Genomic DNA, 121,896 nt, shown 5'->3' with positions numbered 1-121,896 from the left:
AGAAACTCAATGATGCTCTACTCACCTGTTCCCTTTTTATAAAGTGAAACAGTTGAAACGATAGATTTTAGTCAACTTAAAAACAACCTTCTCCAAAAGCTATCAAGGAATATACCAAATACTTGTTTTAGAACTTTATTACATATTTGTATATAAATAGTTTGAATGATCCATAATTGACAGAAGCTTGTGTTTACACTGACCTGTTACTCATATATTAATGTCTTTGTAACTTCAGTAAACCACTACCTCACTAATTTCTTTCATTCATCACGGTTCAGTAAACTAAGTGATACAGGAACCAGTTTAATCATTATAATAACGTAGGATTGCAACTCTTTGAAACTGTAGGTGGCTCTTATAGAGCCGTTGTGTTTGGGTGTGCTGGTCTCAGGTCAGTCTAAGCCCTCTCTCCACGGATGCGGCGGGCCAGCTGGATGTCCTTGGGCATGATGGTGACCCTCTTTGCTTGGTTCATCTTACTGGGGGGCAGCTACATGGATGTCAGTGCAGTCCACAATCATTGTGCAGTTGATGGCAGAATGAATTTATTATTGACTCAGAATGAAACACAACTTCATGTCATACAATACATTGACTTTATTTGTAATTGTGTAAAAACATATGAGCATTGATTAGCAAGCAGGACCTGCAGGAACAGAGAATGGTGATGGATGGAGCTGGGAAGAGAGAAGAATAAAGAAAACAGTCAACTTTATTATTGGATATTAAAAATTCAATTTCAAAACAAGTTGCCGCTCCTACAGTTTTCTAGTATGTAAAGATGATTTCACATGACCTATGCAAAATATCACACTCAATACATGTGTGTCTCTGGGGGGTGCATTGTGCCTTTGATGTATATAAATAGTATACCATAACCAAATACTATTACGTACAGTGGAAATCAGGTTGCCAGAGCAGGTCAGTCCAGTGTGCATGTTCCTCAGGGTCTCAGCAGTTACAGGTGAGGTAAAGAAAATAAAAGAGAAAAAGGTCAGTAACAACACTTTAAAGTAACAACACTTTGAATAATTATCTCTTTTAATAATTTTCTCTCAGTAATCACTCAACTGCTGTCTTTCCAACAAACAGATTGACTCACCCTCACTATCATCACAATGAAACACGTCCAGAAGAATGTCATGCAAAGCTGCCTGCCTGCCTTCCTTCGACTCTCCCTGAACTGCCTGATATTTTAATGTTAAATGTTAACCATTTGTGCAGATAGCATTAAGTAGAAAAGATCGCCGATGCTAATGTGCCGTTAGCCTACCTCCCGCCCCCTTAGCACCTGGTGGAGGGGGCGATAGGCTACTCTTCAAATGTTTCACAAAATACTTACCATCATGACTACTCTTACGGTTTAACATTTTGGTTTACTTCATGTTAAGGCTAATACAAATGACAAGGCTAAGTAATGTGATGCTGCTAACTAACGTGCTCGCTACTAGCTAGGTAGCTAACTTGACTATGTTCCATGTAAAACATGTATATTACCTGATATGTTTGGTCCAACGACTCCTGGTCCTTTCATCAGACGGGAAGCGATAGAACGAGCAAGTGGTATGATCACTTTTGTGATTACAACCTGGTACAAAGCACAAAGGCATCTTGTAAAAGTGAATTTATTGGAGCCATCTCTTGTATTTATTGGAGGGAATAAATTAGTTATGAGATCTTCTTCTTTGCTTTAATTGCGAGTCGCAACCAGTCTTGGAGCATTATCGCCTATGACATCACTTACGCGACCCAGAATGGGATTTGGGATTTGTAGTCTTTCTAGTTGCGTATTTTTCATAGTCTTATATCTCAACAGTTTTACGACAAACTGTGACTTTTTTTACATGGAAATGATTGTTTAAGATTGAAAAACATCATATGTGTAGTTCGTGGCACAATTCAAACGGGATCAAAAGATACGTTTTCTCTCTCCATTGAATTAAATGTATAATTTTTCGCTTCCGGGGTCCCATGGACCGGAAGTAGATGGGCGTGACTTCGCCTCTCTATACCACTACGAAAATGGAAGCTAGTTAGCCTAGCTTGCGAACTAACCACTAATTCCAACTTGATAAGCCTCCCAGTGCTGTGTTCATCCTTCATTTTGTAGCCAAGTAGGCGAGTTAGCGATTTTTCATTGGCCCAGTTGTGGTGACTAATAACGGGTGATGTCTGTAACCCCTGCTTATTACTTTACAGTCTGTTACTATCTGTAAATAAGCTGCCTGTCCATAGGCGGAGTTTGACATTTGCGCTTGGGGGGGGCAAACCTTTTTTACTGACGTCAGTACACAGTCCCAACTATTGCGTGGGGTGCTACGGATACAGTAGCAATAAAGCCAGCGCTCACTGCACTGAGTATGACTTTTCCACATACGAACGCAACTCGTCCCGTTATGCACGCCTCATGCCCGCCGTACACACACACTCATATGGAAGGGGCGGTCTCTCCCCCAACAACAGTGCATTACATAACTGTAAAACGTATCATAACTGTGCACATCTTATACTTATTTGATAACTACTATATCCCTTGGTTACTTGAACACGCTACAATATTATTAACCAGTGTCCTACCTTAGTGCAGAAGTAGACACATTTTTTTACGTTCCGCATATATATCCATTATCCCCTCAGGTGACAGCTGTGCAGTTATGTCGTCCTCAATGTGAAGAACAGCAAGTGAGGAAAATCTTGTTCCTCCCATCATTGACCGCAGCCAGTTCCGAATTCTCCTCATTGCAGAAAAACTTCTCTCTGAGGTGGCAGATCCGATAGGCAGAATCAGTGCCAACTGGAGCATCTTGTATACATTTGGATGAATCAATAAAACACAAAAAACGCTCCTTGATTTCAAGCTGCTCTGCATATCTTAAACACACTGATAATTGTTCCATTTTGCAAGACCTGGGTTGCATTCCAATAGTCCATTTAGCTTAGGAACCTTCCTAACGGAGTGAAATGACCCGGAAGTACGTCACTGGCAGCCATGATAAGTGCCGTTCCAATTCTCCAAATGAAAGGAAAGGAGGTTTCAAACTTCCTTTATAACCTCCTTTAGCTTAGGAACCACTGGACCTCCCTAACCGAAAAGAGAGGAGAAAATGCTGCCCCACAATGCATTGCAGCCGCAGCATTTGCCGTCACTCAACAGTCGGCCGTTCACGGAAACAACCGATTATGACCACGAAATGATATCATGAAAGTTACGGTGCTTATTAAGCATTTTAAAACGTATGTGGTAAGTTGCCAAAGTGCTTTGTTCTGAACGTCCATCAGTATTATAATCAAAAAGAGAAATATGAACGTTAGTTTTTACTGAAATGATCAAATAAAGTCAACATCTCACAGTCTTTACTGAGCTGTGTGGGGTTTGTTCAACTTTTAAAAGATGTTTGAATGGTGATATACACAGTGATAGATGTTAAGGACTAACGTTTATAATAAATACATTTGTATTGATTTTAAGATATTTTCATAGTTCATACAATCATACGTATTGGGATCATTTGTATTAATGTGGACCGGAGGGAGAGGGTGACAAGCATAAGTTTCACTTTCCTTTTTTATTTCAATTCCAACTTTGGTCATGAAGAATATGTTTCTCTGTTGTCCACGTTCATAAAGCATAAAGCAACAGCATCAGAGCACGGTGCAGAGTCTCTAGATGAGTTTACAGTCCCTCGTTCTTATTGAACATCCATGTTGTAGTCCGCTGTATAGAAAACTGTAGTTTCCATAGTTTCCCCACAGCAGCAGACGCACATTCATGACGTCCGCTGGCGCATCATAAACACATCGGATAGTGAAAGTGCATTCGGATTCTCTAAAGTACCGCGGTCTCTTCTCAAACAAAAAGTCTCCTATCCACTATCCCTTAACCCCATGACGTTTCACTCAGAGGTCAAGGAATAGGAGATAGGGTTAGAATTTAGGAGCTGATTTTTGGATTATCGGAACGCAACCCTGGCCTCATCTGCAATTATAGAAAAAAATCCAGTATCCTGCACTTTCTCTACAATTTCTGCACAAACTAAGTTAGCGCATATGTCAATGACTTCGTTCTGGAAATCTGGGCTAGTCGCATTGAAATAGTTGGACTGCATGTTTTTAAAGGCCCTGACACACCAAGCAGTCACCAGAGGACTCGCCGACGCTGACGTCGGCTGTTGCCTGGCCGTGTTCTCCTGCGTCTTGGCCATGTGTCGCACGGGAACACACCGCAAAGACTTCAGTGCGTGAGTGGCAATAACTCTCCTTACCAGCAGGCGGCGGTATTGTGTATTCGTCATTCAAAAGAGGCAACAACCGGAAGACAGAGAAGAAGAACAGACTGCGTGATATAAACAACAACAAATAGCGTGTGCAAACTGCAGCCTGGTTATGATCCACTGCTGTCTGCCCGTCTTTGGTGCTCCACAACTACCCGAAGGGGCAAGTCTCCTGTACCGGGTGTACTGGGTTCGCAGAGAATCCCACTTCTTCCTCAGCTCTTTCTCTGAAGCACACAAATAAACGATGTAAGCATTGTGGCTAGTTAGCATGTCCAATTCATATCTATATGCAGTGCCAAACTGCACAGCTAGCAACAAGATAACAACAAAACACGAGGTTGAAATAATAAATTACATTTCACGTTAACGTCACTGTACGCTGGCAAACAATAAAAAGCCAACAGTATCTGCTAAAGAGCTCAATTGATGAAAAAGATAATCTTACCCGAGAAACCAAGTTGCGTTTCAATCTCTCGCCAGAGACCGGTTTTCACTACTCGGTTCGAGTACCTTTTGTCCGTGATATCGTACAGAGCTGGCCTCTCCTGGATCAAGGTGATCAGCAGGTCTTCGTTTGCGTCATTCCAGATCGCCATGATGAGATTAAAATGAATATCAGTCTGTGTGTGCCTTCTTAAATCGTTTGTTTACGTCCCTCACTTCCGTTTCGCTTCTCATGCACTGATTCGCTAGCTGAACAGCCAATCAGAGTGATTGTTTGGTCCGACTGCCAGACCGATTCAACATGTTGAATCGGCCATGCATCGGGTCTGGCAGTCCAAATAAGGCGTGTCACGGTCGACGGTTCGGGACACACCAAATTGAGTTTGGGTGACAGGACACGCTTCGTCTCCCGACTTACGAGAAAAGCCGATATCGGCCTGGTGTGTCAGGGCCTTAAAAGCAGAATCATACTTGGAGAAGAAGCCACAAACCTCAAGAAAATTCCCACGCGACTCTGACTCGCTTCCCTCCCGATGCCCACGAAAAGGCAATCCGAGTTTGGACAACAGCCTCACAATATCAACAATTTTGCACAAATAAGATCTGTTCTTCTCAACAGAATCTTCGTGGCTTCGGGAAAGTTTAGCTGCAATAGATCCAGAAGACGCAGTCACTTTATAGTTATCCCATTTAACCATGCAGTTCAGATGGGCCTGGGAGTGTGCATGTTTCTCCAGTTTGCTGCTTAGTTTTTTTTCAGTCACTCAGGCCCTTCCTAAAGGAATCCTCCACACCGCTGTCAATCTAGAAGTTGCGGCATGAAAAACAGAAGACGGCATCCATTCGTACTGAATATTCCAGCCAGGGATAGTTCTTGTAATTGTACGTGGAAAATTATCGTTTTGTTTTCCCAATCATTTTTGAGGGGAATTCGGATAAAGTAGGCTGCTTGGGACAGCTGTGTTTTTCCCCAAGATCATCATGACCCATTGACGGCCCCGGCACCGGTGGTCTCCCTGCTGTGGCGTTAATGACGTTAGCTGGTCCTGCTAATCCAGAGCTCTCCGCTGTGGGGCTAACGTTATCTGGTTTAGCTAATCCAGAGCTGCTTGTTTGTGTGTCTGCCTCTTCACATTCTGACGGCTGCTGGTTGGTAAGGTTAGGCTCAGTCGGTGGCTCTTCTGTTGTTGAAGCTTTTACAAGACGAAATTGGACGTTTTAAAAATCGCTGAATATCCATTACTGCTCATTCTTGTAATACAATAGCTGAATCACTTGTATACAAAAAAAGCGAGGGAACTTGTGTCCTTAACCTCACACATCACACACACACAAACGTCACAACAAGTGACTGCTCAAAAATGAAATTATTTCAAACAAAACATGATATTATTCAGATTTGTATTGTAACAATCATTTTATTACATCTATTAAAATATTGATATACGAAATATTTGTATTGGAACAGTTTTAGACTTAGTAATGCAGTAACATATTTCAGCCACCAGGGGGAGCAATGCCCCCCCTGCCCCCCCGCAAAATCCGCCTATGTGCCTGACCCCTTACAACCTTTAACAATTGGGGGGAATCACTGTGTGCCTACATCCACTACGAAAATGGAAGCTACTTAACCTACTGTAGCTTGCTAACGTTACCACTGATTCTCACTAGCATAGTGCTGTGTTTACTCTTCTGCTGAAATCACAGATGAGCAGATATTGTCAGCATACCCAGCTGATTGACTGATCTGGCTGTTTACATTTATAAATAAAACAAATGTTTTGCCCACCCTTACAATAACTGCCCCAGTAAACTGCCCAGTAGGCTACCGCCACTATTGTTAATCGGGAAACACAATGTTTTCATAAATGTTTACCTTTATATATACAGGCCATGATTTTGACTAGATATTTAAGACAGCACGTTTTTTGTATCCTTGTTTTTGTTACCCTGTCTAAGCATATGGCTCCTTGGCCTAGCTGCCACATGCTTATTTCTATGTGCTGCTGCTGCATTGGCTATGTAAACACAGTCATCTTGGCAAATACACATTTGTGTATAAATATACACATAAATATGTAAAAATACTCTGATATAAATACCATTACCGCATGTGACACATTCATATGGCCTGTAAACGCAAATGCTCAGCAGGACCTTCCTCAGGATATGTTCAGGGCTTCCTTGACTCAGCCCAGCCTTTTATGATCAAACTCTTTCTTGCATTACACTCTTGTCAACTCAGCTTTCTCTAATAATGCAAGACAGAAAAGCTGCAGCTTAAAGCTCTCTTTTTCCACCTTCCCAAAATCCGTGGGCTCAAACAGTGGGTCATTATGAAGAGTGATCAGTGAATGGGCCCATTGATTTGGGGGCTGGGGGAAGGTCATGTATGAACTTGTGGGAGAGAGGGAGAGGAGTGAGGGTGGTCATGTATGTATGGCAGCAGACTTGGAAGTGCAGCGTCCCTCTGGAACCCCTCCCGAAACATCCACCCATTTCCTCCGCTGGTACTGAAGGTGCTCAGCAGGCCCGACGCCTCTCCACTCTTTAGTGTGTGTTCTGTTCATGGTCCAAAACAACAACAGTTAAAGCTTCATACAAAAGTACCTAAAGGAAGGAAATGTGGTTCTTATTCCAATTTTCCTCCACCAATAATCAAACTTCAATCCATATGCTGCCAGCTCTTAAAAGTGAAGGGCTTTTAAAAAACCTTCGGGAGTTGTGGAATGGTTAACTATGGGAAAAGTTGTTTTCGAAGTATGTGATCCCACTGTGGAAACAAACGAGAGCTAATTGGTCCAAGGTAGTGAAGGTTAAAGAGGCTAGTGATTAAAGCAGGTGCACACACCTTCGTACACGTGAGAGGATATATTTCACTTCAAGCTCTCGTGTTACCTTGCACTTTGACCTTTGGGTCTTTGCACCCATTGGCTCCATTCTTTATATTCAATATCCACAGTTCTGAATGCCTCACATTCATGTGTCTCAACCTGGTCTCAACACCTGGAGCTTCTCCTTCAAGCAGTCGAGCAAATGCAGCATCCAGAACTTAAAAGTTAATGATCCAATGGTAAATTCCATAACAATTTTTTTTACATTTGCCATCATAACGAAGTTAAAAGTAAGAATGTTTAGAAGTCTATGAGAAAATGAACCTACTTCTCAATTAATGGGCATGGCTAGCTTGTGATTGTGACAAGCCACCACCATTGCGACCCATGAATCAGGATAGAGGCTAATCCCTCCACAGCTCCACTCTGTTATCCAAATATAATGACTTCTGGCAACAACAAAAAAAGACGGTGAAAGAAACAATGCCAATTTTGAGGCCTTAAAACAGTAGTCCGCAAATCAATTGATGATGTTACAAACGTGCTTGTTATAATACAGTTTGGTGGCTCACTTCTTCTTTGATGTATTTGATTAGACAGATCATTAGCTTGCTGATGTATCAAAGACCATTTGTATTATTTTATCTCATTGAGTTTAATGACACCTTGCAATGGGTTCATGTGCTTTTGACTGAGGTCAATGTTATAAGGTAAAACACATGTCAAATGTTCATGAACAAAGTTTAAAATAAATATATTGTAGTTGAAATGTCTTTGACTGCTGTATTTATTTCTACTGAGCAGGAGAGGCAGCTTCCTCATCTACCTTAAAGAGCCACTAATGGGGCATTTCCACTGACACAGACAGTCTGTGGTTTGTACTTGTTTAACTTTTGTCTAGTTTCTGAACAGATATGAGGAGCTGTGAGCTCTGAGTGCTAAGAGCTAACGGCTGATGTTGTTTTTCTGTGGTTCGCATTGAAGATGACGTCACAGCTCTGCCTACACTGCGTTACTATAGTTACTGCCCAGCTACTAAACTGTAATGGAAACGCAGCATAAAGTGAGCCAGTCCTAACAAGGCCTAACTATACCTTACTAAGCCGAGCTAGGCCCTGCAATGGAAATGCACCATTAGTCACCATATAATCCTTTTAAACCCATATTACTCAAACCCTCACGTGTACTCTCGTTCCTATAGTTTATAAATGCAGATGCCAATGCAATCAGACGGTATGGTTTCCCATCTCCAGTCGGACTGTAATTAACTTTAATGACCACGTTTGTGAATCCTTTGCTATCAGCTGCAGAGCAGGAAGTTTGGCCAGGTGTTGCTGTCAGTATGCAGCAGAATAAATGGAGGTAGAGAGAAAACCATGTGTTTGTGGGCGATTTGATTCTCAGTAATTGTATTTGTCTTTGTCTGCTGCCTTCTCCTCTTCCTGACCAGAAAAGCCCCACAGGCGTAAACAAGAGTCAAAACACAGACAAGAAAAGAAGAAAAAAAGACGGCTGCGTATGACTGCATGGATCCAGATCATACATCAAGGCAGTTCCTCTACACTGTAGGTGTGTGTGTCTGTGGGCGAGTCAGGACTGTGCTTGTAATTAAGATGCAATAACAGGACATTACATCTATAAAACATCTGCTTCACCAGGGTCTTGAAAAGTTGATTAGGAGAGGTGATGAAATGAAATCAAAGGCAGACATTATGTGTGTAACCTCACTAGTTTTTTTATTAGCTTTTCTTTTTAATGACTGGTTTTAAATGCCATTTTCTTAATGTCTTTCATTTTTTGTAAAGCATTTTGAATTGCCTTGTGTTGAAAAGTGCTATATAAATAAACTTGCCTTGCCTTGCCTAGTTAGCACCAATCATTCTGTTAATATTACAACCAGTTTTGGCAGCAAGGCTTTTTATTTCATGTCATTAAATCATCAGTAATAGCTGGGTTTCATGCTCTCTTTCATTTTATGATATACATGAGATTGCAGCAGGTCAGCTTGACAGCAGTCCTTGTCACTTTAACAGAGTATGGCCTTGACTGTTTGACCTTCACTGAAGTTTTATTTCTTTCTTCAAAGTTGTATTTATATGAGCAGCAGTCATTTTTCTGTTACTGTTTCTTGTCATGTTTAGCCACCAACCAAAGTCCTTGATAGAAAGTGCTGCATTAAAAAGACAACACTTTTAATTTATAGTCATTGTTATTAAACTACAGAAGCAGAATCCAATTATTATTATATAAATGTGTGACTTTAAATGCTAGCCCTATCAGACCGATTACATTTTGGATCTAAAAACTCAAGGCATACTGCACTTATTTGATTTTGTTTAAGGCACCATCATAAGGCTTTGCACTTTTATTATTGTTGTTGCTAGGACACTACCAAATAGGTGCTAATGTAAGCTCAACACATACCATGAACTCTATGATGCCTAACTGTTGATTAAAGAAAAAAACGTACTCAAAATCACATATACCACACAAATGTCCCTCCAAGCCTGCAATTTTTTCTTTAGATCATGGTAACTACGGTCGTTTAATGTTGTGTCTCGTCAAAATATGTTTATGTATTTTGTCTGTCATTTCCTGTTTTATTTTGTACTTACCTCTTGTCTTTCAGTTCAGGCCCTGTTTCTTCCTCCCCTTGTGTGTTTTTCCCGCCATCATCAGTGTCTGCCCCGCCCCTGATTGCTTCCACCTGTTCCCACTCACCTCATGTTTAAATAGTCCTATCTCTCCCCTGTCCTGTGTCAGTTCGTCTTGTTTGTTTCCTCGAATTGTCCTCAGCTCTGAAAGGATCGCTTTTCACTCATGTTAGTCCTCTTTTTGTTACGCTAGTGTTTTCCTCCTTGTGAGCGCTTTATGTTATTTCCACCGCCTACTCTGTTAAGAGGAATTACCTGAACTGTGAAAATAAATACACTTTTTTATTACATTCAAGACTTTGTCTCTGGGTCGTGCATTTGGGTTCACCAGTTTGTGTCGAGGTCCTGACATTTAAGTCATATAGCTCTCAGTAACAAGCAACTTTAACCCATGAAGGCCATCAATTAATCCGATTGGACAAACAAGTGAATGTGAACAATTACTGTCAAAATGTAACATTCGTCCAGTGCTGGGGTTTAAAACCAAATACCTGCAATACGTCTTACATTCCAAATAGTGTATGTTATGCCAATTTGCATATGTTAAAATCCTTCTCCCATTTTTTCCCTCTAAACTGTGGGGTTTTTCTCCGGAAGTTTTTCCTTGTACGATGTGAGGGTCTAAGGATAGAGGGTGTCGTTTTTTTTCTCATACTGATATTCTGAACAATCTGTGCTGTTGTATTCGCTGTAAAGTGTCTCTACTGTAGGCTATTTTTATTATATGTACAGGACTTTGGCTCGACCAAAAATCGTTTATAAATGTGCTATAATAAAACTTGATTTGATAAAATAGTAAAATAACTATGTGAGCATGGAAAATATGTGACTCTTTTGGTTGTCTTTTTCTCTTTGCGTTGTCAAATGACCCTGTCTGTCAGCTTTTGCATTTGTTCCCTTGGAGGACAATAAAGTAAAGTGTGGGCCGGGGTAGACATTATCACACAAGACTTGTTACTGGCACATCTTCTGAATTTTTAGTTTTTTTTGTATTTTGCAAAAATACCTGGACCATGAAAGCCTTTAATATACACTTGGTTCTCAAAAAACCTGTTGTACGGTAGACCTTTTCTGTAGCACAGGAAGTCAGGCTATTAGATTTTCTTCACTTGACAAATGATCTGTTGGCAGTGCAGTGTTAGCCAAGTGTTTGGATAATAAACATTTGGGAATTTCTTTCACCAGGTGAGCAGCTTCCGAAACAACATCAAGCTGTTACAGAACGATGATTATTTCCAATGGGTGGGCTGGTGGTGCCTCCCAAACTCTCCCTACATTCCTCATGCCCTTCCTCTGCCAACTGGCTTCCTGCCGGAACCCTCGAAAATAGCTTCCTGGTACAGAAACAGATGTTTGTCATCCAGATACGCTTTTTTTATTCAAGCATAGAATGAAAACCTGATAATGTGATCGGGGGAGTTTGGTTTGGTTCCACTATATCAGGAGGCACTTTGGCTGAAGATATTGATCAAGATCAAACATTGACAGTCATAGTGCATCTGCTACTCATCAAGTCTTTCAACATTCCCACGGCTGCTTTTGAGCCAGTCATAAAAACATTTTCATGATTTTGTTTTTAGTGTTGTTGCTTTATTTTGAAGTTGTTAACTGATCCATTTCGACTTCCTGCCTGTTTGTTTGTCCAGGCCTTATTAGTTACACCTGTTCCCCATCAGCCCTCCTATCAACATACCTCCTCTAAACCTGCACTTTAACCCCTGATTAGTTTAAGCCCGTCTTCAAGTCAAGATTTTTCTGTTTAGTATTATGAGATGTAGGAAAAAAGTGGGCCTTGGGAGAAAAAGGAGAGAGGAGGCAGTGATGACCTGGCTTAGCAGAGGGCATAGTCACTAAAAGTAATAGGGTAACATCTAACTGGACTTTGTGATATGTGTGTGGAAGCAGAAGAAACAGTCCAGCATGTACCTCTGAACCGCAGAAGATATACATTAGAGGCTTTGGGTGACCGTAGCAAGAACTAAAGACAGACGGGACTGTGTGGAAAGTGCACCAGACAACAGATGTATTATAGGCCATCTCTCAAGAATGGGATTGTGACATTTCTCTATCCTCCTTTCTTTCTTTCAAAAATGTTGGATCATTACAGTGCTCAATTGCCTCTATAACAATCACAATAGATCGATTGCCTAAAAACACTTCCAGATCTTGGATGGCACCAAAATGCCCTATATTTATTTTATAAAAGTCTATTATTTAATCTGGAAGTAACACCTTGACACAGGATATCAAGCATTCTAGAACTCAAGTGACATCCAGTTAGTCCTCTGCTACTTTCATATTTTCATTGGGGATGCAAATGCACGTATTTTACAAAGTAAGGGGGAATGTCCCCTCTGTCTACGCCTATGCATGTCATTTCTGTGGGGGATGTTTTTGCTGTGGTGTATGAATGGAAAATGATTGCATCACTTGCTTTTAATCAATCAAACAGATGAAACAGATGGGCTAGTTGTTGAGTTCACGGAGTCGGGTCTGTGCATCTGGCAGCAGCAGCAGCATTCAGATGTTGACTCTGAACTGTGAGGACGGAGTAGTCGGTCACTGAGTCTTTTGCTTGACGGAGCCAGCACAAAATCCATGTGTCCCCATGTGAACCTCAAACGCCTGTTGATACTGTATTCTGGAGGCCTGTTTCTAGCTGCAGATAGGTGCCAAATGGACTGGAGACGGTATTGTGTTTCCTGAAGTGCAGTTTCAACAATCTAAAACACCAGACGAAAAACCAAGGCTTTCAAGTTGGAGAAGAAACAGAAATATAAATCTCTCCACTAATAGTAGTGTGATTGGACAAAATTGACATAAAGCCTCATTTGGGAGAGAGAAGAGACACCGTTTGGGTAACTAAATCCACATTTGAGTCCTGAAAACCATGAAAGTCTAAATACTGTTACACTGACCAACGAGTTCAACTAGCCTTCATTCTCCAGGCTGTTCTAATACACCGTAAGTAATGCCCTGTAATTTGTGTATTTCCCACAAAATCATTTCCAGGTAATTTTGAACTAGGAAGTATCAGGGGCCAGAAAGTCCATAAAGGAATCAGTTAGTGGTGGATGGTTGGGTCCAAAAACAACTGGCTCTCACTCTGGAGACCACTTTTTGTGTACCGTATGTAGCCAGAATTGATCAATTTGTCAAATAACTCCCATATGTAAGTGCCATTTCTATCTAAATCTTAATCCAAACTTGAAATCTTTACCACTTCTGTAGTCATTTTATCTCAATATTTCCTAAAGTAGTATTGTTGCCTAAAAGAGTGATTTCCTGTAAAGACACTTTTATTTTAAAAAGGCGCCACAGTATGCATGTAAGAAGGGGAAATGCAAATGTGTTGCTGGTAAGATATGATATGAACCTTATGAACTGTGAGATCCGTTACTCTCTCTGGGCTCTTATCTACTCTGTGCTGGAGAAATACTCAACATGACATTATCAGTTGGATAACATATACTCACTTTGCACAAGCTCAACCGTAACATAATTTTTCAGATGTGCTTACTTGGGGTTCAATCTCCTTTATCTTAGTGCTGCAAATTAACAGGGAGTCCTTTGCAATGAAGACAACTATATAATTAGGAAAATATTAAACTAATATGTCTCTGTAGACGGTTGCGATTATGCAAGGACAATCATTTGCAAATCAGCTGGTTTTCTAGAAAGACTGTAGTAAATGTAGAGCAGTAACCTCATTAACATCAGGTTTGTGGACTGATGGTTGAACTGACTGTCAAACTCGCTGTGGCCCAATACTCTACTCCTGTAACAGTGTAAAGGCTGGAAGTTGACCTTGGCTTCAAATATCCTCCCTCCTGTCACAACCATCAGAAAAGATCTACATTCAATCATGACTCATCAGAAAACCGGGGCACAATCTAAATATTGTGATACAATATGATACGTGTTTATTTAAGGCCTAACAAATGCAGCCTACTCTCATTTCTGGGAATGTTGCTATCTCAGTGAGAAACAGCAAAGTTACTGTAGTTGAAGGATTATATTATGATTGCTATGGCTACCTCTTGGTGCTACTATTTTGGATCTAGCTGCTATAGTGTATCTATAGTTTAGATCTGGTTCAAAAAAATTGTTGTCAGTATAGATTCATAATCAAGAAATAATGTGAAAGAACGGAAGTAAATATAATGGTATGTAAGGTTATTTAAACTCAGTTTAGTAAGCAGTTTTTAATAACTATGCTAAACAACTCCCCTAAAATGAGTACTAATTAAAAAAAGGGAAGTAAAGTCATGATGAATGGAGGTTTTACATTCTTGACCAATAGCCCAATCAACATAACTCGTGAAGCTTATAAATAACTATGGTACAGAACGGTGCTTTCCATTAGTACATTTATCTTTTTCTTTGCCCATGCACCTGTTGCATGTTCTACTGCTGATGCAGGGACTTTGCACAGACCTTGGGAGAATTATTGGAAATAATAAAACAGGCTCATTGATAAGGAGCTTCGGGTACTTCTTGTATAAAGTGTTGCACAGCAGCCCCGCGGTCAGACCTGCACATCCACTTGTTGAGTTCAGACAGTTTACCGTCGCTCTATTTAAAGAGGCAACACCATGGCTCGCGGGCTGGTCAGGCGGGAGTCTGTGGAAACGGAGATGCATAAGTCCGAGGACAGCACAAAAACCTTCGTTTACACCAAGAAGAAGGGCTACGATGTGACCCGGAACCCCCTATTGAACAAGGTCGGTGGAGACACTTGTGAGAGTTTTCAGCGTGTTTCTGTGACAAGGTTGACATTATGTTTGAAATGCGAGCTGCTGCGTTCAAGTGCTGTAGGAAATATCACAACTCTGAACAGCTCAGACGACCTTAAGTGTCAATATGACAGCGGAAAGATGCTATGTTCTGTAATATCACAATTCAGTTAGTTTAAGTGACTTTTTATGGGGTGGAGATATTGAAGGAGTGATGGGTTATACGCCTACAACAACGTTTTGTTAATAAGGAACTTCAATGCTAGGCTAATGTTAAAGTTTGACACCTAGCTTACAGACGTGCATTTTTGGCCGTTGTTTTGGTGACATTCTTCCTTTTGTAATTTCAAGAGCAGCAACCATGAATCATATGTTAAGAATGGCATGTGTTCAATATTGTTGTTGTATACATGTACAAGTCTTCCGTGGACAGATGGTCGAAGCCCTCTAGAAGCAAGTGAACGCCACATTAGCCTGGAGGTTTAGTTATCAGCTTTAGCCGTGGTTATATTTAGATTTAAAGTGTTGTCACACAGAGAGGCTAATATTCCACTGTCACCTATTTCTTTACAAAGACTGTAGCCGTTTGTTAGTAGGTTCATGCATTATTTACATAATTAATGGCGATTCCGGCCTCTGTTTCCCCAGTAAGGACTAAAGTAGTCCGTGTATACGATGGAACGTACGGTGGAAGCTGATACCTTGTTAAATAATTAATTACTGCCCCAATACATGTAATATTAAAGCATGTTTTCACATTCTCTTCTTATAAAATGAGGAACACAGCTGGAAGTTACCTCCTCATGCAACAATTAATGCTGAGCAGTTTCCTTGTAAATCATGGGAAAGAGGAAGAGGTTCTTGTTTTAGGTTAACGCCGGTCATCGTCATCTATTGACATTTTAAACACAATTCATTAAACTGTCTCTTGCTGTTGAATAAGCCTGATGTGTTTTTCCCATGCTTTAAACACATCCATCACAAAAGAAGAGTCTCTGGCAGCCCTTGGGCCTTTCCAGTGTTTTCTCTTGGTTTGTGTGGTGGGACCTGGGTGGGACCTGGGTGGGACCGGTGGGACGGGGCCCCAGGGGTCAAGCTGTGGTGACAGCCTGGCCTCTGTCCATGGTGCTGACTGACCATCCAAACAACTGGCTTAATTCACAGCCACTCTTATATCAAGTGTTTCCTACAAACAATGCGTGGTCTAAATTAGCTCTTTGTCAAAGTCAAGCTAATTTTAGAGCTCTTGCACGGTCTATTTCTTCCCTCTGAGCTGTATTCTCTCAGCATTCTCACTGGTGAAATATGTTCCCCTTATGAAAGCAATGGGAAAACATTAACAGCTGTAGGCCTGTCTATTATGGTTAGGGCCGCAGCTATAGATTCATATCGTTGTCGATTCATCTGCATCAACATTCTTTCAATAATTGATGACATTTAGTCAATTAAACGTCAAAAATATTGGTCAGAAGTGGTCGAAAAATTGCCATAAAAACGTTTCAGAGCCAATTTTGACAAACATTTGACAAGCTACAATCAGAGTACTGGAATTATTTTACTTTCTGCTTGAGAAAATAATGAAGTATTTTCTTTTTTTTCTTCTATTGATTGATTAATTGGCTTACTCTTAAGTTTATTTGACTATACAAATTGGCACGCATTCACTAGTTTTTGGTTTACAAGCTGTTTCACCCTGATAAAGCTTGCAGTCAGTTTAGCACAGCTGGCTTGTGTAAGCAGTGATCTGATAAGTGGGACAGTGGAGTTCACACAGGCCAGTGTCAGAGCTGGTGGCTGCACAGAGAGCAGTCTGTGAGGCCAGTTAATGACTCCACTGCTGAGTGTTTGTTTTCACATGTGTAAGCGTGCATGGGGTGGCAGGTAGTGCACAGTTGCATTATGAGTATTAAGAACAAATGACAGCAGGAGGTGTGTTCAACTAGAGACACACATGTCACTTTATGTGAGAGATTGCACAAAAGAAAGAATCAGGTTGGTTGAATCCATCATAGGAACATGCTATGTGTAGAAATGTTGCATTATACAATTCAGTTTTGGAATACATTTAACAAACCAGGCTGTCAGTGATACATTAGGCTCTTTATGTGGTGTCACACTTGGAAGGAAGGCCGTTTGATTCCATATCAGCAAAAAACATAAGGGTCTTTGTTCGTAGCATAAATAGAGCGACGCCCTTTTTTGAGACAAACAAGGTTTATGCAGATAAGGATTTCACAATTTATTACACAATCACAAATGCTGAACCTGCACAACCTAGTGATGGATTAACTTTAGAAAGATTATAATATCCTCTAATACTGTCAGTATTACATAACATGGTTGTATTACCCATGACATTTACATGCAAAGTAGACTCTTCAACTTGTATCTACTTTGTGAAGGTTTAACTGATCTTTATCTGCTTTCCAAAGCTCTTTTAGTGTATTTATACTAACCTTATTTACATAAGTGCAGACATATTTCATCTCAAGACAAAATGATCCGTCTATTTTCTAAATGTTCATATTGTGTTTATTTTCAAGTTTCATATTTGTATTTTGTGCCTCTACTGTGACTTGTTCACATGTTTTAATGTTAAACTGAAAAGAGAGAACCTCTTTCCACCCTCCGTCTGAAACCAGAGCCCAGCATGCTCTGATTGGTTAGCTAGGAATCTGTTGTAATTGGTCAACCGCGTAGAGATGTCCTGCCCCTTAGCCTATCACATACAATGTTTTGGAAGGCTGTGCCAATAGAAGCGTACGTCAATATGTTGCGGAAGTAAACAAAGAAGTTCAATGTAGGTGTTTCACTGTACATGGAGAAACAAAGTGGAGACTCATAGAAGCAGGTACTAGTTTTTAAAATGACTGATATACTCCTGAAGAGTAAACCATGTGACTTGAAAATGCTATATTTACGTCAGGAAACTCACAACAAAAGGGGGAAAGCCAAGTCCATTCCCTAAACTGTTTTTGTGATTATATGTTTTGTGAATGTCAAAGAAAATAGGCAGACATTTTCATATAATAATGGCACTGTTTAACTTGTTGTGGCTTCAGGTCATCTTGGAAAGCCCCTTAGACTTTCTGTTACACACTTTGTTTTGGTTCCCAGAGCATTACTTTTCTGCATCTGCTGATCTAATTTAAAATAGTTTATTTTGATAAATGTCTTCAAACTGATGTGATGGCTGTTTGTAATAAAGGTCAATCTGGGACCTATAGGTTCAGTGCTTAGACCTAAACTGTTTGTTTACGTCTCTATTTGTATGCCTTCACTGTCTGTCCATAGCCTTTATGTGCCTTGTATTTATTCTTATGTGTGCTTTTTATCTATTCGTGTAATATTATATTTTATTATAATGTTATGTTCATTGTGAAGCACTTTGGCAAACCCTCTGTTTTTAAACTGTGCTATATAAATAAAGTGGATTGGATTGGAATTTACACCTAGGGACCTTGAATGAGCCCAGTGTACAAGAGGGCTTTTAAAGAGGGCCTGATAGGTTGACCTGAATATATGTGAAAGCATGACCAGTCTAGCACTTGGATGTTACACTATATTTTGTCCATTGTAACAAAGGTCTCTTGAGAAGTTGACCTCAGAAATGTAAGTCTTAAGCCTTTAATAGAAGTTATAGATACTTTTAAATGGCACAGAAAGATCACATGACAGTTTTAAGACTTACACTCCCTCATGTATTTTGTCCCGTCTTGTTTCTTACTCTTCTTTTCCTGTCTCCATTGAGTAATGTTAAGAATACATATTATTAGAGCCTCACTTCTTTGTTCCACTCTTTACAAGAATGCTTTTCTTCTCTCTTTTAAAGTTGGCCATTCTCAGTAAGCTTACAATTTGTTTTGTAAAATTGTTTTGGGGGAAAAAAGTGTCATTAAGAAGAAAACTGTATCTTAGGACTTTTGAGAGATTTTACCAAACTTTAGAGAGATCTGTGGCAGAACAGTTTTTTTTATTTAGATCAATTCAATTTGTTTTTGTCATATTAGGGTCAATGTACTTCTGTGTAAGTTAAATAATTAACATTCAACATGGGAGGGATTCACATAATAACATTTTCGGGTTGGCTTTCAAATAAGTGATCTAGCTAATTCATAAATTAGCTAGATAGTGTAACTCCCTCCCCCTCAGTTCAAGCTGCTATACATCTACTTTGCTGGACGCGGGATGGGCAATAGCTTCAGAGACAAACCTTCAGGAAACAGCAGGAACAAATAAAGAATGCTGATTTTGGTTGCTAACCCTTCAGGTTATCTAACTTTCTGTTGCTGTGTTTAAAGGGGGCTACACTTTAGGGTTTTTGCTGAATGTTGGTCGGTTGTGTGTGTGTTGGGGTTGCAATAGCTTGCTAATATTTGTCAGATTTGAGGTCCGATTAACAGTTTATTTATCAAATGTGCTGCCCCATATTGCCTTTTTCCAGGGGTCTTATTTCACAAAAGAATAATAATATTATTTTGTTTTTATTTTATATCGACAAGCTTGGATACCATCCAATAAGCTTGATAGCCTTGGCTACTTTTTTTACATGATTATAAACCGACTTATTCTTAGGTAGAGATACCAAAACACAAATATTGTATAGTTCTGCTTTAAAGGAGGCATTCAGCCAATCTCAGTTGTTGGTTGATCGGATCAATCTAAAGCCTCTCATCCCTTCTGCTAAAGTGACCCAAAACACAGGCTCCCTCAAACGCACACAGGTTTGAGTCAGAGCAGAAAAAAAGGTTTCTTATGCAGCCAGGCGAACCCACCGCTGTCAGCCCTGTGCATGAACTGAGGCGAGGAAATTGGAGGAGAAGGTAGGAAATGACTGCTAAAGAGTGTTTGTGGCCTGGCACAGGCAGGCTTCTGTGGCTCAGCCAGTGGCACATTGTTTCCCTCCTTCTGATTTCAGCGAGCCCTGGGGAAGAGGTATGTTTACCTCCCTCAGCTGGCCCACTTCACCTCTAACACGAGCCAGTCACAGCACAACATGCTAATTGATGCTGAGGGACGCAGCGCTGAAAGCAGCCTGTCCTCACATCAGCAGGCTTCGATTTCCTTTTAATCTCTCCCTTCTCACACTTATACCTGAGTGTTCACCTCTCTCTCTCTGGCTAACACTCCCTCCTCCCTCTGCAGAGGTGGAACCGGATATTATAGGTGTGTGCAATAAAGATATGAAGTGGGGTGCGAGGTGTAGAAAGGGTTCTCTGTGGGGAGGAAGAGAGCGCTGGCCACGCTCCACAGACGTCCTCTGTCTCTCCGCTTGATCACACATTAATGAGGCATCTGTGTGAATCCCGGCCCTCAGTGCGTCTCTCTGACGCTGGTTCCGCCTGCCGCGGCCTTGAAAAACAACAACAACAATATACTCCTTTTAAAAATGCTCTCACATGTAGCACCCAATCAGGGATGCTGTTTCACCTCAAACACTAAACTGAGCTGTCGGTGTGTCGACGGCCAACAGATGCCCATTCACTGACTCTGTACTGTAGTAACAAGTGCAGTCAGTCATAATGGCTGGAGAGAATAAGAAATGCAGCTCCTGTGGGATTATTCACCACTTTTTACAGTTTCAAAGCAACTATCTGATATGTGTGGAAGCCCATTTCTGCCAGTAAAAAAATAAAAGTCAGTCATGACACTGAGACACTTTCTCAAAATAGTGAGTTAGTATCTCAATATAACAACTCAATATCTCAAAAGAATGACTTAGTATCTCAAATAATGACAAAATATGTTGAAAAATACTGTATTTTTTTTTAAGACGAACATGTATTCCATAGAGAAGGCATATTCTAGGTCCACAAAATCATCAAACCTGTATATATAATAAATACAACAATGAATAGACTCATAACGTTAAACTCAAAAACGTAAGGCTCCTGAGTTAGAGATGGCGCTGTCATTCAAGCTTTTAGCACTAAAGCCCGCAAACTCTGTAAATCCCCTCAACTAAACAGTAATGTTTTGTTTATTGAGGTTTGTAAAATGGCTAACATTATGGGCCCTATGAGCCTACGATTGCTGAACAAATGGAGAGCCCATGCCCCGACAGCACTGCAATTGGATGCCCCATTTGTAACCGCAGGCTCAACTTATGACATTGCAAGATGGCCCATCAGATGGAAGACTTAAAGTTTAAATCTCTGTTCTTGGCGAGTGCTGAACAACTGTGTATCTGATCGGGCATTGGGGATGTGCTGGTATGCCAAATGGCGACGGTCCTGATAACTTGATGTAGCAACTGGAAACAATTACGCTCTCATGTTAGATTTACTCTGGTTTTGCTCCCAGATTTTCTTGCATTTTTTCTTTTAACTAAGACTGACATCAGTACATTTAGCAACAAACAAACAAATAGCGACAATTGTGCCTTGCTTTTAAAATGTTAACATAGAAGTATTTATGTATAGGTGTGGCTCTTTGATCCTTTTTTTTCCTAATGTGTCTTGCTTTGTTGTTTGCCGCACAGCAACTGATTTGCTGAGTTTTCCACTTGAAACATAATGCACTCCAGCCGGTATGTGTTTCTAGCAAAGCCTAATAAGGGCTTTTATAAGAGGGCATGCACTCTTAACAGAATTATGTCACAATTGGTAAAAGGTGCCAGTGAGAAAACAGCTGGATGACCTGGCGCTGACTTTAGTCGATCCAGTCTGGAGCTCTGATTCCCACTGAGTCACCGTGTCAGCATGACTCAACGATAGAGTTTGTTTTCCGCACAGTCAACCCTTATAAAAGCTTAGAGCTGACAGTTTGTGTTGGTGAGGAATCACAGCAATGCGTTGTTTGTGCTGCTAGCCAAAGTTCCCATGGACCTCAGTGATCTTTCTGCATTTATCAATTTCTCAGCTTTCTGGCCTCAATCGTACAATCAACGTAGGGGAAATCCTCTGATGGATATCTGTTATGATAAAGCATTGCTTTTAAAGTTAATAGTGCCCCTAATTATTCGAAGCCTGACAAATGTCAAGTTCATTGCTAAAAGACCCCACCAAGTCTCTAAAATAGATGTGAAGCTAGAGCCAGTGTGTTATAGCTTATAAAGACTGAAACAACAAAACCTGGAATATTATTGCCCATCCCTCCCTCTTAGACAGCCACTTAACATGTATGGGATGGATGTCTATTAACGATTGTACAGTATGACACTCAAAATATGTGTTCTGACTGACTTTGGTGATCTCTTGACTTTTCCTCATGCACCAGCATAAAGTTGACATTATTAATTTGAGAGAAATCCTGTTGCAGACACACAAATCATTTGTTATAATTTTGTTAGAATTGCTTACTCCCAATGCCCTTCTAGTTATCAAATGTTAAAGGGGACCTATCATGCAAAATGCACTTTTGTACGTCTTTTATACATGAATATGTGTCCCCGGTGTGTCAGGGAACTCACCAAGTGTCAGAAAACACACCCTCTCTCTTTTCCTCCATACCCAAATCTCTAAAAACGGGGCTGGAACAGATCTGATACAGACTGATACAGATTTGAAATATCTCTGACGTCAGAAACGAGGAGCTCCGCCTATATGGGCAACTCTCCACCTATCAGGGGAATGAGAGGTTGCGGGCATGGTAACAGCATGGTAACATGACGCTCGTGCCTCGCCCCCCTCCTTTGCAGGGGGGCGTGGTCAGCTGCAGCTCATTTGCCACAGAATCAGCCCTTGTGAAGACAGGGCTGGAATAGAGCAAATAGAGCGAAATGAGGCATGGCTAAAATGCATGATCTGTTTGGTATTTTGAAAAGAAAACTTCACAGACATGTTTTATATAGGTATGGCCCTACAATATATTATTCAAATATAGCATGATAGGTCCACTTTAAGCTAAAATGGTGGACATAGTAAAAACTACAGCCTCACAGAGCCTCTAGCAAGGAAATCGCGCTCGAAAACATTGACTATACATTGCTACTACGTTTTAGATTTTCATCATGTGAATTTGAGTGACTTTACAAAAGACCATTGAACAGTGTTATAAAACATCACTGCACTGTCTCTAGGTGGGGCAGAAATTATGTGAAGATATCCTTGCATGTTCATATTACAAGTTGTTTAGAGGTGGATGGCGACCATGTTCGTTTAACTGAGCCATACAAATTGAACAAGCCTTTCTCTGTCCGGACTTTATGCAGAGCAGCTGCACTTGTCAATCCCCCTCAATAAGTGGACTGCCGTGCTCCGTGTGTGTGTGTGTGTGTGTGTGTGTGTGTGTGGGGGGGGGGGGGGGGTTGTCCCAGGTGTTCCAGGTTGACCGCAAGCATTGCTGGGGACCAGACATTCCTCTGATGGACTGGAGTGGATCGGCCAGACAGAACGAAAGTGCACCCTTGTTCCCCTCCAGTAACCAACCCCAACTTGAGCGCCACACACACACACACACACACACACACACACACACACACACACACACACACACACACACACACACACACACACACACACACACACACACACACACACACACACACACACACACACACCACACACACACACTCAGGAACACAAGTGTTCACAAACCATTTAAGAAAGGTTTTAACCTGAAGCCCCATAAGTGCTTTCATCAGTCTTTAGAGCTTGCTCACATAAGTGTAATATGATCACACTCAATTTAACTGTCTCTTCACACACAATTGTGATGCTGTGTTTATTCACCACCAGGTCCTTCTAAATAGCCCCCCCCCCCATCTTTCTCAGCTCACTTTGTGTTTTTTGTAAGATGGTTCTCATTCATGTGAGGACAAGGGAGAAGCCATTAGCTTGTCCCAGACAGAGAGGGAGACAGTCGGAGCCTCATCACCTCCCTATGAAGCTCATCTTCTCAAGCACCCCAGCTCTTTACTTCAATGCTGCTTTGTGTGTTATGTCAGAGCGGTGGAGGTCTTGCCATGTCTTCACAAAGATACAGCAGCAAGAATTGTAACGTAGTGTTTTGTTTCAGCATTCTGAAACCTAGTGGTTATGTTAACATGATGTGCAAATGGTTTTCTTAAGTACACTGAGTTCATTGAAACTAATGTTGTGTTGATTGACATGTTTTGTGGGGGTGCAGAGACCTTTTTTTATTGAGCATCAACCACACATTTACAAGCATATCGATGAAAGATAATAGTCTGAGTTTCAGGCCATGCTTACACCTGTGAGATGCAGCTGGGACGCAAGCCTGCATGAAGCCACTGCAGCAAAATGCATAGATTAGAATAGTGAATCTGTTGCCTAAAATGTTCTGGACATGAGAGCAATCCACCTGGGTACTTTTCCTCCTATGGCCACACCCTTTTTCGGGAGAAAATAGTTTGCCAATAAATACATATTCGGAGGTCTTTGCCAATCAGTAGGGAAAATGAACAATAACTTGCATTTTTTTATATACAAGGACCCTAATACGATAACACTTACATTTGGGTTTTCTTGGCTTGTCAGTGTTATATTTCAATGCAGTATCTAAATGTACTACTTTGACCTTTTACATTACAAGTGTTTACTTTGACGATTGATGTCAACCTCATTAGCATCATATTTTTAGCTGTGATGGAGTGTTTCCCACGAATGTACACTCATTGACTGACCGGGTCCCATTGTTTGATTTCTTCCTATCTGTCTGCAAAACACGACACAGCAGTTTTTAGGATAACACTTTTTTCCACTTGGCACAGATTCTTTGTTTGTAACATAAATGGGGTGGGCCGTCATAATGCCAGGCAGTTAGAGATGGCTCTGCTCTCATCTATGACAATAGATGTCAATAACATGAGCAGTCAGGTGTGGTTGCACTGTAGTCACATAACTTATTAAGTCCTTACCGTGAGAAGAGTATTATAGTTATTTTGAGACATCCTCTACAATTGGATAAATCCAGGATTTATTGGAGATATCCTATGCTAATGGGTTCAGTTCAGTCTGTGGACACTTCACTGTGCAAGTGAAGACAACTTGTTCTAGATACTTGTAACATTCACAAGGATTTTAATTTGAGTTATGTTATTGATAAACAAACTATTCCTTGGTTGTTCCTCCAGAAAAAGAGCACAAATGTGATTTTCAGGAGAGACATACACATTTTTAAAGCTAGACACTGCTGATGAGGCTGATACTCTCACCTGAACATGGCCAGAAGTGAATTGGTTTGGAAGGCTTGGACACTTTCCCGGCAGCACTCAGGCTCCTGAGGGACCTGCACTGTGGAGCATGAAAAGGCTGCCTCAGGGGGATTGGCTGTGTTTGAAGAAGCCTACATGTCCGCTGCCTCCACCCACTGGGGCTGCCCTCCCTAAGTCAACAGAGGCTCGGTTTTCAAGGCTGTTTGACCAACAAGCGTGTCTGTACATTCACAAGTTGACACCTCTTGATTTAAGGAGCCATGCACTTTCATATTTGCTCAGGATGAGGAATTTAAGACGCTCGTTTTGGACGGTCTCAGAGCTCAGTGTTGCTAGGTGGGGATCATGACTCATGAAAGTGAGGAGTAATTCATTCGCTGTCTGCTTCTAATGGCAGACAAGAAAAGAGATGTGTGGCTCCTGAAAGATGTACATTAAAGGGATAGTGGAAATCCGCGAATTTTAGGTTTAACTTATGTATTTTTATTAAAAATAAGCATAATAAACAATTTTTTTTAATTTCATGCGCCTAGTTTCATTTTATTTTCAATTTTACTGCGCCCTCTCAATGAAACGAAATACTTCGGGAATCTTCGGGTGATGACGAGAGCAAAGGAAGACGGGCACAAACAATGGCGGACATTCAATAGCATTTGCATGTGAATAGCCAACCTTTATTATGGTGAATAGATGTGTTTTGTATGGCTGTAGTGCGACAGCAAATGCAGAGAATGGCGTATCGACGCATGCGTTTCCAAGAAACCCAGCCATTCGTCGTCAGTGGGTGAAATTTGTTCAGATAACACGGGCAAACTTCACGGAGCCGAAGCTGACGAGTAATTCGGCAGTCGTGTGCTCCCGTCATTTTACTGACGATTGTTTCGAGATTCCTCGGTCTCTAGCTCAAATTGAAAGTGGAATACATAAGAAGTGAGTATTTTATTATGTTTTCTTGTTGATTTAATTTATCATTAGCCTGTACCATTTTGTACAACGCCATTTATCCGGTACACAGTGTCGAATGTGTACACTACAGTCATCATATAGACATGATAGACTAACAGTACTGTGAGTACAGCCTACACTTGACAGGCAGCCTGGCTATCCTAGGATGTTGTTTACTTTCTCTTTTCTGGCTGATAGCTCCAGGAATTCGAGGTCTTACAGTGATGACATTACATGTGTGGAATCTGTGGAGTCTCAGCTTTAAATCGTATATCTTGTTTGTGCAGTTAAGATACGGGCATTTCTACCGTGTGTTGTGTGTAAAAAAGCGTTAGCATTGTTTCGCTCAATGCTAATTCAAAGGCTTGGTATTACTCTTGTGTTTTTTCTAGCTAACAATTGTTCTTATTGTCAGTTAGCGGAGTTTCTTACCTTTTAAAAGGGTATGAAACATTAATAGTTTCATAAATGTTAAGAAGCCCTGAGACATGTGAGAGAAAAAAAAACTGTGGGAGGGGTCCACTGGGGGGACCTTCGGCCTTAACTGGTTAACAATGATTAATATTTGTAAAGGCTACAGGTGATCTTAAGATGCGTGAGCTATGCTTAGGGACCTACCAGTCAAGATTATTTGTGCGTAGGGGTGCATCATCTGGCGCCTGGTCCTGGTCATCCTCGCCATTGCCCATGCCGTGAACCATCACCTCGGGCTCGGGCTCGAACAAATAAGGACGTATTGGTCCATCGTCTGGCTCAATATTGTCACCATCGTCGCTTACTGAACCGGATTCAGATTCAGTTCCTAAAACGACATTTTCGTAGGAAAGCCGAGAGGATGTTTCTGACTCGCTATCATCACTGGATACCGCGTACAATCCTTCTTCTTTGTCTGGTATATTTGCCCTTCCACGTTCATTCTGTTCATGGTTTGTTATCGTATCGTCTTCCTGAGTTTTCGTCACTTCCGGTTTGGCTGAGTCGAACATTTCGTTTCTAAAAAACTTCGGGGAAGCTGCAATAAAGTGCTTCTAACATGCGTAAGGCAATTATTATATTTATCAGGTGTGATTGTTTTGGTACGTAATTATGCTTGTATATAAGTTAAAACGAAACTATTTGAGGTTCCATTTCCACTATCCCTTTAAAGGGATAGTGGAAATGGAACCTCAAATAGTTTCCAGAAAAGAGAAAGTAAACATCCGGTTCCAAAAATATTACAATAATTACGTCTTACCTTTTTTGATTTGTGATCAAAAGTTGTGTTCAACGGAATAAAAACGCATCTCAAGGTTAATCCAATGTCATTGTGTCACGTAGAATTTTTTACTGATAATCAATCATCATATTTATGGCAATATACTCGGTATAAAGTATTGACACATCTAGTCACTAGGGATGCTCCGATCGCCAATTTCGGGGCCGATCACCGATCGCCGGAATCAGTATCGGCCGATACCGATCGCCGATCCGATCGAGTGGGCGGGGCCTAAATGGAAGATTTAAACATCACTTTAAATCTTCCATTTAAAATGATGTTTAAAACTCAGTTAATGGGGCTCATTCACTGGAGCTTCCACAAACAACAATCAACTTAATTATTACATTCAAATGATGTACATTATTCAAGTTTACATTCACTTTGGATAATAACACGGGAGAAATTAGCGGAAGCCTCTCTTTTCCTCTCTCCCTCTTTCTCTCCCCCCTCTCTCCCTCTCCTGACAGCCTGTCAGTATCTCATGCAGCTCACTGATCCAGTAATGAGTGACCCGACAATGAAGAATAAATATATTTATAATAACTAGTTTAGCTTGTTCCAGAGGTAGCCTAGATAAAATAGCTAAGTGTGTTAGGTCTAACTCTTACGGTACGTCCACACAGCAGCTTTTCAAAAATCTTGAAAATCTTGGAGCTGGGCGTGTCTGAAAGCTTGGGGATTTTTTGCGGGCAACGCGACCAACAACCAATCACATGAATCTCCCGCCCCCGACATACAAAGCAAAAAAACCCGGGGATTTAATGCGAGCAATATATATATATCAGCGACGTGCAGTCAGGGGAGGCAGGGGAGGCAGAGCCTCACCTGTCATACTCCAATGTAGGCATAACGGAAAAACAACTAAAGAAAAACGAAATAGTAATAATAATAAAATGTCTCCACTGATCTGTGTTGTAAATGTGATTTCTGTATGATTCCAATCGCTTTTTATAGTCAAAATCAGCAAATTGGCCGAGCTCCGCTACAACTACATGGGAGCGATGAGGAGTGAGGCATGGAGGAGCTCTGCCTCACGTAAGCCCACAGTAACTGGCTGGAGCGCAGGCACTAATGTAGCGCGGGCACTTATTTTGTGAGCGCGCTCAAGCCAGTTACTGTGTGGTGAGGTGAGGCACAGATGAGCTCTGCCTCACCTCAGAATGCGTCACCCCACAGAAACTGGCTGGAAAGCGGTCCCTAAGCGCATGCCTGCACCATCTCACTGTATGTCACCAATGTAATGTTTGTAGATCCCTTTATTACATGTATCCTCGCCATCCATAGTCTCTAAATAACTTTGTATTGTATTATCTTTTCAATTTACACACGGCATCTATTGCACGTCTGTCCGTCCTGGGAGAGGGATCCCTCCTCTGTTGCTCTCCCTGAGGTTTCTCCCATTTTCCCCTTTAAACTGTGGGTTTTCTTCGGAAGTTTTTCCTTGTACGATGTGAGGGTCTAAGGACAGAGGGTGTCGTATTGTCATACTGATATTTTGTACAAACTGTAAAGTCCACTGAGACAAATGTAACATTTGTGATATTGGGCTATATAAATAAACATTGATTGATTGATTGATTGAGAACTTATTTCACGTATATATGATATTTAGGCCCGCTGGTCTCATCATACAACGGCAATGAAAAAAGCTCCAGGGGAGGCAGCCATAACCTCTGCCGCACTGAAGGGGGCGCAAGTGAGCCCACAGGTTCTTGTTGCTACTGTTATTCTACGCAGAGACGGTAGACGCAAACAACAAACTAGACTTTTGAAACTACAGGAAGATAAGGAGGACTTTTATAAAAAAGTAATAGAGATTGTTGTCCAGAAGGATAGCATGGACTTCATCTTCAAGTCAAGGTAAGACCACAATTGTAATGAACATGGGATCTTACTAAGAAAGTACAATCCAATATTTAGATTTTGGGTATCCTTTTGTTGAACGGTCTGTTTAAAATGAATCGAAGCATCAGACTAAAAAAGCTTTTGAAAATAACCGAACATTTCGATTAAGGTCAAAATATAATATTTGTAAATCTGACTCTGAAAGAGTCAGTGCCTCACCAGCCATGAACCTCACCGCACGTCACTGATTATATATATATATATATATATATATATATATATATATATATATATATATATATATATATATATATATATATATATATATATATAAACTCCCCAAACAGGCGAAAACTTACCAGTTTCACCCACTGTATCTGCCACCTCCCTCCATGCCTGGTTCCTCCGGTTTGTATCCCGTTAATAGTTCTGGTCGTAAAGAACCGGGTGATTTGCTACCGTAATTTCTCGTTTGGAATATGAGGAAATGAACTGCGGTCTGGTTCTCCCTGTGTGTGTGTTTCGCTGCGCTTACCTGTCCGGCGGGCGGAGCTGCAGGATTTCTGCTTCACACACGTTGCATACCGCTATTTTACTGTCTTTTTCGGACACCTTAAAATAATGCCAGACCGGTGAAGCCATTTTGGCGAGCTTGTTTTGCCGCACACAGAGAAAAGTGTCATGTATTTTACGTCATGCGATCGGCTCTCGCGATCTGCATGTTTAGAGAGCACCGATCGATCGGTAGAGAGTGAGTATCGGCCGATATCGATTGGTGACCGATCTATCGGAGCATCCCTACTATTCACCATAATAAAGGTCGGCTATTCACATGCAAATGCTATTGAATGTCCGCCATTGTTTGTGCCCGTCTTCCTATGCTCTCGTCATCACCCGAAGATTCCCGACGATTCCCGAAGTATTTCGTTTCATTGAGAGGGCGCAGTAAAATTGAAAATAAAATGAAACTAGGCGCATGAAATTAAAAAAAATTGTTTATTATGCTTATTTTTAATAAAAATACATAAGTTAAACCCAAAATTCGCGGATTTCCACTATCCCTTTAAATTGACGTAAAGCCAGGAGAATTGAAACACAACACTTTATTTCTACAAATTAATAAATAACGTTATCTTAAAAATAAATAATACAAATAATATTTAAAACATCTATTAATCTAAATCAAAAAATGTATTAATATATTTTTACAAATATGTTATAATAAATATAACAAATATAAATGAATAAACAGGTTTTTATGTTTTTTTGTTGTTGACATTTTCTATCTACTTATATACTTTTATACTCCAATATTTGTATTTTCATACTTTCAATGTTTTCACAAATATGTATTTATTTGCCTACTTATTCTTTAAAGGTCACCTATCATGCTATTTGTAGGCAATAGCATAGGTCTCAGATATATTAACAATTAAAAAAAAACATGTCTATGAAGTGTTTTGGTCAAAATACCAAACAGGTCACCCTTTCTAGCCATGCCTCATATATTTCTCTTCCTGGGCTGCATCTCAGGTCGATTAAATGGAATCCTTGCGTCCCTCACTTGCGTCGTTTCCCTGCGTTTAGTCCCTCCCACCAGGGAAGCATGGAGAAACGCAAGGAAACCACGAGAAGCAGGGAAATTAGTTTTAAGAGCAATGGGTGTCACTACCTGATCTGTCCCCCTGCCCGATCTGTACTGCGCATGTGCGAGATGGTCCGCCATATTGGACAACTCCGGACTGCAACCCAAGTAGGACACTTGGCACAGTGGCTTTTGGCAAAGCTCAAAAATAAAACTCGAGAGAGATGAGTTATTGTTATTACAACGTGACTTCACTATTATTTAACAACTCTTTTTATTGGGTCTTTTATTTGGGGTTGAGTACATTGTCAGAATAAGTGAGAAATTAATTTAACTTCTGTTAGACAGCTATCATACTGAATAAATATGTACTGTGAATGTATGCAAAAATGTATGGCATATAGCTGTCTAACAGAAGTTAAATACATTTCTCACTTATTCTGACAATTTACTTAACCCCAAATAAAATAATCCAATACGTGTCCTACTTGGGTTGCCGTCCGGAGTTCTCCAATATGGCGGACCATCTCGCACATGCGCACTGCAGATCGGGCAGAGCTGCAGATCGGGTAGTGACAGTGACAATGGGACGTCCTTTCCTCCGGAGCGTCACGTGAAGCGACGTCCGTTTTGTGATGACACCGCACAGCTGATGTCTGACAGCAGCTCTGTCTCTGTTGTTTTCACACACACCCCCACCTCTGTTAGTACACATCTACTGACATTGTAGAGCCGATGAATGGGAGTCGGAGGCGAGGTGTTCAGTATGGAACTCCACACTTTATTATCATGAAACATCAGACAGGTAATACGTTAGCTGTTACTGCATGTCAAGCTAGCATGAATGAACCACCAACCCGGTGCCCTCACTAACGGGTCCAGGTTGCAACACACACCAAACACACAGTCAATGATGTCCTCACACGTGACCCCACACAAGCCCCCCCAGAATTCACACATAAACAAAGTCTGTGCGGCGGGGAGGAACGACACGCCGACCCCCACGACTCCTGAGAACGGGAGTCGGAAAAGCGACTTCCGTCTGTGCGGCCCCCGGAAGAGTAGGGACCGGAACAACAGGTCCGAAAGCCGTGACCGGGGTCACAGCCGGGAGGCATCCCTGTCGCGGAGGTCGAGCCAGCACCACCGGCTGGCCCAAGTCCAGGTGAGCAGCCTTCACCCGGTCCACCGAGACGTGCTCAGCTTTGCCACCCAGGTCGACCACCAGGTGCTTGTCCCCGTGCTCCAAAACCCGAAAGGGGCCATCGTAAGGGGGTTGTAGGGGGCCTCTGTGCGCGTCGTGCCGGATGAACACGTGCCCCGCCGAGCGGAGCTCCGCGGGAACCCGGCACACTTGGGTACCGTGCTGAGTAGTAGGGACCGGAGCAAAAGACCCAGCAACATCCTGTAGGAAAGCCCGCTGGGCTGTCGCCGACCAGGGAGCCGATGTATTAGGGAGGAAATCCCCAGGAACCCTCAGCGGCTGACCGTACACCATCTCAGCCGTAGAGCACTGCAGGTCCTCTTTAGGCGCCGTCCTCAGGCCCAACATCACCCAAGGCAGCTTGTCGACTCAATTACCGTCCGTAAGGCCGGCCTTGAGGGCTGCCTTCATGGAGCGATGGAACCGCTCACAAAGGCCGTTAGCCTGAGGGTTATAAGCGGTAGTCCTGTGCAGCTTAACCCCCAGACCACTCGCCACGGCGTTCCAGAGCTCGGACGTGAACTGTGAGCCCCTGTCTGAGGAAATGTCTGACGGGGTGCCAAAACGACACACCCACGTCGCAATGAAAGCCCGGGCAATGTCTGCGGCTGATGTTGACACGAGAGGAACCGCCTCCGGCCAACGGGTCGTCCTGTCCACCATGGTGAGGAGGTAGGAAAAGCCCTGAGAGGAGGGCAATGGACCAACCAGGTCGATATTGACTTGGTCAAACCTCCTCTCAGGCACCAGGAAACGCTATTCAATAAATGAATAAAATAATTTTTGACCACTTTGTTGTTCAGCTATATCACATATTTGTAACTAAATGATACATTAATTGAAACAAAACACAGTATAAACCGAGTGAGTCCCGTGAGTTTCATGTGTTTTCTTCACTCCGCTGGGAAACTGCTCTCATGTCAAGAAGCATCATATCAGTGCATGCGCTGCATCATCCAATCAGTGAGCGATACACAGTAAGGGGGCGTGGCGAGTATCTGAGGATTTCATCGGAGGATGGTCTGGTGGTTCCTCGGTTATCGCTCCTCCATTATCGCTACTCGAAGATGGTGCAGACAAATCAATTTCCGGTGATAACAGGACCGACGAGCAAGGAAATTAAAATAATCGACCTGAGATTGTTATAAAAGTGCTGATTCTGGGTATAAAGCTTCTTTTCTTTTTTTTTTACTGAAAAAAATACAAATATGAGGGGGCGGAGCTTATGCCGGCTCATGCGGGACCTGGCAGATCCTGTTTTAAATGCTGCGGTGATGAAACGCAAGGATTAGATCAAGGATTATTTCTGAAACAGTATGGAGCTCAAAGGCTTTCTCTCTTGCGGGTTTACCACAAGGTGAGTTCCTTTTTATATCCTGCTTTTTACACATGCTCTCTCCAGTACAGCTTAGCTCTGAGTGTTAGCCATGCTTGCTAATGTAAACAAAGACTATTACGTCCAAAACACGTCGGGAATTGTTTCTGATACAGACGTTTCTGATAGTGCCATGGGTCCACCATCCGATATGACGTAATTTACGTCATATCGGATGGCAAATCTGGATCAGCTCCGTTGTACCCCCATTTTAGAGATTTGCACACGGAGGAAAAGAGAGGGTTTTATTTTCTGACGCTACGTGAGTTCCCTGACATACCGGGGACACATTTATGTATACAAGACATCAAAAGGTGCATTTTGCATGATAAGTCCCCTTTAATGAAAGATTAACTCTCTTTATGGAACTCCCATGTTTTCACAAGGGGTCTATTCTTCCTGTTTTTACCAATAAAACGTCTGTAGTCAAATTGCCTTGTTAAGTACAACAAATATAAAATACAGCTTATTATTGTCCAAATAAATCCCAAATTCCATGCTCAAAAGTCTAAAGCACAATAAATTACAAGAATACAAGAGAAAATAACATTGACAATGGCAAGGAAGCAAGCTTTAGCCGATTCATTGCAGTTCTGGCCATATATCAAGTTTTCATGCTGCACCAAAATAGACCTTTAGTTTAGTTGGAATGCTGTTTACAGCTTTCCAACTAACTGTTCTTCTACGCACGAATTTGTATTATTATTATTATTCCGCCGGTATTTTGGCCCTCTTCTCCTCCCGCATTGAACATCGCAGAAACTCCGTTCAAACATCAAAACGTTCAGCTCGGTCGGGAATCGATGGCTATTACTTTTCTCATTCATAACTTTCATAATTCCAGAGATACATCCCATAATACATCACATTTTTAACATTGAAGTCAATGGGAGAAATCTTCAGACTTCAACAAATCTTCATGCGATTCAACTGCTAACTGTTCATTCATACTTTCACTCAGAAACCTCATTCCAACTTTAAAATGTTACAAATCTTTCTGACATTATTGGTGTAAAACAACTTTTAAATCTGATTCTTACTTTTAGAGATATTAACATTTGTTCAGACCTTGTTTTAGAGGTTTTATTCACATTTTAACATTAAGAGTGTGTGATGTCACAGCTAGAGTGGAAGACATCTTGAAATTTGCCTTCATATATTTTTTTAAAACTGCCATAATTCCCAAACCCTACATTCCTGAGACATAATTTATCATGACAAACGTAGGAAAACATCTCGTAGCTTGAAAAATGACAAATAATTAAGCAAAAAATAATTAAACTAAATGCCTCTTGAGGACATGAAGTGATAACAACTTTCAACATTCCTCCATTGAAGCCCATTGTAATTTCAGGCAGATATTTCCTCACGGTAGCAGCCGCACACCTTTAGTTAAACTGCCAAAAAGGCCACATTATTAACCCGAAAGTACACAAAAATTACACTTCAGATACTCAACTTCCTTGACATGCTTCACGTTTTGAAATTTCACAGATATCTGTTACGGTTCTTCCACAAAACGTTCACATGTAAGAGGTTTATCTCTCATTCAGTACAATGGAAACCTGTGATCTCTACAGAGCTCGTTAGCTCAACTATAAACACCTGTGTAATGGAACACGATGATGTCATCACTCCAACTGACATGCAGCAGACTTCAACAGTCCAGCCGTGAAAACATCTTCGGGACAGTTTTGAGATTTCTCCAAATGCCGTTGCCATGGCAACACAATGCTCGCCTTGAAACACGGTTTTCTCATAACTTCAGTGAAAATACTCCAAACAGCCCAGAACTTCACAGGTTTGATAACGATGCAGCCATCAATGTATCTAAGCGTAGTATGGGGTGTCATGAAATGCCGTTGCCATGGCGACAGACCACTCTCCATGAAACACGATGAGGCTGTAAGTCCAATGGACACGGTCCAATCGTCCCCCAATCTTCACTTGTATATCACCGGTCCATGCCTCAACAGCTCTACGCCAAATCTGAGATCTCACCATATGCCGTTTCCATGGAAACGCATCCCTTGCCATAAAACATGATGTCGCTATAAGTCCAATGGACACGGTCCAATCGTCCCCCAATCTTCACTTGTATATCACCGGTCCATGCCTCAACAGCTCTACGCCAACTCTGAGATCTCACCATATGCCGTTTCCATGGAAACGCATCCCTCGCCATAAAACATGATGTCGCTCTAACTCCTATGAAAATGTTCAAAAAGAGCTCAAGTGTGCTAACAGTCCAGCCTTGAAGACATCTACGGGACAGTTTTGAGATTTCTTCAAATGCCGTTACCATGGCAACAACATGCTCGCCTTGAAACACGGTTTTCTCATAACTTCAGTGAAAATACTCCAAACAGCCCAATACTTCACAGGTTTGGTAACGATGCAGCCATCAACGCATCTAAGCGTATTATGGGGTGTCATCAAATGCCGTTGCCATGGCGACAGATCATTCGCCATCAACTTAGTTCAGAAGTTTGCGGTTCAAATATTTTTGCTGCTTTTCCAAGCCTTTTTACTTTATTTTCTTCTCTCATCACACATTCAAGCCCCCTGTGTTCATGTATCATTTCAATCTAAATTATTCACTTTCTTCTTTCACATTACATTTCAGCATAGCAGTTTAGCGTCAGCTTTTCAGCATAAAGCAATCCCACTAGCAATTTCTTCAGGAATTGCATTCTCTAGTTATTTTCTGTTGCTCCATGAGCTCTCAATAACCACATAGTAGGTAGTAGTACTGCTGTAACATAAACCCATTTGTCTTTCCTGTTACTTGTTGTTTTTTACATACTAGCTTAAGTGCAACTCATCATACAGTTAGGAATCCTACATTAGCCAAAAAGCTAACCTTCTTTACACAGTCGACATTGTAAGCATTTCTATTGAGTGCTGTGGCACACTGCATTGTTTCATTAAGACCTATAATCAAGAAAACTCTGATTATTCAAGCTCTTTTTCCAAAATTAACATGAAAATCATCTTGAAAAGCTGGCACAAAAAGCATTGATTGCTCCTTGTTTTGTTGTCACCACACTTTTTCTCAGTGCTCCTATTTAACAGCATTATTAGCGCAGTTCAGAAATGTTGGTAGAGAAAACACTAGCTATCTTTCTGATTAATGCGTTTGGCCTCATGAACAAAGTTTGAGTGTTGTGCTGCTAATGACTGAAATTGTCGGGTGCACATGCAGGCCTTACACGGCACATTTGTTTGGAGGAATTCATTGGGAAAAGCTTAGTCAGGCAGCGAGATCCTGAGAAGAGACTCATCGGAGCTGATGTGTGCTCTTTCCCTTTCCTCCTGAGAGGAAGGGAAGGATTGAAAAGGCTTTATTTTGAAGCCATTTCTCTTCAAACCTGCTACGGCTGCCAATTTAGCAGGAAACAGATGGGGGGCATCTGGCCTTTAGCTGAGAAAATCTACGGGAGTTGGACAAAATGGGCCAACATGGTACTCAGTAGCTTGAATACAAACATATTCGGCAGAGTGCTTACATGGCCAAAAATGGACACTGATCATTAATTTTGCATCATATCCAGTATCAACAGTCACAATAATCTAAATGTTTCTACTACAAGCATGGCAATGACTCCTAGTGAACTTTTGTTGAATTAACCCATATATTTTCTACAGTAGAATAGATTAGCCATTGTGAAATATCATGTGTTAACCTGGTCTTGATCTGAATTGGAGATAAATATTTGTTGAACTCATTGGCCTATTTTCAGCGGCATTATACATAAAGCGTGGTTTCCGTTCTGTTCTACAAATGATTAACAGTCTCTTTGTGTGTTTCATGTGACATCTATGCCGTATACATTCTTAACCTTTTCCCTGTGCCTTTAAAAAAAAGATGGACCGATTGCAAACGTAAAGATTAGACGTGGACTATAAATTCTAACATTTCCTGTATCAAATTGCTTCAGATCCAACTAACATGCACTATTGGTAAATTTACTGTGGATGAAAAGGATGTTTTTGAACAGTCCCATGTTACAGACCTTTCAAACATGTGGCATACCGTATCATGCATTTATTTTTGTAAAATGTCAAATTAAATGTCATTTTATAGTTCATTATTTTCTCTGTCTTCACTTGGGTTGTCTCTGGTGATGATCAGGCTCAGTGCTGTTGTAAGTAAGTACAACTTTATTTATATAGCACCCTTCTCAACACGAATGTACAAAGTGCTTTACATTACAGTACACAATTCAAAGTACAACTATAAAATGTAGAATAAAAGGCATAAAACAACAGCAGGTAATACATAGGATAAAATATAGGAAAGAACACCAATGAAAGACAGCTACTAACTCACCTCCTCCGGCGACCCAAAGGCCTGTCGGAAAAGGTGGGTCTTTAACTGCCCCTTAAAAATCTCTATTGAGGCAGAGGCTCTTAGTTTCTGGTGGAGTTTGTTCCAAAGCCTTGGGGCCACCGTCTCAAAGGCACGGTCACCCTTGGTCTTTAGCGTGGTTCGGGGCACCCTTAGGAGGCCTTGCTCAGAGGGCCTCAGGGCCCGGGTTGTGCTATGAGGGTGGATAAGGTCATTAATGTAGGCTGGGGCTTGGCCATGGACAGCTCGATATGTGAAGACCAATACTTTGAATTGGGTTCTGAGATGGAAATCAGGTTGTCTCCTGTGTTGCACTCAATGACCCATTTGTCTGGTTCTTCGTACAGGTGCTCTGGTGTTTCTCACTGTGGCAGGTTTATTGGGCTCAGTGTGCAGTCCTGTCGTTCACTAACACTGATGTCTTCTCGAGGGGGCAAGATAAAAGGAGATAATGAGCTGTCTTTGGAAGCCTCAAAGCAACTGAAGTATACGGGCCATCACAGTATGTCATTGTGGAAGAAATGGGAAAACTAGAACTGGATTTATACAGAAGGAATACTGCAGTAGGAGTAGGATATACTTATTCCTTATCACAAAACATGTAATCCCAGTAAATCAAATTGATGTAAACAAGTCAAGTTTCATTAAATAGGGCTTGTAGGGATTTGAAACTTGGACCTCTTAAACCTGAAGCAAGAATCATCACCTAATTCACACTAACAAGTTCCCACTTAAAATTAAGTTGTGTGCTTTTTCACATAGAGGAAATGCTTCCAATTTTAGCACCCTGGCTCTTCTTCTTCTTCTTCTTCTTCTTCTTCTTCTTCTTCTTCTTCTTCTTCTTCTTCTTCTTCTTCTTCTTCTTCTTCTTCTTCTTCTTCTTCTCTCTCTTCTCTTCTTCTTTCTTCTTCTTCTTCTTCTTCCTTCTTCTTCCTTCTTCTGTCTTCCTTCTTCTTCCTTCTCTTCTTCTTCTTCTTCTTCTTCTTCTTCTTCTTCTTCTTCTTCTTCTTCTTCTTCTTCTTCTTCTTCTTCTTCTTCTTCTTCTTCTTCGATAATGCATGTACACAATGTCGTAAGCCTTTTCGGTTTCAGTAGTCCTACCAATCATGTTTGAGTAGGCTTTCGTGATTCAAGGGGAGAGCAAAAGAGGCGGAATGAAATGCAATCCTTGATTATCTTGACATTGATTGAAGTTTAACATATGCTTAGAATTTGCTTGTATAACTGGCTACGTGTGAAATAATCCGGTTGTAGTTATGGCCTCTAGAGTACAAATTAGTGGTGCACGATAATTATCGGTCCGATATTTGCAATTATGACGTCATCCCGATAAACCCGATAACAGTATTAATAACCCCGATAATATACAATATATTTTTTGGGTAAAAAAAAAGAAAAAAATACTGCGGTGTGGGTGGATTGGGATGAGGGGCGCTTGTTTTTCACTCGGCTCCTCCCGTTTTGCCAGTACTGTGGTATTAGCGGTTTAGGAAGAGGGGAGTTTTTCACAAATCCAGCGCTCCCTAACTCATGCCTGACTGTGACGTAAATGGTGTGCGGCCGTGAAGCCAGGACAGTAAACAAACATGTCGTCGGTGGTATGGCACTATTTCAAAGTTTCAGAGTTAGATAGTTCGCTTGCTATATTTGTATTAACAAATGCAATGCAGAAGTTCCACGAGGAGGGAAAAAGGCAACGAGCTATAATACTTCCAACCTGATTAGTCACCTGAAACATCGCCATCGCTACGATGGTGTGTTAAAAGCGTACGAAGACGCCTGCGCTGCTAAACTAGCGGCGAATCCAAAGCCAGCTGCAAAGGCACCGGGGCTTTTACCTATCGACGAGGCTTTTGAAAAAGGCAAGAAGTTTGCCAGAGACGACCCCAGGGTTAGTTTTGTTCATAGTAGTAATGCTCATGTCATTTGCTCACTACTAGTCTTTTTTTTACCACCAGGTGTGCAAAAACTACAGGTACATTTAATATATATATATATATATTGTATTATTATCGGGTATCGGTCTTGAGAAGCAGGAAGTTATCGGTATCGGTTTCAAAAAACCAATATCGTGCATCCCTAGTACAAATCCATTCTTGTGTCTCAACTCTCAAGTTGGTAAAAAGCTTGTAAACAATAGGCATGCGCACATGTAAAGAAGTCTTGGCCTGGATATCCGCTGGCTACACTGGAACACCGGGACTATTGTGCCTTGGTCAAGATTGTCTTTCTTGTTCTAGTTGTCAACTGAAATTGGTTAAAAAGTCTTGTCATGTGCTTATCGGGCAGCAAATTGAAACCAGGGGATAATAAGCCTTTTTCATGGAAGGCCTTTTGACAAGTCATTGTAGCAATAGCACATTAATGCTGAAAGGATTACGATTGAATTCCATTAAGCTTCTCTAGTTTCAAGTTGTATTGTGCATACTGGCTCGCAATGATTATCAAGACAGTTGGTTAGAGCTATTTTTATTGTTTTAGTGCTTTTACTAATAAGACCATGCCACACTATGGAAAAGAGAAGGATATGGGTATGACTCATACATACCGCTCGACCAATGAGTCCAACATTAGTAAGGAATTTGCACCCTTGCCATTCAAGAAATGCTGCTCTGGTTAGAAACATACCTCCCCAAAGGAAAGTGGTAAGCCCCATTATTATGAGTTTTTATTATGGAAAGATGTTGCTGCATTTTTTTTTAACCCAAGCTGAACGAGATGGGAATCACAACAGAGCAGGCCAGCTAACCAATCAGAGCGGACTGGGCTCTGGTTTCAGACAGAGGGTGAACAGAGGTGCTGCAGCACAGGCAGTATGAGAAATATAAAGATCTTTTTGAACATTAAAGCATGGAAACAGGTCACAGTAGAGACACAAAATACAAATACAAACCTGAAAATGAGCATCTTAGGGTTCCTTTTTAAAGCAGCAGTTATTACAATTCGTCTTGGGGAAGACATGATTTGCTACTTGGAATTTCATGGCAATCTATCCAATGTTCTTTGATATAATTCAGTCAGAGCCACAAATGTCTGTAAGAAAATTAGGGGATTACCAAAGTCATTATGATTCTTCATCTGAGAACCGTGAATGTCAGTACCATAGCTAATGCCAATCCTTAAGATGTTAAAGATATTTCACTGGATATGTGAAAACTTGTACAGGCTGCTGGCGCTTGAGAAATAGTCTTGGCGAAGGCATTAGGATACATCTAAACAATGAATGTTGGTACAAACTGTTGGGGCCATCCAAACCAATATTTCAGTCTGGACCATTGAAAGAGACTGAGAACCTAAAGCTCATTGTGAGCATTGTTAAAAATCTAAATGTTGCCATTAAGTATACCTTTCATTGAGTCACTCATTGTTTTGTCCCTTTTATGATCCTGTTCTCTTTGCTTGAATACAAGCTACATTACAGTAATGTAAAATCAAATATTTGATCTCAGAGAGTTGCCAAAAATACCTCAAGTTACATTAGTGTAATGATTTCCATATGCAAAAACATCACACACACACAGGCTACATATCTGAGCTTTCTTGTATGACCATACAAATAAGCTTTTGAATGTAGGATAAAGATGTTAAATGAATGGCGGAAACCAAAATGTCATCTCTCTCCCCATGTTGTGGTCTTTATTACACCACAAAGTCGTTACAGGAGATTCATTGTAGCCATTTGTAATGGAATTTCCACTGAAGAGGGAACTCATTTGGATCGACCTGACAGGGGCTCTGGAGTGTCTCAAGGTTCCCCTCAGGATAGCAAATGGACAAACTTTATTTTTCTTAGTCTCGCCAAATACATACACGTGCAGTCATGCATACAGGCGTACACATACAAATTAATGTTCACCAGGCCGTGCCGGGTTTTCCATTCTTCAATGCTACACCTGTAGGCAGGGGCCATAAATAACCCCCTTGTTCACCCTCTGTGTACAATTAGGATCATTTAAGAAAAGCCTCACTCTTACTTTCCAATGACAGAAAAAACTTAAAGGCCCCTCAAGTTGGCTTTTATGAAATGGTTCAAACCTCTTCATGGAGCTTGCTACAATAAAGATTGATTGGTTAGGTGCTTCATTGAGGTTTTTTAAGTGAAATGCTGTTACACCTGCCATGTGTTGAACAGAAAAAGCAGTCATATGCGTCAGAGGTCAGAGGCCAGAGGCCAGCAAATGATTCTCTGGCATGTGGAGCTCTGAAAATAAGGAGTGTGTCAGGAAGAAAAGGGACATTTGAGGGTCTTTATTTTTCTTTGATGGTGTATGTCAGCACTTCATCTCCATGGGAAATGAGCAAAGATATCTCTGACCTGCTTCCGACTTTTTTAACTCCTTCGAGTATTGTTCAGATTTACTTCGACTGGAATATATCCAACCAAATGTATTACCCAATTGAGTTGTCACAAACTTTGTACATTCTCTGGAATCAACAAGCATTTCCGTAACCATTTGTTTTGGACTTCCATTGAATATGTGCCGGTTTTGCCCTGGGCCACTGAATAATTGCATGTGATTCCTTGGCTTTACTTCCAGAGGATCATTGAGTTATTTCCAAAGAAAAGATGATTATATTTTTCATGCTTGCCTCAGTCTTGAGCATAAACAGATATATGAGCCAAGGACATTCATTATAGGTAAGTGGGTCAGAAGTGCTTCTGCATGAGGAGTGGGTACACACGGCTTTAAAGCTGTTGGACAACACTTTGATGTGTCAAGTACATTGGCAGTGGAATTGGTTAGTGAGGTCAGGTCGCAGCTGAAGAGGTTACTGTTCCGCTGAAATAACCTCAGGAAATTACTTAACCTCTACTCACTGCAGGGGCACTGCAACCTGAAGTAGAAGGCCAACAGTTTGAACATGTTGGATTATACTATCATCACTCATATGTAATGTAACCTATTCTCTGAGAGCTTCTTTTCCACATTTGTGGTAGTTGGTTACATTACATTCTTCCTTCAATTTGGAATGGTGTAATGAAAGACTTATTTTCAGACATGTTTCCTAATTGCCTGGAAATTGTCACTTCAGTTTGATTTGGGTAGATCTCACATACATCATCATGTGGTTATGAATACTCACTTTGAATTTGTTGAGGACAGTTTTCTGAATTAATCCACATTTAGGGTCAGCAATGACAACGGAATTCCCAAATTGCCAGTTTTCCCAAGTCTGAATAACATGTACTAAAGACTACAGTGGTCAGCCGTCTTCGGCAATTAGTAAGCCTTTAATCTCTTAATATGTAAGATATCCATATTTGGGAGACATATACCACATGGCAGGGAGGCCAGAAAGGATTGAAAGATGGACTTTTTTGACAGTGAATGGAATACAAATAATAGTTAAAAAATAATGAAAATGAAAAACTAATATTTTAGAATGACATGGTTGTATACATCTTTTATGCAAAAGCCCTCAAATAGAGGTACTGTATTTGTGAATGCACTTAAAATTCAAAGCATGGTAGGAACGAGTATGTGGTTTGGTATTTGGACAGGGAAAGGTCAGATTTCTGTGCGGCCATATATGAGTCCCTCTGAAGCCACATCAGAATGACTGCTTCAGGATAGATGGCCTTCTTATGTTGCTACTGTTTCCACTTGATTGCCGATGCCTGTAGAATTGATATCATGTAGGATGACTGCTATGGCTATTTGGAACAATGCGTGCAGTGATGCCATTAGACTTGCTTCCTCAAAATTAGGAAATACATTCCTATGAAGCGTAGGCCAAATATGTAGCCCTAAAAAGGACATGGTTTAAGTTGACCTTGAAACTCGCAAAATGTGCCTTTTTGAAACCAGAGAACATCTGTGGGCCGGCTCCATATTGGTTTACATATTGAATAATTGACACCAACACTGATCCCGAGACCTCCTATTGTAACTAAGATATCTCCTGATCCAGTGCAAAATCATTGACTGCAAGCACACACACGCTTACCTCCCTAGCCGTCTTTCTGGGTGGTTCCAATAAAATAGAGTATAGCTGGCGGGGGGGAGTGAAGAAGACAAAAATGTGTATTTAAGGAGACGGGTCAACAGCTTTAGAATAAGGGTCAGTTTTTTTGTTGGACAAGAACCAGCGCAGTGCTCACTTCCATTCAGATTCATGGCAGTTGTATGTGTTGCTGATCAAATGCAGAGTGAGCATGACAACACAAATACATGCACATACTGGCATGAATGAGTGCTTTCACTTTGCCCTTCCCCCCCTTTACTCTGTCTTCCCTTTATCACTCCTCAGTGATCCCTTAATGCCTTGAAATGGCTTAGATGTTCCTCCAGTCTTAGAATGTGCATATCTAACATGGAAATCAGAGTTAAGCTGAATCTAAAACATACCAGTTGGCAACATGTAAGCAGGTACTCGCTGTCAATCAATCAAACAATTTTTTTGGACAAATTACACTAGTCTCAGGAGGCTTTACAGTGTGTACAGCATACAACACTTTCTCATTAGACCCTCGCAAGGAAAAACTCCTAAAGAAACCCCACAAATCCCAGGATAAATGTATGGAACAAGGCCATGCATCAATATATGTTTTGTGGGGAGACGCATCTGTTTTGGGGTAAACATTTCCAAACATTCCTCTGGAAAAAAGCTTCTGCAAAACCAAGTTTTCTTTAGAAGTTTGGCTGGGACATTATGGTTTTCTTCTCCTTTGATTTCCTCATTTCGCCAAAGCGTTATGCTAATGATAAAGAAAGCTCTACCTCCGCGAGCTGACGGATTAGTTCCTTAGGTATGTGACCTTTTGAAAGCCTGGCTGTTTCTTGAGATGGTTATTGGTACACTGCAGTTCCAGAATTAATCAACCATGGCATTGGTGTCTTCTTTCCATTATTATGGTCTTGTCTTACTGACATGTTCAAGATTTTTCTTGAAGTGTTGTTTTAGTTGGAGATATCTGAACATCTTTAGTAGCCTTTCATTTATGTTCATAAGTTACTGACACAAACCAGCAACTTTAAGAGAGAAGTACCCTCTTCTTGTTCAGAACCATTAATCAGGCTTTTATTGTTGTCAACTTAGTCTCCCACCTACTGCTCCTCACCCCGACCCCTGTGGTGTCGTTCTGTTTAGCTGTCAGTCTTTGCCATTTCCCCCTTTGCTCCTATTTAAACGTAACCTACTATATTTCAGTTGTTCTCTGTCAAACAGACAACGCCATTGCCATTTTGTTTCAGTGTAATCATTCATTGTGCTCATGTATTCCAATTTCTTGTTGGGTTTCTTGCTTAGTTTAATTTTAATAGACATCTTCGTCCGGCCAATATCACTTTTTAGATATATTTAAAATATATATTTCGATAATGAGCTTTAATCACTCGCATGTACTGTACGTTGGTTGCATGTGTATGGATGTAGCTTGCTAGCTTTGTAGAAAGATGACAACCTCATGCTATGATCTCTTTGCTTATCAATTTCTCCAACTGATGGAAACAACTGTCAGTTGGATCCACAGCAGACCTATATTAAGGTCACTGCCACAGCTCTATAACCAGACATCAAAATGAACAAACCACACAGCTTGACTCGGGTGTCAGTGTTTCAGATTAAATGTGGCGCAGTGGCTTAGTGCGCTGACCTTTGAATCAGAGGATAGCATGTTCGAGTCCCACTGCAGTCGGCATGTCGTTTTGTCCCTGAGACCCTTCACCCCAAATTTCTCCTGTGGGGATTGCCCACAGTATTGAGTATGTAAGTCGCTTTGGATAAAAGCGTCTAACAAGTGACATGTAATGTAATGTCAAATGTTCTTTGGAAACCTGAGGCTGTTGGAGCTGATTTGCAGTGTGCTATACTCTTGCTGTGTCTCAATTCAGATACTTCTGTGTTTACAACTGCTGTTTTGAGTGCATAAGTGCGTCCCAATGCAAAGTACAAGGAGCTACGAATACCCTGTGGATGCACTTTAAGTAAATAAGTTGTCAGAAAGTGTGGAAACCTAGAAACGTTGAACCACTCAACAACTTAAGGCTACTTTGCCTGGCTGTTCCGGTGAGCACTACAAATACAACTGTTATTATTATAAAATAAAGGTACCATTGTTAAAAAAGGCAACGTTAATTATATTAGGTGAGTTGAGCAGTCTGCAATGTTTCGCTAGTGCTTACTATAAAAGGTTGCTTGCTTAGCAACTTCCTGTCGTCACTTCCTGTGAGGGCACAGCAGTCAGTGCAATTTGAGACAAAGTACCTGGTTGAATTTCAGATACTGTGCAAGTGTTCAGTGTACAGCATGGCAGTGTAGGGGTGTATCCAAATTGAAACTCAGTAACACTTCTATTTATAACCATTAAAAACAAGCCGGCAAACCATGATGTGTTGTGTCTGTCTTTTTGTCTGTTTATCGATCCCAACCAAATTATTCTGGGGGGTCGGACTTGAAAAGATTGAGAACCTCTGGCCTAAACTGCGTATCTCTGGATAGAGTGTTCAGAATGCTATCATTGCTTCTTCTGTGGGAAGATTCTCTGCCAGTGACCTCATTCTGTGGTGGATATTTACTTGGAATGTCCTGGCATGCTCTTTTAATCTGTGAATCCTAGTTTTTGACTGGGACAACCAAAACGAGTGTAACAGGCTGGTCTAGTATAGCTTTAATGGTTCCTCTGCTTACAGTTCAGCTCCAACCACGTCACTGCATCTCTCTCTCTCTACGTGGCAGCACCAGAGAAAGGCTGAGTGTGGTTGTGGTGGTGAGTGGTCTGGTGCTTTTGCTGTTATATAACAACCCTGGTCGGCTGAACACAGCCTAAAAAAGCTGTGAACACTCGCCAAGTCTTAGTGGTCCGTTTCATCCAGTCAGCCCACCATCCAGAGACAGTTGGCCTGATCAGTTTGTCTTTGACCCTCAGAGAAAAGCCCCGCCTCTTTCATTCTTTCCTTCTTGCTTTCCCGCTCTTTTCTATGTTTTTGTCACCCTGCTGTTTCTCTTATCTTTGGATTCTAATCCCAACTATGATAACCATGGGATACATCTCTCATTCCACCGGGCTATCCCCTCCCTTACCCCCACTAGCTGTTTTTACAGCGTCTAGACACACACGCCAATATTGATAAAACAAGAGGAGGCCACAGTGTGCTCCTGGACAATGAGGACGTCGTGGAGAGTGGGTCTTATCCTGCGGCAGGATTAAATAGACTCTCTGATTGTTTGTGAAGCAGGGTTTAGGAAGGCTTTATGTGTGTGTGTTCATGAAGCATCAGTGTGTACCTACAGTACCTGGGGTACAGTGAATGTCTACATGCAGAAGCATTTCTTTTAAGACTTAAATCTGCATTAACATCACATTTTTGCACTGCATGTACACGTGTTGCATTTATGTGTGTGTTTATAAACACACAGAGGGAGGGGGGAGGGAGGCTCATGACTCAGTGTTTCCTCCAGCTGTTAGCCAGAGGTTTCCCAAGTACGGGTCACAGTCGGCCAGACCAGTGAACTCCTCTTCCAGCTTCCTTTGACAGAAATCTAATTTAGTTTCTGCTGACTCTCAAGATTGATCCTGCATGAGGTTTGGATTCCAAATGAGCTTACCTTGCAAGTTGTGTAGCACATATGATTAAGAATAAAGATATTTACATGGGTAAGTCTGAACCTTCAAGGCAGAAAGCCTCTTTACTTTCAGGCCTAATCTTTAGCCCTTTACCAACCGGACAAAATAATCCACTGTCAGCACCTAACATCTGGATTTTATCTTCAATGGAAAAGTAATAATTGCCTTTCATTCAGAGTACAGTCACAGGTTTACTTTATATCAGCTGCAGCTCAGACCGGCAGTAATAGAAACATGTCAAACGGGTGATGATGCCCCTTTCTGTCTATAATGCTTTTTTCGAGGCAGAATCCATTGACATAAACAGGGATTTACCTCTCTGATCATCAGTGTACAACACCAATCATACATGAGACAAACAAGTATCACAAATCCGACTTTTTTTTCAATCACCAACAAACAAATGAGAGAGTCTGAATAGCTAACTGATATAACAAAGTGTGGCCACAGTTTCGAACAATTCACTCACTTCCATGCTTGCTTAACTTGCTTTCTGACATGTACATTTGTGAAATGACACATCAGAAGCAGTAAAAACTGAAAGGCAAACACACCAGCTACAGTAGCACTGGGAAAGGAGACTGTTGTCTTTTTTGGTGGTATAAGTAAAAAAACACCATAAATGCACATTTTTTGTTACTTACTTGGATAACATTCCTTTCTGCTGATTGCATCACTTTATGAACTGAGATGCTACTGTATGCTGCACACGCAACTTAAAAAAACTGACTCCAGAGTCCTGTAGCAGTGGGGGGAGAACACGTGGCGGTAATAGTGGGTTAGAGTAGATGTATCTGATGATGGCGGTGTTTATGGGAAACATCTCTCAGTCCTCTGCTCCCTGTTTGGTCAGCTGCAGCGAGGTCGGGGTAGGTCTGAGGAGCTCTGACATCACCGCTGAAGTGAATCCAGATACTCTGGTCTATGGTGTAATAACAGTGTGGGCCAACTGAACCACTGTAGATTACTTTCTCACAGTGCTGTTGAAGGTTACGCCAATGTTCCCCCCCCATAGTTTCAGTTCAAAATCAACTTTAACTTGGCAAGCGCATAAGGGTTTCTACATTTGAATTCCAGCACAATGTTTTCCACTCTGTACTGTCCAAGTGGAACATTTAGTGCCATCACACTTTGACTTACTATATTGATAGCAGGCTTGCAGCAGGTAAACCAGCAGCAGTGATCGTCACTTCCTGTGAGGGCAGTCTAACTCTACATGCTTTAGACATGTTTAGACACTGCACAAGTGTTCACAGTGTACTTCATAGAAGTATACTAAGAATTAGTATCTGGATTGAGACACGACATCTGTCCTTCTCTCTCTTGTTGAATCTCCTTTCACTTTACGGGTGTTGACCTTCTGAACATTAGGAGTTAGGTTCAATACAATTTCTATTTACAGACACTAAAAGCGAGCGACTGAGAAACTGTGCGACTTCTGTCCGTCTATTGATCTCCTTTGTCCCACCAAACACCAACCTGAATATTCTGAGGAGTTGGGACTTGAAAAGTTCACTGGCCTAAACCACCTCTCTTTGGATAGAGTTCTTATAGATCTATCATATCTTCTTCTGTTCTGGGAAGATTCCCTTATAATCTCACTCAAAGGCAGAGAAGACGTTGAATGACTTAATATTCAATTGTTTTCATGAGAACAGATATACTTTGAGCAGAAGTCAACTTTGTTGCTTAAGCTTGTGGGAGAAGTGTGTGGGTTTGGCAGTACAGACCTGAAGTAACGAGCACAAATGTTAACTTGAGTTATAAATAATTGTATTTGACTTTATTTAACTTAACCTCAACTTTACTAAGGACCCAGAATTTCCAGCTTGGCAGCTCTTATTTCCTGTGTTTAATATGAGGATTAAATACCCCCTGTTCACACCTTTTAAACTCATTATTGCTTTTAGGTGCGACTGGTGTGGTTCACCTGCTTTTACTGTAACGCTCTTGCCTACTTTCCTTTTCTTTGTTCTGTTTTCACCTCATGAAACAGAGAACATTTTGTTTTTAAATGACCTATAAATATTGTTGACTTTACCTGAATCATTAAGTCTTTCAGAAACACATCATAAAACAAAGCGGTTGTGGCACAATGCAACATGAATGCAGGGCAGATAAACGAGGGGAAGCAGGGTTGAGATGGCTATCGGTATACATCACTTTCAGCAAGTGGTTTTTACTGATAAACAAGTCATACAAGAAGGCCGTCTCTTGTCGTCTCTGCCTCTCGTGAACAGAAAGCCCTCCCTCTCCCACACAGCGCTGAATAGAGAAGGGCTCTGTGGCCACACACATCTCTGCCAGGTCGTATCTCAGTGCCAAACATTTGAGCCCTCTCCCTGTCGAAGGCCTGTGGGCTTTTGTCTCCGTGTCTGATCGGCGACTGCGGTTGAGAGAGGCTCAATGGGGAGAAAGGCCTCCCTATCGTGTTAGGCTCAGGTCTCTCTCAATGGAGGTTGTTTCTCCTGGAGCAGAGGCCATTTCCATTGAAGCCACAGCTCAGACAACACACAGGAAAAAAAGGAGCGCCTTTTTATTTGGAAGTGGGTTTTGTGTGTTAAGGGGGGAGGACTGAGAGCTTGCTTTATCTGGGAATTCTACAAGCTGAATTAATCATGGCTTTTGTGTGAAATTACATCATTTTAAAGTTTACACAGAATGTAGGAAGGCTTTTATGGGTTTTAGTTTTTCGTGTAATTTTTTCTTTGTCAGCACATTGACACAATCGTCCATCTTATCAAATAAAATGACATGCTCTACATCCGCGTAGTCCTAAGGCTCACCCATTGCAGTACAACATTAGCTGTAAGTCTTCTGTAATTTCTTTGCATGGCAAAGCTGGCCAGAATTGTGGCACGTTTTAGAATGCTATCTAACATTGTAATTTTCACTTTTACCCACTAATAAAAACATTTCTCCTTTTGGACACCGTTGATTTTTCAATGTTTTTTCCACAAGCATAACAAGTGTTTAGAGCAGGGGTGTCCAAACTACGGGCCGGGGGCCAAATGCGGCCCGTGGACCACTTTGAATCGGCCCTCAGCAAATTCAAAAAGTATAATGGAATATGGCCCACAAATGAAACTTGTGCTTTTCTTATATTGTATTTCTTAAATATAAATGTAAATATACATTACACAGTAGTATTCATGAGTTAATAAGAACACTTTTCAAATAAATTCAGTCAATTAAAGTTGGAAACATTTTCTAACATATCTTAGTTGATAAGAAAAAAGCCCAATGACTTATTTACATAACAATCTTGAAATACACCCTTCCTATTTCTCCTTATTATAATCAATCTGAGGCTTCTGTTTCAAGGGATGAGCTGCCAACACTCACAAGCATAATTTACCTACACTTGATTGATTTAGCTAACTTATAACTGAACTTATGAGTCAGTATACCTCTAGCGAGCGGCCCAGCCCTTTCTGCATGTGACCCTCTGGGAAAAAAGTTTGGACACCCCTGCTTTAGAGAGTTTTTTGCCCACTCAGAGCCACCAAACTTGAACATTTTATAATTAAAAATGTTTTTGAATGAGATGTTTAACAAAGTAAAGAATACAGTAATGGGAAATGTATAGCTAAAATGCGGCAGTTGATGCATAACAGATGTCTGTGATGATCGCCAAACATAGGTTGTTAGAAAGGATGGTGATTGTCCTCTAGGCAGCTAAGGGATAGCTTCTTGTTAATTGTATTCAAACATTAGCTTCTTGTTGGACGAGCTCTATCCATTTTAGAATGGATAGAATGCTATTCCGGGCCACACATTTTTGTGTTAAATTACCAATTTTTGCAACAAATAGAATCTTAAAAAGTATCAGACTTAGTCTGATAGGTTTGTGTGCTTTACAATCTTATCGAATGGTGGATTAACATAATGGCTAAAGAAAATATGGACTTGGTGAAATAAGTTGAATCAGATTCTAGAAATTGAAGTATGTAACTTCAAAGAAGAAAAGTATGTGATAAAGTTTCAGATCTGTGTTAATGTTGTGATAAGGATCCTTCTCCTGTGGGTAAACTAACCCATGCAGTGGCACTGAGGTCGGGCAAAGCCTCACTGTAATGGAGGGAGTGGCTCCGCAGTGGTTGTGGTGGATGGAAATGAAAAGGTTGAGGTGGCAGAGTGTTTGAATCTCAAAAACGTAACGCTTGAAAGTCGCGACGGACCCACCCTTTGAACTCCCAGGGAGCACTGAAATTAATTTAATCAGATCCAAAGAACCAGTACTTTAATCTTTCTTGTTTGTGCATCTGGTGAACTAATGATCTGTTTCCTCTCCGCTGAAGGCTTTGGGGTGGGCATGGCACCAGTCCGAGGTTAAGGGGGGGGCACTGGCCAGTGGCTAGATTGCAGGTTTGGGTTGTTACCACGGCTTCTGGAACATGGGGCTGCGGGCATCACATGTGTTGGCACAGGGTGCGGGCACTTCAGATGTGGTCAGGGACATGTGGAAGCTCTCTAGGGTTTATCCTGCCCAGCCCTGTTAGGCTCCTGAGAGGACAGACAGCAGGCATTACAGCAGACAAGCTTCAAAACCTGCTTTCAGACAAACAAACATGGGAATGCTTTGTGAGTTGTGTTTTAGATTTAAGTTTGTTGGGTGTGTATGTTTGACACTGTACTTTGGTTTAGAAGAATTTAAACCAATAAATACAGTGAAGGAAAATGTTGCTGTTCTATCATGGTTGTTAATATCTGACTAATCTGTTTTCATGTTTGGCTAATTTACGTTCACACTTCCTACTGTAGTTACACAAAAATGTATTCACTGTTCGTGCACTGGTTTATTTTTAAAAGTTTGGGCTATTATTCCAATTATTGTCTTCTTTCAGACTAGTGGAAAGAAAACATACAAAATACACAACTTGGAATTTGTAATGCTGATATATCAGTTAAAGATATTAAACGTATTGGTGTTAATGTATAACATTTCACAATAAATGTAGTTAAAGGCCAAATATCTCTATTAAAACAACACTTACAAACACTAACATTTCTAGCTTTATTTCTATCTATATTCTAATGAAACTTAGGGTTCATATACCATCCATATTTAGATGAATTGCTAATAACATTTCACATGTATTTAATGGCTGTTTATCGCTGAAAGTATTTTCTTAATTATGGACTGATACAATGAGTTATCCAATAGTCCCTCACCTAAGGCTGAAATGTTAACATAATGATACAACAATTGTGAATCTAAGCCAGTGTTTCCCCCCTACTGCTTTGGGGGGGTGCTGCCTGAGTGGGGGAGGGTTATCATTGGGATATATATATGTTTTAAATCCTCTGGAGCAGAGAGAGGAGCTGTGGATTATTGTTATTGATTAATGCATCATTGTTTCTTAGGGTCAAAAACACTAAACTCACAACTTAAAATTAAAGCGTTTAGTTTATTTAATAAAAGAGCACATTTTCAATGTGAAAAGTGACAGTAGATATAGATTAGTTGCAATTTGGTGCTATATATACAGAGACAGGCTGAACCTGTGTCTGCGGTCCTGCCTGACTCTCACCATACCACTTCCCTGATGGCTCCCACAAGATTGCTGACATCCTCGTGGATTCATCTTCTTATTATAGACACATGCATTTCCAAACATTTGGACTACCTATGTTGCAAATGTATAATTTTTCAATTTACACACGGCATCTATTGCACGTCTGACCGTCCTGGGAGAGGGATCCCTCCTCTGTTGCTCTCCCTGAGGTTTCTCCCATTTTTCCCTTTAAACTGTGGGTTTTCTCCGGAAGTTTTTCCGTGTACGATGTGAGGGTCTAAGGACAGAGGGTGTCGTATTGTCATACTGACATTCTGTACAAACTGTGAAGACCACTGAGACAAATGTAACATTTATGATATTGGGCTATATAAATAAACATTGATTGATTGATTGATATATATTTGTATATATTAAAAAAAAAAAAAAATTATAATTATTTTCTTTTTTTTAAACACCTTGAATTTCAGGGGGGGGGCGCGGGGCTCCGTTTGCGGGGCTCCGTTGGCGGGGCGCAGCGCCCCTCCAAGACAATGGTAGGGGAAACACTGTAAGCTGTATGCAAGGTTAGGATCTTTTAAATGGATCCAAATTGGCCCATATTAAAAAAGATAAAACATGTTAACCCTATCCATGTGTTGGGCCTACTCTTAAATGCACTGCTTTAGATATTCTTGCTGTGTCTTAACATTTCAAGAATAAAATGAAAGTTCAGACACCACTGCTGTGTATTTACCCTGGCTTATGTTGAGAAAATGGCCTTTCTTCATGCCTTTTAAGAAGGCCGCCTGACGGACACGTTTGATCGAAAGTGTCCAACAGGCAGGACCTTGAGATTAAAGAGATTGGCAGCTCTATTTAAATGCTGAGGACAAGGCCGTCGCAAAGCCAACAATCAAGTCAAAAGTCAGAAAAACATCAAAACTGGCGTAGACAGTTCCCACGCTTTCCAAACCAAATTCTTCGAACCGTGCACGCTAATCTTTTTCGCCATGAAACCCCCGCCTCTGCTCTTTTCTCTTTCCGTCACCAGTGCCCGGCCCCGACCCAACCAGCCGTATCTTCAGTCATAAAGTCAGTCTACGGGCCAGGGTTTCCCCTCTGCACAGCCAACATGTCTGCCTCTTTGTGGGGGATGTTAATGGGTCATTTTGGGCCCAAGACTATGGATGGTATCTATTTCACATGTGACACTGGCAGCCTTTGAGATCTCACTGAGCTGTGAGGGTAATTATTCTTAATTAGGCGTGGCCGCTTTCATGGTTTTTTTTATCCACGCTGACTGGCCGTTTTTTTCTTCTTCTTTAGACTGATATGAAGTTAATTTATTGATCAATTAATTGACCCTTTTCTGACAAACAACAAAATGTCACGGACCCTCTTGGGATTTTGATATATGACCATATTTGTTTTCAAGTAATTTCATTTTGAATATAAATGCAACAAGCCTCCTCCAGCCATATTCCCACCCCTCCCTCCTTTATGAGGAATGACTTAATGAACTGAACTTAAACATCTTAAGGAAGCTGCAGGATTGGAAGAAGAAAGCTTTTAGTTTTGGAACAAAAAGGCAGAGAAAAGGGCAGACAGTGGATTTCACAACTTTACAGTATGTTAAAGTGGTGTCAATGTGGAAAGTAGTAAAACAGTAGCAACGTATCAGCTAATTATAGAGCTCTATGTGTGAATGTGTGTGTTCATCCGTAAGAAGTGCAATCTTTTGTGAGAGTGGTATCAAGTAGTGTTAAGACACTAAGTAGATGACCACTGTATTTAAATACTTCCATTTATTCCATTGCATGTTCATTTAAATAGATTCCTGATTGGCCCAAGCTTCATCCTTCCACCAAGTTCAATGAATGAAGCCAAACCTACTTGGCGGAGGTAAAAATGTGCAATTTGATTATAGTAACATTGACAAGGACTACCTGATATACATTTTGATAACATAAAGTATAGCATCTGTTTACATTTCCACTGGAAACTTACCTAAAATGTAAGTTTTATGGCTTATTTTAACAATGTGATCACATGATTCCTAACAATATTATTGCAGATCTGCTAGCTAGCTATCCTAGTTAGCCTAGTCATTTCAAATATACTGACAAAACACAATTATTGCTGTTCGCATCACTATTTGGTTGGTTTTCGTTTATGCAGCGCTTTTAGTAGACCATGTGCATGTTTCGTCAAGTTGGTGAATGTTTTCTAAAAGCTGCGAATGTTTTGTCAAGTAGGTGAAGATGTTTCTTCATTTGCATGTGTTTTGACACATTTGTGTGTATACATTTGCTTCTGAAGCTGCAGCTCCTATTATTATTATTATTATTATTATTATTATTATTGAGGCCGTTGTAGTGTGTTTGCACCTGTTGGCCACCGTAGTTGTTGGCACTAATACACACAGTACACCAGTAGTTTGTGCCAGTACTGTTTTGTATTGGCTGAAAATGTAAAGTGCATTTTATTTGCATTGAAAAAGTTACAAATATATTTGTGGAATTCACCTTTTTGTAGCTGCAATATTTTCAATGTTTGATTTAAGTAATTAAAAGTATTCCATACATGTAAAACTATGGATTATTTTAGCAATTACAACAACTGCCATGTAGTTTTTATTCAGTAGCTGACAAACTTTAAGGAGATTTGACGCAACCCTAGGAATAAGTTTACTTTAATACTCTAAATACATTGAGTTGATCTGTGCAATCTCTTTCTACAATGATAAACTAGTTTATGGCTGTTTTATTGAGACCCTTCTTTCAGTATTTAATTGTGAGTTGCGTCAGGAACAGCCACTTCTCTCACCAAAACAGTAAAAGAAGGAGAATTGTAGTCCAGTACGTGCCACTCGGAGTGTATCTCAGCTAATGAAAGAGCAGCGTGAGCCTGTGTGAGGAACACATCTTGTTTTATAGCCTCATATTAAGCTCAGTTTGCCTCGACTCCTTTCTCTTTCTCTCCCATGGTCAGCTGTGGCAGACAGCAGAGCAGTGGTGCATCGTGGGCTGCTTTTCCCGAACGCACACAGAGTATGAAGTAGGCAGCTGGATAATTGGGGAAGGTTGTAATTCAGAGCTGCTTCTGTCTATTTGAGGTCCTTTAAGTACAGACTGCATTGAGCCCAGGACACGTACTTCGGTGTCTGAAATAACCAATGGCCTGTTTTTTGTCATGCTCAGATGATTTAGTACTGACAACTAACATTGTTTGCGGGGACTGATGTGTGCATGTTCTGTTTTAACTTATGAAATGACATACATTATTTCCTGATAGCTTGTCGACATTATGTTAACACAATTTCTTTAGATGTTTTGCCAAAAAAGGAAATGCTGCACATTTTCTTGTTTCTTTTGCAATACTATCTACGTTGTTATGGGTCCAGAACCACTGAGATCCTATCTAAAACCAACAGTGAGAAAGCAGCATGCTTTTTAACAAAGTGTCAGAATAATACGATTTGGCGTGTACTTTGTGGTCAGCGCTGATGCTTCCTCTGACGTCAAATAAAATTCCAAATTCCGTATCCTCGTTTACTTCCCATAAACAGCCTGTTTCGTGTGATCAAGCACCTTTTTTAAACCTCAGAGCTGCTGTAACACAACCAGATACACAGAAAGTGCTGGTGGCTTGGACAGGCTGTAGACTGTGGTGACCAGGGTAAGCATCCATGGAGTAGATCCAAATCACAGACGCTAGCAGCTTTGTTTCGGTATTAGCAGTTACCAACAATAGCTGGCAAGTTGAGCCTAAGGTTTTTGGTCTTTTAAGGACTCCGGGGAAATCAAAATGCCTGCTGTATCATGCCTCACTTGAGGAGAATAGTAGATAGATTGCTGTTCCCATTTTAGAACTGTGCTTGTTGTGGGTGATTTAGGGACAAATCTCCTCCTTTTACTGTTGGCTTAAGTACTTTAATCTCTTTCTGATCAACATACTGTATGACTTCTCTCCTGCGTGAGATCATTGTTTCCTCCACAAGTCAGAGGTCAGAATGTTGAGGGTTAAGGCCTCGACACTCAACGTGTGCATGTTTTTCAATTTTCCCGCTCAGAGGTCAGGGGCAAGTAAGGATGAAAGCCAAAGTTAAGGTGGAGCAGGTTATTAACCTTGACCTTGTTGTGTGTTTTTGCGTTTTGGTGAAAGTGGACATCGCAGCAGAGAGTGAGCCATCAGCGATCCCTCTGAACACACACTGGTTGAGAGGGAGCCCCTCTGAGAGCAAACACCCCCCCACAGAGGACAAGTTTGACACACCACCTCTCTCATCACTCAGGAATGTTTGAACAGAGATGATTGGTGAATGTTTTCCTCAAAATGCAATTGTTCAAAGTTCAAGCAGAGTTGTCAAAGAGGGTAAATACCAGGAGTGCAACCACCATCGATCATGATTAGGATTGCTTTACAAGCAGGAAGAAATTACGTCACTTTGTGAATTTTACTCTATTATGGTTGTAACAAACCAAAGTACACAAAAATCAACGATGAATAGTCGAGGTGAGCCTTTTACTCAACATCAGAGTCAAGATTAAGTAAACTTGATGGTTATTACATAAGAGGACTGATACTCCTTTATTATAAGAGTCAAGGAAGTGCCAACACATTATCTGCTTTAGTTGTCAGGAAGCTGTTTTAATTTAAATTAATGTGCACCATTTTTAAATCTCTTTGGAGTCTTTTCTGGCAGCTTAAAGGTCCCATGACATGCTTTTCCGGTTATTACCCGTCCCCTTGTGTTATCTAGCTTTTTCGGCATGTAAACGGTCTGCAAAGTCACACGGGTGCTAGTGGAGCCTCGCAGATGGGGGTGCTGCAGCCCCCTCAGCACCCCCTCTTCCCGCATCCATGATGCTCAGGTTGAGTTCAGGCTGAGTTTTGCGATGTCTCGCTGTCTCGCAGACCCCACGCAGCAACCAGGAAACAACACCAGTAATCCAGCTCACACTGTCCGCTCCTCACAACAGCGAGCCCCACAACGTCCCGCCAACACGACCCCCAGACCCCACGCAGCATTCTCATCTGTTTGTCATTACTGGTGTCATTTTCTGGTTGCTAACAAACGCCATTGTAACACATAGTCACTGATGTTCCGCTGTAACGGCGGTTGACTCATGAGAACAGAGTGGGCGAGCTGACCAATGTGTGTGTTTGCAGGACTTGGCCTTCTCCCTGGAGGAGCGTCACCAGCTGGGGATCCATGGCCTGCTGCCTCCGTGCTTCAACAGCCAGGACGTCCAGCTGCTCCGGGTGCTCAAGAACTACGAAATTAAGAGGGACGACTTGGACAGGTGAGGCTTATTCACAGAGCGAAACCTATACTTAATACCATAACCTAGTACCTTTTTTATCAGCTTCAAATCGGTAGGGTTGAATTTCAATGGACTCTTGAGAAGACTACCCCTGCCTCTGTGCACAGTGAGAGAGCCTATACATCTGGAATCCTTCGTAACACGCGAGGAACATTAGCGATCAGCCCTCAGAGATCTCGTCCATCTCTTAAAATAATATATCTTACGGAACAAATCTCAACACTTTTCCCCCATTTCTCCGTCTCCTCCCTGTTCTCCCTGTGTTTTTATAACCTCCACAGCGACCAAAGGAAAACTTCAGTTCAGTTTTGCATGCTTCATGAGACACGTAGGAGTAGTAGCTGTTAGCATTATGTCATGAATCTACTAGCTAATATTTCAGTCCGGACTCCTTGATCAAATCAGGCACCAAACTGAACTCATAGCCTGTTTTACTGTTTCCAATTATATGCAAAGTGCTGAATATTATCTGTGTGTGAAACTGCTTCTCATTCCAGTCAACCGTTCCTTCAGCTGTCACTCCTAATGTCAAGGATGAGCGAGTTGCTTGAGAGAGGGGATTTTGGGTCAACAGGAACTAGACAGCTTCTTAAATGCCGCTTCATTTCCCACCATAGCAACGTCACAACATCAACATGCAATTTGAGCGCCATTCCCTATCACTTTCACTGACTATCCGTCTCCAGTGTTCCACCTTCGGGCTTTTGTCCCGTGGATTAAGGATTGCTATTTGCCTGCTTTTGCTCAAGCCCGCTGTGTTTACTTACAGTCTGTTCCCCTTCTCCAAATATTTATTTGGTATTTACTGCTGAATGATGGGTTCTTTTTACAACCATGACCCTGTTCTATTTTAATCTGATAACTTTTCCAGTGGAATTTGCTGTGTTTAATTATTGTGGGAAATTATTGCCTAGAAAACAGCGCCGCAACAAGGTCTATGATCTTAGATGATGGAGTGACTTGAATACCTACTGTGACTGTATCGTCAACAGAGGAGATGTTTAAAGACTTTGCCAACTGAAACACTGCAGTTTATTAAATACTACAGCAAAAGGAAACCATACCAAGTAATGTATTTGAAAGCAGGCTTAGAATGAGCGTTTGATCCCTCATGCTAAAATAGATGAAGAAAGAGATTGATTATGTCCTGGCTGCTCCAGTGGGTGGACTTTAAAGGAAACACTGCACTCAGTCAGCATGGATCCTTGTGTACTGTAAATATTCCTGTTTCCTGGTTGTGTGTAGCGCTCACGCCTATTCAGGTTAAAAAATCTTCCTTAATGTCTGCCAGCAAAACATCAAACAACAGCACACTGCAGTAATATGTTAGGATTATATGTGGGTATTTAATTATAGTTTTCTTTGCTGAGTCATAGCAGCTAAATTGTCAGTGAGGAGCAATTCAAGCTGGTTATGGACTCAAACTTTTATTTTTCAAACAGGCTTTTTCTCTGCCTATAAAAAGCAGTAATACTTTTATTATTATGCATTTCTAAAGTGTGTTGCTTTGAAGGGAGCTTTCCAAAATCTGAGAAAATGATCTTTAGTTGAGTCAATCCTGAAATTAAATACAGAGTTTGATCCCAGATCACATGTGCGTTAGAGGGTCTTGAGCGTGTTTCTCTTAAGGGATTGTGATGTTATGTTAATGTCTGTTTCCCTGTATCTTGTCTTAAATATTTGTCCTTGTTGATGTTGCAAATGGAGCTGCTGTGATGCAAGAAAAATGTCAGACTGGATCTGACAATTAAGTAATATAATATCTAAACAATATCTCACCTATGGCTGCAACAAACAAAAAACACTTTCTCAAATATTTATTCTATTTTGTCCATAATGTCAACAAAATATCCTTCACAATTTCTTGAAGTCTAAATTGACTTCTTTAAACCTCAAATAATTGAGTTTATTCTCATGTAAGTCAAGTTAAAATAGCAAATTCTCACATTTAAGAAGCTGGTTGGCCTTTTTTTATTGAAAAATGACCAAGACAATCCATTATCAAAATATTTCTCCACAATTTAATAAATTGATTTAAAAAAAGGTTTCTTTGCCATTGTTTTTTTAATGTGTTTCTCACAAGCGCCCCCCATTTTCTGAATTGCAGTAAATTGCCAACTCAGTGAACTCTATCAGCCCGAGAGTTTGAAAAGCAGTTGAAACCTTTGGAAAAAGTTATGAAGCAGACCTTGAGTTAAGCTTATAAGTCAAAGAAAATGTACCGTCTCAATTAAACATTAGGAACAGGTATACACTTGAACTCATAGCAAATAATCAATATATGGCTTCCTTTATTTCAACTCCAGTAAAACATACAAAAACCTTCCATGTGATAAATTGCATTTAGCAGAAACTCATTCGGTCCGTTGATATGAAAACAGTACGGCTCAAGAGCAACTGTCACCACGGTGTATTGTGCAGCTGCTGTGGCCTAACGTATAGCAGGGAGGGCCTTTTATCCACTCAACAACAGGCACCTTGTGCTCCTGGCCTTATGGAAACTTCTGTGATTAGGAATAGAGCCCTTTCAGACCAGCTCTGTTTAATTTGGGTTAAATGCAAACCCTCTGTTCCCGTTCAATCTACAGAACAAAGAGCATGTGTAGGATATCCGAAGGGCTATTCTTTGTATTTTTCCAAGGATTATGAACAAAAGCAAACATAGGCATTTTCAAGTAATTGTTTCATATGTGAGCAATTTCTTTCTTCTTTTTGTTTATCTTTTGTAACTTCACTGCTTTTGCTGGGTTTTACGATGTATGGACATTCTCTATCTTAATCATTGCTTCTCTTTCTTTGCTAAGATGAATTCTCTTTAAAGTATGTCTTGGCAGTTCCTTTAATCTCACACAAACAAGCAGGACTCAACATCTGACTTCGATAAACCCCTCTCCACAGTTCCGCAGGTTTGAGTCCTCAAGATGTTAAAGATAACACGCTGTGTTTTCCTCCCTGTCTCTTCCAGATATGTATTTCTGATGGGGCTCCAGGACCGCAACGAGAAACTCTTCTACCGGCTGCTAACGTCAGACATCGAGAGGTTCATGCCCGTCATCTACACCCCCACTGTGGGCCTGGCCTGCCAGCAATATGGCCTCATATTTAGAAGACCGAGGTAAGACGCTTTCAACGTTAAATTATAGTGAATTATTAAAGGAAATGTCCGACAAAGTGCAAAATCAATCATCTTATTCAAAAAGGAAGCTGGTGATCTCTCTTTCAACCCAGTAAATTTTCCAGTACCAAGTAGTAAGTGTTTTATGATGATGGTTATGTTTTTGGGTTTTGTTGGTCTGTTTTAGCACCATTACGGTACAAATGAGTGGCTCAATGTTCATGAAACTTGGTGGAAGGGTGTAGCATGGGCCAAGGAAGAACACATTCAATTCCCAATGACAAGGCAAATACACACTTTATGTTTCACTTATGAAAAAGGCCTTATAGTGGATTCTGTTGTGGAACATTGTATCAGCAAGGGTTTTCCTGTACTGAGTGTTGTCCATGATGGTGGTGCAATAGATCTCCATTGCCAGTAGGTGTTTCTGTGGATATGTGTATGTTTAAACTGTGTACATAAGTTAATATGTTAATATCCTTTATCATGTACTATGTTGAATATATGATTTGTATCTTCTGTAGAACTGAATTCCTTAGCGGGAAAATAAAGTATATATCGTACCATATTGTACCTTAGTACCATGGTACTAAGGTACTAATATTGCATTGCATCAGGATGCCTATTCTAATGGACAGTACTCTGGAAAGGACTGCTAATAAATAAATAATAATAATAATACAAAACATTTTGTTTTTAAAGGACAGCTTGCTCAAAGGTTTGCAGCAATCACAGCTTACTTTAATAAAGGTTAGCTGAAGGAAAATGGACACACAAAAAAAACAGAGAAGTTGGTTTATCGCTAACAAAACAATGCCACAAAGTGCAATGGTTTCTCACTGATTTCTAGCTAGTTGGGTTAACCCAGAACGTTTACTGTACATCCAGATTGGATGCAAAACTATTAGTTTCTTTCCCCAGTTGTCAAAACCAAAAGTAGTGTATTGAGTCTGAAATAAATTCACATTTACATGGACTACTTTCATCGGTTTAAGGTATAATAATGCAAACCATGATGAAATCTACGCTATCTGATAAATCAAGTTGCAGATTTTGCTATAAAATAAACACATTGTTATGTAAACAGCAGACTTTTGGGTCAAGTTTAATTTAATCTGCAAACCCAAAGCCTGTAGGTCTTAAGACTTAAGAATATATACTAAAGCTACACAAAGTTATTTAAATTATTTGATGTATTGCAAAACTCAAGGCCCCGTAAAGCGTGTGTATGTTATGTTGGATTAGTTTTTTTCATGTTATCAAATCTGAACCACATTTGAAGGTTGCGGTAGCTCTTTCAGCTGGAGTTTGGTTAAACAGCTCCGCTCCAGGCAAACCGCTGTAAGCTGTAGAAATCAGTTTAGCGTTCACCTTGAGTGGCTTTGGCTCTGCTCCGAGCAGATGGGCGTGCTTTGGTTTCCTCTCCTCATCTACTGTAAACACACTTTCATTCTCCGTTTTACCCACAGATGCAAGAACACCTTGTGCTAGGGTCTGTTTTCCCTTAAGTAGGTTTGTCAGGTCCAAGTATGTATGTATATATATATATATATAGAAATGTTTTATTCATTGGGATAAACCCCTTGAGATGCACCATCTCGTTTTCAAGGGTCCCGACAAGTCTCTCACTATCTGACAGCAACACTCCCTAAGCACCAACTAGATATTGAGTCGATGGAGCTTTCATTCTCTGTGATGCATTCAGGGACGTGTTCTGTTTTACTTGGCTCTGCATTTAACATTACTCACGTGGTTGAAATGGTTTGGTTTTAAGACTGACACGGGAGAGACCACCCTAGTCAAATGTCCATAACATGTTCTTACGCTCACTTACTTCTGCTAGCTTTCATCCCAAGTCTTTTAGGGACCTAAAACCAAACATATAAGCCAGCAAACTCCAAAGCAACCTGCAGTGTTTAGCTTTTTGAGATTTTAAGCAGGGGCTGAATGGATGGATACTACATTTAAGAAACATTCTAACAGTTCCAGTGGTGGTCTAAATAAAGATTTATGAAGAACATAACTCCTAAAATGCCTACCATCAGGAAACCGACGTCACTGATAATTATTTAGAATGTGTCTCAAAATATCCAGTTACAGGCATATACTTTTTTTTAATATTTGATACATTAAACGGGGTAATATTTTAAATACATAACTTTTACCTATACATCCTAGTTGTGCACTGTAATATTGCTTACTTTACTTACTTTTTCACCCCTGAGAATGGCCTTTTTGTTAGCTTTCACCATGTAGGCCCTATAATGATCATTATCAGGTTTATAATTGTATTTAATGCAATGTTTCCATGCGTTAATGTTCAAAAATCTCTTTATTTTCCTCATACTGCCTGTGCTGCAGCACCTCTTTTCACCCTCTGACTGAAACCAGAGCCCAGTCTGATCTCACCTTAGCATATCACGTACCATGAGGGAGGGAACTTTGGGGATTTAGCATTTCCAGACCATTTAAATGCACAATAACCTATATAACACACCATAGGAAAAGGAAACAATAATAAAAACACAATAGTGCCCCAAAATTGTTTTGACATATGATCAAGACTGAAAGAAAACATTTCAAAAACATAATAGATGCAGCTAGCTATTGTGGCTACCTATGATCATTATGACACTGCTTGAAATCAATGACAGGTCTATGAAATATCAAATTAGCGGGTATCTATAACTAATGTATTCAGAATCCATAAATGTGTCCAGTAAGATCAAACCATAGCCATTCCTTTACCTTCTGCTGCTCTGAGTCCATATTATTTGTAACAAGCCGTATGTGATGGACATACTACTACAATTATTTCACTGCAAATGGCTAACATGGGTACATTTTAAAATCAATGTGAACCCAACTTCTTCCATGCACATAACTTTGTTTTCCAACAGCTCCCCATGTCCTCATCCCTGCAGAACGATGTGGAAAATATTCCTAGCATGTGTCCCTACCTCTCACTCGGAGCAGGCTGGAGGAATCATTGTATACTCTTCCTCAATCTCACAGCACAGTGTGCATCAGGGGGTCATTTAGTGGAGTACAGCGGATACACAGCTGACTCTCTTTGACAGATGATGGTTTTCAGCCAGGCAGTTCCTCTCTGATCACCGTACAAGGGGACAAGCTGAGACCATGATAGTGAATGGCTCCATGGAAGGTATTGTCAGTTTGTCGGTCAACCTTTTTGTTCTAAACTGAAATATCATTACAACTATTTACAAGATTGACATTTACATTGACAATTTACAGATATTCATGGCCCTCAGAGGATACATCTTACACACTTTGGTGCTCCTTGACTATTCCTCTGGGCTGCCATGATGTTGACGTTTTTCATTGAAATGCCTGACAACTTGGATGGATTATTTGATAATAACAGATATCTATGCTGCCATTGGGATAAGTCATTTCCTGACTTCAGCAAATTTACATTTGTATTGAATCTGTACATTTGTTGATAGCTCCTGCTAAATAGGGAGTTGCAGAAATCATAAAACCCAGGAAAACATTTTCAGAGTTTTTTTTATTAGAGAAGGGGTCTAATATGTTGAGCTTATCCTACTGAACAAAGTAAGTTAAGTATCTATAAAGGTGTTTTTGCCACAACATACCGAAAGCCAATGGGGAAATCTCCTTGGCTTTTTGTCGAGTGAGCCCTTGCGATGCTAACTTCCAGGTCTGCCTACAGAAACACTTCATCACCGTACCACTCTATTGGCACAAATGAAGTAACCATATTCATACTTCCCAAATGTTGCATCTTTACAATTAAGAAGTTGACTCCTGTACTTGTGAAATGGAACCATATTACACTTGCATAACATCAGTTTACAAGCATTGTCATTGGGAGCATGTTATAAATCTAACATTAGCATTTAGCCAACAACTGTCTCTTAGTACACACTAACAGTGGCTCTGGCATGACTTGAGACATTTTATATAATCTTGAGGGATCAGGGTGTTGTTTTTCTGAATGTAAAATATTATTCAGTTTCTATCTAAATCAAATGCACAGTGCATTAAACTCACTAGCATCCTCTAAAAGTGGCTTTAATATATCACAGATGGTGTGTGTGTGTGTGTGTGTGTGTGTGTGTGTGTGTGTGTGTGTGTGTGTGTGTGTGTGTGTGTGTGTGTGTGTGTGTGTGTGTGTGTGTGTGTCAGACCACCATAGCAGCAGATTAGCTCTCACTAGCTAATCACCGGCTCTCAGGTATAAAGACTTTCTGTGTGGAAGCAGCAGCCTCTGCTTGTCGTGCTTGACGTTGCCAGCTAATCTGCTTCGTGAAGACTAAACACTCCGACACCAGGCTCTTTACCAAAGGCCAAAGGTCAAGCTCTATTAAGTGCCAAAACACGGCTGATTCTCTGATCTTTGGACTGGGCATAGGCAGGAAGGAGAGCTAGAAAAAGGAACACATTCACATCATCAGAAGATTAGCGGACATGCTTACATTTATTGGTTTGTCAGCTCATGAGCGGACACAGTGTTTCGCAGAGAAAGTTGGTCTGTCTGCATCACACAGCTCGTTTCTGTTTTCAACATAAACGTGGCTTGTGTACTTTGTTTGACGACTGAAAGTACTCAGTTGTGATAGATGATAATGTTTCGTAGCAGAAAAATGATACCAATTATTACAGGCAAGGAATTAGGTTTAGTTCAATCATGGCCAGTGTCACCATACCTCTGCTACAGTGTGTTTAAATAAACTGTTAGGAGACCCTTTCAAAGTAAGAGTCCACTTGTTCAAGGAGCTCTTGTGTCACTTACGTAAGTGACACAAACCAATCCATCATGCTGATGGAGATGGATGATCATTTGGAGCCCATTAATGGAATCCTAGTTAAAAGTCAAGGGTCAGGTCTTCAGCTACTACAGCTGTATGTCACGAGCTGAAGAGTAAGACAAGCATTCCTGAACTCCCTAGAGATAGGGTAGGGTCATGACCAGATGCTTTTTTTCTTATCTTATCGGCCACAAGTCTTACTGCTTGCATACTAAAGATAAAATCCATCTATTTGATAAAAACTGCTGATTCTTGTTGTGAATTAGCTGTAATTAAACTTATTAAGATTTGCTGACATTATATACAGTACTACATGTTATTAAATAAAAATAAAGTAAATTATTGTGAGCCTCATTCATTAAAATTTGAATTCTAGGTCTAAAATTAAGCACGACTTCCCAACTGCCAACTCATATTTCTACGAGTACTTAAGACCAGTGGATAAAATATCTGAAACTTGACATACAAGGATAGCTGTAATGTTATTATACTTCGTGCCAACAACAGCTATAGCCAGAAACATTACGTTTTAGGGTTGTCCATCCAAACATTCCATTCCCGTGATGGCAAAATCTCAAGAACACTTGGAGCAAATTATTTCAATTTTGGATCGAACGTCCACTTGGACTCGATCATGAACTGATTTTGATTAAAGTTGTCCAGGTCTCATGTTTGACCTAACTCAACAATTTTGTAATGCTTATAAACACACTGAGGTTTACTTCCAAACTCAGAAAATGAGCAGCACCTGCTTGCATCTTTGACATAGAACATATTTCATGCTAAACATTATAAGCATTATCGTTTTGATCATGTTAGCATTTAGCTCACAACTTCATCTATATACGTCCCATTCTTTTAAACACAATGTCTCAATGGGAGGAAGTTTTGTCATTTGTATATTTGGTACAAATACAAAATTTTAGTCAATAATGAACTGATTCGATTTTAGTCCTCAAAGTTCAAGGTCACCTCACACCCTATTCCAGTTTCTGGAATGTACAAAAACCATGTACATACGAACCTTGAGTCCTGCGTTCTTTTCCACCCATTGCATCATCACCTCCTGATCATGTGATCTCACTAATCCTCCAGTCAACTCTAGGAAATTGTGGCATTCATCTTAAACAAAGTGGAAAAGGAAATGACAGAACCAAATGAAAGGACCAAATGTCAGGAATACTTCACAGTAATATAACCTTAATTTGGTTTTGTTAGGCTGAATTTAGATTAAATCAGGAGGTTATATGGCCTAATGAAAGGCACCAGCTGAAGTTGTCTTGGCCACCTCTGAAGTGGCACATGCTGGAAGATGAAGTGTTCCAACCTCGCAGATTAGGGGCATCTGAACTGTGATATCACCCCATCAGGCCCACACACAGTGTTTCACTAAAAAGTGTGTGGGTCATTTAGATTCATGAGCATCCAGAACAAGTACAATAATAGAATTCCCTTCTGCCCCATAAATCTGCAGATGATTATTGAACCGTGATGACTTACTCCAAACCATGACAAAGAAACAGCCACTTATTCAAGACTTTTGCTGATGTATTTGCTTACCGCATTTTTGCTCTTTGGTAGACCATGATAGAAGCTCAGAATAGTCTGTGTTGTGCAGCAGAAACATTGGAGAAGTGGAAAGGAGATAAATGGTTTGGAATTCCACTGACCTCATCAGGAACGTGGCAAACATTTGGGATTGATTTCAGCCTGGACTTTGAGGACACAATCTAGAGCTTATGTCGGAGGAAGTTTTAGAATAATAACGGTACTGTATAGTGTAATCCAAGTTTAATGCAGCATCCCATAGTTAAATAAATAAATGTATCAGCTTTTACCCTACATAAATCCAAGTTGCCATTTACTGTGTGAAAATGGAAGGTATTTTAACTAAATATATGTTTTAAAAAGCTGTCTACCTGGATGGATTGCCTGTTACCGTTGCTAATTCAAACGTCACTTTCCATGACTTGGATTGCTGTAGCATGGCTGGAGTACAAAGTCGTTGGATTTGGCTCTTACATTTATTTTAATTGTGTTTCTAAGAAACAACCATGAAATCATTGCAAACATATTCATGTAGGCTTTTAGTCATGCTCAGGGCTGTCAGCCTTAAAGCCTGCCTGGCAGTCTCTGTCGCTGCCTCGCCTCGGAGATGTTAGTCTTCAGCCAGACTCTGGTCGTCAGGTCGCAGCTTCATCATCTGACCTGCTGTCTTGCAAGATCAGATTTTAAATGTTGGCTTCTGTTCATCAGCTTTACATAAACCCTTAAAATGGCTTTCTAAAAATCACACATGCAGATGTTTATGTATGGTGGGAATGCAGAGTTGAGTTTTGGACTTCCTGTTCCCTCGCCTCAAAGTAAAAACATTTGTTAATGGGTTTTTGTTCAAATGATTTTCAAAAGCGACGGTTGGTCAAAAGTGGCTCAATGGGCCCACAATAGCTGTCGAGACATTAAACATTCTACAAGGAGTTGTGACGTTGAAGTCAGGCGATGGTGGTGTAGTTCTTTTAAAGCATTTCTTTATTTACTTTTTGCGATTATGTCTAAGGACTCTTTTTACAAACACCATTGCATTGCCCAAATCCTATGCTCTTTCTCAAGGTTTACCTCCTACAGAAAAAAACATTGACAAGTCTTCAGAAAAATGTGCCTTCTTTCATGATCAGTTAGAGGACTATTGCTTTGAAGGACATGAAATCCTATTATACACTCCATTGAAATGTATTCTCTGCCTTTGGAAAGTATTGGGGCAGTGGAGGGCCTGTCTCAAGGGCACCAGAAAAAGGTACCATACTTGTTCCGTTCGAGAATTGAACCAGCAAACCTCTGTTTTTGGAGCCAAGTCAATACAGATTGCCGCCTTACTTCCGGTTGGTTAGTCTTCAACGCTGGCTTAGGCTGTGAGCTGTTCCTCAAACCAAACTCTGACAAAACACTCAAAAGGATGACACGAAGTGGAACATTTCAAATAATTCCCCAAATGTGTTTTTTATTCAAGTAGTTTCAGTTTGACTAATGTTGCAACAGCATAGGACTCTCCTTTTTAAAAGGATACAATTCTAGAGTACAGTTCTCTTTGGCTGCTATCCCCAGACCGTCTCTACTGGATACATTTTGCTGCACAATAGTAATATTTCACCAGCCCACATGGAAAATACAACTTGCGGATTATCCCATGTAGCTTATCTGATACATTCAGTGAACCACACTCTGGATGGTGGTTTGAAAGCAAACCAGAAGAGCAGCATGCAGGAGAAAATTCATCCAGCATGTGTCACTCTTTAATGTGAATATTACAGTGCATTTCAAATAAGAAGAAAAATGATAAATTGACGAAAGTGTTGAGCAGAAATTTAAGAGCTGAAACATAAAGTGAAACAAATGCCAAAGCTTCCTCTACAGTAATAACCTGAGTTAGAATGGATGTATCTTACATCTCCCTGCCTTGAAAAACTCTGGTAGAAGCATAACACCTTGAAATGGCAGGGGTTGTTGGGTTAAATACTTTGCCTTATGGAATAACCCTATGTTTGCAAATCTTGGCCACTTCCACCACTTTGTACGTAAAGGCTACGCTCCATTTCATTTAACGATGTTATCTTTCCTTCACAATTACTGCAACAGGGAGACCATAAATCCTCAAAGAGAAAGAAAACTGACATAAAAGTATATCATTTCTTTATTACACCTGTCAAGGCTGAAATGTCAAGGCGTAATTCTTGGGTGCCAAAGCACATGTTAGAGGTGGCTTTGCAAGAGCTGGTGTAGGAGTATCGCCAACTCCTCAGCAGGGACGTTTCAAGCTGCTGGCCTCGTTCCTGTGACACATAACAGCCAGACGGGTGTATGTGATGTAATGCAGTGCTTATATGTAATGCATATTTATTAGGGATGCACGATATTGGTTTTTTGAAACCGATACCGATAACTTCCTGCTTCTCAAGACCGATACCGATAACAGATAATAAAAAATGTTTTACGCCACTAATTAGTTTAACGCGATTAACGCATGTGTATTTTTTTCCCTCGGCCGCCCCGTAGTTTCAGAGCGCATCGAGTTTAAAATACCATCTTCAAGCTGATGCTGACAGCCCCGCTCCTGTCGCCCGCTTGTGGCAGACCACACTTCCACGCTCACCGGCAGGCACCGACTGGCCATCTGGAGGACCGGGAGGGTGTGTGTATGTGTGGCCCGAGCGAGAGAGAGAGACCTTACGTGCATTGTTGTTGTTAGCATCTGGTGCTAGCTAGCTGCGCTAACGGATATAAGGAGCTGTTTAAATGAAAACAGAGGAGCGACATTTCGCCACAACTGCGCCGATCACTTGACTTTATGCAGGAAGCCAGACAGTGGGACATTGTACGAAAAGTCAGCACACTCAGCACGGATAGTGCGCAACATGATTGCAGCGTCCAGGCAGCTCCGGTTCGAGCATATGCCTTGAGTTGCACATAGCTCCAACGCCCATACCACCGACGACATGTTTGTTTACTGTCCTGGCTTCACGGCCGCACACCATTTACGTCACAGCCAGGCATGAGTTAGGGAGCGCTGGATTTGTGAAGAACTCCCCTCTTCCTAAACCACTAATACCACAGTACTGGCAAAACGGGAGGAGCCGAGTGAAAAACAAGCGCCCCTCATCCCAATCCACCCACACCGCAGTATTTTTTTCTTTTTTTTTACCCAAAAAATATATTGTATATTATCGGGGCTATTAATACTGGTATCGGGTTTATCGGGATGACGTCATAATTCCTAATATCGGACCGATAATTATCGTGCATCCCTAATATTTATGTTTGCGCAATAAACTGAGAGTCACACATACTCTCGGAGGTTGGATCTTGACCGTGTATAGACAAATGTGTGACGAAAAGCTGGATATCGCCAACAATGACATTAGCGAGAGGAGAGCAGTAGTGCAACTGGACAAACTGCTTTCTTACCAAAACAATTACAAAATCCCTAACTCTTTAATGCTGATTTAACAATATTAAATTAACAAAAATGTTGACAAGATGTTGGCCATGTTTTTTTTATTCAGCTAAGAAAGGAATAGCTGGTTATGTCCGGACCAAGGTCAAATCCTTTAGTGTGAATATTGTTTTGACAGGCAAATGATACAAGTGACGACTTAAAGCCGAGCAGATACAGGGCAAGCTAAATATCAGCACAAACAACTTGGATCATTAGTTTCTTGATGAAATCCATTTCTGCCTATTTTTTCCAGATGTTAGTTTTTAGCCTAAACCTGACAACACTTTAATCAAAGTTGTAGGAGATAGAAATAGCTTACATGTGGGAATGTCCTAAGTATGTGTTGTCTTTTATTTAGCAGGGAAGCCTGGTCTTCCTTCCAATAATTAAAGTCTAGCAGACCAGTGGAAGCTGTGTCTTAAAGTGGGTCAACTTCATGTTGACATGAGACACTCCACACTGGCTATAAGAGCTAAGTCAACAGTCACACATTCATCACTGCTCAACTGCAGCACTTTCATATCAGCACTGAGATAAGACCATACATCTGACTATGGGATGATGCAGACACGATGGCTCTGCTTCCTATTTGTCTGTTCCAAACTTCTCTCTGCTTAGTTATAATGGATGAGGTGAGAAAGCGCTGAATGCTAATGTTTTGACAGCGGCATCAGTTCTCAGCTCAGCTCTGTGTGAACACTTGTAGTGCTGTCATGCATTCGGCCCGAGGTTAGAAACGGAAAATGTGAAGATATCCATCTGTACAAGGGATGTGTGATCTGTGGAATCAATTAAAATGCTAAATCTTTTGCAAGGGAAGGGCTTAGATTACTAGGTGCCTGTGACTATGGAATAATACAGGTAAATAATTTCAAAGAGAAAAGCAAACACCCAAAGTATGTTTACACTGTAAATGTACTTCATCAAATCATAAAAAATATTATCTTTATTACTATTATAATCATAATATGTAGCTTTGTGTGGACACATAATGTCTGCCATCTACATACATCATTCCAGAGCTATGTATGACATACACAGTATAAACAAACCATTGTTACATAATTATCACAGCAAGAAAAGGAAAGATTATGTTAATGTTTTGGTTTCAACAGTTAAAGTTGCAGAATAATGATTGCTAATCTATTATAACTTCCGTATGCTTTGTAAGTGTGAAAATTATTAAATAAATCATTGTGAGAATTCAAATTCCACTGTATACTGAAAACGCACGATAGGATTAGTTGTCACATTGTCAGAAGTTAAGATGCTTATTTCTTTTGTTGCCTTTTTATTTAACTGTTTAATACATACAGGTTGTCCAGCTAATCTGTAAATCAATAAAGACTGAGTCAAAAATAATCTCACATATTTGAACAGTACAATAATACTCAAGAGTCCAGCCAATGTGTTGTAATACAATAATACATAATACAGTAGGACAAATGGTATTCATGCGGAACGTATTCTGACAGAGCCCACTGTAATTTAGGCCAGGACCCTTAACCATCTAGCTGGATTATAGGAAGTATCATTTCCCTTGTATGAGGCACTGTCTGAGTTGAAATGGTGCACTTCTATGTTATGTAAAATGTTGTTGTTTTTTTAAATAGAGATCACTTGAGGTTGCCTGAATCTCTTAATTTCATAGGGAGTATGCATAGTTTCAGTGACCATTAATAACACAGTATTTATTCAGGTAAATTGACCCTCTGGTTAAAATGCATGATCTCACTGCTAGATGATTGCTTTAGTTGGTGTTGTAGACACGACCGCTCTACAGGAATGTCCCCAGGTGATGTTCCTTCCTGACTCTCTTTCATCTGTTTTCATTACGTGAGACGTGACCTCTCCTCTGGCATCCTGAACCTTTGCTTTGATTTTGCCCTCAGCATTACATCAGCTCCGGCTCCATGTCCAGTTTCTCTGTTAGAGAGAAGATAATGTCACCTATAGGGCGGTTGCATATTAACAGGGCACACATTCTTCCCATATGACAGGTGGTCGTCAGGTTTCCATCCTCTTCAAACAAATGAATAACTTGTGTTTATGAGGTAGTCATACTTATAAACCTTACAATACTCACACTATATTTAACATAATTAAATTAATTAGTATGTAATAGTAGCATTTGTAAAATGCCGATGTTTGAGTATAGGCTGATCACTACCTAAGCTCCTGATTACTTGATCATTTTTTATTTCCTCTTCAAATTTAAAAAGGAATTGGTTTAATGTGTTGTCTTATTTGTTTAGGTTCTACAGCCATGTAACATACATTAATTGAAACATTGTAAAATAAGATTCTGAATAGGTTTTTATTGAGTCTGCCCTCCAAAAAAAGACCATTAGTTGCTCCATGGATATTCCTTAAAGTGACATACTGCATGTCCCCATTCAATTGGGAAACCCTCTAGTGGGCATAGCATTATATATATTTAAAAATATGAGTATGATTATCTTATAACCTTAATTTCAAGGTTCTTATTGTAACCATGACAGTAATTCAGTTTTTCCAAAACATTATGTTTTACTAGGTTAATGGAGAGTCCAGATAATTGCAAAATATCAATACAAATGTACTTTTCTGCTGGATAACATACTTAAATGATCTAGAGAGCATAAAATGCATGGTCAATTCTAATTGTACTGTATGGATATTTTGTTGTAAAATATGATGGGTTTGGACTCTCACTTAGTGTCATATAGAACATGAATTATCTCCTCATCTACAAGCCGTGAAGAATTGGAGACTCCTAAAGTATTTCTCCATATGTTTATTGGTCCACCCTAGCCGCTCGCATGCAACCAACCCAGACATGTCTGAAACTGAATACACGTTTTTCTGTGAATGTCAAAGAGAATACAATGGGCCGTAAATCATTGTCATCCATACAATGCTCAACGACTTTACAATATCGCCTATCAGACCTTTGTGTCTGTTTTTCATGGAGGATGACCAATTGACATTTTAGGGGATATAACGTTTTGCTAACACTAAGCAGCATTTGTAAATAAAAACGCTACAACTGCTCCGTTACTGGCCAAAACATATTGCTTTTGAATGTGACTTTGCAACCCACACAAAACGTCACTGGCATTCCCCAAATGTCAGGATGTGTGTGAAGAGGGGAATGAATGGAAAACCTGGTTGCAGTGGGCTGAAACTCCTCTTATAGCCAGCTGAGTTCATCAGGTCTGCCTCTGATTCCTTTAGCAGGGCCTTTCTGCTGGAATGGGCCTTTTCTTCCGTTCTTTGCCCCTTGACTCTCTGGCTTAGAGAGGAGCGTGATACCCAGAGCAATTGTCTGGACACTCGACTATCTCTGGACAGGCTTTGAAACCCTAGAATCCCACAGTCTGGTTGCTATTACCAACAGCTGCAGGTTAGCCCGTGTAAAATATTCCGTGCCTTGCCATGTTTCGCTTATTTACCCAAAGCGTTGAAAGGCCGATCATTTTGGCTAAACTGTGTTCATCTTGGCCGAATTTCCCATTCTTCTCCAAGTCTGGAAAAGCTTCATGAGGGGAAGATTAGTTGTTGTGAGGAAGCCCGAGCTGACTTCAGTGGGCTGCAGTGGAATTAGGAGGGGGCAGGTTACGGTTTTCCGAGGCAGAGAACTGGAACTAGATCTGGCTTGTGTGAAAAGAGAGGGTGGTTCAAGCGACGTGTTGAATACTTGTAATGTGATGGAATCCTTTCAAAGTCTGAGCGTGCCATGAATGGTGGGAGGAAGTAGAAGAAGAGTGCATTGTCTTTGGAAAGTCATACTGTATGGAGAGAGAAGGATGTGAAGGGACTGGAAAGAGAATTCCTTCCCGTCACATTTCGTTTTCGTGAGAGCCGTGTGTTGGAACAAAAATGACTTGGTACTGTTGCTTCTTGTTGCTAAGATGAATTCCTCTAAGAAATGTACAAAAAATGCACACCTCGGACACACTACAAAGACTGTGCAAACACAGGGAACTAAAGGCTTATGTGTGCTCAAACAGATACGGAGGGATGGATTATGGGCTGGATGATTGAGTTTGTTGAGCGGATGCTAAATTATTCACCCACCATCCACAACCCTTTGTTGATTCTATTTATTTCTTTACAGGGCCCTTATTTCCTTTGCCCAGAGGTCTGTTGTGCATTTGGTTTCTTTGACGATCATCTTTTCCATTGCAATTAGCTATTTTTAAAGTGGCAGAGTTTGCGTCAACTCCTACTGCAACATTGAACATGGTTATTGATTGGCACGGCCAGACCTCAAGTTCTCACCAAGTTTTCTTCCTCTCTTCTATTGGTTCAGTCAGTTGCTTGGCTACTTCATGAGCTGCAACACGAGTGGGTTATTCGTAATGCCAAAGGCTTCACTCCTTTTGCTTTAATTACTCAACTACCTTGAAAATTATCTGTATGGACAAAACCATAGCAAAGCATACTTAAAGTTACAGAAGACATACAAATATGTATGTGATATCTATTCACTAACCCTAACCCTAACAATTTACAGGGGAAAGAAAATGCATCTTCTCTTACCCATGGAAAGCCATTAACTTATTAAATACCACTAAGGAAGAGAGAAATACAGTTGATCCAGCAGTCTCATTGCTTAAATATGGTGCTGTCAGTCCTTTTCTACAGCTTGTGGTCGGATACCACATCCAGTCATATAAATTATACTGTCTCCATATGACTGTACTGTAAGTCTGTGTGGGTATTGGTGTACTTGGCTTTCTTACTTCATGCTGTGCTGGTTTTCCGAAGATACTCTTCTCACCTGATATGATGACAGACGGACTTTCCAGTGTATTGACAAATTGGACTTTGGCATGCATTACACATTCAATCATGGAGCAAAACCAAATACATTTTATCATGAGAAGACATTTTTGGTTTACCTTGACCAAGGTGTAACCAAGTCTAGGGCACAGTTTTGTGACTTTTGGTAGTTGTCGTGTTCTGTTTCATCAAATATGGGTTGTAAAACAAAAAGGTAAAAATTATCATCAATCAATTTATTTTAAATAAAGGTATAGGCTCCCCACATCACATGACGAGTAAAATATGTTCTTTAGTCTTCACCAGATATTATGCAGTCTGTTTGTAGTTCCATTTTGACAAATTGTAGTCCTGGTCTTATGTTGATAAAAAAAATATATTTTTAAACTCTTTGTCTCCTGTGGCCATTTGAACCCTGACCAATTATTGTGCAGATTTATATTCTAAATATCAATATATTTCTATTGAAAAATGTGTGTTTTGTTTCAGATAAAGCCTTTTGAACTTCCTTGCGTTAATAAAATGATATCTCACATTCCCAGCAGCTTGTCTGGCAGAGGGATCCAGTGTGTTCATTTTGGATTGAATCTGCTGTTTGAAAGCCATGGATCTCCACTATAGAGAGGTCTCCCACTGTGGAGACATGTTGCTTTTTCTTGCAGGCATATTGATCTTGGATAACGCTTTGCTTTTCTTTACTATAAATATCCTACTCCGTTACGGTTTTTACCTTTTTCAGTTTATGTCGCGGAATCAGCTCATTTTTCAGATGCACACCACTCTGTAGAGGATCTCACTGTTACTGTTACACCCCATCTAAAAGGCACACAGCTTCACATAGTTTGCATAACTTTTCTTGTTACATAACAGTTAAGATACAGTGTGTCAATCATGTCAAACAGCTCAGGGTGATTGAGAAAGTATGAAGTCTAACAGTGACAGTTTTCTGAGGTAAATGCTGGCTCCAGCTGGTTGTTGTCTGGAACATGGTCTATGGATTGGGTAAAGTAACCAATAGGCTAAACGGCAATAAGGCCAACAGATTTTACATCTAGAAATCCATTGAATATTGTTTTATTTCCTTGACTTTGAAGTTTACCATTCATAGGTTGCCAAAAATGAAAACGATGCAACGAGAACCCTTAAGCATCTGTATGAGACTTGCATAACTTTCAAATAACTCCAATGTAAACCAATTCACTTCAATATAAGATGCTCAAAGCTAGGGGTCAGAAAGAGTCCGTAGGGAGGAAGACGGTGTGGGTGGATGGGTAAAAAAAACACAGCCTTTTCCCAGGACAATACTGTTGTGGTCCCGTGTATCAAACCAAAAGTCAGCGCTGACGTATTTACAGTACATAACTTACATACATAACTTACATACATAACTTACATACATAACGTAACTTGAATACCAAAATACTTATTTTAACACAAATCCCAATTTCCTAAACCTAACCTTACCTATTATTTTAGTTTTTTAAACCTAACCAAGTTTACTTTTAATTCACAAAACTAACCGTGCTTTTACAACTGTCATCATTGATTAACGTGTAGGGCTTCCTAGTAGAAAATCACAGCCAAAGGGGTTCTGATCAATAGGTCTGCATGTGATGAAGATGGGTATGGGTTGAGTAAACTATAAAGTATTGTGTTGGAAGATATATTAGGTTCTATGTAACACGTCATTTCGAACTGTGGCTTAACCTCTCAAAAACTACGTTTGCTCTCTGTCAGTGTGACATTTGAGATGCTTTTAATGATCTTAGACATCTCTATTGAGGTGAAAGAGTTGAAATTGCACACAGTAACAGTCCACAACATATTGGCTCCTTTTAGCTTCAATTATGCCCTTTCAAACTAATTAAACAAATGAGAAAATCACATTTCCTCAGTGGACAACAACCATTAAAACGTTCCTGTCAGGGTAGATTTGGAGCCATCTCATAGACTTTGACCTTTGACACTATTTTCACAGTCTTTTCTCAATGATTTGTGTGCACTGCGTCAGTTGAACCTCATGTGGTTTGCTAACTTATGGGCGTCCAGCACAGAGAAGAGCGGATGGTGAATGGTAATGTTTTGTATGGACACGGGTCACCGATCAGTGCCTTATGGGGCGCAGACTGTGTTTTGAGGTCATGGTGTGGAAAGCAGCTTTTCCTCCTGCCAGCTTCCGCAGCCGTTCCACAGTCCCCGGGCTGTGTTTTGTGTTGGGCCGCAGGTCAGCGATGCTGCTGTTTCAGACCATCAGGGTGTTTTCTTTACCCTCTCCGTTCTCCACACACTCTTACAGGAGGAGCCAGACATAGCAGCTCAACGCTTTGTGGCCCTCCTCTCAGCTAGAAAGTAAGGAGAATGCTATTCATTGTGGTTATTTCTGCAGCACACACACATTTCAAACTTATAGGCATCAATATAAGGAGAAATATAATTTTCCTATAGAGATACTTTTATCCCAGGACTTAAAAATAATAGAGTAGTTCAACTCGTTTGAAAAGCTAATAATCCTACTTTTAATTAAAAAAACAACAACAATATATTTCCACATAAACAGTGCAAAATGATTAGTTATCAAGCATGCAGAGACATTTAACGAGTAAGCTTTACGCCAGGGATTCATATTTGAAATATATAGCTTAAAGTAATGGGTAGACAGTGTTAGTGCTTAGCTTAAATAAATCGATTCACGGTTCAAGTTAGATGAGAGTAACCAAACTACACTAACACACTAATAGCTAAATAGCTAAACATTTATCAATGGTGATGAAAGGAGAAATGTGTTAAGACAAACCACTAAAAGTGTGGACAAACTGTTAAATACACTTAAAGTAGCTAAATAGATGTACAAAATGGTAGCTTTAAGTAATGGATGCATTTCTGATAGCTAAAAGTAATGATTATGTCCGCGTCTATAAAGGATTACCTGATACTTCTACATCTATCTAGGCTTCTTCTGTCAAAGGATGATTGGAATCACTGTTGTTGAAGTTGAAAGACAATATCAGATTCAGAATCTTTTTCATTGCAATGTCGTGTTTCACATACAAATAATTTGCTTTGGGGTATTGGTGTATAACATAAACATAGCAGAAGAAAAGAGACGAATAGAAATGGAATGGAAGAAAAACAAATACAACAACAATGCTACAAATATATGTATAATATAACTGGGATATTATTGGAAAGAGCTATGCAGTTGTAAGAAGTGGTAGTTTCATACAGAAATGTGCAACATTTTCTAAGACATGTGCAATAATTCACTTTATCAAGCATATGAGCAGTGGTTTTATGTTATCTTGACAACTGTAAAAGTACCAGAGGGAGGAATGTTCCTCTGACCCAAATGTGGACAGGCCAAAACGACTTAATTTCACAACAATATTCCCACACTAAATATGTGAAGCATATATTGTTTTCCTTTTTTATCAGTCATCATCTGTGTGCTGTCAATGAGCCATTAAGCAATTTCCCACCATTTCAAAAACCTGGCTTAAAGAAAGATCCTCATTATCCTAATGGACAGTGATGATGGATTTAAAAAGGCATGAGCCCTGACATCGTGAGATAATGTACATTAGCTCTTTGCTTCTCTGGATACTGTAGATACATGAGGATTTTTCTCTGAGGATTTGGCATTTGTGTGTGTTTTTCTGTCTGATAAAAGGCATAACAGGCACTCCTACTTCATTGAACTTGTCAGGGTCAAAGGTCATGAGGATGACAGCTCCTGTGCAAACACAGAATGGCAGAAAATGAGGATTGGAGGAAGGACAAGAATAATGGCCAGCTGAAATGTTTTTCATAACCTTCATGTTGACAGAGATTAGGCGTTACTGCCAGTCTGGCTGTCTGCTCTGATCCGTCTCATGAAGTTGTTTTCCAACTTAGTCAGATTGTGGGTCAACCTTTCAGCCCCAATTCTGCTTTTTCTCCATTATAGCCTCATTGTTCTGTTTTCTGGCAGTGACTCATGTCCTCCTGGCTTCAGGTAAACACACACAGCAGGCTGCACTTTTTTTTATTACTCCCACACACATCCAGTTTAAACGTGTCCAGGTCCTCACAGTCAGACATTACTGCTGTGCAGACAGTTGTTAGACTCTTCAAATGATTTTCCCAGTGTGCATTTCAAGCACACGACTCTGTAAATGTGTAGCTATATGCAGATGTGTGTCATCGTATAGCCACAAAAGGGAAGACGTGTTTAACTGCTAGATGTGTTTGGCCTAGTGACCTCTATGTGACCTCAGAGCTCTTTTTAAGGGAGGAAAAGATACTTGTAGAAAGAGTAATACAGGTATTTATATAGGTATATATCTATATAAATAAAGAATCCAATATATAAAGTTATTTATTTTCCAAACTCTAAGTGGTAGTTAAAACAACACATTCATTAAGTGTTATTATTTGTATTTTTTGTTCTTCCTTTAAAACATCTATAAGCTGTTGACTAATCACAACAGAGCTGGCCAGCTAACCAATCAGAGAAGACTGGCCTCTGGTTTCAGACAGAGGGTGAAAAGAGGTGCTGCAACACAGGCAGTATGAGAAAATGTTCTCAATATTGTGAGCATGCTGATGTTTCTATTTAGCTCAACACAACCACTTGTGTCCAAGTACAGCTTCACGTAGCTGTTAGCTTGGCTGTACTTTTCTTCTACCATGGTTACTGGTGTTAAGTTGAAACCAATGCTGACAGTGAACCCTTTCTCATCCCTGATATATGAAAGCATTTTTATGTGACACCTTTATGTATTTATCTCACTTTATTTTAACAATATATCATACTGTTTCTTCCACAAGCAGTGACCTGGGTTGGCTTCTTAATTTACGAGCAGTGATGTTTTTACTGTCACGGAGGAAGTGATGCTCCCCCATACTATAACCAGATGGGTAGGGTAGGAAAGACTCGGAGGACACTGATGCAAGGGAGCGAAGAAAGGAAGGATGAAGGGTTGGTGGGAGGGGTGATACAAAGATAAATGAATATTTGGGGAGCCTCAAGGGTCCAAAGTAAACTCCCTGCAGAGGCCCTGGGATCCGGGCTCAACATTAAAGTCCCAGGTGCCGTCAGTATTGAATAAAGTCTTGGTCAGAAGAAAGAAAGGCAGAATGGAAAAAGCAGCTTTACTTCAAACGTCTCTTAGCTTCAAGCTGTTGTTCCCTCGAATCTCAGATAAGACGTTTTTATAAGTACAAAGTGTTCACGTGTTATTGATTGGACCGATTTAAGTGACATATTACTTGATAAAATCTAGCATGGTATAAAACTTGGGGAGTTAGAAAGTAGAAGAAAACGTTCCAGTGCATACTGAGATGCCTTTTGAATATGCAATAGTTCTATGTTATTTTTCTTTTAACTTTCTTTCTTTTATTTGTTTTCCTGTGTTCCAGGGGGCTCTTCATTACTATTCATGACAGAGGCCACATTTCAACAATACTCCAGAACTGGCCAGAAAAGGACGTCAGGGTAAATAACATCACTCAAAAATCTGCCATGAAGTCTTATAGCAGTATTTGATATTCATGTTGTTCACTCGTTTCAAAACCCATGGCAAATGAATCATATTCTGTACAATTGCACCAAGAGTCATAATTCCTGTTACATACTATGATGTTAAAGGACAAAGATTAGCTCTATGGACTTCCAGAGAAGATAACCTTTACTGCCTTAAAGAATTATCTTCAGTGACGGATGGCCACAGTTAACATGATTATAGACTGTTAAACTTATAATAACATAACCCTTTACAACATGTTGTTCTCTGTGTACATGCTTGCTTTGAATTTTTTTTGAATTTTTTTTTTGAAATTCAATGTAAAATATGAGGACTACTTGCTTTGTATAATGCAAATCATCAATGTGAGGCTTCTCTCTGTTTTATTGTTCAGAGCTCACTGCTTAGTGGGGAGTTGTCCGGCTAGTGTAGCAAAATGCTTTATTTTGCGTTAACGGAGGGACTGTGAAGGATACAAAATGCAGACTATTGCTGGCAGTTGAGCAGCGATGGTTACATGGAGAAGAGCCGTCCATGTGCATTTGCAAACCTAAATCCCCAAATTCATTGCATTGATACAAAGCCTATTGAAAATAGGGAGGGAAAAGTGATTACTTAATAGTTTAAAGTTAGGAATCACATCCATTAGCTTTTGGGCTAATTTGTGATCAGTGCTTTCTTTCTCTAAAGGTTAGTCATCTCATACTATCTCAAACAATAATGACTACAGTAAATCTAGTCCATTGTATACCTGTGGATGATTTCATTATTGGTTCTCTTGACCTGCTGCATTGGCCAATTTCCCAAAAGCCTGAATTATTCCCTTTATCTTCTGTATAGAGCAACTATGTGCAAGTCATAATCTCGTCATATTTATAATGACGAAACTAGTATGCATTCCTGGCATGTCAAATATACCTGCAGCCTCAGCCACCTGTTCACAGCTGTCAACAGCATGGCATTTAGCTGGGATCTCATTGTCAGGGTGGTCTTATCGTAAACTCATCCAATATGGCTTACTTTTACCTTATCCATAGAGAGAAGGAACATTGGAGCTGAGGTAGTCATCCATTAATAGGTTGAGCAGCCTCAGTCACATAAGTGAGAATAGGGTGATAAAAAGCTCTTAATGGTGTAAAGTATGGTCATTATAGTTTTAAAAAATTCAAATGGGAGCACTAATGACATTCTAGACTTTAAACCTGTCAGATTCTGGTGAAAACCAGGCTTTAAAGGCTGTGCCAGGGTATTCTGCATCACACATATGGTGGAAAAATAAAAACGTTAAAAATTCGGAACATTTCAAATTAAACACTTCTGCTGGAGTTATTAAGTGTTGCACAATCGATTTGTTTCATGCTGTGGAATCAACCTACAGGAACGTTTTTCTTGCCTAATGATTAAAGTGAGTGGAAAGCCAGCAGAGTGTAGGAGGGCCTGGCTTACACTGAGGAAGAAAATGTGTTTCTGGGTAGCAGGGTGGATTTGTTTAGGTGAGGAAGGTTTGACTTAATGAGACATGGCGGCAGAACTGCTGCTTCATTTAGTTCCTCATTAAATTGTGTATAAAAGAGACATTAAATCTAATTTAGGAATATGTAGCACAAGGATTTAAATTGACAAAATGGTTACTGTGGCTGCTGCAGTACTGTATTGTTTATGGCTGACAGTAATGTTGATTTGCAGGCGGTGTGTGTGACGGACGGAGAGAGGATCCTGGGGCTGGGGGACCTGGGCTGCTGTGGTATGGGGATCCCAGTGGGAAAGCTGGCCCTGTACACAGCCTGTGGAGGTGTGCCGCCCCAGCAGTGCCTGCCTATCATGCTGGATGTGGGCACAGACAATGAGGTAAGAGCTGAGGTCTAACGGATCATTCACAGAACAATAAGCAACGGACTTTACGATGTAGGTTGGTTGGGTGGATTGTTGGTTTGTTTGTCAGCAAGATTACGGAAATACTACTGAAAGGGTAAAGGGTGTAGCATGGGCCAAGAAAGAAACAATTAGTTGGAGCAGGCCCAAATCACAGGGTTAACACACACATTATTTTTCACTTACGGAAACCGCCTTGTTTGAGGTTGCACTTTCCGAATGTCCTTTTAATTATAAAATTTTATTTTTACAATACATGCATCAGTGGTAGAAAGTAGTATCTAATAATTTACTCGACCCAAGTATAATGTAAATTATTGTTATTTTTGACACCTTGTATTTATATACTTCTTCACAGCCTTTCAATAAACACATGATGAGATATGATCTACTCATTATAATCTGTTTCAAGAGAAATAACTAGCCATCATGCAGTGCTGAAAGGCTGTAGTTAGGCAGACAACTGCTTTAAGCTTACGTCTCCACTAGGGATGGGAATTTGAAAGCAAATGTATATTCGAATATTCGACCCCCCCAAAAAACGGTTAACCGGTTAACCGAAATGTACATATCCTATAAAAAAAAAATTGGGTAAACATTTTTTTCTGAATTTTTTATTTTTTTTACCCCATTTTTTTTCAATAACTTTTGGAAACAAATACATACATGTTCAAATAAGTGTAGAAACCAAGTCGAATTTATCAAATGTACTCACTAACCTGGTCGAAATATTTTCACACATTACTCCTTTTTGACGCCATGTCTGTTGTGTAGGACTCTTCTTAGAGTGTAAATAATTACCGGACTATGACTGGTAAAATATGTTGAATACCGGCAAAACTAAATCTCTCCAGTCAAAATGTCTATGTACTTTGCCGCCACACACGGTTGCCAAGCAGCGCTTATTGTTGTTTAGGCTGGCCACTCATGTGTCGCGAGTGTTGACAGGGGGGCGGGGGAGCACGCTCATGAACCTCGCAACGGCTGCGGAGCGCATTTGTGCCACATTTGGGCCTAAGATGAGGTTTGAGTCTGTGTGATCTGCGTGTAGGGAGGGGCAGCAGCCATATCATTAGCTAGAACTAGCTAGATCTGATGGATTTGGACATAAACACGAGTGAAGTATAACCGGACACGAGAGAGAGAGATCAGCACCTGCAGCTCTGCCCGCTGTGAGGGACCGGTGAGCGGAGCAAAACACACCTTTAGATGTCACCTAACACATTTAGCTATGGCACTGTTGTATTCAATTTGATAATATGTAATCAACTTAGGCATCACTCCCAAAAAAAAAAAAAAAAAATTCTAAATTTGAATTTTTAAAAATATTCATAACTCATATTCGAATACATGAATCATTTCGAATATTCGATTAATCGTTCCCATCCCTAGTCTCCACGCGAACATGCTAATCACGACAATGCTAACATAATGATATTTAACCGGGTTTAATGTATACATTGTTTATTATCTGAGGTGAGCATGTAAGCATGGTAACATTAGTCAAATCTTACAACTTAAGTAACAAGGTAAACGGTAACGGATAAAAAACGGTTGTCCTTAAGCATTACACCTCCCAGGATTTGCAACAAATAACTATAAGTTACCAACAACCTGCTAACTTAATTCACACATTGGGAGTAACTTGAGGTTAAGTATCTTGCCAAATGATACATCGACATGTTGACTGCAAGGGCTTGGATCGCACCCACAACCTTCGGATTGAAAGACGACCACACTCCCAGATCAGTCCATCATTCCTAAACATTAGTCATAGAGTGAAACTAAGACTGCAATGGAAACATGTTTTATTATTCTTCACTACCCACATATAGGCCAGAGATAAAGTGGCCTCTAGAGCAGCAGGGTGGATTACATTGATTAGAATAAATAAAATAAACTCTAGTCATCCCTGTGTATAAATTAAGTCATTATAGCCCCAAGGAGTAAGGATAAAGTGTGCTTAGGTCTTCCTGCTCACCTCTTAACTCAACTGCCCCAGACCCTTACACTCAGAATATTGCTGCCAGAGTACATGATGATGTATGCCAGTAGGGAAATTCAACGTAGCCAGGTAGGTCTGACCTCAGAAATCAGCCAAGAAAAAGAAAACAAATCTCACACTTTACCACAGGAAAACACCCTTTATATTAGTGATGTAAGCAGCTCCGTTGATGGATGCCAGCAGGGAAAACACCTCTCCCCTCTGCCAGCAAGAGTAGCAGCCAACAGAGAGTTACCCACCTATGCTCGCTGTTCGCTAAGTCTCTGAAAGATGATTACAACTCTGGGCAGGGCAGCACTTGTGTCTGAAGCCTGAAACAGACTAAGAATAGTCCGTGTGCACATCTATATATACAAAACTCTCAACGTCAGCCAAGGGTGTGGCAGACTTAGTCGCTGCACAGCCTGTCAGTTGCTGTCCTTTAAGACTGTCCTCACATGACTCAGGCCCAAGAGTTTGGTTTCAATCCAAGAAGATTTCTCAGAAAGATTAGGGATGACATATGTTGCTGGGAATAGATGAGTGCAAATACAATTAGAAAAACTACAAAGTAATATTTGTTAGATTGAAGAGGGACCAAGAAAGGGAGAAACCCACTGATTGCATAGCAGTGCAACCCTAACCCTCCATGGCTTTATGTCCCTCTGTGGCAGCTCTTTCCAGACAGCTCATCAAAGTTTCCCCAGCCAAACTTCTTTTGAATTATAACAACAGTAACACTGTAGATTTACCAGAAACCCTATAAAGTATATTACATTGCTGCATTAATCTTCTTGGTGCCATTGTAACTGGAGAGCAAAATGGCCTCTCATTCTGACAATTCCTCCACCTCAGCTCTTTATCTTTATAGACTTACAGTATGTAGCTCTGCCGTTTGACCTCTTCCTGTCAACCGGCAGTACTGGCACCTCTATGCATTCCCACTTTGAGTTCATAACTGTTTGAATGATTCTGGTTTATGGTCATATCATCCGCAGCTGAGATTTGTTGGGTCCACGACAGCAGTTTTGGACAATTATGAGCATAACAGCACAACTTTCACAAGCTGTCTCATGGCTTGAATTGGTCCTATGGCCTCAATCTGCCTCAAATCTGATGCCAAAACAGGAAACAGAGAATCTGTTATTAGCTGTGTGTGTGTGTGTGTGTGTGTGTGTGGGTGTGTGTGTGGTGTGTGTGTGTGTGTGTGTGTGTGTGTGTGTGTGTGTGTGTGTGTGTTGTGTGTGTTGTGTGTGTGTGTGTGTGTGTGTGTGTGTGTGTGTGTGTGTGTGTGTGTGTGTGTGTGTGTGTGTGTGTGTGTGTGTGTGTGTGTGGTGTGTGTGTGTGTGTGTGTGTGTGTGTGTGTGTGTGTGTGTGTGTGTGTGTGTGTGTTGTGTGTGTGTGTGTGTGTGTGTGTGTGGTGTGTGTGTGTGTGTGTGTGTGTGTGTGTGTGTGTGTGTGTGTGTGTGTGTGTGTGTGTGTGTGTGTGTGTGTGTGTGTGTGTGTGTATATATATATATAGAGCTTGTGGAGTCTGATGCGGTGAGTTTGCACTATTGTACTTAACAACTTAAAAAACAGTTAGTCATCGGAATATTTCAGCATACATTGATTAATTGAGTAGAGATTAGCCTAGCATAGCAGGAAAATCTGCTAGCGTGGTTCTGTCCGAAGCTCAAATTTCGGTTCTTGACTCAACCTAATAAAGAACACATTGTAAATAGTTTAATCATCGGCAGAACCTTGTAACTCACAAACTAGCCAAAGGTGACTGATTAAGTGTTCTGTTTCAAGAAAACTCTCCTTCTATCCCTGTGCTTAATGCGACTTGTTTCCAGTAACAAGTCGCTACATGTATGCTTGGTGCAGGCAGGGCTTTGTGTGTGTGTGTGTGTGTGTGTGTGTGTGTGTGTGTGTGTGTGTGTGTGTGTGTGTGTGTGTGTGTGTGTGTGTGTGTGTGTGTGTGTGTGTGTGTGTGTGTGTGTGTGTGTGTGTGTGTGCCCCTATTATAGGAAAATCCAACCTTGACCATTCTGAGCTTGCTTGCTCATGTTAGCCAATGATAGGCCTATTAAGATATTTTGCCAGTTTGTTGTTAGCTAATGAAAAGCAAAATCATCGTCAAGCACTAGCTAAGGGTTCTGAGATTGCACTTCGGCCAATGTGTTCCACCTCTCATTGGTTCACCTTCAAGCAACCAAAGCCCATCGAAATGTGATTGGTTGATACTACTCAAAATACAAATGGAAACCAGAACCCTTTGAATACCAAAACCTTGTCCCATTGACTACCGACTCTTCATCCATTCCATATCTTCGTTTAGAGTTTACTGGACTTGAGACCTTATGTGTATGGAGCTTCTAAACTCTTGGAAAGAAGGAGATATGTTTCCCATTTACTAGACGTCGATCAGTCCTTGACAGAAATCATATACACAGTGACAAATTTGCCCGAAAGCGATGACACACGCATGCAGTTGTATTGCTGCCTTTATATTTTTTATATAATTTAAAAGAGATTTAATTGTAAAATTGCTTGACTCTAGCCAACTTTTCCATTATTATAAAGAGATGACAGGCTAAATTATTTGTAATGGGGCAAATAGACTGTGTGTGTTTATTATGTGAGGTTCTTCTGAATTCATATGGGAGGCATTCTAGCCTGCTGCCCCTCAGTACCTCGCCTCACTTTGACTGTGAAGGCATGATGGGGGCATTGAGAGGTTATGCGGTAGTGGTAGCCCAAGCTAATTATTAAAATGACCGTTATTATGGGATTATATTTGTCCTTGAGTTGATATGGGGGTAGACAGAGGCGGGCAGGCTGACGTCCAAACAGTGGAGCATGCAGACCCCTCTCACTTTGTTTTTTTTCCCTTTATAAATAGTTTAACATTTTTAGAAATACATTTATTTGCTTTTCCCATATAACTCTTTGCAGGAAAATGAATTAGCATATTTCACACATTGTCAAGCTACTCCTTAATGTTTTATCCGATCATGAGTAGCTCTGTTTTAGCTATATAGAAAGTGATCCACCATGTGATTGTCTGTTATTTGGAATGTGGAAACTGTTATCTTGTGTGAGAACCAGCAATAACATATCACTACCTGGACAGCTATCCTGCACAAAACACACAATATATACCGACAAATCAGCAGTAGAAGAGTCTCTAAGACTCAGGGAGTTCAGTTTTCACGTCATGTAATCTTCCTGTACAGTATCTGTCAGTGTATCCCTGGACTTGATATCACCTGGCATAACCTCAACAAACACTCTCTTGTTGAAATGTGATTCAATGATGTCATACTGGACAATTTGCTCTTTGTGCATCTGTAGTGGGTGGGCTTTCACATGTCCAATGCACGGTGTCCTTTACCTCAGACGGGTTCACACTGTTCTAGATCCCTGGTCTTTCAAAATGTCTTCATAAATGTACTGTAACAGTCCCTTTTTAATACTGACGCTGCATGCTATACTAATTAAACATCCTCATTAAAAGTCCAGCACAACAAAGCAGTCAAATATAACTTTATATTATTTTCTGCAGTCCGACAGTCATCAGTTTGGAGACAGTTGCAACAGTGAATACGGAGCTTCTGTGTCTGTAGAGCCATACACAAGTGCTAATCCCTTCTGAGAGAAAAGGGCTGTACAACACAAAGGACAGTTTAACCAATCAACAGAGGGTAATCTGGGACAGAGAGACAACTCGTGTCAACAGTTCAGCACAGTGTCACTGAGGTCGGCCAACTCTCAACTACCTCAGACTATACGAGTCTTTTATGATGCAGTTTCTTCCATTTCACCTATGAACCCCAGATTCACATTTTGATGGCCTTGTTAGCTCTGCAATATGTAAGTCCTGTATCTCTATAGCAGGGGTGTCAAACTCAAGGCCCGGGGGCCAAATCCGGCCCTCTACTTCACTTTATGTGGCCCGCAAGAGCTTGCAAATAATATAATACGTTTAATATACGGTTACATGCTACATTACAGAATCACGTTGCCCATAAACTACATGTCCCACAATGCATTTCCTCTTGTGACATGCGCACTGAAGAGACTTGCATTTATTTGCCCTGGACTTCTGCTTTCAGACGTAGTTAATTATTAAGTTATTACCCTATCCGATAATAATCCAATGCAGAGGCAATAATGTAATATAATACATTTTTATATATATTATATATTTATATAGTTACAAGTAACCGGCCCTTTGAGTGCAACCATAACACTAATGTGGCCCACGATGAAATTGAGTTTGACACCCATGCTCTATAGGAACAGCACAATCATGGCAAGAAGTCGAAAGAAATTAAATATGATTTTTTTGCAGTTTAAATTGTTAAAGTGGCAAAACTCTGGAAAAAATAAATAAAGCATTGAGTTGGAATGCTTACAAAGTAAACATACTTACAGAAAATCTTTACAAATGTTGCTAATATTGAACAAAATGGGATTTCCAAATGGGGTTTTCATTGCATCAAGTTATGGTCTAAGTCGAGTCAGTCATGGCATCCCAGTTGTACAAAGGAGCGCAGCATTTTCTTTCAAGAACTCTAAGAACATCCAAGGATAAACTTGTGTTTTTTACAGTTTCTGGCTATAATAAATAATGTAATATTGGCCTTTTTTTTGTTAACATGCCTTTCAAATCTGCCAGTGGGTTGTTGGGTCAAAGGTTCAAAGGCAGTTTTGTCAGTATGTAACTCAACTGAATAATGGCACATAAAGTCACCATCAAACTTAATAGACACATGAGTCGAAACTCCAAATGAGAAATTAACCTATTTTTAAAATGTTATATCTATTTTTATCATTCCCCTTGCATGCTCTTGCATCATTTTGAGAAATGACCACCAGAAGCGCTCCCTGATATCACCCCACCTCTCAGCGGGATCACATGAAAATGTTTTGCTTGTTTTGGTTACTGTTGAACTTGGCCACCCCGAGCCTATTACTGTCCATTTGGAGCTTGCCAGGAAATGAGTTGTCAACTTCAAATAAATATTGCCTTATATAAACGTTCTGAGCTGTTCTTGGATATGGCGAGTCTTGATCCTGCCATGGAAAGGAGGCTGCCGCGCTCATCTTAGTGGCACCCTCTAATTATCCATCTCCAGAAGTAAAGGTCGCCCGTCCCAATGGGGCATGGCAACGCACTGGAGCAGTTCCCCACGTCTTGGAATTGAAAAACCCTGGAAGACAACGCTGAGATTTAAAAGACTGTCTAGGGTGGGAACCTACAGCTTGTTCTGGAAGGTGCATCATTTTAAAGATCTGATGAAATATGTGCTGATGGACGAAAGCAAAGTCAGCAAGCAATCGATCACTGGAAGGTGCCGTCTACTTCCATGTAATTCATCCCATTCTCACTCTTTCATTTTCCATGTGTCTCTGTCACACACATGGCTTCCCATCAACCTCTGTTCTTAATGTTCTCCTGTCCCCGCTGAATCGCTCTCATTCTTCCAAATATGAAGGTGCAAAAGGTCAAAGTTCACTACTGCTGCTCTTTCATCTCCTTCACACTCTTCATTTGGATATCTGTAAAGCCTTGTTCCCTATGGCTTCTATACACAAACATGTCCCATATTTACATTCTTCACTCTAATGTATTCTACTCCAGGAGATTTTTGAACATTGGCTAATTATTTCTTCTGTTCTCACGTCAGTGCAGTTAGCAATACGTTTTGCATAAGCCAAACTATTACCTTGAGTTGTTAAAAATAAAAAAATTCTAACAAAAAACTTAAAATCATTTCGGAGAAAGACCAGAGAATGACTACTTTCGTACAGACGGAAATATCTCAACAAGTAATGGATGGATTGTCATAAATATTATTCCAACATGCATTGTTCTCAGAGGATGAACCTTACTTTAGCTATCATCTGACCTTCTCCTAAACATCCACCAGGAAGTTTAAGTTGTAATTAATTTAAGTGTCTAAACATTGACAGTACTTGATAGATTGCCACACAAGTTTGTAAAGACATTCATCATCCACTGTAAATAATCCTTAAATGTTAGTGATAACCACTCCCTTTTCCTCTAGCACTATGATGAAGCTGACAAAACTAGTTTTTTGGGCATCTCAACTACCATTTAATGGACTACCATGGTATTTATTATAAAAAAATCATGTCTGGCTATAATAGTATTTACTTGAAAATGTCCAAAATGTTAATTATTTTAGTTTGATTAGAATTACGTGGGCATGGAGATGTATCTGCAGATGTGTGTGTGACCTGACGTGACAGGAGGTGTCTCTCAGCGCTGTAGCACACACACACACATGGCAGAGGTCTGAGGTCTACACATGTGTCTGTGTGTGTGAGGGTGTGCTCACACACTGTAATATCTCTCCTCTCTCTTTTATTTTCACACACAGGCACAGCACATGTCAGCACTGGGCATAATTCACATACATAGTCTCACATATTCCCTGACTTGATACTTCAGGTTTTTATTGAAATACTGCACTCAATATTACCTTATCATTTTTTTATTCCCCTGATGTTGCATCCTATAAAATGTGTTTACACTCACTAAAACTGTACATTTGCATTTTGGGAAGTACGTATAGGATCCTGTGTTATGGTTCTTGGCACATACTAGGTCAGGATATTTTCACTTCTGCTATAAAGATTTACTAGTCTCTTTAAAGCCCCCCCACTTTATGGAAATGAAATCCTAAATGGTTGCAGTACAGTGTAGCCTACAGACCTTTTGGAAACACTTTAATTTACAGGTCTTCAATTTCCTACTCATATTTTAGTTATTTTCCAGAATAGAAGTATTTTTATTAGTTAACACAAAAGTTCTTATAAAGTCTTAATTCATGTAAGGGCTCACAGTTTTACAAAGAGTGTACTGTTTATAGTTGACTTGCATCACATTACAGACCTTCTACGAGTCAATGTTTTCTAAGGGGAACTCCTTTAAAACCAAAAAGCTCTAAGGGCCAGGGCCAACAACGACAAATAAAAGCATTTAATTGTGTGCATTGATAATAAATTCAAATTTTGAAAATAAAATAAAACTTCTCGCGCTTAAGCCTTCAAGAAAATGCCTTGTGTAAAGGAGAAACTTAAGGATCTCTTTTAATAACCAATGAAGTCATTTATTTGTTTGGAATAGACAGTGTGGTTTTAAAAATTGCTTCTATTCACAAGGAGTGACCACACAAATTGAAGGATTTACACTCAGCAGGGCGCGTCGGTTGCTCCCCTTACTTGATTTAAAGGACCAACGGAATTTAATTTATTATCGACATTTCAACTTTATTATTCAAATGGTATTTCAGTTTCACACTTAAAGGTGGGGTAGGTAAGTTTGAGAAACCGGCTCGAGATACACTTTTTGATATATTCCATGGAATGCTCTTAACATCCCGATGGCAACGAATATCTTAAATGCTTTGACAATAAATCCATAAAGAAATGTCATCTGTGGAAGCCGTAGTACTGTAAAAAGCACGACCAATCATCTGAGCCGGCCCGGCTAAAGTAACTGGATGGCCTACCTGCCGGTCAGCCTTCCATCTGTGCACAAACTTATCTCGTGCCCTCATTGGTCATGTGCGCGTTCGTGTGTGTTGGAGGAGGGGCTCTGTAAGGAAGTGGCAGATTTCTTCCGGCTGTGTATTTTCAAATTCTAGCGCACGAGCTGGTTTCTCCAAAATTACCTACCCTACCTTTAATAATTCAACTTTAATCTAGAAAATCTAAAAAAGGTCCTCCTTATTTTCCCCTTTGTGCTTGGCCCTTCTGTACTTGGGATGTACTACTGTATGTAAAAATAAAAATATTAAAGCTTAGATGTCTCATATTCTCTCCTTCACCTCCATGTGTGTCTGCAGGTGCTGCTGAAGGACCCTCTCTACATTGGCCTGAGACATAAGAGAGTGCGAGGCCGGGCGTATGATGACCTGCTGGATGAATTTATGAAGGCTGTGTCAGACAGGTATGATAATAATAGCCGTCAGTGAACCATCTGCTCTCTTCCTTTTTGCAGTCTGCTATTATAATTTTCATGCAAACAGCACATGGAGCTGTTAAAATAAATATTTCAAGCAGAGTTGCTGCGTGCCGTGATCTTGAAGGATTCAGGCGTCTGGAGCTTCAGTCGCGGTTGCTAAGCAATGTCAATCAAAACTCTGCCTACTGGAAGAATGGAAACTGAAGCTTATTGAAAAGTGCTTTTGATTATAGTGGCACTGAGAGTACAGCTATCCAACCACTGGGTCCGCAACTGGAATGGACAATCCTATGTTTTTGAGTCTTAGTTACATAACAATATCCATGTTTAAACTGTCCCCAGTGATCTGAATTGCTTGCTTGTCCACAGAAACTCAGCTAATTGAGTTTTTACGTAATCCAATTAGCTTCTTGGTTTTCATATTTAATGTAATACATGATTGCTACCACCGCCATGACGTTACTTTTTCGGAAATTGGTTACAGAAAAACAACCCTTTGTTGTTTCATCCTTGTTGTTTCCACATTACGACTTACAGTAAAGCTAATGAACACATTGAAGTCAAAACAAACGGCTTCCTAACTCGGTAAGTGGGACCATCCGAGGAACATGTCAATGCAACACAGGCTTTGGCGGTGGGTGGTCTCTCTCCAAGTGCCATTCTTGTTCTTAATGCAATATGATTGATCATTTAAGCACAGAAGCTTCCTTGGATAGTAGGATATATCTGGTTTAAAGGGGCCCTGTTGTGCTATGCCCTATTCTGGAGTGCGTTATATACATGTGTGTGCATGGTCTGTAAAGGCTAGCTTGAAAGGCCTCTATTGGACTCCATTGTTAACTTATGTTACATAGTAGTAACATCACTATGTAACAATTGTGCTTCTTTTGGCTAGCGTTCCAAAACATTGTACGCATCTATAGGCCGTTGACCAATCAGAACAGAGCCAGCCAGCTAACCAATCTGAGCAGACTGGACTCTGGTGTCAGACAGAGGGGGAAAAGAGGTGCTGCAGCACAGGCAGTATGAGAAAAATAAACATTTAAGCATATAAACATGTCACAGGAGAGACACTATATACAAATATGAACCTGAAAATGAGCATAGGGCCCCTTTTAATAAAGAAGCTGTGACTCCATTTGTCCCAGTCCAAAGAACGTATCTCACCATATATTCCCCAAGGGGATTTATACTCCGACTAGTAGACATGCTATTAGAGTGAGCGGTTAGTTTTGGCTTGTCGGGGGCACAGTACGTGTTTAATATTCCATATTGCCATTTGTTTGGTTTTCATTCGCTGATCTTATCTGTTCCTCCTCTCTGAGCTGCAGTTAATGAGTCATACTGCTTCCCTTCGGGGCTCCTTGTGTTTATTGCAGTCTTGTCGCAGCCTTGCATGCGTGCGGGCATATCTCTATATCTGTGGGTCCCTATGTGCCATGAAGCCACACACACATGGGCCTGGTTAAGACCCGTCCTAACCCAGAGAGCCAGAGTCCACCTCCAGCTGGCAGCAGGAAGCCATGACTCTAATAACCGGGTGGCTTCTCAACTACAGGGAACAGCGAAGCTTTTTCCCCAAAGGAGCCAGATTGGCGGAAAATAAGTAATTATGGGCTCAGAGATTGAATGAATGATTACAGCTCTGCAGCCTTTCAAGTAATATTCTTGTTTAGTTTTCTAAGAAACTAAACTATAAGAGTCCAGATTGATTCATCATAAATAAACAGAAGAAGTACAGAGGGATTCTTTTATCCGACATTTAAAAATACTGAAGGAGAATGGTACGTGTTCCTCCAGCCGCTGCTCTTGTTGAATAATCAGCAGGTGTTGTCTGCTGCTTTGTTCTCCAGGCAGAATGAATCATCCCTTAATCTCATTGGGTCTACACCCTCATCACAAAGCTCAGCAAAGGTTTCAAAACTTTGAACTCAATCTTTGCTGTCATAGAAACACTGACCTTTGTTGTCACTCTTAATCCCTATGTTTTTCTTTAGCTTGTCCAGATTTATTTGTTACAGTCCCATTTCATAAGGCTCAGCAGAGCTTTCTGAAATAGAAGGAATGTGCTGGAAGTGAAAATTACACACAAGTAGAAATTACCAGAAAAACTGTGCTTTACTGTCAATCAATCAATCAATCAATCAATCAATCAATCAATCAATGTTTATTTATATAGCCCAATATCACAAATGTTACATTTGTCTCAGTAGACTTCACAGTTTGTACAGAAACTGTACAAGGCCCCGTCCACACGGAGACGAAACGGGTTGTATCCGCTACAGTTCTCTATCAAATCAAATGCAGTTGTATTTATATAGCACATTTAAAAAAAGGGAATAGTCAGGTGTCATACTCCGCTCTGACTAGAAGGTGTGTGTGTGTGTGTGTGTGTGTGTGTGTGTGTGTGTGTGTGTGTGTGTGTGTGTGTGTGTGTGTGTGTGTGTGTGTGTGTGTGTGTGTGTGTGTGTGTGTGTGTGTGTGTGTGTGTGTGTGTGTGTGTGTGTGTGTGTGTGTGTGTGTGTGTGTGTGTGTGTGTGTGTGTGTGTGTGTGTGTGTGTGTGTGTGTGTGTGTGTGTGTGTGTGTGTGTGTGTGTGTGTGTGTGTGTGTGTGTGTGTGTGTGTGTGTGTGTGTGTGTGTGTGTGTGTGTGTGTGTGTGTGTGTGTGTGTGTGTGTGTGTGTGTACACACAACGGCGTATGTATGCACACGAGTTGGACAGCTGTGTTTGGACAAAGCACCCTTGTGTGTGACCTTCTTTATAGACATCCTCCTGACTCCGACTAAAGGAATCACTCTTCCTCTGTTCTCCTAGCCCCCACCCCACCATATAAGTATGTATGACATCCACATACGTCCTATTAGCTGGAGATTCAGATTTCATCAGGTCTCAGCTGAATCCCTATTGTGTTATATGAAGGAGCTGGGGCACACGTTAACTCCCCTGTCCCCCAGTTTGACCCAGACATAACACCAAAGTCTGATTGATACGCCATGTATCGCATTCTTTTTCATTCTATCTTACATTAATAAAAATGACACAGGCATTTATTCCCAATATATTATATCGGTTTGGCAGTAAGTTGAAAAAAATACCTGAAAGTATTACTCCAGAAAACAATACGTCTAGGTGTGTTTTGTTCATTCTGCTACCCGTATAACAGTGGCCAGCATATATCATAGCATAATAAAATATTTGAAGCACAAAGCAGCTATGTGTGGTGCTGCTAGCATGACTCCAGATAGCTTAAACAGCGCAGAGCAGGTTGAGCACAATGTGTTTATAGAGCTTTTTTTTATTGCAAACAGCTACAGTTAAAACTACCTTATGGACACACAAGACTGTTTTAAAAGAAGTCATGTGATGCACTGTTGCTATTGATTATAGCCACTTGTTATGGAGAAACATTCCATCCCTCAAAACTACTGCATGCAGTCGCAAAGGACACACTAACCACAAGCTGTGTGAGAAACCTTTGGTTAGATTCACTGTCAAGGGAAGAACCAAGGACTTTTGTGTTTTACTCAGTTTTACACGCTTAAGCAGGAGTGGACAGGTTCACCCTAGTGACAGATGTAAACTCTTTCCCACCAGGCCCCTGTTGGTCTCAGAAAGTCACTGAACAGACTCTGCTGTTGACAAAGCGCTGGCAAAAGAGACGGAAAGTCATCTCATTTCCAAATCTAAACAGCAGGGATACACCTTTTTTTCAGAACAGTCATGAGAGTTGGAACGAAGTCCCTGTTTTGGGATTGGAGTTCAACAAGTCGTGAACTCTGCTTTGAGTTCAAAGTTATAACAACAGCAGTAGCTTTCTTATTTTCTATCAATATTAGTAACATATTGAAAATAAGTCAAAACCTACTATGGGCACACCTAGAGATAAATAATAATAGATAATAGAATAAATAGAATATTTGATGGATCCATCGACCACAACCTAGATCACTATTTGCCAGTATTTTTAACATCATTTTAAAGACATAGGCAACACATAGTTATTTTATAGCCACAAAGTTACAACACTCCTCAAGATGCCAAATGTGTGGTTTCCCAGCTAAATAGTTAATGCGCACCATAATAATAATAAGTCATTCATATTTAAATCTTTTTTACAATGTTATCAATTGAAGTAATGATTTGGCACCCTTGTACATGTTTTTCCGTCTTCCTGTGCTGTTACTTAGTAACAATTATTCCCATTATTTAGCTGGCAAAAAGGTGCATTGTCAGATGTTGGCGTTCCATTTAGAGGGTCGCCAAGGAAAGACAACAGACTGTCGGGCAGAACAGGGACAACAACGACACAAATGGCCTCCAAGACGAGCTTTGTTTAAAGGTCATACCATGCCATGTCATGCTTTTCTGGTTATTACCCATCCCCTTGTGTGTTATGAAGGTCTGCATGTAAACGGTCTGCAGAGTCACAAACCTGTCTATGCTGCCCCAGAACGCCTCGTTGGAGATTTCTCTTTTTCCATTGTTTTCTTCCTGGGTACAGTGACGTGCCCATACCCAATCCGTGGAGCTCCTCACACACACACACACTCTCTCAGCGGCCAAACTGTGACGCGCTGGGGGGGGGGTTGTTAGTGGAGCCTTGCAGCGGCGAAACTGTGGCGCGCTTACACTGTAGGTGCGCCGCATTTGGGGGTGCAGGTGCTGGTGGAGCCTCGCAGATGGGGGTGCTGCAGCCCCCTCAGAATCCCCCCCTTCCCGCGTCCATTTGCGATGTCTCGCTGTCTCGCAGACCCCACGCAGCAAGCAGGAAATGAACCCAGCTCACACTGTCCGCGACTCATAGCAGCGAGCCGCGCAACGTCCCGCCAACACGGCACTCAGACCCCACAAAGCATTCTCATCTGTTTGTCATTACTGGTGTCATTTTCTGGTTGCTAACGCCATTGTAACACATAAACACTGATGTTCTGCTGTAACGGTGGTGGACTCATCAGAACAGAATGGGTGAGCTGACCAATCAGAGCACACTGGGCTCACAGGGAGGGGGGGGGGCAGGAGCTCCAACAAGCCGTTTAGGACAGAGAGTGAATACACATACTTTACAGAGATGCTGTATGAGAAACCATAGTGAGTTTGGAAAATTGCACAATATACATTTATATTAGTAGACCTCAACAATGGAATTATGATCAGTAGAAATGGCCATGACATGGGACCTTTAAGGGAAAGCACACAAAAACACACACGCACACACATTGTCAAAAGCTCACCCCCTATCTTTATGGCTCTTATGGATCTAAAGAGCTTTCTGCATAGGGAAGATGCTCCTTTCTTTCTGCACGGTACCACAACCACAGATCTGTAGTGTATGGTCAGTGGGTGCCCATAAATATGCCTGTGTTCACAGCTCAGCCTTTTCTCAGCAGCATCTGGCCTTTCTGGGCTATGATTTTAAAGTAATACATATAATTCAATGTCTAAAAGGCCACTTTTTCAGAATCAGAAATCCTTTATTTGTCCCGCACCGGGGAAATTATTCGAAACATTACAACACAGTTATTTGACTTTAGTGAGAATACTTGCATTGTGTGAGTACGTCTCAACATCTACTGAGAACTTAACTTCCAGAACTCTTCCTATCGGCAGCTTGATTTTTTGTGAACTGGTGTGACCTCTCCAGTAGTCATTGCATTAAAACCATGCCAGAGGGCGCTGCACTGGCAGAGGCCACATCTATGTCGCCTGTCTCTGTCTCCAAAAGCCTCAACACAATGAAAGTTTATAGCTCCCTACTTGGCCTCATTATTCCTCCTCTTCGCACAAGCTCTCCCTGCTTTAGTAATGCTCTCTGCTTGAGGAAACACATTTCTCTATTCAGCACTACTGCCATGTTGGCAGTTAGTCAGCTGGGCTGTCAATCTCTGCATGAGGAACCAGTGTCTTTCCGAGTGGCAGAGGGAAGGAAATATTGACCCAGCGATGGACAGTTTTATTGCATTTGAACACAGCTCTAGTCGCTTCTCATCCTGCATTTCTTTCTTGTCCCGCTTCCGCTCAATTTCATCCCCCTGCTGAAAGTTTAAGCAGTTTAGCAGCAACTGTAGCACGTGGGAAAAAGCTTTAGTGAATTTTAAGACATCAGTGCAAACGAGGATCCTTTGCCTTATGAGGAATGAGGCAGGGTTTTATGAAAAGACAAAGACAATTGAAATACAGAATGGAGAAATAGAGTAAAACAGAGTTGAGGAAGAACTTCAAACCTCACCCCTGTTGACAGGGCTGCAGGTGTTGGGGGGGTTTCGTGCCGCCTCGGCCTGTTTTCTTGGCCCGTCCTCAATTCCCTTCACTCACTGAAACATGATCCCTGTACTGTAGTTTTTAATACAGACAGACAGACAGACAGACAGACAGACAGACAGACAGACAGACAGACAGTAGTACTCCTCTTGTACATTTTGTATATTTTTCGTTGGTGTCTTGCAAAAAAAGTGGTTGCTAACAAATGGCTAAAATAAACGAGGTTGTTGGGGACATTAAACATCATCACTACTCATCTTTTGAAAGTATTCCAACCCTTCAACTAACATATATATCCATCTATAGTACTTTCAAATTGTATTTTAGTTTCACCATTGCAAAATCAAATTATAAATTGGAAATGGTGGTGAAGGGAAGTCATGTGATCATGGTGTAGTTTTAAGTGGTATTCATTTATGAAGATTATCTTGTTAAACAAAGTGTTTGAGTAGGCTATCATAATATTTGTTTGCCACAGATGTTATTTTCTGCAATAATCAAAATTATATGGAAAAGGACAATTATCAAGGGAACTAGGGCTATGCTAGCTTCCATGTTAGCTTAATATCCCTGCAGCATTCTGTAGGAGCAATGCACAGTAGGCCTATAGCAAGAGCGTTGTGGATGGTGTTTTTATTTTAATCTTTGGAAGCGAATATCAGGAGCAAAAGTGTTAGCAATGGATAATACAGAATAGTTATCTGCTCTAACATAAACCGCAAACTTTAGCAAGTCCAACCTGAATCAGCATTATTTCCAATTAGCATTTCATGAGCTAACTACATTTGGTGAAGTTTTGGGTAATATGAAAAGATTAACATTTAACACAGCACATCCACTGTTGTAGTGTTTCCCCACTCGGAAGCCAGTTCTACCACCAGAGTTTAACTTTACGGAACAGCTGCTTTCCCTCACCAATTTTGTGGATTTGCAAAATATATCACTTCAGCAGCAACTTGCTATCTTAGATATTGTTACCTTAGCTAACATGCTAATCAATCCTTCGAGTAAAAGCCTTTTCTAAAATCATAAAACTAACGTTGCTAAGTTAGCTAGGTAGCTAGAGCTGATAACATCTGATAGTGATGGTTATCATTTCAGGCTGCGAAAGTTTAAAATAGTGGCAAATTGGTATTTAATGCTGAGTATTACAAAAAGAATTAAGACTATATTTTTACTGTAGTAATAGCCACTCTAAATGTATCTTTTTAAATAATGAAATTACATATTTTAGATCTATCTGCCACTAGCTTAAAGACATGTTTGTCCTGTACACCTACACCAGGTAGTACTTTGCTTTTCCTGCAGCTGAGCCCCTGTCTCTCATCTTGGAAAGCAGCAGCGGTCCCTTTGCAAACATCCAGTACATTCCTGAACAAAAGTCCCATATGTTGACAGGCATGGGAACTCGGGATTCCTCTCTGGCGCTGCTAAATCTAATTTAAAGACCCATAATGCTGACCTTAAAGCTTATTTTTGTTGCACAATGTTTTTGTAGGAGCTTATTGGCACAGTATTGACTGTGATAGGTGGTCTGAGCAGCATCTTGTTAAATTGAACACGGCTGCTTTACTGGGAGACTGGGTGGGCACTGTGGTCTTTTCTTTTCTCGTGTTATTCTACTCCTTTATGCAGGTTTATCCTCCCTTTGTGAATGTGGGGGAAACAGGTGTCAGCTTGTCAAATGCCCATTTAAGAGAAGAACAAGTTATGTGACTTTAAATGAAGCTTAAAATATGAAGTCTCACTCAAGAGTTTTCCTCTCAATATCTTGAAATATTTAAATTCAACTTCAAGAAATCTGAATAAAATACATTGTTAAAAATGTTTTCCACTGAGAAGCCAGCATCACATTTCTTAATTTCTCCCCCTGTGATGTGTTATGTGGTGAGAGAGCGCCCCCCTCAGGACTGCAATACAGTTTGTTTTTGAATGTGGAGACTCTCTCTACATGGTTTATGTGTGTGTTTGAGTGTGCAGAAAACTGTCAAAAGTCCAGTTACTTTGAAAAATTAAGAAAATAGCTCACTTATATCCTTTATTTTTTTTGTTTCTGTCTTCTTACAGGTATGGAATGGACTGTTTGATTCAATTTGAGGACTTTGCAAATGTTAATGCCTTCCGTCTGCTGAGCAAGTACCGCAACAAGTACTGCACGTTCAACGATGACATTCAAGGTAACAAAACAACACACACACACTCACACACAGATGGCCATTGATGGCCATTTTCTAATGGATATCATACTGTTATGATAAATTGGGGATTCAGCTTTTTATTTTTCTCAAAACATTTCTACAAGGCATATTCCTGATTAATTTTGTATATGTTATTTAGGCGTTTTTTTACATAAGGCTTAAAAGATTAACAAAAAAACAAACATATGTCAGATATAAATAAATAAGTTTGCCATGGTGTTATTAGGTTAATATGCAATTATTCAAATGCGGGCTATACTATATAGATTAAGTTGCTTTATGTTTTATTTGTTAATTTATTTTGTATTATTTGCCATACAGCAAGGAAACATCAGATGTTTACTCTAACTGGTCTTTCTTCGATCTTACTTATTTAGTTTAATTAATCACTGTTCTCTATCACTCTTGAACATACCGCAGTAACATGAGTAGTAACACGAGTGTCACAGAACTTATGAAGAATGTCAGTAAGAGTGTATTAAGTGTGTGTCTGTAATACTCCTCAGGTACTGCTGCTGTGGCAGTAGCTGGACTCCTGGCCGCTCTCCGCATCACTAAGAGCAAAATGTGTGACCATACCATTGTGTTCCAAGGAGCAGGGGAGGTATGTGCAGCACACTTATAGCAAGACTGACCACAAGAGTTCATATTTAGATATTTGCAAATCTCAATTCTAAAAGAATGGGTCACTCCTAACCAGTGTTGGGCAAGTTACTTCCAAAATGTAATCTATTATATATTACTTATTACTGTCTTTTAAAAGTAATAAGTTACATTACAATATTACTGTCTCTGAAATGTAATGAGTTACACTACTTTAGTTACTTTTTAGTTACTTTCACCAAAATAACCGCAAAAGAATGGCTAGGTATTTTAAATGCTGAAATGTAGTTTAGTGCAGCTCATTATACATCCAGTGAAGGGCAATGTGGTATAGCATTACAACTGTGTAGGCCCTTAAGGCTACTAACACCTTTTATTACACGGCTTAGTTGAATACTCGATTCTGATTGTAACTTCTTAACATGTGACACGTTGTTAATACAGTACAGACCGCTGTCAAGGACTATAATGAAGGTTGCTAAGGATGATCAAGAAAGAGAAAGGAAAAGAGGTTAAAAGACGGAGCGCTGGACGTCAGATAAATCACCAGAAGAAGGCAGAGAGGAAGTAAACACTAACAGGACACGGAATGGGCTCTGTAGTTTGTTTAGTATATGGCCGTGTACAGGCCCGGCTCCAGAACATAATGACTCAGGGTGCCTCTGAGGTTACAGGGGGCGCAGCAGTAGTAGGTTTACATGAGCAATAGTGGCCGGCAACAGCAATGAAAAATAGCATTGATGGTCCCAATGAACAGATTATGCCATTTGTTATGTTTTGAAACCAAGCAAGTGAGAACATTTCAAGTGAGTTAAAAGTGCAATCCTGAAATATTTCATATAGTCCAAAATGGACTATGGCAAAGAAAAGCACGAAAGCTTCAAAGCTACTGATAAAAGAAATGAGAACATATTGTAAATCAAGGCAAATATGATTTGAACCAGCTCATGGTTTGAAATGGCAAACATTGAAAAGCAAAAGTATTATTAAAACCATGTAGCCTACTAAATCCTTACCTTGGTCCCATCATATACTCTGGGAAGAGAATATTTACTGTGCTTGAAAACTGGATCACATCATCATGTGAGGTTGACTTTGTGACCTGGAGAACATTTCAGCTGCAACATTAGCTCGTTGATAAGCTTGGGATATGAGATAGTTTTGTAGCCATTCGTGGTGAAGGCATCTGTGCTATTGTATGCATTATGTTTGACCCAACATTTCTACAGGCATGGCAGAATATGGCACTATTTTCACATGAATATTCTAGCCCTTGTCTATTTTTATACCACGAGCTGCAAAATGACCGCCTTACCCCACTGTACAGGCGGGTACTTGTTTAGATATACCTGGGCAGGCTCTGTTTTGCCGTGGTATCCTGGCACCTGCGGGCCGCAGAGGGGCGGCATAGTTTCGGGCGACGAACACTGCTCCGGGGGCGAGGGCGGCGAGTCAGGCGGGAGTAAGCTAGTGTCCACAACGGAGGGTAACGTGATGTCCCCATCTGACCTGTTGCTACTGTCTGCAGTAGATGCAGTGTTGCTGGCGTTTAGTGATGGTTGCTTTAACCATTTTCGTATAAATGATTATCCACAGATGTGTGTCACTGCTGTGGAAGCACTTTGGAAATGATGCACGCGCAGCGGAGCAGGTCACGCGCACCTGACACAATTTGTTGTTTGTATTTTTCGCTCCGTTCTCTTTTTTGAATAGAGGGTGCATAACATTCAACTGCCCCGAAGATCCCGACGCGAAGCCTGAAGGGAATATATTACTGTAACTCCGTTTTGTAACGCGTTACACCCAACACTGCTCCTAACACCATGCGTACAGGTGATCTAATAAAAACCCTCCTGATGCATTTCCTCTTGCATCCCTCCCTTTGTCTTCCCAGGCAGCGATGGGGATTGCAGAGCTGATCACCATGGCCATGGAGAAGGAGGGACTCGCTAAGGAAGAGTGTCTGAAAAAGATCTGGATGGTGGATTCCAAGGGTCTCATTGTCAAGGTGTCAGGATGAAATACTTCACATTGCATAACTAAACTTATGCAATGTAATCTGACCAATAGGTTACCAGAATCAATAGTTCAGTAGGAAGTCAGTAAATGAATCCCAAAGTCCTGAATATCACAAACACCACAGGTTTTTGTAACAGGTTCTGGATCTCTAAAGGAGGATTTTCCCAAGCCGTTAGAAGTCAGTTACCTCCACTAACAGGAAAAACATTTACCATGTTAATTAGTGCAAATGCGGTTTGCTAAATTCAGCAACAAATATACACAGTTTACAGCATTCGCACGCATTTTCAGCAGGAGTCCTTGGAATCACAGCAAAAGGCTCCTACACTAACATCTGCTAAACATCTGTTTTTTCTACCATATCCACGTTATTCATCCCACTTTCCTCCTTCTCATCCTCTGTACTTAATTCCAATCTTTACCACTGCCCCCTCAACTCCACCAATACCACTCTCTGTCCTTTTCATCCTTTCTCTGTACTTCATATTACATTTGACCTTCTGTTTTCTCACTGATTTCCAACTCGGGATCCTTTTGCTCAGAGTAACACTTTGAAGAAATCTTTAATTCCTTCAGCAATTAAAGTGTCAATGATTTTCCACATATGGTTTCATGTCTTTAATGTCCTCCTCTTCAACCTTCCTCTCCAAATCCGCAGGGCCGGGACAGCCTGACTCATGAGAAGGAGAGGTTTGCTCATGAGCACCCACAGATGAGGAAACTGGAGGATGTTGTTCATGAACTGAAACCCACAGCCATCATTGGTAAAAAAAAACAAAAAAAACAATAACAAGCATTAGATGTTTTCAAAAGACAGACAGATCGCAAGTTTGAAGCTATATGTTGAACATATTGTCAGAATGGTTTTTGATAGATGACATTGATGGATTGGATGCAAGAAAGGACAGTTGGCAGCATTTTAGGTGGCTTTAGGAGTCTGTTTCTCCGAAATTGGGGGCGTGCTAACTGCCTTCTATTGTAGCTAATACACTTACTATGGAAGGTATCTCATACAACCAACTTTTAAAACATTCCAAAATAAGGGAAAGCTCTGAGAGAAGCAGACTGAATTAGAATGCATTGCTCATGTCTAACTGCTTCCTGTCTCAGGTGTGGCAGCTATTGCCGGAGCCTTCACTGAGCAGATCATCGCAGACATGGCTTCCTTCAATGAGCGGCCAATCATCTTCGCCCTCAGCAACCCGACCAGCAAAGCTGAATGCACTGCTGAGCAGTGTTACACCATCACACAGGTACTCCCTCAAGACTTTCTTCATGGCAGTAATATCGCCTACTTATTCATAATCCATTAAGCAATAAAGTCAAAGTTATTTTCTTGCAATAATGGCTGAAAGTGTTGTAGATTTCCCGCTTTTCTCTGTTTTATGTTATATTGAAATGGAAATCTTTGAGTTTTGGACAAACAAAACACCTAAAGACTTCACCGTGGATTTTAAGAAACTGGGATGGACATTTTAACTATTTACTGACATTTTACAGACCAAACAATTAATCTATTAATCTAGATAATATTCTGAAATGTTATTGATATAGAAAACAATTGCTAGTTGCGACCCTGAATACATAGCTATAAATGGTTTCATTGCTAGTGAATATGTGAAACAAGCTATTAATATTACCCAGAGTGGCCAAGGCTTTTCCCATTAGTGAAAGTAATGAATGGCTCCATAATTAAATGGGTTCCCCTTCGCCCATTTTACAGTTCTCCACTTGGTTTCATGACAATTGGTTCAGTATTTTTTTCTGTAATCCTGCTAACAAACAAATAACAAACCCAACTGAAAACATTATCAATGGTTATAATATTTTAAAATAAATACATACATTGCCATCACTCATTGTCCTGTAGGGGCGGGGCATCTTTGCCAGTGGCAGCCCATTCGACCCCTACACCCTGTCTGATGGGAGGACGTTCTACCCTGGTCAGGGAAACAACGCCTACATCTTCCCCGGTGTGGGCCTGGCGGTCATCGCCTGCGCCGTCCGACATATTACTGAGGAGATCTTCCTCACTTCAGCAGAGGTAACTCACTGACATAAACAGTTCATTTAAACCTTTTCAAATCTTTGATATCCTTTTTAAATAAATGCATGCATTTGTACAATCAATTGTGTAATATAATTACTCATGATGTCACCAGACCTATACTTTGCACTCCACTGGTATTTAATGAATGCCTGGAGCCTTTCATGGTATATATGGTATTATTGACAGTGACCGAAATATTTAGAATTTGTACAAAGGTAGCAATACCAGGCTGTAAAATAATAATTTTACAAAAAAAGTCCTGTATTTAATGTAGGTATTGATTTCAATAGTTTGTTGTAGAAGGATAGGAATGGATAGTATACAGGCAGGCTGGGTTTGTACTACTGATTTTAATACTGTAGTTGGTCATGGTGGATCTATTTCTAGGGTTAGTGTTAAGATATAACATATTATATAAGCTTATCAGGTTTGATATAAAACTTGCAACTGAAGCTGTATATAAATGAAAGTGTAATATTTGTCTCTGAAATGGAGTTGGTTGAAAGTTATTTCAGTCCGATGGCACATTTGTTTGACTTTTAGGGATATGAATAAGGGCTCAAGTCTTTTAACACTAAGTTAACTGCTTGATATTGAAAACTGAAACTGTAAAGAATAGGCGTTTATCAGGAAAACGATTAGACAAATCGGCTTTTGGTCCAATGGGTCTCTTTTATTTATTTTTTTAATTTTTGGGCATTGGAATAAAGACGTAACTACTTTAAGGCTTAGTTAACTGTATAACATATACAACGAGAGAGACAGAGATTGGTGGTGTAAACTGGATGGGCGTTTGTGAGAAAAATGGGCCATTTTATTTTGTAATATCATATATTGTACACAACGACAGTGTAGTTTTGCTGTATAATATATCCAGAGAGAGAAAGAGATTGGTGGTGTAAACTGTGAAAAATGGGCCATTGGAAAATAGACTTTCGGTCCTTTGGGACATTTTCCTGATTATTTGGGTTTGGAAGAATTCGGCCGAGTAAACCTGAGCTGTGTGTTTACCATTAAACAGGCTCTGGCTGACCTGGTGACAGAGAAGGACCTGGCAGAGGGACGGTTGTATCCTCCTCTCAGCTCCATCAGGGAGGTCTCTCTCAAACTAGCTGTCAAGGTGAGAGCTCAGTGCACACACAACAAAGACCAGATGTACCTCACAAGCTGTAAGAGTCTAATTGTATAGTGACTTGTGAAACAGATAATACTTAAATCCTCAAAACGTTTGCATTACAGATCATCGAGTACGCCTATAAGCACAACATGGCAACACTTTACCCGGAGCCGTCCGACAAGAAAGCATACGTACACTCACTCACCTACAGCACTGATTATGATGAGTTTTCTGTGGCCTCGTACAGCTGGCCGGAGGACAGTATGACTATGCAGTCATGCAAACTGTAATGCACTGGAAAACAGAATGAGGCCAGGGGGTGTAGGGTAACTACTGAATGCAACATAATCACAAGACATGATGTTGGGATAGGAGTAAGGCTGTGCGTAGAATTCTCAATGATATATTTCTATGAACTTAATGGTGGCAACACAGAGGTATGCTTTATGTCTGTGATGTCTGCCTATGGTAGTTTGAAAATACATTTGAACAAATAGTTAATTTAAAAATTGCTGAAATGAAGAAAGCTTATAAAACGTGAAAAGAAAGCCGTTTGCCGAACTTGTGAAATATTGCACTTGTGGCTGTTATCACATTACATTTTGTGATAATATATCTGGCGAAAGACCTAGTTAGTTAGTTTTACAGTAAAAAGCAGTGACTTCATGATTGTCAGCTATAATCCAAAAACGTTTTTTCAAATTAAAATGGTTTTGATTAATGTTTCACATGTCTGGTCACTTCATTTCTGCTAAGAAGACAATGATGCGTTTGAGCATACTGTAAGGCTTGGATATAAATGGGTACTTCTAATTGAGTTTCTCACAGAAATACTGTGAACAAAAGTTTTTATAACGACAGACACACTGTAGTATTTTCATCAGTGCAAGACAGAATGTTTAAACTGTCCATTTACTCTCATGGTGACATCAACTCCCTTGGTAAATGGCAAGCATTGGCCGTTTCTCAATGTCGAGTATGCTGCAGAGCCACTATTTCAAGTATACTACGTCATCAAGTGGCGCCGAAGGACTGTTTAAATGCATGTTAAATGCCCAGCATTCAGCGCCACTCCATGACGTAATATACTTGAAATAGTGGCTCTGCAGCATGTATACTCGACATTGAGAAACGGCCATTGTCTCTTGTTTGTTATTAAAAAAACATCAAAACGCTCTGCAGGGTGGTTGTGAAATGCAGCTTATGGTACTCTAGCTGCCTCTGGTGGCCAATGTTAGTGAATAAGAATCCTATTATCACACTCAGAAGTATCAGAAGGACTTTCTCTCCAGAGGGATTAGATTTATTTTGGACTGGTATTCGATATTTCAATAAAAAAAATCTTACATTAATTACGAATATTCAAATAAACATAGAGAAGTTGAAGTGAAAATGTGTACATTATACTAAAAAATATAACAAGATAAAAATCTGTATATCACATTTCATGCAGTTGTGTAATAGTATAATTTTTTGAAATATAATTAGATCAATGCTGTAAACTTGATCCTGTTTTATCTTACAGCTTCATTAAAACTCTATGTGCAAATGTTTGTTTTTTAAACATCAGACTCTAACAGGGAGGGACTAAATCTACATTAGCACATACTAAATAATTAAGTACCATATTTGCTATCAATCTTTATTATTTTCATGCACTCATATATTCAAACTAATTCACATGTGCTCTACTTGAACCACAGAACAAGTGAAGCCACACTGCTTCCTGATCCAATAGTGTATTTTCTGTCTGTCCGCTGTCTGTTTTTAAACTGAGGATGATTTTTCATTACTCAATCGATCAGAGGCCAGACAGTCAGTACCCGAGGCCTTTGGCTGGCCCGCAGCCCAGCCCAGTCTGAAATCAATAGAGAAGCAAGCAGACCAGTCAGCGTTGAGCGCTGAGCGTCCCGCCCCAGGCAGGGTTTGGAGAGACAAACATTTGTTTTGCTTCTTGCTTCACTCTCCCTTTTAATTCAGCCCTGGGCAACCGCCACTCTGACATGATGATCAATATGTCTCAATGTCAGCACCATGCAGTCGGCAGCCTATAGACCATCAATAGTGTATCAGTACTCAAATACATACAAGGACTTATATTAAAATATAAAGAATGGATTGTGTACCAGGTATCATTGGTTATTGTTATTTTTAAAGATATACACTCTCACAGCCCTGTCAAATGAACTTGAGTATACAATCAACAACATCACCAGTCATGATCCAAATGTATTTCTTTGAGCCAACTGTTTTAATAGGATGATATTTAATACTGTTAGTGGTATCCTTCTATGTAATTGAACTGTTAAGAGGGTTTGGTCAAGTTTGCATTAGTGTCAGATGTTATATATAACAAAATATATGACTTGAGCTAGGTAGCCTAGCCATGTATCAGTTACTTTTAGACAGCTGTATGAACTGCTAATTTAGTCATCTTTTTCTACCAATAATGCTAAAAAAATTCACTGTTTTAATCTGTTTCCATTCATCTGTACCATTCATCCTATACTTATAGCTAGCATTTCACCATTTATCCTGTACAGCTAACTAAATATAAATGTTTTCCTTTCCTTTTAACTGAACAAGTTACTTTCTTTAGCTATCTGTTTTAGCTTAATGTCGTACACTTTGGAATCTCTGCTTGCTAGCTTTTTCACACTCGCATTCACAATATGTGACATCAGGTGATATACATGTAGCCAGTACTCGAGTTGAGGGGGGATGAGGGGATGGCATCCCCCCTGAAATAAAAACGGTCAAAATCATCCCCCTTCTAAAACTGCCATTCCCCCTTTCCATCCCTTATGTAATTTTATCAATGAACGTGGCACTGGTATTACTGCTATTTTGCGCATTTTTAGTAAAATACTGTGGGCGAGGGAGCACGCACACATGCAATGACATTTTTACCAAGTCACTGACGCTATGCTATGCGAGTGCCCTAGAGGGCGCCAGAGCGCCGTGATGCGCCTGTTTGATCGATGCCAGAAGCGCAGGTAACGGTCATCACGGCCAAGCAACCAGGAGGACAACGCGATCTGAGGGACTTCATATTTAAAAGTACTAGAAAATAACATTTCAGGTAAATCAAGAATCAGTAATCTTAGTCATTACTCATTACTTTACTCACCAAAGGTGGAATCTATGGACATAAGCAGCAATAACAACTTAGTTTGGAGTTTAGCTACGTTTTTCTCTCGTGTTAGCTAGCTGGTAAGACTCAAAACTGTTGATGAAATGATACCACCAGCACCAGAAGAGCTGAAACCCCTCCTTCAAGCAGTGCACACTCTGGTCATCTCCACAGCTGAGTGTGAACGTGGGTTTAGTCAGATGAACATTTTAACCACAACTAGAAGCAGAGGTAAAAAGCATGTCAGCCTTGCTTTTCATCAAGTGTGTTGGCCCTCCACTGAACAAGTTCAGACCAGAGGTATATGTCAAGACTTGGCTTCAAAGCCATTGCTTAGCTAACAATCCGAAAGCAAGAGCCAGAAAAATTGAGACCAAAAAACATGATTATGAAAATCTTTGGACACTTCTATGAGATGGGGGAGAGTGGAGTAGGCAGCCATTGACAACATTGGTCCTATTTTGTATTATCTGTATAATCTTTTAATATATTTTCATATTTTGTAAACAATTTCAATTTGCACTTAATGCCCTGTTAAAAAAAAGTAACATTGGGAATGTTAACATAAAATATTTGTATTTGAACTGCAATAAAATGATGACGGATCAATATTTTTCTAATTTTTTTCCTCACATTTTTCATAAAGAATTTACATAATGATTTAATGAATAACGATACAGATGTAACCCTTTAGATACCAGCTTTGATCGTATACCAGTAACTGCTTTTTTGAAAAAATACACTATAATTCAATATTCTAAAAAGTATTTTGACTTTATTATTAGGATGATCAGTTGATCCATCTGAATAATAAACGAGGGACTTTTAACCTACAAGATTTGTACCATAGACTTCCATTATAACCACATTTGTGTATTCCCTCCCCCCCTTTAAATTAAAGTGAAAAAAAGATTTTACACTAATTGTCCTCTGCATTTGACCCTAAATGTTAGTGGTGCCATGGCAGCCCGGGGACCGACTCTAATTCTGAGGTGCCTTGGTCAAGAGCAATGAAAGGAGTATCTGAACATCCATAACATGCATGTTGTTTTAGGAGTATAATAATGATCTTTATGCTGGTTGGTCTCGCACCCTCTGGGGGTTATCAGCACACATGATGTCCCCATATGATAAAATCCACCATCCCCCCTGATTTTTTTTTACAACTTGAGTAGCTGACTCAATATATTGATACCTTTCTTTAATTTGAGTACTATTTATTTATTTTCAAATTAGTTGAGCTACTTATGTCCTGAGGCACATGTATCTGGTTGGGAATAAGTATTTATGCTACTTTGCTAAAGCTAACTTTCAGTAAATCTGTAATACGGGAGAAAATATGTTTCCCTTGAAACCTAATTGAGGATTCAGTTTGGAACCTTATGTTGTAGGAGACAGGGCTGTTATCTTATCCCCTCTCTCTCTCTCTCCCCCCTCGCCCTTCGGCCCTCCGCGGCACCTTGCTGGTCGCAGCCAAGCCGGTGACTGGCAGCTGTAACCCGACATCACTTTGACCTTGTTTACAGTCTCACATGTAATGGCACCTTGCTGAGACCTTGTGATCAGTGCCAATCAGTAAACCCCCCGAGGGACTATCGCCTGTCTACCCATCCTCCCTGTCGCCTGTCTGGCATTAAGCCCAAAAAACACTTTCCCATCTGCCCCGGCAGGCGGCCACCATCACACTCTTAGCATGTCCGGCTTGCATTTCTGTGTCACGTCAGCATAGTTCAGACAGCATCATTTCATTTCCTCTCAGGACCCATCCTTTGATCATTTTATTCATGTCCTTTAACAATATATTTCATTTGTATTTCACTTAGAAGAAATATTGCAGATATACTGATTTAAGTACTCTGCTGACTATTATTTGTAATTCCTTCTTCTTTAATGAATATCTTTCGCTTGTAGTGGCTGTAATTTGCAGGTTTGTGAAGAAGAGCAAAATCCTACAAAGGACCAGCAGAGGATGCTCTAACATACTGTATAGTTTGAGAACACATCAGTGAAATGCACTACGGTAATATGTGTGAAAAATAATGATTTGAATGCACACATTTGTCTATTATTATCTCTCCACACAATTAGTTCCTTCTGTAGTTCTGCCGCTACCTTCGTCGCTAATGTATTAATATAATGACACAAGATAATTACTCTAAAAGCCAAAATACGCCCAACTATAAATCAATGCATTTACTCAAATTAAATACATCTCATATACATATAATAGTTCAGACTTTTGTATTATTCCTGGTCTTTTAATTACTAGGTCATTATATCCTGCATATAGCCCGACATGATGATGGGTAAATTGGACAAAACGTAAGTGATATTATAGTGTTCTATAATCGGCTAATGGGTTAAATTATGCTACAGTATGGTAACATTACTTTCTTGTAATTTTGAATATCTGTTGCATAGAGAATCAGACTTAAAGGCAAGAATACATATCTGATCAAGTGAAGGATAAAGCTTTAGTAACATTTGATACTCATTCATTTAAAGATCTTCTTGGAAAAACAAGACATGTTAGACTAAAAACAACAATGTTGTGCGTAACATTTACAGAGGCTTAGTCAAATCTTATTCTTGAATATAGGTTTCCAAATGTTATACCAAGACATTGTTTATACTGCGACTTCACTTATTAGGACTACGACTATGTAATGTATTTTATCTTTGATATTTTGAGATGGTAAAAAAAAGGACAAGGCATCTTTGCCCCAGGCTTGGAGTCCAACCTGGGACTCTACGGTCACCTTGAACAGCCACTCGGCTTTACAGGTGCTTTTAGTTCTGCTATTATTTTATACTTAATGTTAATATTCTACGCGCCACTGTCTGCATGTGTCTCCTGCAGTTGCGTCATTCACACTTCAGCTGCCTTGAGAACGTGCAACGGCAATTAACCTTGATCCGTATCTCCAACTATGTCACATTTTTAAATTTGAAGAAGTCTGGCACTGAAAGTCCTTGAATTAAGTAAGTCTGTTATTGTTCCTGATTTATTTAATTTTTTTTACAATCTTTAGAAAACGTGCCATTTAGAGTAGCATGGTGTGGACACATTTTTAAAGTATTGAATTGTGCTTGAGCCTATTATGAGCTTCTGCCATGACCTTTGCTTTGACATTTCCATGAAGACCACACAGTGACAAAAATGCAGGATCGGTAACCCAACAAATATAATTAATTAAACTTCTTTTAATTTTTTTCAACATATTTGTCTATTATGAGGACTAAACCTTCTCTGCTGTATATACAAAAGTGTGGGTTCTATTCATGGTGTGAGACAACACAAGTTGCTACACCAAGTGACCTTTATTTCTCAGCAAATGCAGTGCCCTGCCTGGCTGGTGGTGGACTGAATGAGGACAATTATCAAGAACGCACCTCAGCCTCATAGCGTTCTGCTGTTGCCATGAATGATTCTGTGAGTAATTCAAGGAGACGCCTCCGTTTCGCAGACAGTTCGTGAGGCCTGCACGTCGCACAGGTTTTAGCCTGAGAGGCCGTGGTGGGCGCAGGTTTAAGACAGCCTGTTGTTTCTCGGGCGGGTACCACGCGCAGATACCAAGCAGGAGCGCCAACGCCTTGACAACTTTTCCATAATTAGATGAAGCCTTGCACTCAGCGTGGGGATCATCGCGTTGAAATCTAACGTGACATGTGTGATCACGACCCAAAGTCTTGTTTAATTAATTTGTCTTGCAACACAGGGCGCAAAGACATCATTCCCTGCAGCGATCATCACTGACAAACACGATGTTATACCAAATTAGGCCACTTTGTAACATGTGTAAGCAAGTGTGTGTACATTTGCTGAGCTGAACCTATATTTCAGGCACGATTCAGTGACGTGTCCAAATATTTGTGTTTTAAGACAAGGATAGTGTTCCGATATCTATTATTTTAAGAATAAAGACATTTGATATAATTAAGCCTATTTTAGTTACATCACAATGCCTTTAGCTGTTGAGCATGTCTTTGCCGCCTTTTGAATGTCGGCACATGCTAGCCAGGCTTATTATTCTGCTGCGAGCTCCAGATGGATCAACACATGCTGAAAATATTACAAGCAAGACATTTGCATGTGACCTAAATCGCTCATTCCTGCTCCACCATGCAAAAACAAGTCAGTCCAAAGACATTATTGAAATACCCTGGATCAGAACAGTTGCACTCAACACATTTGTTTCCCACATTAAGATTAGTAGATTTGTGTTTATCAGTGCAAAATGCATGTCAACTCAATACAGCCTCCACTGAGTTCAAATGTTTCCCACCTTCTGGATATTTTGGGATATGTTGGTTCGCATTTGAAAATGAAAGCCACTGATAATGGCGATGGAACATTAGTATAGCTTTCAGTTTATTCTGGTACATTAGGTTTATTATTCTACTTTTTAAAAGTTGCACTCATTGTTCATCCGCCTAAATGCACCCACGTGTCAGGTAGCATTAAGACATCCACAAAGTAAAAAGCCTTTAATTAAGGCATGGTTCAAGTGTGACGTTTGTATATGATGTGTGTTTACAGTATATAACTTGTATTGTGTGTGCTAATTGGATGATCTGAAAGTTTGAATCTCATCTTAACTCAAGTATAATCCAAAAAAAATAGAATAGATTGAGGGACAAAGAAAGGTAGTGAGCCTGAGAACACTCTGAGGCGCGCCATTGTTTGAAATCACATTTAACATGCATGCATTTGAACATATTAACATGTATCTGCAACAAAGGCAGTGGCTATTGTCTATGGATCTTCATTAATTCTGTAATTGTTTGCTGCCAGTGTGTTTTTTTCTGCCAAGTTTTGGGAACATCAAAGCATTTTCCATCTATTTTTGTAAACCAAACCTATTAAGTTAGCATGCATATTGCATGTGGAGCTCAATAAGTTGCCTAATTAATTGTGAGAGGCAACAACAGCTTCTGGTTGTGCGTATGGAAAGTATTTTGTCCCTCTTAGCTTGTGGGGTTATGGTGCGTGTTCGTCCTGCCGTGTTCAGTGTGTGTGTTGCTGATTCTAAATGAGGACAGAAGGATGTGTGTGATGCAGCCTGCAGTGCTCTCCTGCCCATTAATAACCAGGTTCCCTTTGATGAGCAAGGTGGTCCCTTTTTTATGCATCAGTTGCGGCATGTAAATCTGCCTTCTGTGTTATCTCCTTAACTGCTCAAGGGTCCACCTGAGTCTGTCCACCTGACAGATAAATGAAAGAACCTGTATTTCATCTTTTTGATCAATATGTCACAGTGCCCTGCACAGCATCACACACTGTTCTGACAATGTGCCGCAAAGGTTGAACAGAATGAGTACCGCAAACATCGTGTCTCCATCGTGACGGGAGGTTTGAGGTCAGTTCCTCTTGTTTGGAAAATAGAAAGTGTTGATTGTTGAGTGATTTGGTATGTGCTGCCATAAAGTTGTGGCACTTACAAGAGATGGGTTAAAAAAAGAAGGATTTTCACATTTGAAGCAGCAGAGACCAAGATATCCAAAATTGTAGTGGTAGGCGTAAAGCACCAAGGAATCCTACATTTCCCATAATGCAGCTCGGTGGGGACTGTGCCTGGTAGATCTCACCATAGCATTTGTTTTAATCTCAACCCAAGCCAAACTAGCTGTAGTGAGTTTTACTGCATTCGGAACTCTTTTCTATCGTCCAGCAGACGCCGTTAGTCTCGAGCCGTGATGGTTCTAACGGTAACTACATGTATGTCTTGTCTGCTGCCAAAAATGTGTCTTTAGAGAATGACAATGAAGTTCCACACATAACACATGTGTTACTTGTACGTGTCAAGTAACTAAACTCTTTTTTTCTTCTTTTAACACTTCTCTTCCTTTATTTATTCAACTCATTGAGATTAAAGTCTCTTTTCCAAGAGCGACCTGGCCGAGAAGGGCAGCATGAACAAAGTTACAACAGATACAACACAGACAATACAGGTAGACAAATATAGCTGTGAAGCACAAATAAAATGGCACATTAGCCAGTCAATATGCAAATATGCAACTTCTATGGTCAACATCATTATAAATACAATGGAATCAAATGACTGTTGTTTAATGTGAATGCATCAGGCAGACTTGAAGGAAACTACGTGTGCCATAAGCTACCTGGTCGGCAACAACCTGCTGAGAAAAATGAGCAACTAGCTAGTTATGGTAGAGAGGATTTGGCTTTAAAAGACCAGACATTTGCCTTAACGCAAAACCAGGCAAAGAATTACGAAAGGATAAAATTATGGCCACCAACATAACTCCAAATAAATGCTAAAATGAATATCGGCTTGATCTGTACATTAGCAATTGTTTGCTAACATGTTAAATGCACATGGCTGCACCCAACCAGCAAAACAATGAATACACATTTCATTTGAAATGTCAACAATTATTTAGTTTAGACCACAGCGAAACAATCCAAAACAACAGATAGATAGGCCTACACTCCAGTGGAACATACAGGATAGCTTTGATGTTTGTTTGGAATTCTAATTATCACAACAACAACAAAGTACAATACCTCGCAAACACACAGCCCTTGCTTGGAAACAACTTTTATTCCTGAAAGGTTGTTTTAAAATAGTAATCTGTTGTGCTGGTCATGTATGGAGAGCACCTGATCAGGCTCTTGACCTTGTGTTGAATGCTCCCTGTGCTTTCCTCCGCTCCAAACCAAAATCTCCCCGCAAACATTCAGTAGCTCAGGTCAGATTATTCCATAAAAAATGTGATCATAACGGATCCTCCAACGGAGGACAACACTGGCTGATTGTTTGTGGCTCTGTCTTAATAAAATCATACGCTGTGCGTGTACAAGTGTATCCGTCTTATGCTGGCTGCATAGATAGCTCATTATCTATTGTCGGCAGGCACAATAGCCTGGAGGCCAGGCCACGATGGCCCAACAGCCTCGAGCACAATACCTGTAAACAGCGAGTAACGTAATTGGAAACAGCCTAGCATCACCATGTTGTCTCACAATAACAACACTGATGAATAGGCTTCAAAAAAAGCTTTCTATGTTGAAAGGTGGGAGTGTATTCCAAATGGAAGGTTGCATAATTGAAAATACAAAATGTAACCTTACTCATGTTTTTTTGACGGGTTCTCAAACTGCAGGTGCTCTTATCAGTACTATTTTCACAGTGGAGGTGGTTTTGATGGACTAAAAGGAGAACATATTGACCCAATTCAATTTAGATAACTGTACATTCATGATAATACATGTTGCCAACATAAACTACAGAAATAGATGGTCAACAGCATTGATTTTCTAGCTTTTAAAATGTTATGCTTGGGCTCACTAATGCATTTAACCCTCATGATGATTGGTACCAATGTGCCCCTCATATGTGCCTCCAGGCACTGAAATCAGAGATATAATCGTCCTGTATGTTCTAAATGAGGGCTATACGTCCTTTAAATGACATACACGAGTGTGGAAACATCCTTCATGTAGGTCAGGAAGTCTACATCCATCCATCACCTCCACCCACCAGGATCTTCCACAAAACAAGAGAGATGGAGGAAATCTAAAAAAAGAGCTTTGTGTTACTCATGCTTGACTGCATGTGGTCTAAGTAACAGTAATCCAATCAGATAAAAGACTAGTCAACATACAAGTTTTGCCGGATATCTCAGCCGCTGCATGCCCACCACAAATTCACTAGTTCCCTGTCAACTTGTTTGCTTCCATTATGCTGAACTCTGACGTTGTGGTCCTAATTCTTTTGACACTGTTCTTTAAGTGGGTTTTACGATTAGGCTCAGATATTTGCCTCTGTTTCCTCTCATGCGCAATAAAGTGCCTCAGCCATATCACTCTCTCCCTTTCTGTATCCACATATCTTTGGTTTCTTTCTAGCCAAGTAGCTGTTTTGCTTGTTCACATTTATCATTGTCTGTACACTTACAAGGGAATCCAAAAGGAGTGGATTGCATCTGCTGATAGCACACATTTTTCACCAAACAAATGTATATTCCGTGATTATAAATATGTGAAAATCGCAGAGGATTCCAAAGTGGTTTTGTTTGGCAGCACAGTTGGGGTATATTTCACCCTTTGCAGGTGCTTTGAGAATTATACAGATTGTTTTAATCTTATTTTATATGTTGCTACTATACAGTTGTATAATGAAGGTTATATATCTCCTTCTCTGCTACCTACATTTTGAAATGCAAAACTAAACCCCTTAGAATCATCCCTTTAATGCAGATATTCTCTGTTCTATTTTTCACATGCTAAACATGTCACCGGCATACATCACACTCCCTTTTTTAAGAGAGATATTGGCAAAAAGGCAGCATAAAACATAAAAGTCATGGTTCAATGAGATAATTAAATGTATTAATTATTATTTGGCGTAGAAGTTATGCAGCAGTCGTTAGCCTTTTTAGCCAACCTACTTACTTCCTTGTAATGCTTATGTGTTTTCTTCTCCTTAAGCCAAGAAAGGTGTTATCAGTTGTTTTACTTTATGGCATTTATTTTAAATTATAAAAGGCCTCTTCAGAACTCGAACATTACTTGTCAGGTTTTTACTCACTGTGAGAGCTGGTTCTGGAAGCTAATGAATCAGTCTGACGTTAGTGGATATGTCCTTTTTGGGGAAATGTATGTTCCACAAATCAAGACAAATTCCTCTCAGATATATAGATAATGGTAATTACTAGCTAGCTAGTTATTATTCGTCCGCAATAGGCTAGCTTGAAAGCTATGAGTACTCACAAAAGCCATGTTAATTGTTCACTTTATGTCGACGATATTTTTGCACTTAAAATAGTATGTTTTGAGGGGAGTAGGTTTGGTTCTGAAATGATGGGCAGCTGTCAGTGATGCCAACTTGGCTACATTTCTAACCCTAACCCTAGATACTACCGTACTCTTGTTAGCTTCCAACCCTTGCTTTGACCAAACAAAAGTGTTTATTTACCAAATCTCATTTCAAATTGAGGTAATTTGAAATCTCCTGCAACACAGCCAGGTCCTTGATACCTTCTCTGTCTCTCTATTCTGTCCCTCTTTGTCTATTTCAGTCTCACTCTCTAAATCATTTACCCTTCCTATGCTGACCAGCCTCGCTTCAGCCAAAGATACGCTTTTGGAAGCCTGCAGCGATACTCTCCAGATGTTCTTTAGTTCAAATCTGTGTCCACAGTAAACGGGGAGGGGCCACCATGTGACCAACCTGTCTGTGACCCTGCTGGTCTTTCTGGGTCGGTCAGCCTCTCTCTCTCCCTCTCGCTGCTGTTTCAGTTCCCTGAGGGCACCGAGGCTGGTCAGTGAAGCCACATGACCGCAGGCTATGGGTAAACTCAGGCAGGTCTTGGGCCCAGAGGTGCCGCCTCAGATTTGCAGTTAGTTGGTCTGAAGGGCCTCTGTGATGGGCCTGGATGTGATTGAATCCGAGTAGCACTAATCCACTGGGCTGGTTGGGGCGGGTTGGGACTCTGGTGTCCCATTAAGTTTGGCCTGGAGGATCATAAGGTTAAGTTTTTAAGAGTCTGGACTAGCCTTGGGTAATATGATCTGAAGGTCCATGGCGAAGATACTCGTAAGATTACTAGGGAAGAGAAGAGCTATTAGGCTATCAAAGTGACAGACAGAGAGCTCGGGGGGGGGGGGGGGTTTAAGCGATTAAAGGACTCTTAAGACCTGTAAATACTAGAAACATCATTTAAACAAACCTCCACCTTTTGGACTGATAATTAATTTAAACAGTGAGGTGTTAACAGAAAGACCCTTAACCCACCCTAGGGTAATAAAACACTATGTATAGCATCATGTAAACTTGCACAATAACAAGGTCCTGTGTTAGAGAATTGGCCTTTTGTCCAATGTGGTGTTTCTCTGGGTTTTGGTATTTTGTCTTCAAGCAAACCACATTTTAGTTCACTGAAAACTCACCTTTTGTTATACTCCATTATACGATTTTCTAAAACTTCATTTTCAAAGTTTACATGTAGACTTTGAATACAGAGCTTTTTGATTGTAACTTTATCTCCTTTGTGAGGCGACACATAGGGAGGTCACTGCCTATTCTCTAACGCTCTCCCTACACACGCTCTGCCACCAATGTACCGGTGTGTGTGTGTGTGTGAAGCCCAACCTGCTCACTGGCCTTGACAGCGCTTCAATTGTGATTTTGCCTTTTCATTTGGACAAAGACTTTTTTTTTAAAAACAGGGCTCCATAGACCATAGAATGTTTATATCGAGGACAGGATTCCTTTGAGAAAAAGCCAGTGTACATGTAGAATAGGTTGGTCATTGTGAAGGTTAGAGGCCCTATTATGCTTTTGGGGGTTTTCTCTATCCTGTAGTGTAGTGTGTTATAGGGGTTTTTGTGCATGTAAATGGCGTGAAATCCCAAAAGTTTCCTCCAGAGCAGTGCTTCTCAAAGTGTGGTCCGCAGACCACTGGTGGTGCGTGAGCGCCCCCTAGTGGTCCGTGAGTATATTGGTAAAATTTCACATTTGAAATAAATAAATAAATTAAAGTTTTCCGCACTCTCGCGGGAATATCTCCGCAATGGAGCGAGCTTAAGTTTCACTTTTGATTGCATGATATAGCCCAGATAAACACCTTCATCCCACATGTGGCCACTTGTTTGTACCATTTTCAGGCGATTTGTAAAAAACGATGTGTTTTTAGATATTTGTGGAGTTAGGTGGTCCGCGAGTGTTTTTTTATTGGTTAAGTGGTCCTTGGTATGAAAAAGTTTGAGAAACACTGCTCCAGAGGGAGTTTCTCTCCCACACACTCCCCCCCCCCCCCCCCCCTGCCTGAAATGCCTCCATTGGACTCCTTTGTTTACTACAAAGCGACATCGTGTAACGTGTACTGCTATTGGCTAGAGCTCCAACACATTGTACATGACAGGCTAAGGGGCGGGACATTTTGGACACATCTCTAAGCTGTTGACCTATCACAACAGAGCCGACCAGCTAACCAATCAGAGCAGACTGGGCTCTGGTTTCAGACAGAGGGTGAAATGAGGCAGAACATTAAAGTATGTCAACGTAAAACGCTTTTTTTCTGAATTTACACCAATGCATGATTAGAAAAGCTGTAACTCTTTTGATAAGATAAGATAGTCCTTTATTATTCCCAGTTCAAAAATGCAGGTGTCAAGGCAGCAACTGCGATAAGAGTGAAGAACAGGATAGGACAGATAATGTTCACAAATAATTAAATAAGCAATGACAACAAAAGTGACAACTAATTTATAGACAGCAAATATGGAAAGTGAATGAAAAAACAAAGACCATATTTTAGCAGTTAACCTTTTATTTGATAATTGACTTTGGATCTTTTTTTTATTTTTTATTAGCAAATAACAATATGCCCAAAGTACTTGTGTAGTGTATATAGGGGAGGCTGTGTGCTGGACTTGGAATCAGGGGATAGCAGGTTCAAACCCCACTGCAGTCAGTATGTCGTTGTGTCCCTGAGACACTTCACCCCAAATTGCTCCTG

The 121,896-nt window shown here is 40.4% G+C and overlaps 1 protein-coding gene across 2 annotated transcripts; it reads left to right on the top strand.

The window, feature by feature from the left end:
* The first annotated feature begins 14,618 nt into the window (after positions 1-14,618).
* me1 (malic enzyme 1, NADP(+)-dependent, cytosolic) lies at positions 14,619-108,002 on the top strand. 2 transcript variants are annotated; one of them, XM_034230514.1, is made up of 14 exons: positions 14,619-14,933; positions 57,867-58,000; positions 60,987-61,136; positions 81,087-81,162; positions 82,877-83,038; positions 92,912-93,015; positions 101,357-101,466; positions 101,994-102,091; positions 103,985-104,098; positions 104,768-104,873; positions 105,220-105,362; positions 105,980-106,153; positions 107,181-107,279; positions 107,399-108,002. In XM_034230514.1, the coding sequence occupies exons 1-14, from the start codon at positions 14,805-14,807 to the stop codon at positions 107,564-107,566; spliced, it is 1,767 nt and encodes a 588-aa protein (XP_034086405.1). In that variant the 5' UTR covers positions 14,619-14,804; the 3' UTR covers positions 107,567-108,002. The 2 variants fall into 2 exon arrangements, with proteins under 2 accessions (XP_034086405.1, XP_034086409.1); XM_034230518.1 differs by lacking the exon at positions 14,619-14,933 and adding an exon at positions 39,443-39,516.
* The last annotated feature ends 13,894 nt before the right edge of the window (positions 108,003-121,896 follow it).

This window comes from Gymnodraco acuticeps, unplaced genomic scaffold (assembly GCF_902827175.1).
Source record: "Gymnodraco acuticeps unplaced genomic scaffold, fGymAcu1.1, whole genome shotgun sequence".
Taxonomy (NCBI): domain Eukaryota; kingdom Metazoa; phylum Chordata; class Actinopteri; order Perciformes; family Bathydraconidae; genus Gymnodraco; species Gymnodraco acuticeps.
Note: the sequence above shows the minus strand (reverse complement) of the source record. Positions and strands in the feature narration are given on the sequence as shown.

Bases quoted from the DNA above. Each gene is read 5' to 3' on its own strand.
- me1 (XM_034230514.1), top strand. From the start codon at position 14,805: ATGGCTCGCGGGCTGGTCAGGCGGGAGTCTGTGGAAACGGAGATGCAT. The intron at 106,154-107,180 runs GTAACTCACTGA...ACCATTAAACAG, and splicing joins TCTTCCTCACTTCAGCAGAG to GCTCTGGCTGACCTGGTGAC. The intron at 107,280-107,398 runs GTGAGAGCTCAG...TTTGCATTACAG, and splicing joins CTCTCAAACTAGCTGTCAAG to ATCATCGAGTACGCCTATAA.